Source organism: Manacus candei, unplaced genomic scaffold, assembly GCF_025592945.1.
Source record: "Manacus candei isolate 608988 ecotype Guabito, Panama unplaced genomic scaffold, ASM2559294v1 h1tg000011l, whole genome shotgun sequence".
NCBI lineage: Eukaryota > Metazoa > Chordata > Aves > Passeriformes > Pipridae > Manacus > Manacus candei.
In genome coordinates, this window is record NW_026138059.1 from 19,829,363 (window position 1) to 19,973,541 (window position 144,179).

Sequence of the window (144,179 nt, forward strand, 5' to 3'; positions counted from 1 at the left end):
GAAGTCTAGTTTTTACCATGAGTATGAAGACAGACTCTTGATGAACACGGGGGGAAAGAGAAGGATGACATGCTGGATGGCAGTAGGGGATGTGCCTATGCTGATTAAGCAGCTAAAAAATGCTTTAAACCTTGTCAGCAAAGAGGTGAGGAATTTAATTAACAAACCCAAACCTATTATCTTGAGGTAGTGTTGAATCAGTGCATGTTTGATATTAAAAAGAGAAAAGTGCTCTAGCCTCTGTTGTACTTTTTTACTTCAGAGAATATTTTGGTGTTTCAATTACCATAGTGGTATGTTTAAGGAAGCTGGAAGAATGAAAGATCAGTTACAGAATCAACATTTTGGTCCAAAACCTAATCTTTACCTTGTTTCTCTGTAACATCTAGGTGTCTAATGCAGTAGTTTGATGTTCACTCATCTCTGCTAACCATGCTCAAACACTTTCAGATTTAAAAAAGTACTGGTTTTTAATTTCTGTAAATCTTTGGATAAGCTCTGACAGATCCAAAGTGATTTCAAATTACAAAGATGATTCAAACTTTGAACATACTCTAAACTACACTGCAATAAATCATTCAGTTTCCTCTCCTGATGCCCTAAGCCCCCAGGGCCTGTGCAATAACCATTCTTTTATCCAGTCTGCTTCATCCTTCAATGAAGCAGATTAATTTAATAATTTTAACATAGGGAATTTTGTTTCTCTCTAATCCCTACAAGTTGGAGTCCTCAATATATATACCCTCGACACTGACAAATTGAAAGTCCATTCAAAACCAGAGCAATAGAAAGACCAAGGGAAATCATGACACCTATCAGTTCCTGTGGTAGCTCTGCTGCTGTCTGCACTCAGCAGAGCAGACAGGGGGTAGGATCTGAAGGCATCACACTTTGAGACAGACCAAAATGTGCAGGGAAGCTGAAGACATTGAAGCACTGTGAACTCTTCCTTTGGACGTAATACTGTAAAGGGAAAATAATTGAATTAGTCTGAGGCTTGGCTGATGTTGACATTTTCAGTGAGAAGAGTCAACTTATAAGCTTCTGCAGCCTTCTTGCTGACATAAAGTAATAGTTTGTTCCTTGCGATATCTTAGTCACTTAACATTTCAGATACACTGTTTGAAGTACATTGGGATCAAAACCACTCCCTAGATAAGCATAAGCTGCTAATATAGAAGGATACCACTTCTTTGTGATGCCTTTTCCTCTACTGTCACTTTAAAATGAGATTTCTGTTGGTAAAAATCCACCAGATTGACAGCTTTATAGACTGCAGCTCTTATGAACATGACAAGAATATTGCAAATTGCTGGACCCTAGTCATCCTTCTTGCCACACTATCCAAGCAAGTGCTTACCAGGAAGGAGCTGCCTCACTAGAGAAAAGTTCACTCACTGCAACACTCATTCAATTTATAACTGGTTTGTAAAAAGTGTTAATTGGTGTTCTAAAGTAATCAACAAGTTACTTTGAGACTGGAGTTAGAACATAAAAATGCTGAAGAAGGAAGCAACAACACAGTGTTTATCTCACCAACTTGAAATATCTTCACCATAGAGACAAGCTACTTGTCTAGTAGTCCTGCATACTATGGGGAAAGAAACAGGACTACCTAGGAGGATTTGTCTCAGTTAAACTGGATCTTACATGCCTTGTTTATATGCGGGTACCTACATTACAAGCACCTGAATTTGGACTGATGAATCCCATTCCAAATGACATTTAGATAGACGGAAATTTTTTTATTTTGCTAGTCTAGGTTCAAAGTTATGACTTCAAAGGAAGAAAAAAATAGTATGCTGTGATTAAACTGTGATTTTGAAACATGGCATTAGTTTGCTTGGAGTACTAAGCTGCCACTTCAGAATAGATAATAATAATAATAATAATAATAATAATAATAATAATAATAATAATAATAATAATAATAATGCAAAAATATTTTGGAGATAGAGTGACCTGTTTTCAGAATCTTAAAGTGGTATTAATTTTATTTATTATTTTAAATTTACCTGCAGACTTCCAGAAAAGTTCATGCAACTTCACAGACAAATAAAGGTGACAGGCCTTGACTTCAGAGTTTAAAATATTAATGAAACTAAACATAGGAAGTGATGACAACAAATGAAGGATAAAGTGGGACATGATAAAAATAGTTCACAACAGTATAACAGCAAGACAGAAGCACTTTGGGGTGGCTAGGCCTCTTTAATTTCTTTTTGGCTCCTCCAGCTACTCCTTTGTATATGTGAAGAGGGTGGTAGAGAAAAGTCAAAGAACTAGTCCAGGAAGAAAAAGTGACAGAACTGAGACTATAAACTTCAGGAGTTCACCAGTTCCACTTCAAGCCAGTGTACCAAATTACTCTCTGAAGAGCTCACAACAGTGGAACGAGTAAAAGTCTGAAAACATATTAAACAGTTTGCTATTCCACTCTTTATTGAAAGAGGTTAAAGCAACTTAAATAGAATTTCAATTAATCATTCCCATCCTGATGGACAAATTTCAGTCTAATATAATTGGCAATGGCTGTTGAAATACCTTGATAAAAAGGTTTTAGATGAGAATGCTAACAAAGAACAGTAAAAACTGGCATGTCTAATGCAAGATTGTTTTTCCTCTTGTCCCCACAGTAATTTTCTAACCCAACTATTGAATTTCTCATAGTATCCTGAGGGATGCTGTGAAAGCTGCCATTCAGCTGCTCTAACGGAATCCTTATTGTCTGAATCAAGAAGACACATTCAGCTCATGAACCCAAACCAAGTTTCTTTTTTTTTGCTTCCAAGATTTTTTTGGACAATGCTTTCCTTGTATAATTCCAAATTATAGATCCAATTCACCTCAGGCTACAACAAACTATGTTTGGCGAATATTAGCACTGAAAGAAATGAGGCTGCACACACAGAGTTTGATTTCGGGACTTGTCCGCCAATCTTTCTGGTGCTCCCCTTTTATTAGATTTCCTTTGTAAACAGCACCTGGTGTTTGTCTTTTAGTTAATTGAAATTCCCAAGATCATCCTAAACCTGTGCCTTGATCCCACACATTCACCTCACATCCTGTGGTGGCTGTATCCAGCCATGAGAGAAAAACACTTGCTATCATGTGTTCAAAGTAGTTTTCCACTTTGAGAACACAGCACTCTCTTTATCAAAAACACCAGTCAAGGCCAAAACACTCCTTTTTGATTCTAATTAAGTGAATGTAGCTGCTGCTGGCTTAACTTGTTCCCACAACTATGGTTTCAGAATGTTCTGGGACAAGATGATTGAGTAGGTGCATGACAGAACACATACTGAATTAAGCAGGGTCGTCTAACCACTTCCCAGTTAATTACATCTTCTGGAATGACCTGTTAGTAGCTCCCCTCACACAGCATGACAATCCTCTCCTCAAGTCTTTAAGATCATCAGCATTTGTGACCCTTCTGTACTGATATCCCTTGAAACGACCTAAGACCATTGTTAAGGAATCACACATATGACCTTCAATGAGGGTGACAGCATGGGGTTACAGGTATAGCTTCAATCCAAAGATGCGTTCTGGATCCCTTTCCCCCCATGGTGTGGGGCAGCCCAGTTCTAGTTCCATTTCCATCTGAGGAGCCATTTCCGACGGCTTGAGGTGGATAGGGAAAGGGAACTCCAGCACCAGGGTTTTCTTCAGGTCCTGAGCCTGGAGAGGAGAGGTGCTCTCCCCTCCTTCCACCCACGTGGTCTCATGGCAGGCACAGAGACAGCACACCGGCGTGGAGAGGAGGCAAGAGAGAGTTTATTGTTGGAGGGGTTACATTTATAGGGTTTAGGAGGATTCACAGAGTAACCAATTAGAAGTCTCAAGGGGCTTACAGGAACACTCAATCACAGGAAGGGGTTAACAAGGTCCAATGAGAACACCTTAGGACATCTTCCCAGGACATTCCTGCATGGGATAACACTTGTCGTGGGGGGTCTTGGGAAGAAGAAAGCATGAGTTAGCAAAGAGACTACAAAAAGCCATTTTGAAACATGTTTAAACCACAGTTTTCTCATATACTGCAGATTTACTGCCACAATGCACAACAGTGTGTGTGATAAGCCAGAGTATTTATCTATAGCTTTATTAGCAAGACAGCCACAGTAAGTGGCAAAGAGGGCAATAGCTGCGTAGGAACTGGACATGTGCTGGTCGACAGATGACTAAACAAGAGCCAGCAGTGTGCTCAGGCAGCCAAGAAGGCCAATGGCATCCTGACCTTTATTAGAAGGACTAGGGAAGTGATTGTCCCTGTGTGCACTGGTGAGGCTGAACATCAAGTACTGTGTCCAGTTTTATGTCCCTCACTGCAAGAAAGACTTTGAGGTGCTGGAGCATGTCCAGAGACAGGCAATGAATCTGGTGAATTTCCTCTAGAGAGTAAATCATATGAGGAATGGCTGAGGGAGCTGGGGTTGTTCTGTCTGGAGAAAAGGGGGCTCAGGGGTGATCTTATTGCTCTCTACAACTGCCTGAAAGGAGGACGTAGCAAGATGGGAGTTGCTCTCCACCAAGGCAACAGGATGAGAGGACATAGCCTCAAGCTGTACCAGGGGAGGTTTAGGTTGGACATCAGGAAGAATTTCTTCATAGAAAGAGTTATTAAGGATTTCAACAGACTTCCCAGGGAGGTGGCAGAGTCACCATCCCTGGATGTGTCCAAGAAATGAATGGATGTGGCACTTAATGACATGGTCTAGTTGACAAAGTGCCGATCAGTCAAAGGTTGGACTCGATGACCTTGGAGATCTTTTCTGACCTAAACGATTCTCTGATTCTGTGATATGTGCAAACTGGGGATATGATATAGTGTGAAGATAGGTGACAAGAGAAATGGAACTAATGCGAATAAGGTATGGGGCATGTGTACATACTGTGCTTCCATATACCACATAGAAAACTGATTATTTATGTGAAGTAGCAGAAATAGTGACATTTACATCTTTTAATGAGTGAGTGAACTGGAATAATACAATGCTTTATACAATGAAGTCCTACAGCGTATTACAGAGATTGAACCATCTGGAATCCTGTTTTTCCATACTTTATATGTTAAAATAAACACTAATCAGTGAAATCTGAAACCAAAGCAGTGCACATTGCACTGAATTTCTTGTTGCTAGGCATCTTTTGTTCACACTGTGATGCAAAGTGTTTTGTTTCTAGTGTCAAAAAAGGTGGTAAGATTTTCCCACCTTGTAAACAGTTAATCAGGCAGTAGAATAGATAAGCAAGTGCTGGACAGAAGATTGACTAGATCCATCCTCCTTTTAAATTCCAAGTGAATACAATAATTCAATCCAACCAACTGTTCCCTCTGGTCCTTCTCATGCCTTTATGCCACTGGCTTTGTTCTCAAGCTAGCAGGCTGGCTCCTATCCACTTAACCTTGTTTTGAGCCCAGTAGCTTGGATTTACCTGTAATATATTGACATGGTTTAATCCCAGACATAGCCACTTGCTTGCTCCCCCTCAGTGGGATGGGGGAGGGAATTGGAAGGGTAAAAGTGAGAAAATTCATGGGTTGAGATAAAGACAGTTTAATAGGTAAAGCTAAAACTGTGCACACAAGCAAAACAAAACAAGGAATTAATTCACCAATTCTGATGGGCAGGTGTTCAGCTCTCTCCAGGAAAGCAGGGCTCCATCATATGTAATGCTGACTTGGGAAGACAAACACCATCACTCTGAAGGTCCCCCCCTTCTTTCTTGTTTTCCCAGATTGATACTGAGCATGAAACCATATGGTATGGGATAACCCTTTGATCAGCTGGGGTCAGCTGTCCTGGCTGTGTCACCTCCCAACCCCTTGTGCAACTCCAGCCTCCTTGCTGGTGGGGTGGGGCGAGGAGCAGAAAGGGACTTGACTCTGTCTAAGCATTGCTCAGCAATAACTGAAACATTCCTGTGTTATCAACACTGTTTTCAACACAAGTGCAAAACATAGCCCCATCCCAGCTACTTCGGAGACTATTCCAGCTGAAACCAGCACCCATGTACTTCAGCAAGTCATTGAGTTCCAACATGAATGTGCCAAGAGGAGAAGCAACACTTTCCCTGAAAGTTGTTCCCAAATTATTCACCTAGACTGCTTACAAGATGAATGTGACTGTGTCTAGGTTCCAGCTACCAGTTTCTTCTGTTTTCTCTTTTTTATCAGTAAAGGATCTTCCAGTATTTAATGTATTTCCTTATAAAATTACATTATAATCATCTTCTTTTGAGTGTCTGTTGGATAAACTAAATTCATCAAGGTCTGTATGAATATCACTGGAAAGTCTTTTCCAGTAGATGCAAAATAGTTTTTATATGATCTCCAGCATTTCAACATCCTTTAAAAAGCGTAAACATTGCAAGTAGAATTCAAATAATCTAAATTTAGTTGTCTAAAACACAGGTGTCTAGTCCAATATAGGTCTGACTGCAGTTCTGGCTCTCTATCCAGTCAACAAAGAGAGACAGATAGTGACAGGAGGCAATTTATCCCACCTCTGTCAGGTATCTAGGAAGGCTAGATGCCCTGCAAAGGTGCCTAATTGAATGAATGGCATGTCTGAACAGTTAGCTTAGACTATATTCCTGCATTTTTAATCATGAGTGCTAGTTGAGATGTGTAACACCACAAAACTGTACAAATTCACATATCAATCAAAGAGGAAGATATCACCTCCCACTCATTCCTTACTTCTACTAGTAATACACCCATCAACAGAAGTAGCTTTTTCCACTTGGAATTTATATTCAGTTGCTCCTTAGCTACAAGCACAACATTCATTTTTAGAGTCACGTTTACAGCCTATGTTCACACATTCTGTAAATAGGCCTGTGTACTCCCAGCCTCTGCATGTGTTTTTTTTTTTTTATTCAGTTGTTACAAAAATTCATGCTGAATAAAGAAGATCAGTTTATCAGACAGCTCCGTCAAGACTCCCTTACCTCTCTGTCCTTCTTATTGTCATACATGTTTAGCAACTCTTCATGCTGGTCTGGGCCCTATAAATGCATTATACACTAGGACCCAGGGTGCTGTCAATAACATTTGCAGTGATGTTCCTGCTTTGGAGAGATTACAAAGTAAAACAGTACATCTGTTTATCATTCCTTGCAAATGGTGTAATATCTCATATTGCTTGAGTTCTGAGGAGAAAGAAGGAAAGAAACAACCTCACAGTGAGCTTGAAACTTGTGTTGCACAGTACTTTGAAAGGGACTGTTATGCCAAACCTATAAGAGAGGATATGATTGAGAAGGGGATGCAGTGGTCTCAGATCAGTTATAATAATGGCCACGGTATGATGGATTTTCTTAATCCAAAGTTTTGTACAGCAAAATTGCAGTTGTTACAGTCTCACCCAGACAAAACAGCTGCTGAGATAACTCCAAGTTCTTTCACATAATCCCAGTAGTTCAAGCAGAAAATACCAGAAGCTGCTGCTGCTAAAAATATGCTCTGTATACAAATAAGCTGGCTTGAAGAACTGTGACTCCCTTTACATTATATGGAGGACTAATAATAATCTGTCTGCAGCTCCTCATAGATAATCCTGGAAAAGCTCTTACATTACCACACCAAATTGAAGCTCTCTTGATGGGAGAAATGTAACAAAAATCTGTAGAAATGCCACTTCTGAAGTCAACGTTCTCAGATATCTTCGTTGAGCATCACCACGCTCAGCGGTGACATTGTCAAAGCTTGAAAGAACACTGCTGAAGCGTTTTACACGATTTTCAAAAGCAGTTTCCTTCTCGCTGAAAGGATTAAAAGTATTTAGACAAATCATCTCTGCTGGAGCAAGAGAAAGGTCGCTATGTGTCTTACTTTTATTTACTGGATGGAGGACAGTTTTGTAGTATACTTCTCCACAGTAGCTCCTTTTCACGTTACAGAATCACTTTTAAGAAAACACCTTGTCTTTTGAAATCAAATTTGCCACTGGGGAAGTGTTTTGCTGTTGATTAGAAACCTTCTGCTGGAGAGTTGAACTGAAACTGAATGTAACTGAAAAGAATTCAGTTTCTGCTCCAGCGTGGGCCTTCATGGGCTCCAGGGGGACAGCCTGCCTGACCATGGTCTTCACCATGGGCTGCAGGAGAATCTCTGCTCTGGCATCTGGAGAACCTCCTCCTCCTCTTTCACTGACCTTGGGGTCTACAGAGTTACTGCTCTCACATGTTCTTACTCCTATCTCTGGCTGCAATTCTGCAGGAGGTTTTTTTGCCCCTGTTATAGGTTAGAAATCCGAGAGGGGGAATTTTTTCTTCCCCCTGCCTCCCACTGTAGGAAAGACAGAGTTTGAATGGAAAGGAGGGTAATTAGCGTTACAAAGGACCTAGCCGGAGCAAAGCCGAATTCCTAGCTAATGGCCCATCATGGCTGGAGGGGGGGTGGTGGTGGGAGGAGTTTTTGAGATTTCGGTAGCTGGCCCAAGCTCAGGGGGGGAGTTGCTGGCCGCCCTCACACAGAACAGGTCAGTTTTGCTGGGTGCTCTCTCTCTCTGGAATGGAGACAGGGTCTGTGTGCAGGCATTTTTTAGAGAAAAAGCCTGGAAGTCAGGCTTTCTGTCTTCTCGTCCTGGTGAAGCTGGATCACTGGTCTCGGCTGGCTTTGCACACTGCCTCGTGACTCCAGCTGGAGCCTACTGTGTTTTCATCGGAGAGCTCTGTGCCCACTGAGGGAGAGAGAAGAGGAGCCTTGAGACACCGTCATCTGGGAACAACAGTGAGTTCCGTTGGGGGTGGACTACTTTCCTTTTCCCCTTTCTTCCACTGGGGAAATGGTCCCCCATTTTCTTTTTCGGCTTCTCCCACGATCCGAGACCACTCCCAGACCCCCTTCCTGTGCAGTGACCGCCAGAGCCCGACAGCGCCCCTGCAGGTCAACACGGAGAACTGCAGGCTCTGCACCTCCGGCCATCCAACAGCGCCCCCTGCAGGAAACTGGGGGTGCACAAGGGGTTAGGAGCGGACACAGCCAGGATAGTTGACCCCATCTCACCAAAGGGACATTCCATACTATATGGCATCATACTCAATATATAAGGCTGTGAGAAGAAGGCAGGCAGGAACGTTCAGAGTAATGGTGATTGTTTTCCCAAGTCACTGTTATATGTGATGGAGCCCTGCTTTCCTGGAGATGGCTGAACATGCACCTGCTGGTGGAAACTGGGGAATGAATTCCTTGGTTTGCTTTGCTTGCATGTGTGGCTTTTGCTTTACCTGTTAAACTGTTTTTATATCAACCCACGTCTGATTCTCTCCCCCATCCCACTGGGGGAAAGTGAGTAAGCAGATTGGGGCTTAGTTGCCAGCTGGAGTTAAATCACAAAACAGTGACAAAGAAAATATCCCTTGGGAAGTATCTGCTTGAAATTCCAGATGGAACTAAGAAAGGCAAAATGCAGCTGTCCCAGTCCCAGACAAAGGGCCCTGATACGGCAACATATTCTCATCTTGGCAGATATTTCCAGACTTCAAGACTTCACTTTGTTCCCCTACATAGTTTGTTTCCCCTAGAAAGCACAGGCCTGGAGCAGAGTATCTATTGTACCAACACAGAACAGAAAGACAGTGCTCATCTCAAGAGGTTGAAGATGAGATCTAAAATCTATACATCTAGTTCTTTAGGCAGAATGTAAGGAGGCAAACCACAGGTGCCCGCTTTTCTTTGCAAACACTTCCTTAGGGACCCAAAGCTGCCTGAGGCACACCTCTGACCTGTATTACGTGCTGTTACAAACAGTTTGATAGGTATCAACCACAGATACTCCAGCTCTTCTTTCTTGCTAGAGCTCCACACCAAAATTGTTTTTGTTTCTGCTGTTCAGCAGCTAATATACGTTTTTCCCCCCCGTCCAAATTTGTTTGTACTCAGCCACTTTTATTATTAAAAGCAAAGTATGGTATTTTTTTCATGTTAAATCTTGTCAGGTGGATCAATAACAAAAGAAGGCTAAGCATGTACAATAATTAGTTAACACAGATGAGTCATGCCCTTAATTTACTTCTGAATCTAGATTTTTACTTCAAATATTTTACTCAGGTTCCTTTTTGCTTTTTTTCTGCTACCTGCTGTAAGAGTTAAAAACTCAAATTTCCTGTGATTTAAACTGTAAACAGACAGTTTAGAATAAAGGAAAGCATTGGGAGACACCAAATGAGCCAGCTTTCTGTCACTCTTTTTAGGCTGATTACAAGTCTCACACTGTGCTATGCCCCCCTGGAGCATTCTACAAAAGATTTAAAATCTGTTGAAAAGGTAAACGAAATTCATCCAGGAAAAAAAAAAAAAGAAAAAGAAACGTTTTTCTGGCATTCTTTGTTCTACCCAGATAAGGTACTGCTTTGGTATCGTTTACAGTCTCTATGCACAGCGAAGCATGCTGACATTCAGAATGGTTTCAATGCAGTATCACTGTACTTGGGAGACTTCCTAGCCTGCACCAGGTTTTGCCATGTTGGACTTGCCCTCCCCTCCAAATGGCTGCTGCTGTTTTATCAGAAAAAAAAAAGATTGTTTTCAGACTTCCCACAAAGCATGCTATAATGAGTCTCATTAAAAAAATAGGAATTTAACCATCTCCAGAGTTTAAGACTGAGAAATAACAGGAGTGCTACAAACTATGTTAATGTTATTTTAATCACTGGTTGCTTTTAATCTTCCACACATCAGGGGTAGAATAGTTTCTCTGAAGAACAAAGCATTCAAATACATATTTTCTGTTTTCCCTCACTGTGTTAATGAAACTGGGAAGGTTTTAGGGAAATTGAATTATCCTCCTTTTTAAATATTCATTAATTTAAACAGGAAGACTGGAAAATTGGTCAGTAGCTATTCAGTAAATAGCACTCTCAAATTGGCTATGTTCTTGTAATTGCTGTGATATTTTTTTAATAACATTGAGTTATTTATGCAGGGAAATAACATATTGATACAAGCACATTCTGAACCATTAGTGTGGTTATTGTTCAGCTGTTTTCTGTAGGGCTCCTGCCAAAAGAAATGATACCTTGATATGACCTTGTACATACTTTGTGAAAGCATTGAGTAAAATTTCTCTATCAAACCAGAAGCAAACCTCAGGGAACCCACAGCCATAAACACCACAAAGCTCAAAATGAAAATTATGTAAGCACTTTGGGAAAATGTACACTAAATTCTATTTTGATGAAATTCTTGAATGTGGGATTCTTGAATATGGACGTTAGGCTGTTCTCAGCTTGCTCTTTAAAATGCAACTTATATTGAGTATACCTGTATTCCAGACTAGACATATTCCTGTCCCAGATTTCCTAGACAGAAGTTCATGAATGTGCCCACAGAGTTTGCAGTGGCCTGGGTGTACCCAGCCTGACACGCGTCTGCTGCTCAAATGACAAGTGTTTGTAGAGTAAATCTGAGGTCTTCTCCGTGTGTTTGACTTACTGAGGAAGCACTGACTGTCTGTCCAACACACAAGCAGTACATCTGATTCCTCACCATTGAACTGTGTCCACCAAAGTGCTGAGCTGTATATGTGTAAGGGACATCTATTAGGAATTTGAGGAGAATAGGAGAGGTGCCTGTCCTTCAGTAATAGCTGGAGATCTGGAAATCCAGGAATAGTTTATGTCTGGAGTCTTCTTTTCCCACTCATACTAAATTTTTTTTGCTAGAAAAAGCAAATCTTGTGGAGAACCTTGATAAAAGAACTTTTAAGTACTGCAAGTAAAGTCGGGGAGCATTTGAGCTAAAAATGCAGGAGTCATTGATGTTCACCTTCACATCACATAGTACCTGGTCAGGGACGATGCTGAGCACTACCAGGAATCCTATCCCCAATATACAGTTAGTCTGTGCACTTTATCACTTAGCTGGGTCTTCATTTGTTGGTCACTGACTGCTTTCACACAATGATGAATGAAACTGCCCAATATGTTAAAGGAAAATTTCAGAAGACAAATGAGAAACACAGATATGTGCTACAAAAATAATTGTACTTCCTAACCTTTACAGAAGCACACTTCTTTACTAGTAAAAAGAAAGGAAACAGGAATGTATACATGCCATTATTACAAAGTTTTCTATTCTATATACCGTACATACTACAGCCAATTGCATCTATATACATCAGCTTATTCCAAATACTCCATAAGAATGTGAATCTCCTTCAATCACAACTTTGAAAAACTTTCCTGTTTCCAAGAGTCAAAAATACCAATTTTTTCTCACATCTTCTGAAGAATAAAGTTATTACTGACCTAGTAATGGTCAATGGTGAATAAAACCTGGTAATAAAACCAGGGGTTACACTTTTTTTTCTTTTGATTCTATATGTGTTCTTTACTGAAGTCTGTGCTATAGTAAATCTTTGGTTCAGGGCAGACAAAAAAGGTACAACAGTAACTCCTGAAATACAATTTTTGGAGAAAATATGGGAGCTTGGTCAAAGAGGCAGGGTATGTTACACACTGTTTAGAGGGGGTTTAGGCTCTTGTCTCACTCTTCTGTCTTTCTCAGCAGGAGCTGGAAATTCTGCCTCAACTCAAAGGGGGAGGTTGTTGGTCAGTGACCCAAGCCCTGGGACACAGGGACCCTACTAGACACACGTGTGTGCTTAACTACAGCGGTGAAAGACTTTAGTGCCTGTGTAATCCCTCTGCCAGCCATCACCAGAAGCAAAAAGCTCCTGGTTCAAGTCTTACTGGCTTTTTTTAAAAGTTAATAAACAAATAATGATTTTTAAATAATATATGAAAACAAATATATTTTACTAAGAGGGAAGGAGAATATGAGGATGTTCGGGGTGCTGGTGCCCCAGTGTTGACAGCTGGGGCTGCAGGGGGGCTCTGTGAGGGGAGGCCAGTGTTGCCCTGTGCCAGACACAGACAGTTCCAACCCACCCATGGCAGGGCATGGCTGAGCCCACAGCTGATGGAGGGGTGGGTGCCCTGAGGGCAGCATGTTCAAGAAAGGGCAAAAACTCCAAAGAGCAGAATGAAGTGAGGAAACAAGAGTGAGAAAGAGCCCTGCAGTCACCAAGGTGAGAGAAGAAGTAGGGGCAGAAGGCACTTCAGGCACTTAGCAGAGGTTTCCTCTCAGTCCATGGAGAGGACCAACTGGGGTAGGTTCTCCTGAAGGATTGCAGCCTGTGGACAATCCCCACTGGAGCAGGGGAGCAGCATGAGGAGGAAGTAGCAGCAAAGAGGAGCTGTTATGGATTGACCATAGCAGTGTTCTCCATCCCCTGTGCCACTCAGGGTGGGGGAGACAGAGGTGTTGGAAATGAAGAAGTGAAGCTGAAGCTTGGAAGAAGGTGGGGGGTTTGGGTGTTTTAGGTTTTGTCTTTGTTTCTCAGCTTCCAATTCAGTTTTTTTTTGTTGTTGGCAATAAATCAAAATTCTTCCCCACATTCAGTATGTTTTGCTCAGCATGGTAATTGGTGACCAACCTCCCTGTCCTTATCTTGACCCATGAGCTTTGTCATTTTATTTTCTCTTCCTGTCCTGTTGAGGAGGGGTAGGGAGAGAGTGGCTATCTATCAGCCGGTCAAGGTCAACCCACCACAGGGGAACATGAAGAAAATGCAGGATCTTCACTAATCTAGATATTTATGCCAGGGAAAAAACCCCACAAACCCAAACCAACCCCATCTCTTTTTATCTAACTCTACCAACTTTGCCTACATGCTTACGTTCATGAAGGCAGTGGATCTATAAATATCAATTTCCTCTCTGTTCTTATTGTTTCGTTGATGAAGACACATAGCCTGGTAATGCTTTGAGCCCCCACTGTCTGCCTCATCTAGGGAGTACTGTGGCAAAACAGTGTAGAACCTGAAGGCAAAAGAAAGCTTCCCAAGTATCTGTGGAAACAGGCAAACCAAGGCGACAATTCATTGCCAGAAGCAAAGGGCAATTATCCAGGGCTGGAACTCGGGGAAATGTAGCAGGTTATGGCATTTTCTTCTGACACTTAACAAAAACTCTTGCTGCTAGAGACTTTCCATGTGATTGGCTGTCCATATGGCTCTAGATAATAGGTCAGTCTTTTAGGAGTCTGTGAAGATTTAGAATGCTGTATTTTTGTCATATCCAGCACAAGCATAGACTAGGAGATTTCTTTCCTCTTTGGAACTGTCCAAGCATAGTTTGAAGCATTTGCACACTCCTACAATATTTTTTTCATTCTATTTGTCTTCTTTCAGTTAACAATCTGAGTCTGTTTAATATTTCTTTCCAAGTCACACTTTTTAGCCATCTCAGCATTCTTGTTGCTCCACATCATCCTCAAAGCTGAGTACAAAACCTTGGATCGAGACCTCTAGGTTACGCCTTCAGCATTACTCAGCATTATTGTTACCATAGCTCTACAAATCTGTTCACACTACCTATCACTAAATTACCCATTCTCAGAGCTTCCTTCCTGCTTCTATGAAGGAAGATCAGCTTACTTTTGTTTGTCCTCATAGCCCAGAATCATGGAATAATTCCATTTGGAAGGGACCTTGGGGCTGTTCAGCCTCTGCAAAGAGCCTGTCAATCTCTTGCTTACTCTTCCTGACAGGGTGCAGCTGCTAACCTCCTCTGCAATTCCTTTGCCTGCCAACAGCTCCCGCTGCACATGTCCCGCCACAAGGACACCATCACTGTCCCCTACCCAAGGCGAAGGAACCAGGCACTGCCTGGTGCCTGAGGTTCGTATAGTGGCATCCTCCCACAGAACTCTGTCTGGATTGAGGTCTCCAATATGCTGGCCTGGGCTTCCTCCCAGAAGGGAGACCAAGTCCCATGGTGCCTCCCCACTGTCTCAGGTTTATGTATATAAAACCTTTCTTGTTTTAGCTATATATACACACCATTCTTATATTTTGGTTCTTCCAGTTGTCTGAAGAAGGCTTTTTCTACTTCTTCCTGATCAGATGGTCTGTACCAGACACCCATCACCCATCATGACATCCATGATGATTTAGCCTCTAACCTTGACTCATAAGCTCTCATCTGGCTTGTGACCCTTCCCAAAACAGAGACGGCTGCATCCCCATTGCTTTCTCATATAAAGGCAACTCTCAGTTATGCCAATTTCCCAAAAAAGGTATGCAGTCTTGTCCCATCACTCTGTCATGTAGGCTAACCCTTATTTGTGTGTGTACCCTTAGGATGGCCCCCTTTCTGCTCCTTTCTGCCTTATGTTGATTACAAGGTCTCTTGTCCATATCACCCCACACCCTTTCCTTGCCAATCAACTCCTCACTTCATTGTAGGTCATCATTATTTCTCCTCCCCCATCACTTCCAGTGTAAAATTTCTCCTCACCAGGTTGGGCAGCACATCGGCAAAGACATTTTTTTATCCCTACTTGGTCACAGGGATCCAGTCACTTCCAAGAAGTTCTTGATCACCAGAAAGCCTTCCAAGGTCTTGAAGACAAATCTTTGTTATTGACACCAGCTATGCGACCCCTTGTTGACCTGTAGGATTTATCCACTCTGCCTCAAGACCTTTCCCTCACTGACAGGACTGAGGAGACACTTCTTTGGCGCCTGTACCCTTGGTTACCACTCTTGGATCCATGTAGTCATGCTTGATATGCTCCAGGTCTCCCCTGACATCACTGATGCCTCCATGGAAGAGCAGCAGTGGGTAACAGTCCTGGAGTTCACAGAACTCGGCAGCATCTCCACAACCTCCTGGATCAAACCTCCCCAGAAAACCCCCTCTAATTAAGTTGCAGCTTTATCTCCAGAGATCTCCCAGGAGCATCTCTAAGAATCCAGAACTTCCCAGATCTCAAATCTGAGACTAACACCTGCTGCTGGCTCCCTCTGCTAGCTGTCCTGTTGGGTATCTCCTGCTTTGGCTCCCTGGCAGTGCTGTCCAAAGTGATGAAGGCAGGACATATCCACCTCTGAGGCCTTTGAGGCATTAAGAGCCCTCAGGTGGGACAGACGGTGCTGAAGGTCTGTGTCTTCACAATGCAGCTCAGTTTTGGCTCCCCTGCTAGGCTGGCCCCATCTCTGCCCTACACCAGGGGAAAAGGCAGGCCCATGTGAAAGGAGAAGAATTGGGGTTTTTTTACTAGCCTCCTCTTTCATTTTTCATGACCTTTTTTGAATAAAAAGTTGTGGGAATTTTTTCCCACTAATATTTTGTTCTGAACAGTTGGTTTTGTTGGTACTTGTCTTGTGGGGGTTTGACCCCACAAAAATCCAATCTCCAAGCTTCCCCCCCCCCAGTTTACCTCAACACTGAAGAGAAATTTTCAGGCAGGCACATCTCCATATGGGAGAATGAAATATATATATTTATTACTATACAAATAAATACTGTACAAATTAAAGCAATTATATATACACAATATTAACACACCTCTATCACCCCTCGAGCCCCTCCCACAATCAGTTCAGGAGAAGCCCTCAGGCTGATAGGTAAGCAGTCTTTCTCTCATTGGGGTATCAGGGAAAAGGGTTCCTTCTAACCACCCCCCACCAGTCTCAGCTCTGTGCTGAACTCTCCTCTTCATCACGAGGTCCAAGGAGATAGCTCTGAGTCCTTCCTCCTTGGTTTCATGAAGGTTTCCTCCCAGGAGTAAGATGCTGTTTTAAGTTCTTAAACCAGAACACGCCTGCTGCTAATTGGCTCTCACTCTTCTCCAGCTGCTGCAGCTCTCACTTTCTGTAGTCCACGTCCAAAACAGACATAGGCACCTCTGAGCCTGCTTGGCCCATCTCCAGTTTCACCTGGAGTTATTCTTCTCCTGGTATCAAGCTTCTTTCAGCCCATCTCCTTGGCTCAGCTTAAAATACTGAACCTTAAAATCCACCCCATGCAGTGGGGGGAAAAAAGCCCCCTATCTGGCTACAGGCATTCAGTCCAGTTATGAGCTGTCCTGAGCTCTGCAGTCTGGCTGGGGGGGAAGAGGGCCTGGCCGAAGGCCTGCCTCTCTCCCTCTTACCTCAGCTGTTGTGAGTGTCTCTCTCACAACACACACACACTCTTACATGCTGCCTCCGGCCCCTGCCAAGCCAGGGCTGAGGGGCACAGCCCCAACCCCCCCTCAGTGGGGTCCCCCATCCACCCCTCTGGCTTGTCTCTCTCTCACACTCTCACACGCACAGACTGACTGCCAACAGTTTCTGGTTGTTGTGTATATCTAATTTCCACAGGAGCAAACAAGAAGAGCTGCCATTGGCTCCTCAGGGGGAACTCTCCTGGGACCCAAACACCTCTAGGCCCCTCGGCTCCCGGGGAGGGGCAACTCAAACCAAGACATGCCTAAAGAAGGATACCCTGATGAGGAGGGGAAGTGCTTCAACAATAAGCTCGAGTACCATCGTGCCCAACATGGCTTTTCATCTTGTACAAATTTAGGTGAGAAGCTGCTGCTTTCAAGGCCTGACTGAAATCAGACAGGAAAACCAATAAATTGTGAAGACTGTGACCTTTCTTCGTGACAGAATTGAAAGGACAGCTAAAGAAAAGATGCATAACACAGTTCAAAGTTTTGAAAAGAAGAAAATAAACTGGAAAAATGTGGGGGAGAAAGTTCTGGATTCACTGCACTTAAGTACAGGCTCGATTTGGGATGTGTCAGTATCCCACTGATCTCAGAAGGTTTGTTTAGTGAAATGCAACACAGGCAGTCAAGTGCTTTGCCTTAGCCTCTGTATTTCTTAAAACACCAGGAGGTATCTCAAGCAAACCAAGATTCAATCAGTGGCTTTCCCTCAGCCCTGAACAAAGGTTTTTGAAAGGTGATGATTTTGAAAACCTGGATGCAGAAGGCCCTGGGCTGGCTGTTGTTTTGTGAGTGAGTTGTAATAGTATTGCCTGATTTAGACGTTAGCAGTTGAAGAGATGTCCTTATTTTTACTTTGAAAAAATGTTATCAGATGTGACTAATTGGAGACTGGAGGCAGGGGAGAGCTTAGAGGCACAGTAATTGTTCTTGTCTGATCAGAAGGATCAAAAGAGAATCCCTTAGAGAGTTAAATTTAAAAATGAGATTCCTGTGGTATGTGGATCTAAGATTGATTTTTTTCTGGACATGCCTGGACAAATAGAAAATCCTGAACATGTTTAAATACCATTTTGTTGCCAAGGAGCTGAAGGATTTGTTCTCTGTACTACATGTCTTGTTCTACATAATGGTCACATTTCCATTTGTCTGCTGAACAAAAAAAAAAAAACCAACAACTTCTGTGCTTTCAGGAATAGAAATATCTGGCAGTGAAATATGTGTTTATAGGAATTTCAGTGTTGTGGATCTGAGTGAATGATTGCTAACAATGATTTTCAATCGAATAATTTTGTTTCGAGACCACATTGACCCTCTGTTTTATGGCTGAGGACACATAAAGACCTACTTACTCAGACACTGAGTCTCCTGTGGCATCAAGCCAAGTACTGAGGCTAAAGAATGGGAGACCTTTGAGAAGCCCAGCACAGCCAGCTGCTAGCACCAGCCTGCCCAGTTCATCCTCTGTGGCCTGTCACCAGTCAAGTCTTGGGCCTGGGGATGTCTGAGCTGTTGTTAGCAGCTGGTGCTCTGGGTGAGCATGTCTGACTACGAAAAATAGAGAAGATGCTGCTGTCCACTTTATCTTTCCCTATGTCTGCACATGCCAGCATTTCTGCAATAGGACCTTTATTCCTCCTCCTGAATACTTCAAATCTTAATGCCACAAAATGCAATACAAAGTGAATAAATTTAAAGCTTTCTGATGGAGCATTGTACAAAATGCCCTTGGGAAACTCATCATAAAGGAACTTCTATAGTATTATACAGCCTCATTCAGCAAAAGGTCTCTGGGAGGAGCAGATCGTGGTGCACACACATGGGGCATTCAGAGCAGGAGGTGTCCCATGCCCAGAAAGCGCAGCTGGGATTCCTTTCTTTAGAGTGTGCCTCAAGGTTTCCTATTTTTTCAGTTACAATGAGGTCTCACCACAGAGGAACATAAAAACTGGTAAAATGAATGAAGTCGATGTCAGGCTGAAAAATTCCCAGTCCTTTCTCTTGAAGTAGAAGACCAATATTACTTGATAAGGGAAGAAGAGAGATTTGAAAGTGAATTGTCTCTACAAGGTTTCCTTCCCAGCACTCCTGCTCTGTCAGGGCTCATCTATCACCTTGAGAAAGGGATGCACAATACATACATCCATGAGGCACTCATTTCAACAGACCATTTCTCTCTCACAATGGTTTTCAACTCTTCTATCATACAGGCAGCTGCTTTGAGTGGTTGAACCTGTCTGAACCTTGCTCACGATCCACTCTTCTCCATTTGCCTTCACAGCTGCACAGATGCTTTTCAGTGGCAAACCCTGTTCTTGGAGAATGGAATGAGGCACTTCAGAGTGAGACCATTCCAGGCACATGTCTGCTTTGCTCTGGGGCTATTTGGAGAAACAAGCATGTTTCACACAGGCTTTGACTTCTGACCCTCTTGCTGTTTCTCTAGCTGAATTTTCCCTTTTCAATGCATGCACAGCCAGGTCACACCATACTAATGACAGAAACGGCTGAGTTTCCTTCTTTGCTTCTGGATTTATCTTCACCACAGGGCATGAGTTAGATACAAATAAGTTGGTCTCCTTCTCAATGTTCTCTTGACATGCTAGTCACAGAGCAGTCTCAATGTTGAAGATACTTCTGTCCCTCTTTCAGGCTTTTCTAGAGGGGTATCTTGTTAATGCCAGTGCCATATCTTGGTTTTCCTCTCTGCTGTTGGTTTTATTACCCATTCCTGCTAGCTAAGGATAGAAGAGCCAGTGCCGCGCTCCATGACTGCCCCTTCCCTTTTGAGGCATTGCACTCAGCACAAGCAGGACATAGGGTGTATTTTTTTGTGCTGCCCAGCTAGGAACTTCATCTTCTCTGGCATTCATATCTCACTACATTTTTCTTCAGCCTAACTAGCAAGTTTTGTAAATTGATGTACTACAAATACTAGTGTTTTCAGCACTGGAATGAATCCCAGAAAAGAGAACCAGCATTTTTCCATTAAAAAAAAAATAAAACCCGACTTTTAAATATGATGAAAATAATGTACTAGAATAAAATGCTATTTTTTTTTCATATTTTATGGCATGTATTTCCATGTTGCTCCAGTATTACAGTCAATAATCAAAAATAGGTCAGCTCCCAAATCATGTAGGACTGAAATGCATAAGAGAAAAGAAAAAGAAAGAAAGAAAGAAGGAAAGAAGGAAAGAAAGAAAGAAGGAAAGAAAGAAGGAAAGAAAGAAGGAAAGAAAGAAGGAAAGAAAGAGAGAAAGAAGGAAAGAAAGAAAGAAAGAAAGAAAGAAAGAAAGAAAGAAAGAAAGAAAGAAAGAAAGAAAGAAAGAAAAAGAAAGAAAAATACTGTTATTTCTCTTCCTTTGTAAGTCTGGTTTGATTAATCTCAGACTAAAAGTTTTAAGCTTTCCTAATGTCCCACTAGGAATAGAAACATTTTAAAATAAAAGGAAGACAGGCTGAGCTTTCATATAATTACCAGATTGTGGTATCAGAAGAAGGATTTATCCTTTGGCTGATCTGAAGGAAGGAAAAAGTCATGTTATCCCATTTCACAGATGAAGAACAGAAACATAAAAGCCTAAACTCTTCCTGTCCCACTTGGAGCTTCCAACTGGGACAGCTGTGCTAGGAGCAGCAGTGTTCCCTTTGGCATTCATGGAGCGAAACAGGCACCTCAGAGATCAGTTTCCTAAGGCAGCACTCACACTATCTACATGAATATGCTCAACACTGACAACTCACTGCTTTCACAATCACACACTAGAATCCCAAAACCACAGACTGTCTCAAATCGGAAGACTTAAGAAAATGCACTCCAGGGGTTTTCTATTTTCTGTGGCTGTTAGGTAGAGGTGGTTCACAGTTTTTTCTTAACCATAAGACTCAAAAAGACTTTTTTCGAATGTAAGTGTAAGATTCTTGAGTAATCTGACATCTATTGTCAGATGTAAAGGTTTTCAGGAAGAAATGATGTGGCTCTCAAAGGCTTCAGACTAAAGATGGAGAAACAGCAACTTTCCATCTCCCCTCTCCAAATGATAGATTTGAAATGCCACTTTTTCAGCAGGGCTTCCCTTCCCTCTTCTGTTGCTGTTTCAAATAGCCAGCCTGACCAATGAAGTGGTAATTCATGGCTGGACGGCTGGTATCAGATGCTCCCCCTGCTACGTGTCCCTGCCAAGGCTCTGCACACAATTTGCTCTATTGAAAAGCCAGCTCATTTCCACTTGCAGCCAGCTCTATTCATATTCCTCTCAGAGCTAGTGACAATAAATATTATAAAATCACACAAATCCAGATGGTGTGGGTTGGAGTTGCCAGCTGTTCTACCACTTGTGAATTGCCTCTCTTGTCCTGCAGCTTGGCTTCCACAGAAAGCATCTCATCAGTTTCCTACGGTCTCATTGCATTTCTTTACAAGCCATCCCCAGCCCGAGATATTTTCAGCTTTCACTGTAGATATATAAAGGAGAGAGAAGCAAAGCAAACTGGAGACAGAAAACCAAAGAATCTTTCACCTCAGAAATCGAGGATTATTTTTCAAATAGTGACCTTAACCTCCCAACAGCTTCCCAGTTTTCATTCCATGAAGAGACCACTTCAATGGCTCAGCTGATTTTTACTAATTCTCTTTCACAGGAGACTTATAGCTAAAGGAGAAGCAAAGGTTCTCCAATCTTGCAAAATCAGGAGGTAAACAGCGCCAAATGGACACAGAAATTGAAACGCTGTCATGACCTGTGCTAATAGTGCTGTGTAAATCCTAAATGTTGCGATGGTTACCTCATTTCAGCTTTAAGTGTTTGCTCTGAGTTTTGACTCTTTGAGCCTGGGGTGGTATCTGCAGCCTTCAGTCCAGTGAAGTTACCATTCAAAGGATTACCAGGATTAGGAGAAAGACTGTAACGCAGGTATGGTCTACAGGGTTGTCACTGACATAGACGTGAACATATGCGACTCCCACTAGTTTTGGTCCTCATATTGACTCTCTTGTGAGATCTTTTTGTTGAAAAAGAGTGCAGATGAGAGTGAGTGGGAGGCAAGGGAGGTGAGACAAGCCCAAAGTCAAGCAGCAAGAACAAGGAGAGAGAACTGGGAAAGCCTGAAGTTTCCCAGCAAGAACAGGGAAAGAGAAAGCCTGAGCACAGAAGAGCAAGTAAAGTCACCAGCTGTGGGGCCATGCTGTAAGCCAGCAGGCTTTTGGGCTGGGGTGCCAGAAGGTAGCAGGCACCAGCAGTGAAGCAGATGCTCAGAGCTGGTGCCATGGTTTGTGGCTGTGGTGATGGGACAAGGGTGTTTGAGGAGGGAAGAATATCCTCAAGGGCTCTCCAGGCAAGTGTTTTGAGGCACAAGTGTTTTACCAGCAGTCTATCTCATTACATTTCCAGCAAAGACTATTCGATTTATTTAATCTACTCTTCCCATTGCCTAGCTGCAAAATCAAAAAAATAACAATAATAACAAGGCAGGTCCAGACAAGCCATGAGTCAAGCCATCCAGCTGGGTTCAATGAGGAGCATGGTTGGGCACAGACACAGCTGCAGCATAGCTCAGGCAAAACCCAGGAATCTGGGCCTGAACTTAATCCCAACTGCAGTGAAGGCCCCCAGTGAAGGGTCTCATGGTTTTCTGTCACAGCTCATTTTGCAGCAGTGTGATCCCAGGTTACAGGGATGCACGAGATCAGGGCTCCATTTGAGCACAGACAGCCAAACTCTTTATGGAATATTGCAGAGCCTGTTGGTGCATTTAGGACCAAAAAAATTAGGAATCATAGGGGTTGTTGCTCCAAGGGCCTACAAGGGTGATTGCTGGCCCTTGAGAAAATCCTGCTCAAGGTAGGTTCAGGACTTTTGAATAAACCTTTTAGTTCATGTTACAGGAAGGTAAAATTAGATTTGCAGATCCATAAATGCATCAAGATGTTGAATGCAATGTAAGTCTCTTTTGAAACATTAATTTCTACTTATCTCCAAGTCAGTGACATCCATTCAGTTCTGGATGAGAAAGAGAGTAGGAGAGGAGGGGAGTGCCCACATCTGGTCTATACACAGCATCTCACAATGGCATGAGAGGTCTCTTTTCATCCTCAAGCCATTACTTCAAAAATATCCTTGGGTCAGAAACTCTCCAATTCAATACACTCCTTTCTCTGTCTGTTCTCTCAGCATCCCTCTGTGGAAAACCCTGTAATGTTTCATTAATTCCCACCTGCCTCCTGATGCTGGAATTTTACCATCAGAGACTGCCCACAAGTGAGATATCAAGCACTTCAGAAACATTTGACTTAATAGGTAAGACAATTTAGGGCTAGGCAACCACTGAACTGGAGTTATCTGGTCACAAATTTCACATTTTTAAAATTTTATATTTTTATTTCATACCAAAGGATCCAGTTAGCAAAATCCTATCTTTACCTTTGATTTTAGACCACTCATACCAAAACACTAGGATTTATATAATTTCCCAAATTATTTCTGAAAAAAGTGGATGAAGCCTGCTGTTATTTACTCAGATGTCATGAGAGAGCTGTCTCTGGTACTGCTTTCATTCTGCACCTAATTTCAACAAAGGAGTCAGATTCTCTCCAGCAAAGATCCTTGAACTACAATTACTAGTGACTCTTACTATATAAATTTATCATTCTTCTGAGTTTATATTAAAAGATCTTTGTAAAGTTCTGTCCCAACTTTGCCTTGAGTTTACCTGGTAGGAGTCCCATTATCTCAGTAGCAGTGCAGCAAATGACTCAACGGAGAATGTGCCACTGGGTATGTTACTCAATCATTCACATCTGCTGTGTTTGGGGACACATCTGAAATAGGCATCGGTGTTCCCAGTCGTGCCCCAGGGAGGCACTTATTCTAAGCGGGTGTGACTCAGCAACATTTCTTAATTATCTGATGGTTGCAGGAGACTTCAAGATTGAAATGTTGTCAGCAGCATTTTATCCAAAGTGGTGAAAAGCTTCTAAAAAGCACTACTGGGACATATTCTTGCTAGCTTTATGGCACTGGGCCTTCATTACCATAAACAAACTCTGATACCTGAGTGTGGTCTTTTGAAAAATTTGATATAAAGCCACAGGAATAAGGTTCAGTGCAATCATCTACAGATGTGTCCTTAAAAGCAATGGTACTCCCCATGTAGGCTGGGCCTGAGCTGGGCTCATTTCCCAAAGGATTGTGGCCTTCCTTTGCTGCTCCTCAATGTTGGCAAGGCTGTGCTGCCTTGGCACAGAGGTCAGAGGTCACCATCCTTTTGGGTGAATGGAGCTTGGCACCAGGTATCTGCATAGTTTAGGGATGGGATAACAGCAAAAGCCTTGAAAGTATGTGGTTGAGAAAAGAGGCCCTAAAATACGTAACAATGGGCTGTTACCTATCATTAAAACAGGGTAACATGGAAAGCTGGGAAATGGCTGCTTCTGCCTTGGGAGAGGGAGCAGCAGCTCAGCAAGGACAGAACAGTAAGCAGCAGGGTCAGGCACCTGCCACAGCCTGAAAAGTAATGTCCCCTCCAGGACTAGGCAGTGCCTAGCCTTGGGGGGAAGTCAAGGGCTGGGAATTGCCTCCAAATTCAGCCTTCTAAAAGGACCAGTGTGTGAGGTCATGAAAGATGACGGCCACCAGTGCTAGTTCCATGTGTCAGCTCCATGGTGTTGGGTACTCACAGCTCATCACCATCACGATCACCAAGAAGTGCCAGCTTTGAGTATGTGATGGTGGTAACTGAGGAGGAGTAAGAATAGACCACCTGTGTGGGGGGTGTTGTTGATGCATGTCAGCATAACAAAGGTTTATTTCACAGTTTAAACTGTAAAAAAAGGTGCCATTATCACTGTGTCCTTATCATAAAAGAAAAAAGGAGAAAAATAGAAAGAAATCTATTTTTAAATGAAGAGTTAAAATAGAGGGTTTCATAATGATCTTTTCAAAACTGACTGAAGAATAGACTGCTCCTGAGCTTCCTCTGGAAGCAGAGAGACCCTTCATAGGCTTCCTGAGAGCACTCAGAGTATCAGCATTAGGCGCCTTGTTGTTTTGAACAATTCTATTACACTTCTGCATTTTTAGTTAACTAAGTACTACAGAGCTGCCTCCAATGGACTGAGGGTCCCATGTAGGGCTAAAGATCCGAAGTCCTGGTTCTCAGAAATAATTCAAGGCTCTAATTTCAGCTGCCTTTTTGGAAGCTGAAAATTCAAAGCTTCCCTGTTTAAGCTTTCAGAGGAAATTGGAGAAGTGAAAATGTGAGGGTTTTTTTTTTCATTCTGAAGTTTGAAACAGCTGTCACAAAATGTTTATAACCATACATAGTGCTCAATAAATGTCTAGACCTGGAAGGAACTATGCATGAATTATGTCTGATTTATACATTAAATAAAAATAGAAAGAGCCAGTTGAATTTTAAATGTTCTCCCCACATTCAGTAAGACTTGAAATTACGATGTCTATAGAATATTGCCTGCATAAATGTCTAATGCATACTATGTAAAAAATATTTTAAAAGCATTCCAAAAGTTTATCAGATAAGGTAAATACTTGGGCCTAATTAAAACTTCTTAAATTGGCTTTTCATAGTGAAAAATATTTTTAACCTCACCCCATAAAGCACAGACCAAGATTAACCATAAGGAAAGGTCTGAGCTGCTAGTAATTGCTGCAAATTATTGCTCTTGGGCAGGTCAATAAACCCACAGGGCACATAATGTAGCCCTTCAGCAAGCAGACTCCAGTGGCAAGGCAGGACAACCCCCATCCCAGCTCTGGACCTTGACCAGATCCCAGGCCAGCTCTGAGAAGGCCACATCTTCAGCTCATCTCCTTATGGGGCAATGAAGTGTGTTTGATTACAGCATCTTTGGAGAGGCAGGAGCAGGGCCATGTTATGACCCTGACACTAGATTCTGCTTGACTCTCTGTCCGTGCCAGCCAGGAGCAACAGCCTTCCGAGCTGTGGATAAAACTGGGGACACCAGTGTTTCTGAACATCCACCCTACCTGCCCCCACTGAAGAGAGACACATTGTAAAGAACAGCCATCATGGAGCTGAAGTGCCACTTGCTTATTGGGTACAAATGAGTCAATAAACTCATATCAGATTTTTGCCTACAACGTGATCCACCTCAAAAGATATGAATCTAACACCTAAAAAGCAGTGCCATTATATATCTTTATTTAATCGCAAAATCCTTTTGGTGGATACTTCTGCTGCTTCTTTGGAGGATTATGTTTAAAGTGCAGATACTCTTACTGATTTAACTTTGAAGGGACAATACTTGGACTGATTGACCCCAGGGAACGAAGATATTTTTCTCTTCCAGTTTATTACCCAACCCAGGCAAACAAAGCAAAAAGATCAATTAAAATGGAATTTTATGAAGAGTATTCCCAGGTTTGGTTAGCTAAATCACATTTTTGCAATTAAAGTGGTCTTTATAAACATTTTAGGCCTTGCTCAAGATCATCTGTGTATATGAACATAAAACATTCTCATCCCAGTTTTATGGTACAGTTCTGTTAGAAAAATATTTCAGCAAAACAATTTCAAAACAAAATCTTGTGGTTTAGCTCCCTAAACAACAGAGGTAGTTTAGATTTATTTTGGCTGTCTCCACTGCTGCTCTATGCATAATGAAAGTGCTTGCCAACTCACCCTGCACAAACTCAAGTGCTGCCACTTCAGTCCTTCCTTGCTGTGTGCACTCCCCACCAGTGCACAAGTGTGCTCTCTGTGTCCCCATCACCCTGGCAGCTGAAAATTTCTTAGCTTTTACCCCCCCAAAATAAAGCAAAGTAGGCGAATGCATGCCCTGAGAGATACACATGTATTTCCATCCACCATCACAAAACTGAATTTTCTGGGGAGACCAACACACTGACACCTCATGTTATTGCCTACCAGTTCAACTCCATCCCTGGGTGACCTGACAAGATGGAAGCAGATTAGTAGAGCCATGGTAACACCAAGCTTGATTTGAGACACAGACCATGCGTGAAGCCCTCCTTTGTTGTAAGGAGCACCAGTTTCTCCTTACTTTGAGAAGAAACATGTGAGAATTGGAAACCCTTTCAAAACCTGCTGGGCCCTTTACAGAGCTACATATGTCTACAGTCCCATTGTGTGAGTAACAGTGCACTACAAAACCAGAGCTAAAGCCATTCAATCCTACAGCTTCAGCACAGAATAAATACAACCAGCAGGTCAAATGTTTCCCTGCTACGTTCAAGCAGCAGTAGCCAGTTTTTGGCACTGCTCCAGAGGGCTTATGCCTGCATGATCACAGTGGATATTTTACCCTTTAATGTTGAGTGCTTTCATGTTATATAATTTTCTTAAATTAAAAACCAAACCATGGGCTTTTAGTAAAGTTCACTCTGGGCCATCCCTTGTTCCTCTGCTTGTTCATGGTCGTTTTGCCACTGACAACAAAAAAAGGAGGACCAGAGCCTTTAATGCCCTAATTTTAAGTGTTAATATATTTACAGAAGACTATACAAACAAGCACTGAACAGCAATTACACATTATTTGAGCTACACAATATTTGTACATGTTGCTAAAACAATGCTGCTAAATGAAAAAGCTTTATTAGTTCAGAGTTTTTGGCTGCTGTTATTAAAAATATATTTACCTGAAAGGAAATCCAAGTATTTCATTTTACAAACAATTTAAAATACAGCAGTAAGCAACATAAACTATTGCTTCTTATGTTTATACAATTTTTTTTGGCATAACACTGCCATACAGTTACAGAATTATAAAATATATCTTTATAGTGCATTACAAATCCAGAAACTGGTTACCACTCCTACCACATACATATGGTATTGGTACTACCAAACATGCACGGCATTCTGTAATTAAACATTGCAAAGGAATACAGAGAAGAGAGCAGGACCATTCATAGAAACTAACATATAGCTGTTCCATTTTGCAAGTAAAAATTGTTGGGCTTTGGCTTTTTTCTTTTTACTGCACTTCTTTCTTAGAATGCATTTGAACAATGAAATCTACAATATTTTCGAATTTTATCAGTGCAAAACTACACCTAATCACCTGTTGTCAAAAGCAAACCGCATAAAGGGCAAACAACCATGGAATACGTTAAAACACAGAAAAAAAAAAGCAACTAATGATTAGCAAACATGCTTGAGCAGATCCCAAAAATATAAATGCCATAACCTTTTTTACTGCAAAACAATAATTTTCACATGGCTAGCCACAGTAGTAAGTACATTCAGTATATTTCACAATAAACTTCAGGTGATGAATACGCCATTAAACTTGTAAACATGGTAAAATTAAAAGGTGCCAAGTTTCTAAGAAGAGAATTCTTTCAGAACAATTTGCCAATTCTTGCAATTTTTTATTTTATAGCAAACAGCTTAATGCTTTTGTAAACAAAAATAAAGGTCATTACAAGTGTAAAGCCACAGGAGGTCTCTATTAAATTGATCTCTATAACTTTTGAACTACTTTTTAGGAGTCCACTAGGTATGGCATATATTAAACCTATATGGCATATACTAAACCTATTCTTCAAAAGAAATTCTTGCTTTCTCCAATGGTCTTAAGTAAGTATACTCAAGAACACAGGCTGAAAAAGGAACACAGCTTTCAGGAAAAGAAACAGTTCATGGGCAATACAGAGCACAGACATATTACAGAAACACAATTTACATTCCCCTTGGAGAACTCCATTAAATATCCGTTAATAGTGAATATATGTTTTTGACCATGATGTGAATGGAGGGGGGGTTGTCCATGCTTAGGCCTTTTTGACCTATCTTCCATTTTCAGACTTTGATGGCCATCAAAATTACCTTTTTAGCAGTTACTTCAATTGCAGTTGGATCTGGGGACACGTATCAAAACAATTACCAAAATGTGGAATAATGAGTATGGTTCTCAGCAAACCTAGACAGTACTTCCATGTTCTACATGACCACAATGTTAGACTCATTGATGCTGGTGTCTCCAAATCCAGAGGTACCTCAGTCAGTTGCTGGCTAGGAATGGGTTTTCCCTTTAACAGATTTTGCTTTTACACTGAAAAGGAAAAAAAAAACCCAACCCTGTTCCACGGTTGGAATATGACTTTTAGTACTTCATACAAAAAGATTTATTTGTAAAAATTTATTCAGAAGGGACAAGTAAGGTAATATTTTCATCAACTTGGGACAAATTTCTGTTTAGGCAGGCATCTTCTGCCAAAGGACAGAAGAAACACGGGACATTTTATGCCTAAGAAGGTATTTTGTCATTAGAATATCTCGCAGCATTTAAAAACTGACTTGAAGTGGATTACTGTTCATCTTACAGTACCTTTAGTACTGTGCTCAAATGCAGTAGCAGTTACTGAATAAACAGATCTGAGACAAACAAGAAATCACTTTCTCCACACAAAATATTTTTAAAACATAAAACTCACAGACACAAGGGATTGCAGAGGCTGAAAGAAACCATGAGTTCAAAACCAGAAAAATTCCTGGAGAAAAACGGGGTCACCTCATCTTTTCTTTATTTCACACCATCTGTTGGGCCATTGCTGGAGGCAGCACACAAAGCTAGAAACATCTTTGGCTCTGATCCATACTGGTAGTTCCTAGGACAATATCAATCCTAACATTGATCTGCATGATACTGTCACAATTTTTTAATGGCGAACCTTACTTCACATACCTGCATCTTATTAATAAATACAGCTTTTTTCAAGGAAATGCAATATGATATGTTACCTGTAAAACTACGGTGTAATAAAAGTTACATTTTCACTTAAACATACGTAACTTACTATAACTTGTGATGAGTACTGTCACAACTGTCAGAAAAAAAAAACGTGCAAAACCCCTCCTCTCTATTAAACAGATATACATAAATTTTATTTAAAAACAAACAAGCTGTTTTCCATTTAAATCCAGTAAATGTTCCTTGACTTACCTTATTGGATCATCCATCAACATATACAAAACTTCAAAAGGTCTGTAAACTTTCTGGTTATAGTACAGCTATATGAAACTGCACATTATTAGAATTATCCTGGAATAATTCAAGGAGGCTTATACTAGATTATATCAAATATTAACTATAATTTATACAGAGACCTAATACATTAGAGTGCTGCAATCTTAGAGTGGGAAACTGAGGAGCTAGCCCAAGCCACAGAACAGCTCTCAAAGGCTTACTGCAAATATTTTTAGCATCCTTCAGGATTTTATGCAAGCAATACGAACACCAAGATCTCAGATCTGCTCCTGGATGTGTGCACACAAGTAACTCTTCTGATCTGAATGGTCTGTGCTGCACATCTCACGTACCCAAGCTTTCAGTCTCTACACCAACACAGTATCAGGTACTGAGGCACAGTTGCATCGGGGATAGTAGGGCACAGAGCTGTAACTAATCTTAAAGTGCAATATTTTTGCGTGATTTGTACGATCGCCTTCAATTGCATCTGTGTAGTCAGTAATATTTATTCAAGTTGCACATTCATATCCCCTCACCATAGGATACTTAGAATCATATTCACAGGTGTGTGCATATACACACTACTCCTATTTAACAGCACGAAAGGCTACTCAGATGGACTTATTGGGAGGTTCTGTTCAACTAATATATGAATAGTTCAGATTCTAGGCAAACACTGGGCCAAAACACATTACTGTAGTAAGGACACAGAAATCCCTGAATACTTAAGCATATAGCAAGAGAAAAAGTTTAACAATGAGCAAATGACCCGACTTTCTTTGCACACCCTCAGTTCCTGAAGTAATTATTAAATAACTAAGTACTGGTGCTTATAAGAATACAATCATTTCAACACATATTATAATGTAAACCTGAAAACCAATACTCAGAACTTCAAGCATGGGGTGCTATGGTTGCTAAGGCCATGATTCTGTAAAGAAATGCATACAGTGCACCCACCTCATCCTCACAAATCTCAAGAGGATGCTATGCTGTACGACTGCCCTGCAATGAATCCTTCAACGCTTGCAAAATCAGAAGAAACAATTCCTCTATGAAAATAACGGTAAACCATCACGTTTTACATAGAGCAGAATTTGTTAATTAAAGCTGAAGTGTCCCATAGAAGCAATTCAGTTGATAACACTGTAAAACAAGGATTAAGGAGGGCAGGAGCCCACCTGACACAAAAAATCCCTCACTTGCACAGTCCCCATGGTTCTTTGTAGGTAACTGATATGCCACTACTCTTTCATGAAAACTGAAACATACTGAGTTGTGGGTTTTAAAAAAATAAATTAAAAACTGCAGAGTTAATAAGGATGTAAGTACCAAAGTTCTTGACTACATTTTCAAATACACTGGTCCCTTAATGCAGGCATCTCTGCCAGATTAAAAGTATTTTAAGTACTTAATTAGGAATGGTGAACCAGTAAGCATGTATAGGTGAGAGCTGTGCCACAGTAACGGAATAGTGCACTGCAGAGAAATCTTTTGGATGCACATTTCTAGAACTTTGTTTTAGATCAGAGTAAGATTTCTCTTTTTTTTTTGTTCAGTAGATACAAGATCTACTGAGGTCATTGATGTTCAATCAAATTACAGTATAAATATAATAACACCCCCGGCATCCCTTATTTCCCCTGAACACTATTAATTTTCTGTAAAGTGTTTAATACTAAAGTCCATAAATTGAAGGCTCTGTATAACTACTTATGTAATAGTTATGTTCCTTATACACAGGGTATAAATCTTCCCTATGCCATTCAAGAAATAACTGTGTAAAAACAATGCTATGAAGTTTGCATGGTTAGGCACTCAAGACTGAAAAAGTCACAGTTGGAACATGAAGTGTCCTCCCTGTGCATACACGGGGGGGCAGCATCCTTAACTATGCAGACCAGTTCTATCACAGTTTTATTTCCTGCCCCCTTCTGTTCTGAAGGTCAGAGGTGAACATGAACATGGGTATCCCAGTTCAAGTCCAGGGAATTGTGAAAGCCTTCTCAGGATCCTTCCAGCTTTAAAAAGGTGGTGGCTGCAGGAGGAATTCTTTGAGGCATTTCTGCTCAGACAGACCTAATGCCTACCGGAGTGATCTGGGTTAACCTCAGAAAAAAACCCCATGTATCTAAGTTCTTTTCCTCACAAGTCAGCACAGAAGGAGAGATACATTTTCCCTCTTCCCTGCTTCTTTGGGATGGAAAGATCCTAATCTTTGTCCATGAGTATCAAGACCCCTAACCGCCACTCTATTTGATCCCAAGAACCAATGCTACCCAGGGAAACCAATGGATGATGCACCACCATGATGGGCATTAGCAAAACAGAAAAGTACAAGACTTTTTGTCTATGCTCTGAAACCCCTGAAAACTTCACCATTTTGAGTTATAAGACCTGAATAAAGTCCCGTAGCACTCTGACACTCAAACTGCAGTCAGACTCCTGCCTCATAACATTTCATCAGAAATATATTAAAGGCAGTGGATAACACATAGACTTTTAAATAGAAAATACATACAGAAGTTTTAGAATATTTTAGAACTGTAGGAAGTGTAAATTCCACCTGCATTATTTTTTTATTAGTATTCTGCACAATTAATTTGCTGGGCACTATCTTGTTTGACTGAATGGCAAGAAATCAGAAGCAGCTACTCAGAGAAACCAGACAGTTCTTCAGTAAAATAAAGTTGAGAAACATCTTCATTGAGAAATTCCTGCTTGCTGGGCTCCAGCCAGACCAGAAGATTGGCCTGTTTCAGGTTTCCACTGATGACTGAAATAACATTAAACTGTGAAAGACTTAAGATAGCAAAAAGAGGAAACAGACAGCTGGAAGGAAGCATCAGGACTGCCATTCTCTCTCAGATCAGCAATAGGGGACTCAGCATTGTTCAGACCTTACCCAAAACTGGCCAAGAAACATCCAAGTTAAGGTAAGACCCAACCTAACAAGCCTGATGACATTTTCTCTGATGGTTTTGCTGATTAGGCAGTGCTTTGTGGTGAAGACACTGCTTTGCTTTTCAGCTGTTAGAGGCTTTCCAGGTGCTGAACCCAACTGGGGGAGTTGTTTTATTACAGCTGATCGACAGCTTTCAAAATGAGACCAAATCTGATCAAAGATTAGTAGTAAAAAATGAGCCAAGAGAAGGGAGAACTTAACAGGGACTAAAAGAAGTCTAAAGTGCAACTTCTCCTGTACCCATAAGCTGAGGATAAAGTTTCACTGTAAGTTAAACTTTTATTCAATGTACAATGATACCCAGCTGTATAATACATGACATATAATATCCATCATTGTGTCTCCAACAAATATGCTAATCTAAGGTAAAAGATGCTGTGCAAATACTGCCATTAAACATGAAAACACTTCCTAAAAAAAATAGACCCTAGGGTAAAAACTATGCTCTTGAAGTAATTTCTAGTAATCTCATAAACAGAAATCAAGACTTAAAGCATGTTAAAACTAATTTAAAAATTCTGATGTTCCAAGGCTTTCAATGTTACACTTCTTTTTTTTTTTTTAATACTGGATGAATTTAATGGCAAAAAGTAGATAAGCTTTTCTATGCAATCTGTCTGGAAAAGATAATGAACTTCTTAGCTTTCAATATGCACAATTGTTTTAAAGAGCCACACCTGCTTTACTGCTGATAAACTGAGGTTGAAAAAAATAAAATTCGTTAATGTAACAGAAGTCTAATCTGATGAATTTGCAACAAGTGTAGTCTCATGAACATTTTATACTAAACTAGATGGAAATTCCAACCAAAATGAAGGAGCAATGAATAATTTGCTTCATTAAATATGAAACAATGATTTTTAACCTCAGACTCATGCTTTGAGCTCATCCTTGGTTTTTGTGGTGGTCCCCCCTGAAAGCGTATCCTTATCAAGGTTATCTTGTAGATCTGCCGATGTGTTATTTGAAGAATTCTCAGTGTTACATAAATCTTTCTCTATAGTGCCTGGGTGACTTCCACAGTCATTGTTCATATTTTCATTATCTTTTTTGGAATGAGAAGCATCCTCCTTTCTGTCTGAAGTATCATGAATTTCTTCTGATTTTGAAAGCTGACTGGTATCAGTGTCACTGTTCTTTTCACTGTTCTGCCTAACAGCATCAGAGTTCATTTCTTGTTCATCCTGATAATTTTCTTCCTCATTTTTTGTGAGTTCTACCTTTTTTTCTTCAGTTGTTTTACCAGCTGAGCTTCCACTTGCTGATGTATTCTTAGGCTCTTTGGGTTTCTTATGTTTAGAAATATGACTATTGGGAATAGAAATTGGAGATGCTGGCTTTTTATTTGTTTTGCTTCCCTCTGACTTTTGTTTTCTTGGAGGCCCCCAGATAAAATGCTCTGAGGGCGTATAATGTTGCTGGGCAAATCTCAGCAGTTTCCTTCTTTCTCTTCGGTCCCTAATAGTATACACAAAATATTCTAGAGCACTTTGCTTTATGTTGGGAATGGTATCTTCCACCAGAGCTTCATGCAGAATAAATTTTACCAAGGGAGATTTGAAACTCTCATATCCAAGTTCGCCAAGACTTTTCAGAATTCGAGTGATTCTCAAGTAGTTATGTTGAGACCTTTGGAAGAAATAGATAAAAAAAAAATCTATTGAGTCAGAAAAAAAAAGCTTTACAAACACAGAACTGGATCTGCAATTCCTCAGTCCTTTTTATCACTCCAGGTGTGTACTTCAAGCTTCCTGTACTTTAAATTCTCTCAGCTGCTGAAGCTTGCTAGCACCTCCTTTGCCAGGATGTTGTGAGTGAAAATTAGCGTTTGTAAAACGCACTGGGGGAGCAGGCTAGGAGAAAACAAAATCAACCATGTACTGATTTTGATTCCTTCTGCTGTAGGCTGTATGAGAAGGGTAACAAAGCTGGTGAAGGATCTAGAACATAAGTCCTATGAGGAGCAGCTGAAGGTAGTGGGGTTGTTTAGTCTAGAGGAAAGGCAGCTCAGAGGAGACCTTATCACTCCCTACAACTACTTGAAAGGAGGTTGTGGCTAGGTGGGGCGTTGGCCTCTTCTCCCACGCAACCAGTGACAGGACAAGAGGAAACAGCCTCAAGTTGCACCAACCAAGGGGAAGTTCAGGTTCAGGCTGGATATTAGGAAACACTTCTTCACTGAAAGAGTGGTTAAGCATTGGAATGGGCTGCTCAGGGAAGTGGTGGACTCACCATCCCTTGATGTGTTCAAAAAATTAGTAGATGTGGCACTTAGTGCTATGGTTTAGTTGATATAGTAGTGTTCAGTCAAAGGTTGGACTCAATGGAGGTCTTTTCCAACCTTAATGATTCTATCCTGTTCTCTTTCTGAGGAGACAACCCAGTCAACTTTACAAAATTTAGGGTTTGTAGTGTATTTATAGTGTAGCTACAGAACAAGATTCATTGCACTTCACTCAAGCTATTTAAAAGCTGGGTCTCCAGTCCAGACTAGCTACCTGCACTTCTGACACAGTTCATGCTGGGGGAAAAATAGGTACCTCTGGAGAGTAAGTCCCAGTGTTGTAGTGGGATAAGTCTAAGACAAAATGAATTGTCTTCTGGAAGTGCTTGGGAAGAGCTCTTTCCCTCATAAAGTACACCTTGGTAAACAGTAAGACTTCTGAGTTTAAATTCTGGATGGCTAAAATTAGGTAAAGAGTCCCAATTCCTGACTTAAAACTGTAGCTACTCACTAGTAAGAACAGGATTAAAAACATGCAGTGAGTAACATTTGGGCTTCCTGAAACTCTGTTTTACCTGTGGCTCAAGTCTGAGCCCACACCCATATTAGCTCATACAATGTTTAAGCAAAATTATTAACAAATTATTCCCATTATTCACCCAGAATTATCCATCAGCAATTGTACCTACAAGCTTTCATTATGACAGGAGAACAAAATTCTGTGAGAAAACAAGCTGCAACTCTAAGGTGAAAGGTATCAAGAAAGTGAGCATGAGATTTGAAAAGAGATTTTGATACAATTAATCCACATGGGACAAAATTCAGTACAAAGTTAGGCTCCACAAAATGCCAATGAAAAGCAACAGATATAACTTGCTGAACATTGAGCCAAAGTTTGAATTAAAGCATGGCTAAACCTCTCCAGATAAGCACTGCAATTAAAAAGTATTAAATACACAGTATTTTGTGTTTGGAGGAGGAAGGAAAATCCTGGTATTCAGCTTTCATACAGGTATGGAGAATTTGATCTTTCTCAAAAAGAAATGTGAATACAAAGATAAGCCACTCATTTTCTTTCAGCTGAGAAGCAGCACTTTGGAATTGGGTGAAAATGCATTCAGTGGCAGGACAAATTAATTTGTAGCTGGGATATCCTTCAGCACCACCTCAAGTAGTATTTTCAGGGAATTCAGTGACGTCAGTCAAACTGGTAATGGGGGAGCAGCACAAAAAAAGGTGAAGGAGGAATGTACACATACAGGCACAAATAAGGCATTGACTATTTTTCTCTTTTTTTCTGGCAATCTTTGGAAAACATATCTTCTTCTAGAAAACAAAAGGCTAAAGAGATTCTATGGCAATTCTAGCAACTGGAGTGCATGTCATTACTTACTCATTTAAATGCTGAAATCTTTCTTGCCAGTTAGCAGCTCGTGCTACATTTCCAGTTTTATCAATTAGTTTTATTCCAAAAAACTCCAACATCATTTTGTAAGCCAAAAGGAATCTTCTAATTGCTTCTTTTGTTTTCTTGAATTCCTGATAGACAAAGAATACGTCCAAAATTCTAAGTGGCACTAAAGCAAGTACTTCTGCATTGTGTAAGACAACTCTACATAACAAAAAGTAGTTATATACCAAAATTAATGTCATGGTTTGTATTCAGCTCAATTTGTATTACCTCAATTTCATATGTAGTTAATTCTTTAGCATAAAAGTTCAGACCTTGTTCCCTCAGTGGGAAAAGCCTGTTAAAAGAAGAGGTACATTATAGCTCTGTATATGAACACTTAATCAAATTAATGCTTTAAAACAGAAATAGGTAATAAGAGACCAACCACTGTATGTAAGTGTGGTTATGTTCCAGTTTTTCATAGTCTCCTTTCCATTTATTTAGGACTTCTTCAATATAAACCCCTGCATAAAAATAATTTGAAAACTGTTAGGTAGCCATCAAAACCAGCACTCAGCTACATAAAGTACATACCATGTTAACATAATGATAGAATACATACTTTAATTCTCTTTCAAATACTATGTGAAATAAGATCTACTACAGCTATAAATAAATTAATTTTAATGTAAAATTAATTTAGTTACTAAAACGTAATTAAAAATAAGTTATTTATGAAATGTCAATATAAGAAAACCAACTGACTTATACTGAGTTACTAACAAGCAGAAGTATGTGACAATAACCTTTGTAAAATGTACTTCCCCCAAAGTTCTCATGTCCTATTTCCTTTATCGCACTGGTAATTAACAAATCACTTCCATAAATACTGCTTTGTGAATCACTGCTTTTACTTGACAAAACCCTCTGTCTACCCATCCATCTATCTACCTATCCATCCATCTACCTACCCAATCTACCTATCCATCTATCTATCTATCTGTCTATCCCATCCATCTATCTATCTATCTATCCATGCATCTATCATTTGCAGAACAAAGCCTCAACTCCTTATGAAATCTCCCATAGCAGGAATCTCTCCAGCTGCAAATAATATTATGATTGGGAAATCTTTCTCAATTAGCTGTGGCCAAGCATCACACAGAGACCATGCTCATGAAACGCAGTCATGGGCCAGGGCACTTTTCCAGGTACAGCATAAATACACAAGATACTTAACAGGATGCTCCTTGTTCCCAAACCTGTACAATATCTTTCCATGAATGAGCACTGTGTTGCTCTGTTTCTATTCTGAAACCAACAACAGTTTTAGCACAGCCACACGGCCTCTTCCCAAGCCAAACAGCACAGAAGCAGCCTGAAAAGCCCGAAGTCTCATGTAGATAGTCTCCTATTATACATTTGAGATGTCTCTTCCCTGCAGTGAAAACTTCAAATTGGGTCTCAATGACAAAGGAGAACTCATTGGATACTTTTCCTCAAGAAACCAAGAAAGCAGCCAGTCAAAGGGGCGGCTAAGAACATGGGGTTTCCAGTGCAAGCAAGACTGGAAAGAACCTTGGAAGGAGGACCTTCCACCATCAACACACCGTATCCAACCTATATTTCAAGCATTGAAATAGTTCTGGTGCCTGCAGTATAAGAAGGACATGGAACTGTTGGAGCAAATCCGGAGGAGGGCCATGAAGCTTATAAGAGGACTGGAGCACGGAGCACCTCTCCTACAAACACAGGCTGAGAAAGTTGGGGCTGTTCAGCCTGGAGAAGAGAAGGTTGCATGGAGATCTCATAACAACCTTCTAGAGGTATCTAGAGGTCTACAGGGAAGCAGGAGAGGGACTTTTCATCAGGAACTGTAGTGATAGTACAAGGAATAACAGGTGCAAACTGAAAGAGGGGAAATTAAGGTTAGATATTAGAAAGAAATTCTTAACTGTGAGGGTGGTGAGATGCTGGAAGGGGTTGCCCAGGGAGGCTGTAGATGCCCCAGCCTTGGCAGTGTTCAAGGCCAGGTTGGATAAGGCCTTGAGCAACCTGGTCTAGTGGGAGATGTCCTTAGCCATGGCAGGGGAAATTGGGACCAGATGATCCTTAAGGTCCTTTTCAACCCTTCAGCATGCTATGATTCTACTGGAAAACTTGCTGCTCAATTCCAGCGCAGAGATAAACAGGCCAGCTCTGAGTCAGAACAACACGTTAAATCTGTAGGCCATGGAACTAAACTTCAAATCTAGTATTGCACTAGAACTGTATTTTTTTAAACAACATTCCCCAGTATTTCAGTCCCTTACATGGTAGCTAAGACTCCCTTTGAACACTCTCACAGATCCACAGACTCAAGTCAAGGTGGTGGCTACTCTTTCCCATTCTCAATACAAACTTCTACATAACCAGAGCTCACAGGCACCAAGGATTCAGCCTCCATGGTTTATCAGCTACCTTTGACACTCTTAATTGTGGTTTTCTCCTAAAATATTAAACGTTATTCTTTATAAATTTTAGGACAGGAGTCCTCCTGTAGCTTTCATGACTCTCTCTTCTTTTGGCTAATCCTCTTGAATTTCTCCTTCCTTTTGCACTTTAGAGGACTCCTCCCCCACAACCTTTTCTGGCTTTTACTTTCAGATCCACATGGTCCTCAGGTTCACACAGACCTCACTGTCCTTCTCTTTCTTTCAGTATCTGTTCTCTGTGTATTATTTTCTGAATTTGTTACATCTTTACTGGCAATTCACAGAACTATCTCTTCTTCCAGGCAAGCTAAAAACACAGCATCTGCCTATGGGTATCTAGATAAAGCTCAAGCTGGTTAAAGCAAAGGTCTTATCTTTCTTTCACAACCTGACTTGTTTTCTTACCTGCTGAGGATATTATGACTATTTTGTCTATAAATAGCTCTCATCTTCAACCTTCCTATATGCACATCTTTACATCCTGCCATATAACATTTCTTTCCATCCTGCTTCCTATCAGAACTCTGACATTTTGCATCTCAATATCCTTTTTCCTGATCTTAAAAAGTGCCTTCTTGTCATGCTTACATCTACCCTGAATGCTGCTGGTAAGATCATGTTTTTAGAATGCATCTTTTTATACTGCCTCTTTTTTTCTGCTGGGCATTTTTCCATTGCAAAGCCCTGTTCTGTAACTTCAAAAAAAGAAAACTATACACCTTCACTTCCAAAGCCTTTGTGACCTGTCCCTTACTACCTTATCACAACCCATTTGTTGCTATGAGACTGATCCTGCTTCTGACAGGATCCTGCCTCAGAGGCAGCCTACACATCTCACTCCTTCTGTACTCCAACATGCACTTCGCTATTTCCCACCAAGCTGCTCTCACACTGAGAGGATCTTTCTGCAAACACCTTCAAAGTAACTTGCTCATCATTCTTCTATTACTCTGAAAAGTTTATTTTTGGCCTTCAATTTGTCTTTTTTTGCTAATGGCTAAACTCTCATGTGCCGAGACTCCTGTCTATCATACTAACCAAGGCTGCTTTATTGCCTCCTCCTGCTTCCCCATCTGCCTCCTACCCTCTTGTCTCTCACACATCGACTGCAAACTCTCTAGAGCAGGGTTTGTCATCTTTCAGATTGTCCTGTGTTTGTACAGAATGCTGCATATCAGGTTCCCGCTCCACTACGGGAACAACTAGGGACACAGAAAAATGACTTTATTATTGTTATTGCCATAATCTCACACAAGACTAAAACACATTCTTTTCCCCTTACACAGCTCTAAGGATAACACCCAGGTCCCTGCCACTCCTACTCAAGTAGCAACAATCTGTGCAATATAGTGGAACAGCTTTATCTTTGTTTAATAAAAGGTAGTGCCACTACTGTAAAAATGGTGGTACAAACAACGCCCTGTACTGCATCATACTGAAAATGTCTAAGAAAAGCACCACCTCCCTACAGTGAAAGCTATCTTTGTTTTAAGCATAACCCACTCGTGTTATGAATGTGCTACTCCAACATGGGAGCTTCACGCTGTACAATATATTACTATACACCTTGAATTTGTCAGTGCCACAATTATCACGACTGTTTCAGCTTGCTACTATCATTAATGAGCATTCTTTTGCTATCAGTGTTAATTGTTGCAGATTACTCACCGTCAGGCTTAAATGGGATTTTATTTTTGTAAAACCGGAGATTGCACAAGTCATTTTGATATCGAAGATCTTTAAAATTCTGCTAAAAGAAAGGAAATAGGACATTATTAGCCTACAAAAACCTATCAAGACTATCCAGAAAGTGACACTGTGCTCTTTGAATAATTTAAGGACAGAAAAATTTTGGAGTTTTAGTAACCACAGAGTTTTACTCATGCACTTAAAGACTGAGATTAAGGATCAGCAAGTTCTTTCTGGCTAGTACCTTCTACTGAGGCAGCAGCAAGCATAGCAGCACCTTTACTTCAGTCTCAAGGAACTTGAGAGACAAATAATAAGTCATCCAAACTTCTATCATCTACCCTCCTTAACATTCAAGGCACAAGCCTTTTCCTGGGCTCCTACCGCTGTTCCCATGCTTACACATCTTATGTGTTGGCGCTTATGCTCAGGATGAAAAGACATTGCACAGTTTTGCTCCTCTCCCACCAGCATACGCTGGGCCTCTATACCAGCTTTTTGATTCCCATTTCTTATATTTATTAGGCAACACAAAGGTTTAGGAATGTTTGGGTTATATGCTGCCTTCTGCTAAAGAGGCAATTTAAACCCCTAAAATATTCTTACTGGGTACTGGTGTCGGTACTTGTATAAATCTCTTGCTGCGTAGAAGCTTCTCTTTGGCTTGGCTGTCAGCTCAGTTCCATCACCATTCTGAAACAGTCAGAAAGCAGATAACCATCATACACAAACACACTAAATAGTGAATTTGTGTAATATTAAAATAATTACTTTTCATTATGGATTTCAGCAATGTAAACAAATGCAAGTGCATGTATTTGCCGTCTGTTTGGTCAAACACTGAAAATCTCCCTACTCAATACTTTACACTTTAAAGTGTAAACACCACACACTTTAAACCTAAATTAAAAAATTTAATACAAAATACAAAAGCAAGACTATGAAATATCCTTCCAACAAGGCTGAATCAGAATTAAATCAACAGGTTGACTGTAATTTCCAAATGCAAGACTTCAAACTAACCTAGCAAGTGCTAGTACAAGATGAAATAAGTAACTGAACATGCAGAGACACTACTAGTTTTGAACAGGAAATCATACTATTTGTCATGTGTACATAGACTTACTTGCTATTATTGCACCCTGTGGAAGAAATGAAGAGTCACTGAAAAAAATTAATTCCACTCCTTGCAACACACATGCAATAGGTTAAAGTCAAGCCTAAAAAGGGAACTTCCCTTTGGCTGCACTGGGCATTTGCCTTTATTGTTGCCCGTTCCATGGCTTATCAATTCCACATTAATGACAAACAAACATCTTTTTCCATTCTTCCTTTCGAAAGACCAGCTTTGACCTACCTTCAGGCAAAGTAAGCTTGCTCGAACAAGCAACACCCTTTGACACTCAGTTATTTAGCAGTAGTATTACCAGGTATCAAGCAGAAAAGGAAAGATGCTTATGCTTATTTAATTTTGCACATTTCTGAACCAAATATAAACACCATACATCTAGCAAGCTACAAAAACCGACCCAGCTGGTCCACCCTGCATTGAGTTCTAAGTAGCATAAAATTACTGTCAAAGATACACTTTATTTCTTTTGCGTCGGCATTTCCAAAGCTCCCTACAGAACAGAAACTTGCTCTAAAAATTCCTCACACCCTCCAAGGAGTCACAAATCCACTGCCACATACGATCCAATACTCAGATTTATATCCAGTTTAATTAAGAGGCCAAGTTACATACTACATTTAAGTCAGAACCTTCCCTGGAAAACAGCAGCAGCGGGAGTGACAACGACTTCAAGGCCTCAGTTTTCTCCGAGTGGGGATAAAAACGGGCGCATCCCCACTGGAGATGCACAGCTGGGTTATCTATCCCCAGCCGCTCCGTGCGATGGGCAGGTCCCGGGGCTCGCCAGTGCCGCAGGGCGGGGAAGACCGGGGCTGCCCGGCCCGGGGCTCGGCTCGGCTCGGCTCGGCCCGGCCCAGCCCCGCCCGTTCTCCGGCCCCGGGGCTCGGTACCGGGGCTGCCCGGCCCGGGAGCTCGGCTTGGCTCCGCCCGGCCCCGCCGCCCCCCGTTCCGGCCGCAGGGCCCCGGGCAGGCGGGGCGGGGGCGCCCGGCGCTGACGGTACCTGCTCGGGGCCGGCGGCGTCCGGCTCTGCCTGCTCCCCGTCCTCCGGCGGGGGCGGCGGGGGCTCCCGGGGCCGGCAGTCGGCGGCGGGCGGCTCGGCCGGCTCTTCCCCGCCTCCCGCGGCGGCGCACACCCCCTCCTGCCGCCGCGGCTCCGCCGCCTCGGGCTCCGAGTCGGTCTCCCAGGTGGAATCGCAGTCCTCCACCGTGGTGGGCTCCTTGAAGCTGACCCCGCTCAGCAGGCTGCCCATCGGCCCGGAGGCCGCGGAGGCCGAGGGCTGGGAGCGGCCGCGGGCTGCCTACGGCTGCGGCATGGCGGGGCGGGGCGGCGGCGGCCGGGGCTGCTCCCCCGCCCGGCCCCAGCCCACGGACACGCGCGGGGCGGAGCTGGAGGCGCCGGGATTTCCACAGGAGACACGCGCGCCCAGCCCTGGCGGCGGGCGCCGGGCACCGGGCAGGGCCGGGCACCGCGGGACGGGCGGGGCCACCCAGCGTCGCCCCGGCACCGGGACACCCGCACCCGGAGAGAGCGCGGGAGTCTCCCTCCGGGAGGTGCGCCCTGCGGGGAGTTCTCTTCGCGGTGTCTCCTGAGGGTTGTGAGGAAAGCAAGTGAGTGCGGGTGTTCATCGAGAAGAGCGGGGATGGCGGCTGCCCCAGAGCAGTGGGGGGGGGAAGAGGTGCTTGTTCGGTGATAGAAGCAGTCGTGTTACCTGCAGTGTGCGAGCACCGGCTGTCCAGTGGACACGGGAAGGGTTGCGGTGAGGTGGACATCAAGAAACACACACGTGCCACAGAGGGCAGGAATTGGAGGGGAGGCAATACTGTGGTAACCAGCCAATTTCAGGTGTTCCTGAGAGTTTGGGGATAAAAGTGACATGATGTTCGGGGATGGATTTGTCAGTAGCAGTGGCAGTGTATTTTGTATGTGGCTAATGCATGCCTTTGGGACAGAAACACTGCCTGAAGACCTGATGAGCTAAAGGCTTAGCACATTGTTCTAGTGTCTGCTCTTGCCCTCCTGATTAAAAATGTGTTCCTCATTTCTAACCAGGATTGTCAGGCTTTAGTTCACACTCAGGAATTTCTGCCTTTTCCTTGAAGACCATTATGTGATGTCTGGTGACTGCTCCTAAAGATGTGTATTATCATCAAGTCATCTCAGTCCTCTTCTTGGTAAACCAAACAGGTTGAGCTTCTTCAGCTTCTCGCCATAAATTACCTTTCACATTCCCTCACTCGTTTTTGTGCAGTTTTTTCTGCTGTTGCTTGGAAATGTTTTAGCATCCTCTTCAAGTGCAGGTACCAGCATTTTAACTGGATGTCAGGATCAGCAGTGTAGAGGTGATTTCATCTATAAATCCTTGTTTCCCCATCCACTCTATAAACTGAAAGTTCATTTTAATTCAAGTTGCCACATTGTCATGCTTAGATGTACTCAATGTCACTCTCACACATAACCCTCCTTCAGATTCATTTGAAGTGTATGAGCTGTGCATACTGACGCTGAGAACAAGAAATTACTGGGAATGCCCTGGTTTGTCAGACCTTGTTTCAGCAAACGTATTTGGAGATGCAGCTCACCTGGATGCAGCCACAGCTGTGTGGTTGAGCTGTGAGTCTGTCATATAGTTCAGTCTGCCTCTAGTGCCCATGCCTCTGCTACCTTCCACCATCACCTGCCTTGCCCTTCTCCTCCTCCTCTTCATGGAGATTAATGAAGCCCATTCAGCCTTTCCAACACCCCTTAGTCACCATCATGCCAGCTGCTGCGCTCCTTAGGATCCAGCTACTCCCACTCAGTCCAAGATCAAAGCTGATGACCCAAGCCAAGAAACCCCTCAACCCCCAACCCTGTAGGTGTTCAAGGTCTACTGGAACTTCTTTGAAATGTGATATTCAGGAAGGTCCAGCCTTGGTCTTGACAGTGTACATTGTTTTAATAAGGAATAAAAAATCCCCATCAAGAAAGCACAAGAAAGATTGTAAGAGGGCAAGCAGTAAGGCTGGATGCTAGAACTGCAGTTGGGGGAACAGAATCCTTTATCAAACTCACGTCTCACATTGTTTGATAGTTCCTTCTTCTTTGACCTTATTTGGAGGAAAGGCAGATTTGTTTCCTGCTTCTGCAGCATCTCCTCCGACGTTGTTGGCATAGTTTGGAGGAACTGACTTAAGAAATTCTGATGTCTGGAACACATTTGTCTTTACCTGCTGACTAGCTACTCCCATGGACCAACATCAACCAGAACAGACCAGCTTTGATTCCTCTCCCTGCTACAGCTTTTGTCAATGCTCCCTCACACTGATTCTGTTTATACTAGGGACAGTAGAGCCTCAAAAGCATGCCTTGAGCATGCATCAAAAAATCAGGTGCAGGTTTTGATGATATTCAGTTTGCATGGCAATTAATCTCACAAACTAAAGATCTTCGTGAAAGAAAGCTCAATTTCTTGTGCAAATAACTGCACCTTATAATAGAAAACTTGGTTTACCTGAAGAGCAAAGCTGTCAGCCAAGTCTCAAAGCTGCCAGCCAAATCTCATCACAGAACTTTAGGTGGATTTTTAAAAGATCTGGATCTCAGAGCACTTGTAAGAACTGGGAGTCAAATCAACTGGTGGAAGAGCTCACCAAGCCACTCTCCATCATTTATCATCAATCCTGGTTAACTGGGGAGGTCCCAGATGACTGGAGGTTGGCCTGTGTGATGCCCATCTACAGGAAGGGTTGGAAGGAAGATCCTGGGAACTACATGCCTGTCAGCCTGACCTCAGTGCCAGGGAAGGTTACAGAGCAGTTTATCTTGAGTGTCATCACATAGCATGTACAGGACGACCAGGGGATCAGGCCCAGGTCAGCATGGGTTTAGAAAAGGCAGGTCCTGCTTGACTAACCTGACCTTGTTTTATGACCAGGTGACCCACGTAGTGATGAAGGCTGTGGATGGAGTCTACCTGGACTTCAGTAGAGCCATAAATACTGTCTCCCACAGCATTCTCCTGGAGAAGCTGGCAGCCCGTGGCTTGGACAAGTGTACTACTCTTCACTGGGTCAAAAACTGGCTTGAACTTGATGATCTTGGGGATCTTTTTACACTTAATAGTTCTCTGATGCTGTGAATTGACTTGGCATTGCTATGGGAAACCAGTGCCAAAAGCAGGAGACTGCTTTGACTTACGGTAGTCTCTGCTGCTGAAGGGATGTGATGGAATTTCCTGAAGTACTGGAACATATTTTTGAAGTTTCTTAAGGGTCGGTAACTAATTATACCATATTGCTTGCAATCTACGCAAGAAGTGGCAGAAATGAGGCCAGCTGAAACCTAATCCATTGGTGCTGGTGCAGGGTGGTTCAGGCTTTCTTGGCCAACCAGAAATGTTGTATGCTTTAGTCACTGCTTTAAAGGAGCTTATCATCAGCAGGTAGACTAGAAGTAGTCTCAAATTAGAAACTGAATTAACTGATTGTTGGTATGGAACTTTAAAAAAAGGCAGTGGCACCAATGATGCAAGCCTTCACTGTGTCTCAAACACCCATACAAATAATTTCAGTTTTAGCTGGGGTCAGCTCTTATGCAGTTGGTTTTCACCCTTTATCTTATCATTGGGCAGTGGCCAATTTTGCTCAGGAAAGGAAGATTAAACAGCTCTTATGAATATCAACATGCAGCAAGAAGTGCTAGTTAGACATCTATGGGGCATCTGCTTTGTGCCTATTGAGACCTGTCAGCGCTCTTGTGCAGCTGAATGAGGAATGAAGAGTTCCTCCCCTGAAAATGTAATCTGTTTTTGTCTTCAGTTACTTGCAACTCTTTCAGCTGCCCAGAAGGACACAGGTTGGACATTTTGGGATAAGAATACTCTAAACTTTGGATGTGGTGGGGTAGGTCTGTCTTTTGTCAGGTGTGTGCATTTTTCCCATGAACAATGTCTACTTTCACAGTTGCAGCTGTGAACTAGTTCTCGTGAATTAGAAGCGGTCAGGATTCATGCAGAGGCTCTAGCACCTTACATAGCTTCTTAGGGTGGTATTTGAGAGCTTGAACAGATTCCCACAAAATGTATCTTAATTTAAAAAAAAAATTCAGTTATCTCACAGTCATAACTGGTAGTCATTTTTGCAAAGGTAGTGAATTTTTGGCACTTGAGTTCACCGAAGTATTCCTGTGCAACAGAAAATGACTAAGTGCTAAAGCCAAGATGACCTGATCAATCAAATAGTCTGACTGTCACATAACACAGGCCAGAGGTGAAGAACAACAGAAGACCTAGGGGACTGCAAACCACTGTACATCAAATACAGACTTTCATAATGCTTATAGAAAGATAAGCACTTAACTTCTGATTATGTACACTTATATACATTTTAAACAGCATGGATTAATCAAAACAACTTTTTTTTCTTACATGAGGTCATTGTTTTATAAAGACTTCAAAGTGGAAACCACATTGCTTTCTCAAAGGTAATGCTGCATGTATATCTTCTGATAACTGTAAAAAGATTATTAAAAATTAAAAATGAGGTAATTGTAATACTTTATCATTATCTTGGGAGGATGCTTTGAATAGGATACCAGAGAGGTCAATTAACAACTGTGGAGAGACTTACCAACCTAATATTAAGGTGATATAAAGCTGGTAGGGATTATGCATCCTTAGAGGATATAGTAGACTACAAAACCACTTTGATAAATGACAGAGGAGGGTAAAATAAATAACGTTGCTAAAATGAAATTTAGTTGAGATAATGTAAAGTGATTCACAGTGGATACTTAAACATACAAAGGTACATTTAGAAAATGCAGAAAGGCAGCAATACAACAGAAATATCTGGGAGCTACAGTATTATTTACGTACATTCAGGCAAGCGTCCGAAGTCATACAGGTATGACAATGTTTTGTATGCAATAGCTGTGGCTGACTGGTATTTTAGTGGTGTTTGTAACCTCATTGGCTTATTTTTGACTATGGTGAATTTTAATTCTCTTCTTCAGTTCAGTAATGCCCCAGATTGCTAAATGCCAAGCTTGATGTAGTAGCTGTAGAAGGTGAATCTAATTTATAAAGTTCTCCATAATTTCTCTCTAGTGAATGTCATTGGAAATGATTAACTAACTGTAAACTCAGAAGTCAGGTTGCATATTTGCCTAAATTTGTTTCTGTTGAAATCTGAAATTAATTTGCAGAGAAGAAAAGGCTTCACATAAATCATGCTGGACATGACAGATCAGTGTATTAAGCTCACTAAAGCCAGTGGAAGTTCTTCCAGTTTTTGCTGGATTATGATTTCAACCCTGAACACCTTAACTAAAGCCCTGTTTACTGGAGTGTCTTGCACTAAGGGTCTGTAAAAGGTTACAGCCAAAGGAGTGTTTCACTTTAAGATTATCTGTGTAGGTGGTCAGAGAAGTAGTCTCAGTCTAGTCCTTAAGCCTTAAGATTCTGCTTGTTTTCCTCCCAGACTGGCCTTTCAAACACAGTATAAGACTGCAGCCAGTTTCTTGAGAGCAAATTGATCCAGTTGTAGGATGCAACATGGTCTAAATGAGATGCTGTGCAGCAACCCCTGATTTATAGCTAGGATCCTGCACCATCCTTGTGATGGGCTAAAGCCAGTTGCCTGGGTTGGCACACTCAGCTTTCCTGCTGTGAGGCTTGTCTACAGTGCATCATCAGGTCAGCTGCCTGACATCACTGACAAGAAATAACATTTATTAACCAGAAATTCACACAGGGTTAAGTGATATCATTAGTTTTGCCGAAGGGTTCCTGGACTGCACCTGGCAAGCTACTAATTTTGGCAATGGAACCTAGAAAGACAAACAGAGTGTGATTCAGAAGCCCAAATGTGGCATCCAAGTGCCCTTGGAGATCCCTCAGTGTATCCGTGTTCTGCTGCAGAAGCGCACTGGTGCTCTATAGGCTCGGGAGGTCCCATGGTGTAGCTGCCAGCCCCATAAAGATGTATTGGCTACTCTAGGTCATCTCTAAGGGAATGATGCACCTACGAGGTCTATGCTTATCACATACAGGCATAGGCCAACTAAGCCTGGTTAGTTGGACTGTATTGACCACAGCTATGTTTATCTAATGGACTATTTCACCCCTAGTTAGCTTTTGGCATACATCCCTATGTAAACAACTAAATTTAGGTGTTTTCACAAACTCAATCCTGCCCCTAATCTCCCTGGGCATCCATATTCAGTTGGGAAGGTATACTACAGACTGCTTTCAGCCATAGATATGTAAATGGACATTTCTGACCTGACAGCACACAGGATCTCCTGTCTTCAACTTCCAGAATTTCTTAACGAGGCACTTTCTACCTGTGCCAGATGTAGGACCTGATTAAGTGTACTCAGAGTAGGCCCAACCCACCCAAAACTATGTGATTCTCTTCTCTGAGACAAGAAACAGAGACACAGACTGATATCTTTCTGGAGCCTGAGCAGGCTTCTCATTTGGGGAATTTGTATGTCCTGAGGTATCTAACATGTAGATGCCTAAGCCTGAACTAATCACACTGTGGTCCTTGTGTAGTCAATAGAGGAAAAATGGGTACCTCCAAAGGATAATCCATATCATCCTAAAACAGGCATTTTAAATACGTAAGCTAAATCACTAGAGAGTTTTTTGTATCTACTGATTATAAAGGAAGTCAAGGTCTAGTCAAATTCAGGTTTAGACATCATACTTTTAAACTGCAAAAATTACATTACATGACCCAGTCCCACACTCCTGAGGATTTCTGAAACTACTAAATTTTGAACAGAATACCCAGCTTCCATAGGAACAGAGAGGGCACCCAACTGAGCTGGTGGTGAGCATCCCTTTCCCTGGCATACCATGTATTACACTTCCAGTGAGAGGCTGAGGACCCTTGCGTCAGAGTATCTGTTGCCAAATGTGTAGAACTCAAAAGCTCAAATCTTTTCAGAAAGAGATAGGGCTTTAACTTTCCTGTCACATCCTATTGAATTTCTTATACATAAGATCAAAAAGATATGGAGATGAACAAGAAAATTGCCTCTTCCCTGGTGTCTGAATGAATAGCCAGTCTTTGGCTCTATGACCAGCAGAGAAGTATGAAAGGGTAGAAGGAGATCATGGCATCATACAACTCCAGTATGTCATTTTCTGTGCTCTGTATCCTCACGTAAACACAGCAGAAATTATGCAGAGCCCCTTTCCCATCCATCATGAGTAGGCAATACTGAATCCTGTTCTATTCTGCTTGCATTAAAAGGCCTTACTTTAAGGTGACATAAAGTCAGAACATCTCCTGTGGGTGCAGCCAAGCGGTACCAACATAGAACCATCACCAGTTTGGCCTCCCTCTGCCAGCTGAATGAGGAGCATACACAAGCAGTAATACTTCTGTTTGACTAGACTAGGAGCTCATGCTGTCCCTGTAAAAGATATTGCCAAGAAACCACTATTTCAAGACCACAGACTCTGCTCGTTCTTTGTTAGCTGAGTTTTTATGTGACTGTGAATTTATGTAGTCAGGATGGTGCAGCATAGCTATTTCAAAGATCTAATTGACGTCAAGACTGATGTGATTCATGGGAGTCTTAGGATCCCTACCAGTGAAAAAAGTCCATGTTAAATGATATGCATTTGTGCAGTTTTGTAGTTTGCTTTTTGGTGGATGATTTTGGATTTCATACACTTCATCAAGGATAATTTGAAAGTGCCTAAAATCACTGGTCTTTGACAAACTCCTCAGCAGTTAATTCCAGCCAGAGGCTGGCACAAAGCCAGATTACACAAGTGGGACAACTGCAGGCAGTGACTCTGCCACCACCTGCTTTTCTTCCGTTTCCATATCATGCCTTGTATGTCATCTGTAGAAAACCTATATAAATACATAAACTGGGGAACAAGTTCACCAGGGAAGCCATTTTTAATTAGGTCACTGATGCTCCACAGGGTTTTTAGCTGTAATTAATGCAAACATGCATAGACTGAGATACAAAAGCAAGAAAACAAACACAACAAGAAACAGAAACCACCAACAGTGCCCGTTTTCATGTACTTTTCACAGGCCCAGTGATTTTTACAACTATTTGGGCTAGTTCACTTAGTTAAACTGTTCCGTACAGCTTTAAAACACAGGTCCACATCAGCCCTGCCTGTTACTCTTTGATGGCACCTCTAAGCAACCCTTCCCCAAGCCTGCCAATCTCTGTGTGACTGCAGGATGGGCAGGCTGGAGGGAGATGACTGCAGAATTGAAGAATCCAATTGCTTTGGAGTGATGAGGAATAAGACATGGCCTACAGTCTGTGATTCGAGATGAGACTGAAGCATGTGATACTTCACACAATGTGAGATTCAAAGAAAACTCTGTCTGCAGTTGGTGCACACATATTCTGGAATGAAAGGAGTGATTTTGTTTTTAATCTATCTTGTTGCCCCTGTAATATTCCCTATCACAGACTTCCTTAGATCACCACAGGACAGCCTCATCATAATGCTATTGTGTTCTTCAGTTCTGAAGAAAATGTTAGTAGAGCCTGCAAAAGCTTCTCCCCCTTTACCTCTGTGGTGCCACCAGTACAGGATGGTAAGTTCAAACAGACGAAATTCTGCTTCCAGTGACATGGGAGAGCTGAGAAGGTATAGGGATGATCTTTTCCTGATATGGTGAATCTGAGTTATGTGGTAATAAATAACGATAACAAATGTTCACTTTAGGAATCTGATGCAATGAACAACATTATCTGAACACAGTGAGCACGTGCAGTACTCCAGAATTAGCCCATTTCATTTTGTAACATGCCCTGTTACAGCGTGAAGCCGCCTAGCAGCTGGAATACAAGCAGCCTTTGATGTGCTCAGGAAAGAGGTTGCTATACTTTCATATTGTTTTTTGACCAGGCTGAATGAACCAGTGGCATCCAAATGGGCTGCATTAAGAGATGAGTAAATAAGCACATCATTGTCCTTTTGGATGTGGCAAAGTGGGTCAGCAAAATATTGGTGGTCATGTGCTAAAATACAATGGGTGCTTTTTACTTCTTCATTACATCATAACCAGGGGTTTGCTTGCAGCTGTGTTTGGGAGGAGTAAATTTTTTTCTAAAAAAAAACCCACCTAAGTGAGCTGGGAAATTCCAATATTAGGAGATGAACAAGGAACTAAAAATTACACGTTAATCAATAACATTGTTAAGAAATACTAAGACTAAAAAAAGCCCACGTTGTCACCATAATTACAGATAAATTCAGAACTAACAGTGGATAAAGCTGTTAAGATACTTTGTCAAACAAAGGTCATTACAAAGCAAAACACACACCAGGACGCAGGCAAAAGAGCACAGCCAAATCCAGACTCAGGAGGCAGACCTGAGGACAGACACTAAAGTAAAGGACTGATCCAGACTAGGGATGGGAAGTAAGGAACAGTTTCCTTGGGGGGTAAATGCAGCTTGCTCAGGGGACAGAAGGATCCTTACCAAGAGGCTAAGAACAACTAAATAATACACTTGCATCATCACTGTCATAGCCAAAAAAAATTCCCACACTAGTCCTACAACAAATGTATAGCTAAAAAGAGGCAATTTTTCTTCTTGATATTAATATTGAAAAGGACAAAACCCAATTGTTTTTTCTTAACGCCATTAAAGCAATTCCTGGCATTTTCTGGCTTGTGGTGTTTGTGGTAGTGTTTCTTTGTAGTTTAGAGGCTACAGGTTAAGATCAGGAGATAATGTTAACACTGTATGGGACACAGGAGAAAAAATGCATGATGCATGTTTGTGCTCATTAAATGAATTCTTCAAAAGAATCAGAATAAAACAGAAAATAAAGATTGCTTGCCTTGCATGAGTAACAATATTGAGCGCTCTAGATTTTTTTGGGGGGAGGAGCTGGCTGAAACTCTGACACAAAGAATTCACTTTCATGCAGGTGCTTGCTGTTTCTAGAATGCAATGATCATCTCCCTGTTCTGCTTCAGATGAAAACAACTATTCATTTCTGTATTACATTTCTATGAAATTTGTCACCCTCTAACACCACTCACAGTCGTTCTTAAGCAGGGAAACACTTGACAGGTCTGAGGGCGTGCCAGAGTGAAAAATAAGGCACCTGCGGTAATGTAAACATTGTGTTAGGGCTAAAAAGATAGAATAGGAACAGCCCTTTTCAGCACTGTCGGTTTGAGTAGACACAGCGGTGGGAGCGTATCTAACTGCTTTGGTGTGTTCTTTCATTTACATTACAAAGGAATGTTTTTGGCAGGAAGTCAGTGTAAGCAGCATTCATTATTCCTTTAAGGGGCTTGATAATTCAGTATGTTAATACGCTGCAGGCTATCAATGCTGTTAACCATCCACCAAGACATAAATTAAACTTTGTTCCAGCGTCAGTATTTTTGTATGCAGTCCTGAGATTAAATGGGACTGGAGATCTGACCATGGGGAGAAAACCAGTGATGGTTGATATGTTTGTAAGACATTTTGGGCCAGGCAAAAAGCACCAGGACCTGAATAAAACATGTGAAAGTAGTCATCATTAGCACACTGGGTATGAAAATGACAGAAAATAAGACAAGTGACTCAATTGGACAAAAAAAACTCCAAACCAACCCTCAAGTATATCTATGAAGTCTGGATCAGATATGGAAAGAAGAAACGGGCTTCTCATGCAGCTTTGGGTATCTCTAAATAGTTGCTCAGAGTGCCCTTACGGCCAGGGGAGAAAAAGTGGAACTTTAGGTCAAGAATCATTTAATCCAAAAAGAGACATTTAAACTAGGTCCGATGAAGTACCTCTGCCTACTTTATAAAGGGAGAGCAGCTGACTTACCTGCATGTAGACACCAACTCTGAAGATATCTAAAGTTACTGAAGACATATTTCAGTACCTAGACACATTTTATTTACATGAGCTTATTCTGCTTGGACATCTGATGAATGACTGACAAACTCAGCTGCTTTAAAGGACTCTTGCAAAGCTTGGTCCTTCAGGAGAGCAGCTCCACACTGCAGTGGTGTTACGTGGAAGTCATAGCACAACTGTCAGCACCCAACTTTTCTGAAATGAAATAGCTGATGAGTCTCCACAGACTTGCTCTATGGGGAATGAAGAAAGAGGAAGACTGCCATAGCAAGAGATTCACAACTGTAATCTGACATTGGTGCTTTGAGGCTGCATCTATATTACTGTTTTAGCCTGGATCAGAAGAGATCTTCTAAAGCCAAGTTCCCAATCCTTCCACCTTCTGGGCTTTGGTTTATATTATTCATTTACACAGTCTCTGAGAACATGAACTTTATTTTTTTTTTAGATATAATAAATATATAAATAAACTGGAAGATGGAATCCAGGAGTGTACCCAATACACTCCAGATGCAATGCGTATTCAGTCCATAGGACCAGATTAGGACTATTCTGAAGAAAAAAAAAAATCACAGTTTTATAGTGTTGTGTCAGGTTCTCAGCACTGACTGTTTTGCTCTTCACATCTGCCACCGGTTTGCACTACCTGCTAATGTGTCTTCCAGGAGGAAGAGTCCCTTGCTCCATTAACCACTAGAGGAGTTTAGGAAGATGAGATAGCTAAATTAGTGTGCTAAAAAGTGAATGAAACGAATAACTGCCAAATGGACGGTGGGCTAGCTTTCAAAAATTCAGTATTTTAACAAAGGAAACATCCATTAATCAAAGGTAGAAACAAGTCTGGCACAAGGCATGAGGTAGTGAATTAACTGAGGTTGTAAAATACCTGTTGATTACCTCTATCTGTCTGATATGGCTGGTAAATTAAAAATACAAATTGAGCTTTTGTTTATAGCAGTAGCTCCAGGACTTCATCCAAGCATAAATTGTAGTAAACTAACCGAGACAGTATTACCTACCAGTTAACATGGCTGCAAAAGAACAAGGCAAACTGCAAAACAAAGCACCAAGACCATTTCTAGCAGTACTGACCTTGCTGTCTTATACATTGATTGGAATCCCTTAAAGTTTTACCTGCTCGAAGTGGAGCCTTTCTTATAAGCCACAGTTTCTTCAGGGGTATACCTACTGTGGCTTAGACTTATGCATGGTCACAGTCCCTTCAGAAGAAACCTGCTCCAACCTGTACTTGTGGCAGCAGTCCCTCCAGGGGTGTACCTTCTCTGTTGTGGGCTTATCCATGGCCACATGCTTTGAGGTGTTCCAGCATGACCTCTTGTACTGCTACCAATGCTTCAAAGTGTACCTGCTGCGGCCACCCAGGATCAGCTGCTTCGGGGCAGACCTCTGTGTCACATCTAGCTGCCCATACAAAAAGACAAAATCAGGTTCACAGCCCATATCTGTATGAGAGCTCTGATTGTGTAGGGAGGTTCAAGAAATACTTTAAGAAAGATATACTTTAAGAAAGAAATCTTGAAGGAGCAGGAGAGGCCTTCCCTGTGTACTGAAAGATGAGCTAGTGAGGAATACAACTTGTCTGGCTGAGCAGGGAACTTTCATAGGAACTCAGGGAAAAAAAGAGGGTGTATCACCTTTGAAGAAAGAGGCAGGCAACTCAGGAAAGACATGCAGAAAGAAAATTAGAGAGGCAAAAGCTCTGTTAGAACTTAATCTGACCACTTCTGTAAAGGATAATGAAAAGTATTTTTACAAGCACATTAATTGTAAAAGGAGGGGCAAGGAAAACCTTCATTCTTTATTGGACACAGGAGGCAATATAGTCACCAAAAGAACGAGCAAAAGGCTGAGGTACTTAGCACCTTCTTTGCCTCGGTCTTCAAGAGTAAGACTGGTTATCCTCAGGATAACCAGCCTCCTGAGCTGGCAGACAGGGACGGGGAGGAGAATAGACCTGTAATCCAGGAGGAAGCAGTTAGTGACCTGCTGAGCCACTTAGATGCTCACAAGTCTGTGGGACCTGCTTGACTAATCTGATTTCCTTCTATGACCAGGTCATCTACCTCGTGGATAAGGGAAAGGCTGTGGATGTAGTAGATGTAGTCTACCTGGACTTCAGCAAAGCCTTTGACACCATCTCCCATGGCATTCTCCTGGAAAAGCTGACAGCCCACAGCTTGGACAGGTGCACTCTTCACTGGGTAAAGAACTGGCTGGATGGCCAGGCCTAGAGAGTGCTGGTGAACGGTGCTGCATCCAGTTGGCCTCTGGTCACTAGTGGTGTCCCCCAGGGATCAGTGTTGGGCCCAGTGCTGTTGAATATCTTTACTGATGATCTGGATGTGAGGATTGAGTGTACCATTAGCAAATTTGCAGATGACACCAAGTTGGGTCAGAGTGTCGATCTTGGTTGGAGGGTAGGGAGACTCTGCAGAAGGACCTGGACAGGCTGGATAGATGGGCTGAGACCACTGGCACAAGGTTCAACAGGACCAAGTGCCGTGTCCTACACTTTGGCCACAACAGCCCCATGCAGCACTACAGGCTTGGGGCAGAGTGGCTGGAAACTGGCCCAGCAGAAAAGGACCTGGGAATGCTGGTCAACAGCCACTGAACATGAGCCAGCAGTTCAGCCAGGTGGCAAAGATGGCCTGTATCAGGAATAGTGTGGCCAGCAGGACCAGGGAAGCAGGACGCTGTACTCACCTCTGCTGAGGCCGTACCTCGAGTACTGTGTCCATTTCTGGACTCCTCAATTCAGGAAGGATATTGAGGTGCTGGAGTGTGTCTGGAGAAGGGCAATGAAGCTGGTGAAGGTGGGGGGTGTAAGTCTGTGAGGAGAGGCTGAGGGAGCTGGGGTTGTTTAGCCTGGAGAAAAGGAGGCTCAGGGGGACCTTATTGCTCTCCACAACTACCTGGAAGGGGGTTGTAGCCAGGTGGGGGTCGGCCTCTTCTCCCAGGCAACCAGCAATAGGACAAGAGGAGGTAGTCTTAAGCTGCTTCAGGGGAGGTTGAGGTTGGACAGTAGGAAAAAATTCTTTGCAGAAAGGGTTATTAGATATTGGAATGTGCTACCCAGGGAGGTGATGGAATGATCATTCCTGGAGGTGTTTAAGAAACATGTCTAGTTGACATGTTGGTGTTCAGTAATAAGTTGGACTCAGTGATCTCAGAGGTCTTTTCCAAGCTCATTGACTCTGTGATTCTGTGAAACCCATAAGATAGAAACATTCTAGCCTGGAGGAGAAGAAGGAGGTGCCATTCTTCACTCTCACCACAAAGCAGCTCCTAGAGGAGAGGAAGAAAGTGTAACTGCTGCTGTCTCTATAAAATGGTTCTCCAGAAACTGGGAGGCAGTGATGCAAGGGCCAAATACCAGACTTGGCTCCAGGACAGTGCTTTTATCATAGGTTTCTCAGGTAAGTCGAAACAAAATGATAAAAAACACAGGAAGCAGCAAAAGCCAAATGGAGCCATTAACAAGCTCTGGAATCCAATGTACAGCGACAAAGGGCAAAAGTAATGGAGCAGGTAGGGGGCTAATAAGCCATCACTGAGGCTAACAACACCAAGTACCAGCCTGCCAAGTAACAGCTCAATATTTATAACAGCTGTAAACTCAGTCTAGCACACCCTGATCAAACCTGTCATCTTGAACCCCTTGAGCTCTCAGGTGCCAAAAAGGACTGTGGTGGGTTGGCCCTGGCCAGCAGTCAGACACTCACATAGCTGCTTGCTCCCTGTGTTCCCCGCTCCAGTGGAACACAGGGAGAAAACAGGAAGAACAGAACTGAGACAACTTGTGGACTGAGATAAAGATGGTTTAAAAGGTAAAGGAAAAAGAAAAAACCCAAGTAAACCAAAGGAAGTTAGTCTCTCACCACCTGCCGTGGGCAGACTGATACGCAGCCAGTCTCTGAACACTGGCCACCTTGGAAGCCACCCCACTGTCCTTTCTTCTTCCTGTATCCCAGTTTTTATTGCTAAGCATGATGGCATATGTAGAACATTCCTTTGGCTAGTTTGTGTCAGCTGTCCCTGCCAACTGCTTGTGTACCCCCACCTCCTCATTGATGGACAGAGTGGGATAAAAGAAAATCTTGATGCTGGCCAAGCACTGCTGATCCACTGATGTGTTACCAACGCTGTCTTAGCCACAAATCCAAAACACAGCACCATGTGGGCTGCTATGAATTAAGTTAATTCTGTCGCAGCCAGACCACTATACTTTGGAGCTGCTGCTCCAAGTGATCATTACAAGAATTGCTTCTCATGCAGTTTAGTTGCACACTTTCAGGGAAGTTACAAAAGCCTTTATCCTTCCTGTAAACAAGTGGACACTTTTATTCCCCGGAAGAAAAAAAATCATACTTAGCATACTTAGTTCTTTTAGCATCTTTGAACAGGCTGACCAGGGAAGTGGCTGAGTCACTATCCCTAGAGGTATTTAAAAAATGTGTAGATGTGGCACTGAGGGACATGGTTTAATGGTGGACTTGGCATTCCTAGGTTAATGGTTGGACTTGATGATCTTAGAGGTCTTTTCCAACATATATGATTCTAATAATTCTGATTTTAAAAAATAGATTTGCTGTGTTTCCATAGTTACATTGGTTTTTTTAAAGAGAAGTAAACTGTTTCAGTCCTTCATAGTTTAATCTGAATATGTGCACACACTGAGTTTTCCTGAGAAGGCTAGTCAGTGTTAAATTCTATCAAAGCTACTACCAAAGGATCATAATATCTTTTATTAAAAACAAAACAAAACAAAACAAAAACCAAACCCACCCCAACCCAACCAAAAAAAACCCTGAAAAAAAGCCCAATATTTTTGAAGTATATTGTAACAAAGCTATCTCATTAGTGGTTTGCTCTGTAAAACAGAGAAATATCTATAGGGAAAATATCTATAGAACAACTTTACCTCTATACCTATAAAATTCAAACTTTGTTGCACTGATTTTCTGAGATAGCATAAAAACACCAGAAAGGCCAAATGTAACATTCTGCAAGGAACCACAAAAATTAAATTTCTGCATACTCTGTACAAGACTAAATGGATACAATTCAATACATCATTTAGTAGCTAATGTTCTTTAAAAAACAGAATTTAAAATCAATTCTTGAGATTTTTGTTCAAAGTATTCCTACTTTCCTCAAATATAATCAGACATTAATATAATTGTATTTTCTCTCCATGGTAGTACAGACAATTCTGGTCCTCCTTAGGTATCTTGGCTTATAATACACTTTACACACTAATGTAATGCTGCTTCTTCATTCTCTAACCCTTTCTATTCATTTGCAAAGGAAGTATACATTGAAACAACCACAAATTCTTCTACTAGAAGCATTTACTTCACCCTAGAATGGAGACAGATAACAAAATTAAGTGATATAACAATTTACAAAAATCACACAGCTTCAGCTGTGAACAAAAGTTACATTCTTCCTTATGCCTGCTTTTCATAACAGCAGCATCACTCCCATTCTCCTTGTAAATGAACCAGTCATTGCTTGTATTAAACTAACATCCACAGGTCCCAGTCAAGGACTTAATGTGCCATGCCCCTGTACAAAGCCATGGCAGCTACTTCCCTAACCTTGAGTAACTCACTTGGGATCTCAGCTCATGTAGGCACTACTGCAAAAGTCACATAGCATGTGGCAGTACAGCAGCACTGTTCACCTACAAAACTAGCTTGAAACTAAGACAAAATGCGACCAAGTGATGTGAAAATTGAACAGAAATAGCAAGGGAAGGTGGATGAGATGGGTAACACTGAGAAAGTGGTGTGCCTTCACTTTAGTGGGCTGTAAGCAGATGGTGCAAGACTGGGTTTCTTAGCCCCAAGGTTTTTGAATTCCCATCAGGCAAAAGTCATGAGATATAATTACCTACCCTGTGCAATGCTATTCCCCTGCAACACATGAAGTGCACATCAGCACCAGAGCCCTGTCCTGAGGGCACAGACCACAGAGTTTGGCAGCAGAGCTGACCCTGCTTCTTCAGAGGCAGGTGGACTTGCTTGCTGCCAAGGTAGAAGGTTTGCACCCAGGCTGACACCAGCACAGGCTACAGAAATGCCCACACCACTGCCCCCTGCGGGGTAGCTCCTACTGCACCTCTTCCCTGCAAAGCTGAGTCACTGGGTACAAAGACAGTGTTCAGCTTGATGTGACATACCCGGCTATGCATTCAAAACAAGAATAACACATTGACAGCTGTTGGAGTAAACAGTAACCTAAAGAATTTAACTGAGAACATGCTCTGTAAGGATCTCTGCCTACTCAGCCTAGGTAGCAAAAATCAGCTTTCTTCCACTCCCATATTGAGTTCTTTGTCCCTAGTGTGATGTTATATATAGGCTGAGCATTCCTCCAACACTAAGCAAGAGATAGTTACGAAGCCATTCTTTCAGCTGCTGCTCTTACACCAATGCTTGAGGTTACCTGAATGAAGATTGTACACCATGTTCATATGCTTGTGTTAGACAGCGGGGAAAGAGGCTGTGATTCAGGTGTGTGGTAACATCTGAGATGTCCAAGGGAATCCAACAAGGTATATCACAGTCAATGACAACCTAACCAACACAGCTCAGGAAGCCTAAAAATTACTTGCCCCGCTGTAAAGTAGACACTTCATGGCTAGTTAGCTGAGGCCCTCTGTTATCTCACTGAAATGGGAGTATACAGCAGCAGCAAGGCTCTAGAAACCTACTGTAAGGCATCATCCTTGCCTAGTTTTTACTTTCATGAGAGTGTAGTGGTTTGGAGGTAGGTTGTGGCAACTACAGCAGTGAGTTATTCACAGAAGAACCACATAGCAAATTGGTATCACAAAAAAAACCCCAAACCCCATCTTTCCTTACTTATTAGAAATGTTACAAAACATTCCTCCCTTTTATTTTATGACAGCACAATGACAGCATTTATGTCATATTTCTGTATTAAAATGATCCAAAGTCATAAAGCCTCAAAAATTCAACTGAAGTTAGACAGTTGCTAAGCTAAGGCTGGTATCATTGTGACCCAGGCTGACTGTATTCCCCCATGCATCTACACCCATCTGCTATTTTCCTTCTGTTATGCCAAGATTATCCATCATTTAGGGTAGGGGAATACCTTTTATTCTGTGTCTGTTCAGGACTAAGGAATATGTGCTACAAGAATACAAATCATCAGTACCACAGTGCCTGTGATGATTTATTCTCCCCTGCTAGCTTGTCTCCTCTGCAGGAAACCTGAAATCCTCCCATGCTTTTATAAAGGGGCATGTACTTTTTTAACACTTGCATCCCCAATAGCTGGAGAAAACAATTCAGGATAATCAATCTATTAAGACTTATGGCTGAGTGTCAACACAGCAGAAGCCAGAACCACTGGTTATTTTCTTTAGATTAGGAACAGGTGGTGTCAGGTGCTCCTGGCAACTAAAACCAGTAAAGGTGTGACAGGTATGTAACTGAGCAAACTAGGGGCAGGTTTTGTTCATAGCTTGAGCAGATATGCCAGGAAACAGGCTGAAGCCAGGAAAAGAAACTGGACTTCCATTGCAGAAGCTTTCTGCTGGTATTTGTAAAGTAATTACATCACTAATTCTGCAAGAAGGAATCTCTCAGAAATCTGCTCCTGCTAAGGAAAGTGCAGTAGCTATGGTTACCCAGCAAACAGGGAAAGAAGGCAAAGCTGAACCACTGCTCTGGGCACCGTATGCCATTTTTAACACCAAAAGCCTAGTTTTAGCTTTCCAAACAATGATGAGAACAGCCACCCACGTTCCCCATTACAGTGTGTGTGTGTATATATAATATACGTGTGTGTGTGGCTATGCATGTGTGGGTATGCATATAGATCTATAATAGGATGACAGGATGACAAAGAGAGCAAAAAAGGAGTCAGCTTTTAGATCACCATACAACTACGAAGTTCACAATGTTCACTCATAGGCAACAATCTTGTACACTTGGTTAGTCAGCCCACGGCCAACACCATGGGACTTTCCCCAGGGAAGTTCTGATGCCACAAAGAGGAAAAGGGTGTCGTCATTGGCCTCTGAGGATTGCTCAAGAAGTACAGGCAGTTCCATGTAAAGGAACTATGTCTGTATTGCAGGTTTAGTGCAGCCGTTCTAGAAAAATTTCAGTTAACCTTAAGGCTAGCATGCATAAGTGCTGCTGTAGTGTAGCAGCAATGTGGAACTTGGCATATGCCATAACCCACCCTGAGAAACTGAGTAAATATTTAAGCAACTAATCCACACTGAATTTCACATAAAATGGCTTCACATAGTCATCGAGTTCATTAGTGGGTGATTTTGAAACAGGTTGAGCATAGTTGAGTGGGCTGTAGCTCTGTCAGATAGTGGATTCCTGTCACGGGTGGGAGTGGAAAGCTTAGACAGAGTTATTAAAAAGCTCTGCTGTTGAGTCACGAGGTGCAGAAAGGACTCCTTCTCAGAGAGGAGTCTAGGTGAGGCTGGATCCAATCTTAGCCTCGGATTATGTCAATAGTTTAGATTTAAGGAATTATAGAGGTGTGATTGAACCACTTTTGTCCCGCAGGTTTTAACGACTGGCCAAATGAGAATATTTATATAAAATGAATATTTTATTATTACAAATGATCAGACAAAAGATCTTAATCAGAACTATTTACTGCACAATACAAACACTAAAAATCTACCAGTAGAGTATAATATAAAGTAGTACAGTGCACTGTAACAAAGCAATTATTGAAGCAGTTATATTAAAGTTAGCAAAAAGAAATAATTATTAAGTAGAGATTTGATGTAACTCACCCAACCAACGCTTATGGGGAGATCTCTTTCTCTCAGCCTTGAGGAGTATCCTTGGAGGGCGTCTCCAGCCAAGGGAGGAATCTTCACACATACACCTCAAGAAGGTTTATGTCAGAATAACCTGACTGCATGAGAGGGGACTGGACTTCTATAATATAAACTGATTGACTACTAGTCACACATTTGCAGGTCAGCTACCAGCTTATCTGTCAAATCAGACTTCAAAAAGCAGAATGTGTATTGGAAGTCTGGTGAACCAGGATGGTTTTAGCATAATTATCACCAAGACAACACCCTGGCTCCAGCAGTTGATCTTGCATGATAGCTTGATTGGATTTTAGGTCTTATCAGGGTGGGTCTATCCTGCCACAATTCCCCAGGCATGGATTCAGAGTCGGTATGCCTGCCTAGCTACCTTCACATCAACAGATAGAGCAGGGCCCTCTGCTTTGACACCAGCTTCTAGACGAAACAAACTGCTGAGAGACTCTTGAGTTCAGGAAGACTTGCAGATATGACATGAGACTTCTGTGAGACCAGTGTCTTTTTGGAGAAATAGCTAGGAACCAGGAGGATGGCACAAGGGCATCTTGGCTAGCACTGGACACCTAATCATGTCTACCAGTGAGCTGGGTGTGTGAACTACTTGTAAAGTCAAGGCAGACATTGTCAAAAGACCGTGGAGATTGATTCAGCTTGATCCAGAACACCCAGCCCAAGGCTGGTAGGTAGGACACCGGATTTAACAGAATCTTCTGGAGCAGCCGCTGGAGGCGAGGCAGGATATATAGTAAATAGCTGTGCTTGGGGATCTGAACTGAGCCCAGAGTAGCTACTACTGGAAAGTCAAAGTAATTTACAAGAAATTAAACCAGACTCTGTATCAACTTTCACCCACCCATTTCCAAGTAGTAGTAAAATTTAGTCTTCTATGTTTTTCTTCTCTGAAGTCTGTCTAGACTTTAGAGGTGGTCTTCAGTGTAGTTATGTCTACACAGGGCTGACCCATGTGACACTGGAGCCATGAGATACCAGTGCCCTTTCGGACCAGAAGCAAGAAGCCAGACAGACCAGGCACAGCAGCTGCCTGCGCTGGACAAGCAAGCCACATTTATGTCATGGGCAAGATGAACATGATTTTAATATTTATTTTAAAGACATGAGGCTTAAATTACTTTTAGTTGAAAATTTAGATAAAACAATGTACACTTAGTTTTAGGGCAGGAGGTTTTCACAGAGGACTTCAGTCTCTTGCTTCTTTCAGCACAATCACAGGCTAAACTTAGTTGTAGTACGAACAAAATTATGGGAATTCAAGTCCTGCTTCTTTCCAACAATGAAAAGGCTTCCTATATCCACACAGTGAAGTATACAGACCCTCCTGCACTCATACAGAAAGGAAATTTTTTCTATGCTATAAGTAGTTTTAAATCAAACTGAAGAGTTGAGAGGAGAATTCAGAGTAAAAAACACTACAGACACTGGTAAGGAGTTTCATTTTAACCAACAGAGCCCAAGAAAAATTAATCACAGGAACTCTCTCGTCTTGAGAAATTTATGCATTCTATAATGCCCCAAGGAAACAATCACATCTGATAAAAATCTTTAAACCAAAATTAAAAAGTAAAAATAAAGCTGAAGCTGACAGAACTGCCTGAAATACATATTTTAGCAGAGAGTTATTAGAAAGTCAGCATAAAGTGCCTCTTAATCATACTCATCATGCATCTATTGTCAGTAAATCCAAGCAACTGTAGTTTTATATATCTCTGTAGACTTTATTTTATTGCTTACTTGCTTAGTAAATTTAAACTAGGTTTATTGGCAATGTGTCAGAAGTGTCACCTGGAAAACGTAAATTTCCATCACTCATTATGAGCCTGCTTTAAACTATACAGTGCTTGGAACCAAAGGCATGAGTTTGCAAAGCTGAATTATTGGTCAAACCATTAGAAAGATCCATGTCCAGAATATATTTTGGTCATGTTGGAGTCATCGTGGTAACTCTGTCTTGAAGTGCACTTGGAACTTTCAACCAGTGGTAGTCAAGATCTTAGTGAGGAAGCAGTGATAAACCTCCAATCCTCACCACTACCACTTTTAATGTCAACAGAATATCTACAAATCTGAGCTAAACAGAAAATCTATATACTCTACCAGATAATGACTTAGCAATTCTGTATGTAAAAACTACAGTGAACAAATCAAATATGTAGCAATGTATTATTGAGCTAAGACATAAATTCTGTCAACTTCTAGTAATTACATTTTTATTACCTTCTATGTAACTTTTTCAGGAGAGAATGCTGACTGAAAATCTCACTGAAGGATATATAGAATTATAGAATATCCTGAGTTGGAAGGGACCCACAAGGATCAGCGAAGTTCCACTCCTGGCCCTGCACAGGACACCCCAAGAATCACACCATGTGCCTGAGAGCATTGTCCAAACACTTTTTGAACTCTGTCAGGCTTATGCTGTGACCACTTCCCTGGGGAGCCTGTTCCAGTGCCACACCACTCTCTGAGTGAAGAACCTTTTCCTGATATCCAACCTAAATCTCCCCTGAGACAGCTTCATGCCCTTCCCTCAGGTCTTATCACTGGTCACCTCAGAGAAAAGTGCCTCACCCGATTCTTCCCCTTGTGAGGAAGCTGTAGACTATGATGAGGTCTACCCTCACTCTCCTCTTCTCCAGGCTGAACAGACCAAGTGACCTCAGCTGCTCCTCCTACAGGTTCCCCTCAAGGCCCTTCACCATCTTTGTTGACCACCTTTGGACACTCTCTAATACCTTAGTATCTTTCTTACGTTGTGGTGCCCAAAACTGCACTCAGTGTTCAAGGGGAGGCCACCGCAGAGCAGAGCAGGACAATCCCCTCCCTCGACTGGCTGGCAATGCTTTGCCTGATGCCCCCCAGGACATGGTTGGCCCTCCTGGCTGCCAGGGCACTGCTGACTCAGATTCAACTTGTCATTGACCAGGACTCCCAGGTCCCTTTCCATGGCACTGCTTTCCAGCATCTCATTCCCAGTCTGTACGTACATCTGGGGTTGCCCCATCCCAGGTGCAGAATCCAGCACTTTCCCTGGTTGAACTTCTATGGTTGGTGATTACCCAGTCCTCTAATTTGTCCAGGTCTCTCTTTAGGGCCTCCCTGCCTTTGAGGGAGTCAACAGCCCCTCCCAGTTCTGTATGTTCTGCAAACTTAGTATTCCTTCAAGTCCTGCATCCATTTGGCATACAAATTTTAAGTAAGAGGCTTTGCAAATATATTTAGTATCTTAAACTTTTCAGTTACTAGCAATTCAAACAAATTCTTTAGAAGTTAAGAAGCACTGAATCCTATAATCCCCTGGATCTTCCAGTTCCCTCAGGAATAGATGGATAAGCCTGGACTTCTCAGCCCAACTTGCTAAAAAATGAATAGCTTTAACATTGCCAGAGCAGGATGTGAGGAAAAATGCAACACCTTCCATCAGGCATTATGAAATCCAATGTCAGATGTCACAAAAGTTTCCAAGCTATTTCACAGTGTTTTACTAAGCAAAAGAAAAATTAATTCAGTGTTTAAAAATTAAACACTCAAGTTGTCATTTTAGTTAGTATTAAAACAGGATAGAGAATTTATGTACAGTCTGACAATAGGCTTTTATATGCCAGTAACACAGAGTAAATTATTTTTAAAAGACAGTTATTATTTCAAATGTTCAAAAACTTCTGACAAGGGACTAATTAATAATATTGTATTACTGCTCTTAGTAAAATGGACACTATTGTCTTCTAAAGCCTAACTGTGAAATTATTGTGAAATCTCAGATGCATTATGTTGTCTGCTTTCAAATATATTTAACACTGCTTTGTTATTTAAAAATACTTATTTGAAAATAAGATAACAAGAACTAAATTTATTTGGCCTAAAGGGAGAACAATTAAAGAAAAGAGCTAGATAATTATATAAATATTCACAGAAGAAAAATATTGAAGAGAAATATTTCCACTGAGATTGGTTGTATTCGAGTCAAGGGCTGAAACTGAAAAAAAAATACCAGTTTAAGCTCTGTGTTAGGAAAAAGTGAATCAAAGGAGGGCAACAAAGACAGTGAAGGGCCTTGAGGAGAAGCCGTATGAGGAGCGGCTGAGGTCACTTGGTCTGATCAGCCTGGAGGAGACTGAGGGGAGACCTCATTGCAGTTACAACTTCCTCATGAGGAGAAGAGGAGGGGCAGACACTGATCTCTTCTCTGAGGTGACAAGTGACAGGGCCCGAAGGAATGGCCTGAAGCTGTAACAGAGGAGGTTTAGGTTGGGTATTAGAAACAGGTTCTTCGCCCAGAGGGTGGCTGGGCACTGGAACAGGGTCCCCAGGGAAGTGGTCACAGCACCAAGCCTGACAGAGTTCAAAAAGTGTTCGGACAATACTCTCAGGCACATGGTGTGACTCTTGGGGATGGTCCTGTGCCAGGCTAAGGGTTGGACTCGATGATCCTTGTGGGTCCCTTCCAACTCAGCATATTCTGTGATTCTGTGTAACTGATTCCCTTCCTTTCCTCCCTCCTAGGCAACTAGAGGGGTTTCTCAAAGATAAACAGTTGGTGCCTGTTATCTTTTCACGAGTCACTAAAATTACTTGAATTGTTGAAGGATCACAAAAAATTCTCAGGAGCTTCTCTCCTCCAGTTTCACCCACCTCATGGATACATTAACCAATGCAGAGAAGACATCCTACCTTCTAGATAACCTGCAGGAAGGTATGCAGTCAGGTGAGGAAGGTAATGGAAACATGTGTGGTATCCACCAACATTCTTGGCCAGTGCAAGACTCTGAATCTACATGAGAGAAGGCACATAGTATCCTGCACATTAGAGCCACTAAGGTACTGTACTGGGTTTCTGTGGCTAGATGTTGGTAGCTGGGGGGAGTGTGTGTTACAGGGGTGGCTTCTGTTAGAAGCTGCTAGAAGCTTCCCCTTCCCATGGAGCCAATGCCAGCTGGCTCCAGGATGGACTTTCTGCCACTGTCCAAGGCAAAGCCAATTAGGAGTGATAGTAACACCTCTGTGATAACATATTTAAGAACAGAAAGCTATTGCACAGTGAAGAATTCCAGCCAGGGAAGAGCAGAGTGAGAACACAGGAACAATGTAGACACCAAGGTCAGTGCAGAAGGAGGGGCAGGAGGTGCTCCAGGTGCCAGAGCTGAGGCCCCTGCAGCCCGTGGTGCAGACCATGGTGGAGCAGCTGTGCCCCTGCAGCCCATGGAGGACCATCGGGGTGCAGAGACCCACCTGCAGCCCATGGAGGAGCCCATGCTGGAGCAGGTGGATGCATGAAGGAGGCTGTGATCCTGTGGGAGCCCCAAGATAGAGGAGGGTCCTGCCAGAGACCTGCAGCCTGTGGAGAGGGAAGCCCACGCTGGAGCAGATTTTTCCCGGGCAGGACTTGTGGCCCCTGTGGAGGACCCATGCCAGCACAGCTCATCTGTGAAGGACTGCACCCCATGGAGGAGTGACCCATGGGACAGCAGTTTGGGAAGAACTGTTGTCTGTGGGATGGATTCGTGCTGGAGAGGTCCATCAAGGACTGTCTCCTGTGGGAGGGACCCCACGGGAGCAGGGGAACGACTCCTCTCTGAGCAGTGGCAGAAACAACTGAACCATAATCCCCATTCACTGTCCCCCTGCACCGCTGGGGGGAGAAGGGAGAACATGGAAGGAAGGAGGAGTGGGGGAAAGGTGTTTTTAAGATTATTTTACTTCTCACCTTTTGCTCTGACCCTGTTAGTAATAAATTCAATTAATATCCCCACTTTGAGTCTGTTTTGCCCATGATGGTGATCAGTCAGTGACCTTTCCCAGCTTTTATCTCAACTTATGAATCCTTCACTCTTTTTTTCCTCTCCTTTGTCCAGTTGCAGAGGGGAGTGAGAGAGTGGCTGTAGTGAGTACCTGGCATCCAGCCAGGCTCAACCCACTACAGGTACTATTGTAGAGGAGGGTTTTGAGAAAACAAACAAACACTGGACATGACTATCAACTCAGTTGCTAAGTGGTGGGGAGGCATTTAAAATGGCACGATATACTAAAGAATTATGCTTTAGCTTATACAGAAAGACTCACAGCTATTCCTCAGGGCATTTGTTTTCATTTTCTGAGATGAAACAGGATTGTGTTTTCATATATGGCTACAAATTAGTAATTGGGTCATTCTCTCATAAACACAAAATAGTAAAATCTGTTGTATTCATGTATTTGCCTGAATACCATATTAGTAGAAGGTCCATGGAGAAAACAAAAAACATACATAATGGCTTGATTTTTTTTCTCTCTTTTCTGAGTGTCCTGATTTCAGGGGAAAAGAGAAAGGAAAAGAGAAACTGCAACTCCATGAAATCATACCTTGCATCCTTTGGCACTGTTTTGTTAAAATTGATGTTAGCTCTTAGGTAGACAGTGTCTTCTCTTAAGTCTGGTTTCAGCTGTGGTCAGATGCCCTTGCAACAGACTTTGCTACTGCTGTTGGCAGTGGGAGTTTGTGGGGTTTTTTTCTCTCTTTTCCTTTTTTTTTTTTTTTTTGGGTTGTTATAGTGACACTCCACACCCTGGCTGAAGGTTATCACCTGGCACCAGTGGCCTGGCAGCACACTTGTGAGCACATGTTATCCTTGCATTCCCTTTACTGCCTCGCACAGGTATCCAGATCTATCATAAATACTATCGAGGGCTGCTTAAAAGAAGTGGGTGCCTTATAAAATCTGCTGGGCTGGCTGAGGGACTGGCAGCAGTAACCTCCAGCAGCAGACTGGTAACAACCAATAAGTAGGCAAGGTGGATTTCAGCATCACAGCAATTTCCACACTGATTTGGATCATCACAGTCCCCATGTCCAAAGAGAGGTATGTATTATCAGAAATCAGACTTGGAGACTCATGCAATTAATTAGTCAAACCCCTGTACACAGACAGAGAGCAAATCCACAACGAGTGTCTCGATTTTATGATCCATGTCTCCTGCTTCCTTAAGTACTCCAAGCATGATACTTTGCTTGGGTTTTTTTGGTTTGTTTCTTAAAGAACTTGTGCTTACCAATAAGCAGAGATGAGGACTGTGCAGCAAGTTGTTGTCTATTCATAGGAGAGAAGAGCAGGGTTCATTCAATAAAACGTGAAATTAAACCCCAATTCTGTTCCTCCATTAAAGTTATTAAATGAAACATTTGTTCTGAACTCTGACTTCTGACAAAAGAAGAATAAAACATCCTTCTTAATGGAACCAAAACATAGTTAAACAGTGGTTGAGATAGAGCAATAAACATAGATTAAAGCAGTAAATCAATTTTTATTTAAAATTCACCCCAGCTCTCCATCCTGCCCTTTAGAACAGCTAGACTGAACTACACACTGAAATCAATGTGTGTTTTATGTATTCTCTAAAGACTTGGAAGCCAAAAATCTAAACATCACCAAGCTTCCTAATAAACAGGCTTTTGGGGAGCACACTTGAAAGCTTTTTAGAATTACAAACAATTCACTACTTTCCATGAACTTTGGGTCAGGCCAAGACTACCTTGGCCAAGATGTGACCCCAAATTACTTGGTTCCCAACACAATCTTATAGGAAGTACCACCAACAAGGATTTGCATCTAAACCCACACAGACTTCTGTGACACGTGACATGATTGCTCCCACAGGGAGATGCTACTTCCAAGTTGTGTTATCAAGAAATATTCCCTGCCTTTGGCATGATTGTTCAGTAATATGCATTTTGTGTATGGAATAAAACAGAAATGCTGATGGGCCAGCTTTTATGGCTGCTGACACAAACTTTCTGAGCATAGCTGTGTAAGATCTGCTGACACAAACCTTCTCCTTGAGAACAGCTGCAATTGCCTGCTGCTTTGAGGTGCATGTTGGTGGGGGGTCTTTTCTCCCTTTTTCTGCTCCTGTGGTGAACTCCAACATGCTAGCTGAGCTGATAGGGCTGAAGTGTCTACAAATACCTGGTTATGATACAGATGCAAACATATAAAAGACACAGTCAGTTCCCCTCCAGGCTTCATCCTCCATTTATCTTTCACATTATTTAATAATCCTACACTCAGCAGAATTTGAATAAGATGGACAGTTATCAAAAGTGCTCCAGTTAAAGCTGAATACAGCATTATGCCTGTTCTTCTAAACTGATAAGCACTTGGGAATGGCAAAATCCCCCAGAGTCAGATGTAAGGCACCAGTTACTTGAAGGTTAGTGAGCATACTCTCAGAGAACAAATGCAGCTAGAGAGAGGGTAAGGCAGCAGCTTCTCAGACCCTGCATTCCAAGGCACAGCTAGTGTTTTAAAAGATACTCAAGAAACCTTCCAGTTCCCTGATTCAGCACAGATAATTAAGAACTTATATCTCCCCTTCATCAACAACAAAGTGCTTAAGGATATGCCTGAAAGTGTTTTGCTGATTTAGTCTCAGCAACTTGTATGTGAGGATCTGAATGCCAACAACTCCCCCTTAAATGTAAAAGTGCATTGGGGTCCTGGAAGAGCTGATGTGTGCTGCAGTCTTTCCTAACAGTTGCCACCACAGAAGCCTCACTGCTTAATTTAGATATCCTACAGCAATTACTGCCAAGTTCATGCCTGGGTGGATACCGCAAGCATTTTGAAATTCCAGATTTTCTTGAGTTGTGAATGCTGATTTTATGTTTGATTGTTTATCCCAAGCAGAAGCTTGGAGCCCCTGAAAGAGGAATTAAAAAAAAACAAACAAACCAAAAAAACCCCACTGTTGCACATTCATGAGTTACAATTAAAAAATAAATACATCAGTACTTGTGCTGTAAGACCAGGGTGCTAAGCCTGAGTCAAGTGTGCTTTCCGACTTCCTGCCACAGTTGTGAGTCAGCAGACATGAGGCACACACTCAGAATGGCATTTCTCTCCCCTATTCCTGTTATAAAGACAATCAGACCTTGAATGGTGTAGTATCTGTCCAGTGAAACTCCCCATGTTGCAAGAAGAAATCAACACAGTCACACTGTTTAACTCAGAAAACCTGGGCAGATGGATGCAATACTGACTGCAGTGACAGACAAGCCAGCACACTGCTTTCTTGTAACACAAATTTAACAAGCCTTGCCTGTTTCTGATCTTTTCTTGTAAGAACTGTAAAAAGTGAAGCCACCCACAGGTCCCCAGCATTCTGTCTTTACTGCTCAATGAAAAACGAAAATGGGAAATAAACTCCCCTTGAAAGCCCCAGAGTTTAGAGTTATCCACACCTTTCTTCAAAATAAAACATTTCTCTTTCCTGCATCAAAGGAATGATTTGGAGTCTCATACCATCCTTAAAAAGCCATCTCAGATGGTATAATGCTATCAGCTTGTCCTTTGCTGTCTTTCCTCAAAGATTTCTTCCGGAATATAGCAGGACAGAGAAGGTAGTACTCGTGGGGTGACAAAAATAAATTGAAAAAAAGCAAACAAGATGTAGATGTGGCCTCATCACTGGCCTCTCCAGCTGTGCAGCTTGGAGCTGGAGCTTCATCTGAAGAGTTCTGTGCTTCCACTAGGTTTGGAGGTCTTCCCTCTCCCTACCTCCAGAAACATGGATGTGACAGGCAAAAAAAATAGTTTCTGACACCTACAAACCAAATAGCAGCAAGGCCAAGATACACAGATGCTGACAAATGGAGAAGAATTTTACAAAGGCAAGTCCTGTCCTTTCTGGAAGCTGTTGTAAACATCTCTGCATCAAAACTCTTCAAAAGTAGGCCAAATCTGCTAAAATTCATGGATAGCTAGCTGCAAAAAAATATTTCAGACTTCCTTAACTATCTATTGTCTAAATCCTAAACAAGCAAGGAGACAAAGCAGAGTACAACATTCACCTTGAAGCAAAGCAGGGAATCACTTTTCCTAACCTGAAACAGAAAACAGGAGTTATTAAGCTAGGCTATGTCCTCACTCATTAAAACCTGACTTTTATTACTAGATCATTACTTCCAATTATTCAGTGTCTCCTCACAGCAGTGTAAGGCAGTTACTCGATGTATTCGAGCTGGAGGATGAGTCCCTTGGCAGAGCAAGTTTGTGTGGTAGCTGGGGAGGCCAGCTAGCCCCGTGGCCTTGTACCACTGTCTGTCCAGACAACAGACCCCATGGACAACTGAAGAAATAATGTTATTTATTTAATTTTGTTGGCTGAGATTTTAGCTGAATGGAGAACAGAGTGCTGAAGAAAAAGAGCAAATTTACATCATACCAAAGCAGCATCAGTGCTGAAGACTGGTTTATTATTATTATTATTTTTTAACATTCCAGAGGCAGCAGAGACAGCCCCCACCTCTGTCAGTCCTGCAGCCTCCAATGACAAAAAAAATCCTGAAATATAAATCCATGTTATTAAACTTGTTTGCTGCTCTGTTCTCAAAGCTCTGCCTCAGGTCCCTCACAGCAGCCACCCCAGAGACCAGCAGGGGCACAGCCAGCTCACGTTCTACACCACAGCAGTGGATGAACCTTATAGACACACAGAGCTACCTCCAAAATGCTGCTCCAAAGGAGGAAACATTTAAAGGCACAATATCAGAAGAGTATAGCCCTGTCTGCTGAATGTTGGTCACTACAGGACTGTCAGCATCAGCAAGGATTAAGTTATACCTTTTGGCCCTTTGAAAAATGCTTCTCTATTTTGTGCATGATTAAACCTTGTTAGATTCTTTTTCCTCAGACTCCTTTCCCCATATGAAAATTGTATCCCAAATGTAAGTGGATGTTTTTCTATTTAAAGAAATGAGAAATTAGGTTGATTTAATTTGAAAAATATACTCTCGAGAAGGCTGAATGTCAAGGTCTTCATAGTATACAACAACTATATTTAATTTCAAGATTTGCTTTCATTTGTGAATTAAGAGATGTGCAGACTATACTAAACTGGGAGGGGCTGCTGACTCCCTCAAAGGCAGGGAGGCCCTGAAGAGAGACCTGGACAAATTAGAGGACTGGGCAATCACCAACCATAGGAAGTTCAACCAGGGAAAGTGCTGGATTCTGTACCTGGGATGGGGTAACCCCAGATGTATGTACAGACTGGGAATGAGATGCTGGAAAGCAGTGCCATGGAAAGGGACCTGGGAGTCCTGGTCAATGACAAGTTGAATCTGACTCAGCAGTGCCCTGGCAGCCAGGAGGGCCAACCATGTCCTGGGGGGCATCAGGCAAAGCATTGCCAGCCAGTCGAGGGAAGGGATTGTTCTGCTCTGCTCTGCGGTGGCCTCCCCTTGAACACTGAGTGCAGTTTTGGGCACCACAACGTAAGAAAGATATTAAGCTCTTAGAAAGTGTCCAAAGGAGGGCAATGAAGATGGTGAAGGGCCTTGAGGAGAAGCCGTATGAGGAGCGGCTGAGGTCACTTGGTCTGATCAGCCTGGAGGAGACTGAGGGGAGACCTCATTGCAGTTACAACTTCCTCATGAGGAGGAAGAGTACACATTTCAGATGCAATGGATGATTTAAAAATGAAATTATTTTTATTATATCTGTTCTATTTACAGAAACGTTGGGGAAAGTTGTTCAGAATAAGTCCACATACAGGCAAGTCCCCAGAGCCAGGTAACAAAAAAGCCAATGCTCCTTCTTGAAAAAGTGAAGCTCTCTCCCCTGCTCACCTTTTGATGTCTCAGTTCCAATTCTCTTCAGAAGAGCAGACATTAAAAAACACCTTAGATTGCTAAGCCATGTGAACTAGCCTTATTGATGACAGCCATATGCATCTGTCCATCCTTCTGGTCAATCTGAAGAGAAATTAAACTGAACAGACCTGTGAAGTTTGTTTAAAGTTCAGCATAGGAGCTTGGAGGGGAAGGCTTTGAGGAAGCAGAGCCCAGTCTACTGCCACTGCCCTGCCAGGATCTCACTCTGCACAAGCCTCAGAGCATGCAGTCTGTGACATCTCTCACATCCTGCAGAACTAATTGCTGGTTTAGTACCAGCCACAAAAGCCTGCAAAGGCCTCACCAAAAATCTTTGCACAGCACAGGAATCTTGACTCAGATGGACTGAAGCAAAATCCTTACTTCCTCTGCTTCACTAGACACAAAGACAGACTAGACAGAGAGGAAAGGAAGGGACTAAAACCAGCCTAATACTGCCTTAGATGATTTCAGCAACATCAAATATATCAAAAGAACAGCATTATCTACTCAAAAAGAAAAATAAAAAAACCACAGCCAAAACACAAAAAAACCCACCCAAAAAACCAAAACCACTCCCTATAGCAATCAAGAAATCACTGTGAACTTTTATGCACCTGAAATCCACATATATTTTTCAGATTGCACAAACTGGGAGATGATGACAGCATCAACTACATTTCCTGTCATTTCAGATTAAGATGCAAAACAGAAATGGCATTTTTGTTAAAATACTCAAAATAAGTCTTGTTTCTAAAATTAAGTTGCAGACTACAATCTGAAGTGGGAAGTTCTATATTCCTTTATAGGTAGTTACCTTGCTTGTTGTAAAAAATGTATTTGGTGTATATTCAGACATCATTTGAGCCTGCAGAAATACTCAAACAAACCAAATCCAGGTATACATATTTTCAAGTACTAAGCAACGTTTTTAATCTCCCACCTCCGCATTTTTACAAATTTGCCCTACTGCACATACAAAAACCTTACACTTGCCCCGGAAAGACCTTAAAACAACTCAGTTCAATTATCTGAGCCAGACCTCTTTCTTTTTCTGCCAAGAACCTGGAGTTTCTCTTCTGGCTGCCAATAATTATTCTGTTCCTGTAGACAAAGACATAAATCCATGCTATTGCCCATTCAGATTTGTCTTTAGAAATTCCTTGGAGACTTTGGGGGAAAACTTTCCATTCAGTTTGTCTCTAAAGTTTCCTGTACTGACAATTCAGACATCATTTTGTCTTTAATAGTCTTCATTTTTGATCCGTTTTCTTCCCTACTTAGAGAAGCTCAGCAGTTCATAGAAAAATCTTACTAGATATTTTCCACCAAACTTCTTTTGTCCTCTGAGTTTCAGTCCTCCTCCTCTCCTATCCTAACCGAGCCATAGGATATGGCAAGTTCACATAGCTCTAACCAGACCTCCAAACTCAAGGACAGGAAGGTCTCACTGCAGAGTAGCTGGGCTAACAGATTCTCCCATCTCTGCAGGAGAGGAAAACATTTAAGTATAGGTGAAAACACACTGTCAGAATGAAGTTTGCCAATGGAAGTATCAAAAAACAGATCTTCGTTAGCCATTGAGCTTGCCTCCCAAGATACAGAATCACCAAGCTCCCCTCAGTCTAGTTACCTGCTGGGAGTTTTAGAGCATGCAAACTTCAACAAGGCTGATCACAAAAAGCACCTGATATTTCTCACTTTCAACAGGGAAAGTAGGTAATAAATACCTTCTGGAGAGCCCTTTCCTGGGGTTGGAGCGGAGGCACGGCAATCGTCATTAGAAGGGCCAGGGTCCCCAGACTGACAGAGACTTCTAGCCATGAACATGAGTAGTTGTGGGACTTTTAATGAGTGTCACAACTTCAGTGAAGAACAGACAAGTTTGGTCATTCCTGTTTTTGCAACTCTATATGCTGTGACACACACCTACTCTGAGTGGCAACAGAGACTACTGGTCTTGTCATTTCTAATTTCAAAAGCTGTACGCTACGCGCAGTTACCCCAAGGCAATAAAACATGATCTATTTCAATTTAGATTTGATCTGCTCTTCCATGCAGGCAGCACAAAGCATATTGTAGCTTTTCATCAATTAGAATCAGAGGATCACTGAATTATTTAGGTTGGAAAGGAACTTAAGGATCAACAAGTCCAACCATAAACATAACGCTGCCAAGTCCACCACTAAACCATGTCTCTAAGTGCCACATCTACACATCTTTTAATACCTCACATTAAACTGCACATAGTCAAGCTTCAAGATTTTAATTAGCAACTCCATTAATATCTATGCAGTGAGTATGGTCACTGGCAAGAAAAAAAAGTCTACCACCATGCATATTTCATCTGCACTTGTGAACTAGTGGCATCCTAACATCCTCCAACAACTATTTGCAAGTTAGGCAATTTGCACAAAGTTCAACTACTTACAAAGTTCATAGCTATACAGAGCCATCTATTTCTAGCCAAGAAACAGAACAAGACTTTCACAGATCCTGAAATTATTTCATTTCTCAACATCGACCTATTCCTTGCCCATCAGAGCTGAGTTATTTTAGCAGCACTATTTTCAAAACACCTGAGCCAGCAGATGCTTTAGGCTATACAGAAACAACCAGAGAAGTGCAGCCTTCAAATGATGGAAAGCCCAGAAATCCCTGGTTGGTGACAATGCTCAGTGTAATTCTCCTGAACTAAATAATGAGAAAAGGTGAGCTGAACCCTCCTATAGCCTAAGAATATACCCAGGGTCTCAAAGCAGAGTGAGGATGGCTTGGAGCTGATTTCCATGCTGCTATAGCTGGGCAGCTCTCAATAACTCAGCAGCCTGAGTACAGCTGTACAAACTCTGGGCTGCCCTGCAAGCACACACTTAAGACCACTAGCAGAAGTTCTGTATGCTGACTTGGCATCCATGGGAGGATGGCATCACAACAGAAGCACAAGGAGGAGCTCTCAGCAGCCTTTATGATAACCCTGCACATCCTTTTTGCTCCGCCAGCAATACAAGTGAGCAGTGTAATCTAAATCACAGTGAAAGGCTGGAACACAGTGAGATAAACCAGCTTGTGATGGTACAATTTTGGGAAATACACTTCATTGCAATGAGTCTGATGAACAACAAGCCAGGATTAGAGCCTAGCTCTCTGAAGGATTATTTTAATGGTTTAATAACAGCACCAAGGCAGCAAACAAAAATTCCCTATTAACCGCAGGAACAAAACTGAACAGCACTGCATACATAAGGCTTACACAACACAGCCTCACTCTACTTTCTCCTTTGAAGAGTTAAATAAGGTGTAATTTAGCTATCATATTACACTATTTAAAATACACAAGCCCTCAGCTTTGCAGTTGTAGTCTGCACTGTTTAATTGAAGTCTGCACTGTTTAGTTGAAGTTTGCTTATTATATGAAGTGTTCGCTACAAAAGCCCATTTCCATTTAATTCATGCTAACATTCTTAAAAACAAAGGTCAAAAACAAGGAAACAAAAGCTTAACTGTAGTTAAGTAGGTCTTGGATGGAGCCCAGAGCTGATGAGAAGCGAAAGCTTCACATAAGAGTAACAGTAGCTTCAGTGTTTGCATTCTGTTTAATTAAACACGCTTTTTAAAAGAATCAGTTTACATTAAAAATTTTTTTAAAAACAGAACCTAATTTTGAATAAAACCTGAATCAATCAAAGTATTTGCTCAGATTTTAAGTTCATGTACTTTTAAACTGTATAAAATGTTTGTTTGCATATGAATGAATATTTATACTGCAGATGTTTCACACCTGTTTGCATTTTGCAGGACAGTTGCTTTTAAATGTTTTTATCTCAATCACAGCACAGAGAAAATTCAAATCTAGAACTCCCTCTCTCATTTCAGGGGAATTATGACGGAAGTCCACATGATATGGTTTTCTTCTCCTTTTTCATTCAAAGCAAACTATTATTTCCTTTTTCAATTTAGGTATAGGTCTTCAAAGTAGAATAGCTTGTCATAGACTTTTGAATTCTCCTGTACTAAATTAGAATCAGTGACAGTGAGATTTACTGCATAAAACACTACTTGACTTTTGTATGAGTATTAAGGAAAATTGCTGCTCTCTTTCATTGCATCATCAAGGAAGTGTTTACACTTAAAATCAACAGTACATTACTTTTCATTCTTTGGATGACAAGTCAGTGACTCTCGTCCCCCTTTACCCCTCCTTTCCCTCACCAGCAGCTCTTTGAAACTTTTAATACAATGTTTTTCTAATATTTCACGTGTAAACCTCAAGGTTGCAATCTCCATACAAGTAACAGCTCTGCCCAAGTACTCCCATGCATTCTTTCCTCCCACAGTCGCTCCCTCTATTAGCAAAACTGGATGTTCAGCAATTACCTTGAGGGACCACATAATCAAAAATATAGCTAAAAAAAAACCAAACGAAAAACAAAGAAGGGGAAAAAAATCTACTTCATCTCTCTGTTAAGAGTTTAGAGGAAGAAAACCACAATACCTAAATTCAAGTTTAGATATAAGGAAACATAAGAACTATCCTCTTCTTCCTCATAACAGAAAATAACAGAAACACAATCACTGTATCATGTTGAGCTTAACATGCAAGAATAATATTGTTGTGGGTAGTGCCAAGAATCACTTAGAACAAGTCATTCTTGCATCTTGGCAGAATCACCCTTCAAGATAAAAAAAAAAGAACATGCCTACAATCAGGGATTTGCCACAGATGACTTGCTGTGGTAGCTATCCAGATTACCTGTCCATGGACCCAATCCAAAGCTCATTACTGGCAACAGGTTTTTGAAACAGCCCCATTCTGTTTTTTTCACAATGGAAAAGCTCTCAATTTAATTGATAGACTGGAAAGAATCTTAAACTCTTTGAAGTCTGAGTTTAGCCAAAGAAAAGGACATAATGTTTGCCTCTGGCTTGGCAAGTGATACCTGGGGAAAAAAAACCTGTGATCTAGAAATAATGCAATTTATACAGTGCTTAGTATGGTGCAAATACATCAGAGGAACCTTTAAATTAAAGGTCTGGACACAGCAAAGTAACCAGTTGCTCCCTATTACCAAAACAATTTAGTTATTAGACTTTACAAACAAATCTTTTGAAGAGAAGCATAAATGGTGTTCAAGAAATGAAACATTTTAATTAAAACAATTTTATCTGAATTTATTTTATCTCCATGCTTGCAATTGTGTTTGGAGAGCATCAAAGAATAATTTAATATCAAATAAAATAGAAAAATATTAAAAATCCTGTAATTTCATCATTTTATTGTTTTAGGATTACATAATCTATTTAAAATAAACTCTGTTTTTCCTCTTCAGGAGGAAGGAACATTTGAACGAACTAGCATTTTCAGTAGCATTTCAGACCACAGCACAGTGGTGGAATAAGCCATTACTCAGCTGATCCACATAAAAGCTGTTTTGCTTATTAGTTTGCAGTGGGGTCACGCCACTGAATTAGCCTGCAGTTTAAACAAACATTAATATCAGCACGAGGGCAGGAAAGTGTGGCCAAGGAAGAATGTACAAGAAAAACTGCAACAGTCCCGACTTACACTGATGAAACTGAAGATGGAATTTCACTATTAAATGCACAAGGAGCGCTAAGTATAGAGCAGTTTCTTCAGTTTACACAAAATAATGATTCCAAACCCAAAGCAAATCTAAATAAAAATAATATACAAAACCACATCTCAGAAATTCAGGAAGTTCTCTTTCAGGAGGCTGTCTTTCCTCGACAGCATAGTCTACAACCAGTACTGTCATGCAGTAGAGGATGTAACTGTGCTCCATCACCCTCAGAAATATCTCTCTGCCAAAGAACCATGTGCATTAGGAAATGCTACCCTCTATCGTTTGACTAGTCTGAACAGCTAATGTCTCCTTAAAAATGATCATTTTAAGAGGCTAACTTTGCTTTTCCTAGAAATTACTGTAGAAATCATGACTTAAAACCTGAAAAGCTGATGTTTGTTACTACATAGCCAGACCTTGACCTTCTTTTTACTCATCAAGTTAGTCCTTGGCTACAGCACTCCAACAGGCCCTGTGACTCTGGCTTCCCCTCCAATTCCCTCTTCCAAAAGGAAGGCAAGCCAGAGACTGAAAAATAATTATTGCTTCAAATAACTGCCTTTTTTTAGTTCTGTAAAACAGTTTGCATTCTTTTGAATTCTTTTTTGTCCATTTTGTATAAGTACTACTTCAAATCCTTACATGATCTTTTACCATTCTCCTGTTGTCTTTCCATTACCATCCCTTTCCAAACCTTTCTTACACTCTTGTAAGAGCCCTTATTTAGAAGATTTTATATTTAAAAACCTTTTCGAAAAAGCTGAAGCAGGAGGATCTGAAGACATAAGAATGCTATTGCAAAAGAACAGAAGGTGATCTTTGAATTCAACTGTTTTATGAAAAATTTCTTAAAGAGCCCAAAAGGTGTGGTCCCCACAAATAAATGAGAAAAAAGATAAAAGAGGGGAACAATATTTTTCTGCCAAAGTCACTGCTTAAGAAAAGCTGCAAAACTCACTTTATGAATATTTAGACCATGCCAGCAGGATATTAGATTTAAAAGGAAATTTTTTTCCAGCTTATTCTGCATTTAAACTGGGAAGTTCTATTTGGTAAACAGCAAATAGAATGAAAGAAACACAAGGAAGAGGAAGATTGCCAGGACAAAGTACAAAGAATCATACAGTCTGGGGACCAAGTGGCAGGGAACAGTACGTGGAAAACATAAGGTAAATACCTTTGTATCTTTAATTAAGTTAATTTAGAGTTAATGTTGGCATCTGAATTTCTTTGAAAAGAAACTGACATTTGAAGCCCCCTAGAACTGTTTTGCCTTCTAACCTCTGTTTCTAGTTCTTTTGGGTAGAAAACGAGAATTGAGTAAATTTTAGAAACAAGAACCAACCTTTTAATTTTGATTAAATACACTACTGATGTGTAAACCTGAGGATGTCCACACTGTGACTTTTGTGTACCACCACCTATAGATAAACAGTGTTACAGGTCTGTTTTAATCACTGCTTAAGAATTAAAGTATTGTAATGCATTATGGCTACTATTTAAGCTTCCCTCAAGCCAGCAGAGCAGCAAAAGCACATCATAAGGCCCTTCTGGTCAGAACACAAGACACTGATGACATGACATAATGCCATAATTCGTTTACTGACACCATAATGTAAAGTATGAAATACAGGTTGTCAGAAATACAATCAACACAGAGCTCACAATATTCCATCCTTGCCCTCTGGACGATTTCCAAGGCAGGAAGAGTAAACAGCCTTCTCCCAGCTTTCTTAGTTTCCACAGCTGAGAGTGTAGGATGTTTACAATACCTGTCACTCAGAGCTCTGGAAAACAGACCAAATGTCAGCAGACCTCATACTGACTCCTTCACTGACTGCTGGAAACATGCAGATGTCAAGTGACAGGAAGAAAAAATCCATATCCATGACTATTGTATACCATATGAATCCAAATCAATGTTAAATCCTTTGTGGAGAAGTTGGAAGGTCTAAGAAAGAAGTTCAAAATAAAGCTGAGCTTCAGCTTCAGCTGTCTCCAAAGGACAGCCAGTGTTATTGCCACCACTGTATTGCAGGCTTACTGCCAGTTCACTCCAAAGTACTCCTGAATGTCTTGAAGTTGTGCCTGCAGAAAACAGAGAATTCACCATTTTAATGAGTGCACACAGAAAATCTAACAAACAAGCAGAAAAATGGTCTTTGCATCCCACAAGTAAAAGCCATCATTTAATTTCCAAAGGACTTGAAGCTTTTAAGACAATTTAAAAGCAGTATCTGAAGTGCTGGCTTACAGGAGTGCCCACAATATCTAGCGTATTTTTAATTATCAGAAGAATGATGGTTCTGGGACACTTTTAAAAACTATGAGGAAAAGAATACTTTTAAAGACATGGCTTGTTAAATTGAAGAGTTTGATTAAATAACAACATATGACTGTTAACAGCAGTTTAGGTAGGTTTGAGAATGTATTTTCCTCTCAGAAAATGATTAAGTATTCAGTTTCCTTAAATGCATCACCTCTAAGGGAAAAAACCCCAAACAAAATAAAAAAGTAATAAAACCAATAAAAAACCCCAACCAACCAACCAACCAAATAAAAACCCAAACAAACAAAAAACCCCAACCAACCAACCAGAAAAAAAACCCCAAAAAATCCAACAGGAAAGAGGGGACTATGTAACTGCACACCCCACTTGACTGTGCATTAGAAGGCCTAGAGATTTGCAGGAGCCTGAAAAGTTGAAATAAATCTGAAGGTAGAGATCATGTTCACCTTCTAGTCTACTATAAAATAATATGGACTTCAAGGGCAAAGGTGGCAAAAATTGAAAGAATCAAAAGTTTTCTTTCTCAAGCTGTCTGTCCTCAATAAATCATCTCTCTGGTCAGCAGTTAAACAACATATGCTAGTTCTGTACTAAGATTCATTTCTCCTAAAACACTTCACCAATATTTCATGTCAATGGGGTCCATAGGTTGGATCTCTCTAAGGCATACAATAGAAGAGGAAAATCCCAGTCTTTAATAAAGCAGCCACACCAGTCAGAGTGCCAGATAACTGCAAGAAACAGAAGAGCCTGGTGTTGGCTCAACAATAAATCCAGCTGTAGAAACAAAAGCATAAAGTGCAGAAAGAAAATCATGGAGCTGCTCTTTCAGAAAAGAAAAAGGAGTAAATCTCAGAATAACCCACTTGTGAATCTCAGGAAGTCATCTAGTTCCAGGTCTGGTAGAGGCAGGGCCAGTTTTGAAATCCCACATGAACTGCAGCTAGACACCTTACATTGCTCATTCAAGGTTTTCCAGTTTATGTATGATGTGCAGAAGGCACTTAAGCACTTTATAAAGTCGAAATACTGTGGTCGTCCCTGACTGAATTTACCACAGCACTCTCAATCTTTAGCTGACAGGCATCTGATATTTCTATTGCTAACAGATCCTATTTTGATCCTCTTATGGCTATGACAAATTTTTTTATATTACATGATCAATCATGATATCATCCTGATGTGCATCTTTTATTACTGTTGGTTAGAATCGCTATTTACGATTACTTTTCCTGTACAATTCAAATTTCAGGGCTTAAAATCAGACAGCTGACTTGGAAAATATTAACCTATGATAGACTCTAACACTAAAACAGTTTTTCCAAGTTTAATAAATGGAAAATAATGTAAACAAAAAAATTACCCCTCTCCAGTATGTCCCAAAGACAAAAAAACCCCACCCAACTATGCAAATTCAGAAAGCATGGGTATTATATTTGCTAAAAAGTAAGTAGCAAGAAAAAACCGCAAACTGTCTGGTTTGGTTTTTTTTCTACAGCAGGAAAAAATTCTGCTTTCAAAATAAGCCTATGAAGCATTGGAGCTGTTGGCTTCATATGCAAGAAAACTTATCAGAGCCAGTGCAGTAACAGGCAACATACTGTCAGCACACAAAGGAAGAAGAGTTGTCAAGGCAAATGGTGTAGTGACAGGGAAATAAATACATGAAAGAAAAACAATCTGGAAATTCAGAACAAAAAAATCAGAATAAAACCTAAGCAATATATTACGGTCTCACAGAATCATAGAATCCCAAACACTTTTGCAACTTGTTATATATTCTTCAGCTCCAGCATTTACTTGAATGACACATATGACACGGGACTTTAAAAGTCAGTTTTACATATATATTGCAGATGTGCTTCTGAAAGGAGTACCAGTCAGTCATAACTTCAAACAATTTAAGGAAATCTTCTGGCAAGAATTTCATTTATATTCAACATAGTAATTCCTATTCTGAAGGGCCTACTGTCAAAACAAGCAACAGGAGAACATGACAGCAATTAAATGATGACTTCAAGCACAGGTTCACTGTTTTTCTACTGCTTCTCTACTGACTGCCTTTGACTTCCAAATCGTTTGAGGTAATTACTTTATTTTTATTAGTACTGATGAAGTCAAAGATGCATCTAAAGTGACCTACTTGGGGAGGGGTAAGGAGTTACACACGTCACACCCCTTTGCCAAAATAGATGCCTACCACTTGCTAGGCACAGTTCCTTGTCTGTGTCTAGGTACCCAGACAGCAGCAACCCTCCTGCCTCAGCTTTCATTGCAAAGCACGTACTTCTACAGGTGTCTGAGAAGAAATAAAGCTTTTGATTTGCCAGCAAGTCCTGCACAAAGCTAGGTTAAAATCCTGCAGCTGAAAGATCTAAGGGCGGGCACTACCTGCACAGATAGCCACACAAGTGATTGTGGTCTCAGCAAAGCTATCACAATAACAAGGATGAACTGCTGCTGCAAAAAAAACTTTCTCCCCCAGACTTCCAAGAGGCAAGGTGCTAGTGATACAGGTATCTACCCCACCTTAGAACCTGCTCTCCCTCCCTTGGCTTCACTGTCCTACACTTTGAAGGACATGACTGTAAAATATAGTACAGAGAATTATGAAAGAAGCAACTGCTAAAAGAATGTAGTGCAACAACAAAACCTACAACCCCAAAACCCAGCTGAAGCACTGCCCTGCCATCACCTGGAAAGAAGGGATGGTGAATTGTTCAATAAATGCCACACTATAAAGAGACTGCATTCGTTCATTCACTTTCATTTCACAAGGGGGCACAAAAGAGAGGGACTGAATAGAAAACCTGTCTCTTCCCTTTTTATCAAGTGTCCTATTTAGGTCAGCTGGGACCAGTTCATCACTGGATGGGTGTAACCCAAAACTGTGTATTCTATAGCCTTCCATGCCATTTCCCAGAAACTGTTTTCAATAGACTATTTACACCCTCTGCCCAGAGCAGCCTGACTCCTCAGGCTATAAACTAGGTGTTTAAGAGGCCTCCGAAATAGGAGGGTGCCTCCCTGTTCCTCACACCCTTTGTGAAACTCCCAGCTCTGAGGAAAGTACTGGGCATTCCTGCCTGAATTGGAGAACATATAATCTTGGAGTCTTGGAACTTTTTTAACCACTCGTGGGATCCAGAGGAAGACTGCAGATCATTGCTCTCAACCAAACTGCAGACCACCACTCTCGACTGGACTGCAACCACCACTTTTGACCAGACTGCAACAACCACTTTTGACCAGACTGCAACAGCACTCTCACCAACAGGTTTTCCCCCTCTCCCTTTATTTTGGACTCAGGGGGCCCAACAAACACCTCTTTGTTCATGCCCCAGGGTGCTGGGTTATACATTTGGGTTTTGTGGGTTAAAACCAATTGTTTGTCTGTATAATTGTACCTATTGTATTATTTTATTAAATTGTTATTCTGACTTTTAATCTCTCTTTTGGGTTGAGTTCATTTTCCCCTGCTGGTTTATCTTTAAACCAGCACATCAAGTTAGGTATTTAATTTCTTGTAATGATAAGAAGTTGGGTGCCAATGTAAGCAAATTACTCACTGCTCACTTTACAGAATATTTGTTATAGTCTGAACCACTCAATTATATCACTCAACAGCAAATGACCAAAAAAAAAAAAGAAAAATAACCCTGTTTGTAAACAGGGAGAAAATTATATATATGTTGTGAGGTCTAACACCTTTACAGCCTTGTCAGATGAGCTGACATTATGCTACTTTCTGTGACTTGTGGCCCTCTGAAACAGCTAATCTTTCTGCTACCTTTGCATCAGACACACCATTAAAATGACGGAAAGTATCACTGAGCATTATGGATATTATGCCATTAGCAAAATTAATGAGGCACTATTTATATACTAAGCCCTCTTACACTGCCTTTTACAAAAGTTCAAAACAGTCTCAAAAAGCTTCTTCAAAATCTATAATGCACACAGGGAAGGCTAATCTACCTACGAAGAGACTACCTCATCTACCTGCAGTGACCTACTTGAGGGGCAAAATACTTGTGCTGAATGCCCCTTCTGAATACAGACAGCTTAAAAAGCAGCAGGCCCAGTGAAGACTGCAATGTATTTAAAACTCTTCCTTCCTTGCCTGGTGGAGTCCTGGAGTAAAGACTGTGTGATTTTAACATTTGGAGATATTCCCAAATTACCTCTTCCACTGAACAGCCACTCCTCTAGAAGCAGACAGTAATATCTATAGTACAACAGCCAGGTCAGTTTGAAGTAAGAGTTGAGATTTAGACTTGGGAAGGAGCAGGCAAAGTGGCAGGCATCCTTCAAGCTTAGCTAGATCCCCCTTCATGTGTCTTCATTGTGTGGTAGCCGTGAAGACTAAAAGACTCCCACTTCTGCTGCCCTCCTTGTACACAAAGCAGCCTTTCCCTCAAAATTGCCGAGTTTACCTTTTCACCTGCCTGCTCCTGGAAGAGCACACAGCTTCAGTGAACAACTGGTCCAACTTTCTCCAAAAAACCCCGGCATGGTTCTAAGATTACTTCAAGCCCATGATGATGAATTCTGTTTTCTCCCATCCTGAATATTCTGTGTTCCATTGTGGAAATAATGGAATGTAAAGACAGTCTCAGAATGTTAAGAGGAACACCGGGGTCACTGTCTGATGGGGAAGACTTAAAAATGGAGGTGAATCTCGGTGCTCTCCTTTAGCAGCTGCATCTGCCATCAGCTTCAAAGAAAGAAACCTATCCCATTCATTGTCTTCATGAGCCTTGCAACTCTTTGAAGGGAGGGGAGAAAAAATAATAAAGTTTCCTTTTTCACGTAATTGCTATAACACAAACACAAGAAAAAAAATCTGAAATCAAAGTCAGTATATGTTTAAACTGCGTAAAAGAGAGATTAGTTTCAACCATTTTAAACCTTTTTTTCCCTGAGAGTCAGAAGCAACACAGTGGGAGAAGAACAGCCACAACACAGAAGCCACAAAATACAGTGGAATAGATCAAAATACAAAAGCAAGCAGATTCTAGACATCTTTGAATTAAAAATATTTCAAATACCATACAAATATATAAACTACCACTAGATGTCAGTACAGCCCAGAGAATTACTAGTTCGACCCTCTACTCAAGGCTGATAAAGGTATTTATTTAACATCTCCCACAACTGTCCAGGTACACAAATCCAGACCTGCCACCAGTCCTGAATGGAAAGAGTCACGTGAAATAGAAAGCCTCCCTTTCATACAGAGAAGCAGCCCCGAGGCTTGACATATCTCATTTGCATGTTATGAACATGAAATAAAAAACAAGCAACAAAGCTGTAAGAATAGACATAAATTTCTACTGCTGCAGGACATCAAGAACCAACTTGATACTAAAGCTCTACGTAAGGTTCAATGCTTTCCTTCCTCATACTTGTCAGATTCTAACTATGGTATTCATCTTGGCCCCACACATTCCCATTCCCTCCGTTCCCAAATAGCTTTAGTCTCCATAGATTATGCTGCAAAGTGTCAGGGAATATTTAGCAGTCAGGTTGCTAAGCTAAATAAAGCTTTTCTGCAAAACAAGCATTACCATCTCTGTCCTTGTGCTACAGCAGAGGCTCCCTCCACCTTCTCCCCATCTCTGATTTTTGACAAGAATTGCAAAGGAAAGTGTCTCCAGAGCATCCCCAGATGAGGTGATTTTGCTTCGAAACTTCTAACAGTACCCTTTATCTCACTTCTTCATGCAAATAAATATCAAAATCTAAAATTTCTTGATGGTAGAAATTAGTTTCAGCATAAAAACATTTTTGCTGCTTCATGTCCAAATTCAGTTACACACCTGGCTACTGTTAACTGGCTACTTAAATAAAGAGCAGAACTTACTTTAGACCATTGGTGCGGAAATGAAAAACAATCAAAAAAGGAAAGAAACCACTCCCCCATCCCAAACATAATCTAGATTATTTAGTTTCAGCAAGTATTTTCAATTTTGCTAGTTTATAGATCGAGCTTTCTGTCCTACCACAATCAATAGGTCTGTCTTTGAAGCAAAAACATATATTTAGAGAACACCAGAAATTGCAGAAATACCAGAAAAGAATCATCAAGTGATTAAGAAACCTAACTTAAAATTTTTGCTTGACGTAGAACCAGTGGATGTTGGCGACATCTTGATTCCCAGTTTGTGTGAAATATGCAGGTAAGCAAAGCAATATACATTGACCTATGGATATTTACATCACGAAAACTTCATTTGCAATTCATTTCTTGGGTATAAGACTAATGTAAGAAATCACGTTTATAATTTTAATACTGCCTTGTTGCACAATCTTACAAAAATCTCTTGTATTTTCTTACCAAATGCAATCAACTCAGTGGTATATTCTTAGGTCCAATGTAAAGAACTTAAAAATAATATAATTAAAAGAAATGTGTTAAGTTAAAAACTGTGAACAGAAAATTAACGCTTTAGGCAGATGGCTAGGAAGAGAACTGACTGAAATATCTCTGTTGTGCTTTACGGGGTCGTTTTAGCACAGCTCTGAGGTTTCAGCTTCAGTATTAAACCAACCACACTCTTAGATTTCCTTTGCATGGTTTCATATCTCAGGCTGAATAAAATTGGAAGAGCAACAGAAGTACAGATACACAGAGGCCTTTTTTGAGCTTTTATGTTTTTTTAACATAGACAGCTGGATAATTTGGGATATTCATATAAAAAGAGATATAAAAAGCAGAGAGACAGACAGCATCCTGGAAGATTTATCTCCTATAATTCGGAAGGGGATATGGAGTACAAAATACCTATAAATTGAGCAGCAGCAAATACAGAAAACTGAAGCTGAAGTACATTGCTTTGTGGGAAACCCCCAAACCACTTAAAATGGTATCCAAATTGTGTCCAAAGGAAGAGTGCTTCTAATTTCATCCAAACTAAGCCCTGAAACCTCCTTTCAATTCAGGTGAGCCACATAGTATCGGAAGTTTCTCTTGGAGGAATCTAATCACCAAAGAGGGAAGGCAAGTTTTGTTGCAAAGCAGACTAAGTGCTTAATTAAACATAAAAATTACAAGCGTGTTTCACCTTGCTTTTGAGTTTCATCAGGAAACCTTTCACAATTCCTATTTTGTTCCATACAACTGCAGGTCTTTGTCAGGTTAAAACAAGAGGTAATTTATGTGCACTCTCTAAATTGGAATTTTTAATTCATGATCTTGGCTCTAATTGTAACAAAGGCCCTTGAGGCTCATAGTTTCTCTCTGTTAACCTCTCTCCCTCAAATTCTCTACACGTAAACACTTGTTTCTACAACAGCTCTTCTGCAAGTCATTTTTCCCCCACTTTTTTCACATTCAGAACATGCAAAACCCAAACCCAAGCGTCTAAGTTTTACACATGCCAATTGCTCATTCTGAATTCGCTATGTCCAGGTGACAAGTACTATTCCAGTCACCCTCTATTTAGGAAATCTCAAGAACATTACATCAAGAGTACATGACTCAACAGCCAGCTTGCACACTATGCCAGAATAAGAGAATAGGTGGCTCCTTTCCCCTGGGAAATCTAGCTTCTTAAAAATCAAAGTTTTAAGAAGGTAAAGAAGAATTTCAGCTTCTGCAGGAGCAAAATTGCAAAGATGCACTTAAAAGTTACTGAAGAGTTCACATCAGCAGCAAAATTTGAGTAGAAAGAAGCTTACAGCTACTTACTATTTAGCACAACCTAATTTCCTAAAACCTTTAAATTAAAAGTTCACCCTTGACTTTCAAAGGGGTTTTTGCATCCTTCTCTATATTACCTGAACTATGTTCAGCTAGCCTTTAACATTTCCTCTACACCCACCAAGTATTTAGGTCTGCTGCTGAATCAGCTGCAGCAAATGGCATTCAAGCTGTGAGACTTTGACAAAGGCTGGCATTTCAATAGTTACATGGCAGTATTCAATGATTGTGCAGATGGAGAATGGTGGATGCATCTTTTTTCCTCAATGAAAAAGGTTCTAGATAAAGATGCTTTTAATAAAGGGTATTTGCCAACCTGAAATGCTGTCATTTTTATAAAGTCAAGTGGGAATAAGGTTTGGCAGAATGTTTGAAACACTTGTATATTCAAGTTTTCTTGCTGCTGTTGGTTTAAGAGTTCTATTAAATTCACAAAAAAGAATTAAGCAATGCAGAAAGCATTTCCTATTGCTAATGGCTTATAGTTCCTATAAGCATGTTAAAATAGTTTTGTTGGTTGATTTGTTCTTAATGAAAATCCCTTTTCAAGGACTTACAAATAAGTTTTTATGGAAAAGTATGCACTATTAGGGAATTTTCATCCTTGAGCTATTTTCCTCACCCTAGATCACTCAATTCTTCACTAAATACCCAGATTTTCATTTCATCTCTAAGCACAGTAGTTGCCTTAAATTTCAGTTTCCTATTTTCATCCTAGATCTTCTTCAGGTTAACTTAGCTAACAGTGTTCTTGTCAAAGTCCAAAGATATTTGCCCTGTTCCATCCCTGTGTGTTTTTAGTTGTCAATCATCTTTTCTATGACAGTCCAGAACCAGCTCTTTTATTCTGCTACTCCTTCCTTCCCTATCAGAAGATATTCAATTTGGTTTTAAAGTGTAGATCTTTAAAAGCTCTTCTGGAGCCCATTCAATCTCTGGAAGGTCTACTTTGCAATTAAAAAAAACAAACCTGCCCCCATTGTGAACATGGTCCAGAAAACTGCCTCTACTCCAAATCTGTGTCCAATGGCACACATGCAATCTTTTTTCGTTTCTCCATCACTTCAAGAAAAACATACCTGCCAACTCAAACACATCATTAATACTCGCAACTCCACAGACCCAGCCAAACACCTAGTTTTGCAGATTCTTTATGCATAAAATCCAAATTGCAGTCCTTTCAACTGATCCTTATCTTTCCATCTCATCCAGTGACTCTTCCTCTTTCAGGTTTGCTTTCACACAACATTCTCCAGTGAAGGAAAGGCAAAAATCTTGCTGTGACTACAGTACATTCAGAAACCTACTGCCAGAAAGAATACTCTAAGAAGTCATCTCTTTACATCCTCACAGGGCTACCTGCCCCTTTTCAGCTGAATCAAACAGCTGCTACTATCATTGTTAAGGCCTATCAAGGCCTGCAATCATCTTTGCCCTCAGTAAGACATCTTCTCTACCTCCAGTATCACATGAGGTTAGACTCTGTTGCCCATGTTACAGTTTCTGTTAAGGCTCATTTGTACTTTCTTCTACCTTGTCTTAACAGAAATGCAATTTCCGAGTTCCCAGCCTTCCTCAGAGTCCTCCTGTTCACACTGCCTACACTAAAAGATTTAAGAAACAAACTGGTGTTACCGAGTTACCAGTTGCACCAGCGCTGCCTCACCTGACATTCCAACCATTCATGGATAGGTTAATCTACATGTATGGATCCAGAACTATTCCAGAGATTTCACAGAAACCACGGTGCTCGGCACCACAACATACTGCAGTCACACTGAACATCTGACTGACAACTTATGAAGTCACTTAGTCTCAGGCTGACAAATTAGCAACACCAAATAAAAATCTGAGAGCAGCAACAGTCATTATTTGAAGCAGCAATACTGAAACTGAAAAAACCCAAAACTTTTTCAGCAATAATTTCACCACTTGGCCATAAAGACAGCAAAAAATCTCACCTGAACATACTTTTTTTTTCTCCTAAATAGGCAGTAAACTTAAAACTTCTTTATTAGTATTTCAGTGAGGCTCATCACTATGGTACGTGAGCAACCGAAGAAGATCAAGTTGCTCATCTGTATTAAACAACAGCTGCTGCAGGTTGAAAACAAGTAGGGCTTCAGTTTTACAGAAACTCAGCTGAGGTTTCTGTTTAGCAAAGACATGTATTTGAAACAAGGCATGGATCCAGATCCCATTTGATATGGTTCTTCCCGATGCATAGATTTCAGGTAAATTCAATAGCTCCTCTCTCTCTCCTCGACATAAAAAGCTTTTCCCTCTGTGTGCTAACAGGATTAAGTGTCACATTTAAATTTTATCGAACTTCACTTTGTTTTCTCACCCCTTCCCTGAATTAGCAGATTACTGCTGAAGCAGGCAATGAACACACAGCTTCTCCCACTCGTTAACATCACGGACACGCTGTGGCACGGACCCAAGCCCTGTTTTCCTGCAGAGGATATAGCTTCTGTGGATGTGAACAATCTCCAGCAAAAGCTTAACACATCGTCCCATTTCCTCTGTTGGAAGGGAGTCTCCCAGCTTTTGCTCAGAACAAACAGAGTCCTGGAGCCAGCCCATGGACAGTGTTTACAGAAACAGCAATGTCACCAATAGAAGAGATTTGAATACTTTGGAACAAAAATAGTCTGAAGGAAAAAAGAAGCAGCAGTATTTTTTTGCATGAAAAAGTAGTAAATTAAGCATTAGTCAAATGTTGATACAATTTTTTTAGCTATTTTATATGGAGGCTTCCTTAAAAACCATATCTATTTTACTGTGGTTAAGGTAAATCTTATGCTGAACAAAGGAACTGAAAGGTACCAATTTAGCAACAGTTCTGTATTTCCATCCCCACCTCTCCTCTTGCTGCCTAACTTACACATGTACAAATAAGGGGCCCAAGTAGTGCCACTATAAAAGAACACTTTTTTGTAGTGGGATTTGCTTTAATTTTTTTAAACACACTGAAAAACTTAAGATTGCCCCAACTTTGTGAAAATATAAAGGGTAGCTGAAGTATTTACAAAGGTTCTGCACCATCTGTAATTCTTCATACATGCACTTTGACAACCTGATTTAATTAGTATCAACCTTTCACCACTTAGCATGCTGCTAAGTATTAGTCTATTTTTATTTTATTTATTTTAAGGAAGTGGAACAATACAGTGGTCATCAAAAATAGCACATCAAAATAGTACACCCTGTACCCTGTACTTAAACAAATAAATACAGAAAATTATAATCCAAGAGTAGGATATATAAATATAAACTCTAAGTTTCAAGAAGTTCATGAGAATTATAACTTTTGGAAAACCCAGTCCATCTGGTAATTGAAGTGGCTTCAATCTCACAGTTACTAACACAGGAACGGAGCAGAAAGCTACTCTCAGCATCCATTTTGCCTATGAATCAAACTTGTAACATCATATGGTCAAGGTATAAGACAAGGCAAGCAGGCATAAGAGAAAAATGCAGCACATTTTTTTCTTGCTTTTACCTCACTTCCAGTCTACAATCTGCCTGAGGACTATGACAGAAACAACTGGTAGGAAGTAAGAGGCAAAGAAGTGTCAGAGACAACGTGAATATCCAGGCTCCATCCAAGAAGCAGGAAGGAAGAAACTTTAGGGTCAGCAGCAGAAGATAAGGGCAGAGATAGGCTCTAGCATAAGACTTTTCATAAGTAAATGGCTTGGCAATAAAAATAATATTTTTTAAACTTTCCATGCCTCCTCCCACATTGAAGCTGCTAAATCTCATCCTGATGCCCTGTTCAGGGCTGTGAATCTTTATGCAAACACGAAATGGTGCTACTCACCTCCAGATGTTCTCTCTGTACAAAAATTAGCAGGCTACTTCTTACAGAATTAATTTGCAAGAAACCTCTTCTAGACCCAACCAAATAGCGGACAGAGGCTTCATTCTCTTTCCCAACTCTTAAAACACCAGGAAAGTTTGGAAAGAGCATAGGAAAAAAAAAAGAAAATAATTTTAAAATAAATAAATAAAGCAAGGAAGCCAGCTACTGCCTACAGTTTGCCTGTGCCCTTTCTGGTTAAAGATGAGGGCAGGCAGCGAGTAATTTCAGATAGACCCCATTTAACTTCCTAGAATGAAAGTCTGCCAAGTATTAAAGGGAGAAGAAAGGGATGTAAGCAGATTGTGTACTTCCTTTCTAGAGATATTTTTTACTAGCATTGCAATTCTACGGTTCTTACTAAGGGAACTGATGTGTTAGCCAGAGTTCAGCAACACGCTTCATTCAATCTCCACTTCCACAGTTGGTGGGAGTTATTAGCATGGTGCTAATAACACCAAGGCTCTGGGTTTGATCCCCGTACAGGCCCTTCACTCAAGTCCAACTTAAGAGTTGGACTTGATCCTTGTGGGTCCCTTCCAACTGAGAATATTCTGTGACTCTGTGATTTATCACTTCAGAATGATGTTCAATTTTACATCATGTGTCTTCGACTTCTTTAGAAAGACAGAATGTTGACACAAGTTTGCTGCATTAGAATTTACGGCAACAACAGTTAATTTCTCTAACCAGATCTGAAAGCATACACCTTATTTTATTGTTTAAAGCGTCTGAAGGCTTAAAATAAACTGAGAGCTGACACAAAATATAGTAAAAGCCTATAATATATACTAGCCTCCAAGTATGACTGCATTCAAGGTATATTAGTTACTTTTTTGGTCAGCTCAAAGAATCGTTTGTCCCGCCAGTTGATATTTCTCTCCAAGGAGAAGAAAAATGGTTTCACGAATCAATTCCAGCAAATTAGAGTATTAGCAACGAGGCAAAATGCAATCAAATCAAAGTGATGACTTATTGCTTACAATGAAAACTAGAGAATTTATACCTTCAGATGTTCTTATCAGTAATCAACTGATATTCTGTAAGACAGTTCAAGAAATTCAATGCAAACTATTTCTTAATATATGATGTATGTCACAACCCTGATTTAGTTCATGATGCAATTTTAGCACATGCTGTTTCTGCTCATATACTTCACATGTCAGAACAGATTTGCTGCAGCCACAGAAACATCTTCGGAAAGTTAAAAATTACTTGCTTCTAAGGCAAAAATGCTTTATCTGTACATTACAAGTTGAATTGTACGTGTTTTATTAGGAGTTATTGAATCTCTAGGAGCAAACATGCCTCACCAGTATCCAAAACAGACAGCGGATGCTCTACAGATGCAGTTAGAAATGTTGGCTTGTTCTACAGCTTTCATGGAGGAGAATGTGTATGACACTACCTTTAAGGCAGTACACCCAGCAAGTGCGGTCTGCCACCAGTTTAAGAAAACTTCTCTGCAAGAGAAGCACTGACAATGATATGACCAAGTATAGTCACCCATGTCCTAAGACATCAGACAGTTAAAAGTCAGAAGCTTTAGGGACTTAAAGCACCAACATCTTTCCTAAAAACATTTTAAATCTGTTTTAGCTATGATGAATGAATACATTTACATAGTCAAGAGGAGTTGTAGACAGTAAGCACTTCTGAACACAAGGCAAACCACACACACCTCAAGGTAAGTACCCAGGTAGGAATATCTAAGCTTCTGCCCAGCTGTGTGAGCACCTTCATAAACATCAAACATTAAGTTGGCAGTGGAAAAAAGACACGTATAACCACAGAAAAGTAGTAGACAGGCTTAGAACTGGGTTCAGCTGACACCACTGCAAGGAAGATTATTTCCATACCTTTATTTTATGCTTGCAGCTTTTTGTCTGTGTCATAATGAGAAACAGTTATTCCTTCTTCCTCTCAACGTATGTCCACTCAGCAGTATAAGAGCTAAACCACTCTAACATCAGTGATACAGACAGAAGATCCAAATCATTCCAAAATAACACTGTTCTCACAAGTAGCAACTGCAAAATGCCTGAAGCAAAAATGTGTCAAGTGCCAAATTTTAGTTATTCAAATCCTGTCGTGTTCTCCTTTTCCTAAAGCTACCAATTTCATTCCATTTAACTAACATGTGAAAATCTTCTAATTCCATTTTACTAACATGTGGAGAACCTGAAGATCTCCCTTTTGAAGAGGAGAAATGCTCAGATTAGGAAACTTGCATGTTATTTTTCAGTATGAGTTCACATCTCGTTTACAATCAGATTCTCAGCTCAGTACACTGACATGGAAGGGAACGTAACAGAAAAATAAGATCTGTTAACAAAGCTGGTATCTGCAGTCAGTTCCTCTCAGGAATGAAACAGTCAACTTTCCAGGACAGCACTAGATATATTCGTATAAAATATCTTTGCAACAGAAATGAACAAAAGAACAACAAGGCTTCTTTACAGATTTCCTTATACAAGACATAAAATCCTTCTGTGTAGATAGTTGCTATGGTGCAGACTTAAGGGGAAAAAGAGGGGAGATCAGACTTCTTGTTTACAGGTTTCCAGTATGCTCCACTTGATCCATCTTGAAATTGAAACCCTTCAGCTTTCTGTCTTTAGGCTGTCAGATGATAGAGAACAAACACAGTGTTAGCAACTTTATAAAGCTCCCACATTTTCTGCACAGATCTAGAGAAAAACATCCACAGACAGTAGGGACAATCTAGTTTCAAAAAGAATAAAAGCCATGCTAAATCCTGAAAGACTTACTAAAGGGAAAAGAGACTTACTCTGGGAATGAAACGCCAGATTAGCTTTGAACACTGTCAACACTTCACCACAATGTAACACTGCATGGATCTATAAAAAAAATACACTTGTTTCGACATTGTCAGGCAAAATCCTGATTCTTCTGAGAACTTCTTACACAGGTTTTATCCAAACAGGTATGCCCGGCTATTTACAGATTCAAGAAGAATAAGACAAAGACATTTACGGTAAGATTCAACTCTCTAAGACACCTAAACCATATAAAGACACAGCTTCTGCTACAGTCAAAAAAGCCTACAGAAAGACTCAGCTTATCCTACAGCAGACACTTGGGGTTAGTTCAGGTACCTAGACACACGTATTGGCTGTCAGTTTAAGTGTCTTGAGAGTTTCACCTCACTTCAGTGGCCTTATGCAATTTTCACCAATGCTTTAGTGATCCTAATTGGCACTAAGTTTAGGTAGGGGACCAAAGGGCTACTATCCAGGCCCCACTGACTCTACCAAGGAAATTTTCACCAACTAGGAAGACAGAGAGCACAGAAACTTGGTGCAAAAGGATAAAATTTAAATGTTCTTCATCAGTCGTGCGCCTAATGCATCCTTTATCTTTTGACAATTAACAAGAACTTAGCTATCACTTTTAGAATACTCTTAGACTGTTCTTTATTGTGGTTCTGGTGCTATGTAAGAGTTTTGGCCTTTGCAGTCACTACTTTAGGGTCCCATTTTCTACAGAAGCAGCCAAATGTAATTTCTTCTCTAGATTCCTTATTCACTAGCTAGAAGATTAGTCTAGAACCTTTTTGCCAAGAACTTCTATATAACCTGGTCTGCATAAACTGTCTTAATCAACTTTTTTTTAGTACAGTGCATAAAACCCACTCATACAGAACAGGTTAGTTCTACCATTCAGTCAGTGACCAGTCTGGTTCTATCATACACTGTGCTTTTATTGAACGTGCAGGGTGAGGTTACAAATTACCACCTGATCTTACCCAATCCAGGACAATTCCAAGGTTTAGGAACTTAATGATGCAGTCTTCCTAAAATACGTACAAGTTCCCTGCATGAGGATGCCTTTAAAGACCTCCAGAGGGAGATGCTGTCCAATTTCTGGCATTTAAATTGTTTCGAACATCCATCTTAGGCATCATCACTGGCCACACCAGCATCTTGCTACAGCCTGCATATTCTACTCTGTCAGGTCAGGAATTCAAAGCTCAAAAATAAATAGGAGAGGAAACAAGACATGTGACAACTTTCAAATTCTATGGCAGTTTTCTTGCACCCTTTAGAGTGTAACTTATTCATGCCCCAAATGCTATTGTTTGCCATCATCTATTTATATTTCTTTACCTTTACTGTTTGAACAATGTGTAAAAATATTATTTTCCATATTGTCACATATGCCTAGAAAGCTTAAGTAATGCCCCAAACTGTTTACTCCCCACTGCTAGCAAACAGTTTACACTGAAACAGTAGCATCTCATGTCTACTTTACTACCAGCACTACAAGAAATCTAAAGAAGAAAAAACCAATACACTGGAGGGTATTGGCATAGCCTTCTTTCCATCATTTTTTTGGTTCTTCTGGGATTTGTTTCCAAGAGAAGATGATTAATTTCCTGGCTGTTAACCCTGAACCACTCCTGACTGTGTTCTGCCTACAGAAATCAGACCTTCACCAAGTCCGGACTGGGACAGAACAACCACTAACTTTTAAACACTAGGGAAAATATTGTCCCTTCACGTTTACAGGCATAAGTAGTTCTGCTTTCCTTCCCATTTATTTAACAAGCACTGGAATGATTCTGCTAATGTAGCTATAACCCAGTTCTCATAGCTCAGAGATAAGGGACACTGTGCAAGGAAACCACCAGGCATCCCGTGCTTCTATAGCTACACTCATTACACACAATCCACCCAATAGTAGGGATATTTAAGAGAGTCACAAGGTTCCCATGGAGAGAGAGCTGAGATTTTGTCACATTTTATTCCAAATCTACTGAAAACAGAAGAGCTTTTGCCCAGGCAATTCTGGCAAGTACTTCCAGCATTATCCTGGCTTGTCAAACTGCATTTAGATTTTGCTGGACTTATTTACTTGTTTAATATGCTCGGAGAAATAGAAACATTTGTTGCTGTAGAGAATTTGGCTTACTTTGAAGACCTGGAACAACACTTAAAGATGAATCAGAGACTGACTGACTTAGGAATTTGATATATTAACCTCAGCTCATAGTGGTGTTGCATGCTGAAGTGCTAGAAGTAATCCATAGCACAGCTACTTCAGGTCTGAGACCAGACAGCTCTCTGAACTCTCAAACGACACTTTCATTGTGTTATTTTTATATAGTCAAGTTCTTGCCCCTTTCAAAAGTACTATCCAACACGAGTTGTAAGATGATCCTGAAGATCCACTTTAGGAGTCAAAACAGCACAACTATGTTTTAGGACAAACTCAGCATTCTTTGCTGATTGCATGGAAATAAATCCTAAAGGCTTGATTTTCAGAAGAGATTAAGCATTCAATCTCTCTCTCTCTCCCAAACACAAAGTTACAGCCCTTTAAGACCCCTTTAGTTAAAGGCTGATCCCTCCCACGCTGTTGTCCCTACCCTCACTCCCCACAGGGCCAGTCAGTGCTCTGCTTCCACCCTGTCAGTGAGGCATGCAGGAATGCTTTTGATCAGATGCATCAGAGGTGCGCTGGTGACATAGCTTGCCTGACAGAATCACACTGTATGGTTTGACTCAAAACATGGAGTGAAAATACTGAAGTATTTCAAAAACATTATCTGCAGTACTTCTTTTCAAGGTTTTGTTACTGTTTCTCTATTGTTTGTCCATTCCACATTTTCAGCTTTACTAGTTTGCTTTTTCTCCTTTTTTTTTTTTTCCTGGGCAAGGCCTTCCTTCTTCACGCTCTCTCTATTCCCCCATCTCCCAACACTACCTCACAATAGACGAGCTACGTACCTGGTCATAGCCATGGTCCAACTATCCTCAAAGCACATACTGCTAGAGAAAAATATGAAATACTGCTCAGGCTTACACAGTGTCATTTTTCTAGCTCCTGACTGTTATAATATAAATTCATCTTGGAGGCATAGCATTTCATATAATTCTTTCCTTTGCCTTTTAAAAGCACATATTCTTAAAACTCCTTTAACCCATTATTCAGTAGGCATTTATAATGTATTTTTCACAAACAGAAAAAATCAAGTATAAACATACCCTACATTTCTGGTTTCTAAATGTGTATACATACATATTTTGGTTGCATTCACGGTGAACAGTACCAACTTGCTTCCTAAGAGATACAGCTATGGATCTAGAGGAATACCTGTGGATTCCTCTAGATAAACCAACAAAAAAACAAACCAAGAGAAGAGAAAGAATCAAAGCCTCTCCACTCCAGGGAAACATACCACTCAGTGATGATTCTTCACTGAGAGTTTTAAATCTGTTCACCAAATTATTATCCCTCAGATATGCTAATTTTATCAGGATGTTTGGGTTGCCATCTTCAATATCCTGAAAACCATCATAAAGGCTTGTATAAGGCTATCAATCTGCCTGACTTAACATGAAATAAAATAAAAAGACAACATAATAAATGAGTTTCATTTCCCAGCAGGACCTACTCCACTTATCTACTTTGGTCCAAGTCCTATTTCAGGATTTCTGTGCAAAACCATGTTAAGCTGACAGTCTATAAGCAATTGTACACTCTACTCACCCAGTTAAGCCCTGGCACAACTTAGTTTCCATCTGTAATCTGAAGTACTCTAATTTTAGATTAGCAATCCACAGAGTTTCTTATATTGCTCCTCTTGCATTCTTTGATACAAGTTACTGGCATCTTCTAAGCTATGTCCTATTTTAATAGCTGTTGTTAAACATCCCCCTGGCTGCTAAAGTGGAAAGAAAGCCATCAACATTTGCATCTGACTAAAATCTAGCTTTTTAACCACATACCTGACAAATCTATAGAATATAGTCTTTAGGCACTGCTCTATAATTTTGACTACTACCTGGTTGTGAAACACCAACATTAAAATTACTTTTGTTTCTAATAAAAATCTTTCTTCCTCTGACTGTCCAGCTGTCCTCCCTTCACCCATGTAATTTTCTTACTAATTTTATACGTTGCTTCATTATCTGCTAATTTATATTCATGGAATAAAAGCTGACAGACATCTATTTAGGGATTTCTTGTGCCAGGAGGAAGGGAAAGAATATTTTTAAGCGCCATTTCCACCTCTGTTCTCAGACATTTTTATCTTTGCTATCTCCCTTGATTGTGGATTCATCCACAACCAGTAAGATTTTTGTAAGCCATTCAAAAGCATTACATTTTTTTCTGTTCATATTTCATCTTTCCCCTTGTGTTGTTAAAAGCTTTCTACCTTTTGAATTTCTTCCTTTGAGGAAACGGACTTCTATAAGCCATGATACCCACACCTGAAGTAGTTAACCTAGACTGACTTTGAAGCTAAAGGAGAGAAATAAGCAGGGTAACTGGGGATAAATCATGCTATTCCTAAACTCATATAGAATTGTCCTGTAAAAGGGCCTCTCCTTACTTATTAAAAGCCTAAAACAGTCCAGCTCGGCCATATTTAACTACAGGTGTAGTAAGTTCAGCAATATGAATCCGTATTATAGGTATTTCCTACCAACTTTCATGAACAATTAGGATCCTCACAGAGGATTCAAACATAATGATAACCACACAAACACACTGTGGGACAGAGAAATCAGATATCCAGTGGTTTTCCACCTTAAGACACCACCATATTTATTTTCAGAATGTAATTTCTATTTGTTTCTTTGTGAAGAAGCTTAATTGCTCAGAAAATAAGCAAATAACCTTTTCTGAGGGACTTCACTGATTCACAGAGACCTGTATTAATGTGACCTGCCAAACGGCTGCTATACCATATCTAGAGCCACAGAGAACTCAGAACTGTACATCTGCAGGGTCACAGCCCTGGGCCTCATCCAACAAGCAGAATATATATAGCCATTTCAAATGAGTCTGACCTGTGTCTTTCAAGTATTTCTGAAGATGCTGCTGTACATGCAAGTTTCTCAAAGAAGAGCTGGAGGAGGTTTAGCAGGCAGAACATTGTGCCAACCCTGCTGAGCCATGTGAGTGCCACTTCATACTCTTTTCCCCACTGCTGCTAGTTGGGTCTTGCCCTTGCCCTGTAAGTCTAGGACCTAAGCTAGTTTCTTTCCTTTCACTGCTTTCCATGCATCACACAGAAGCTCCAATTACTGGCTGGAGCGTCTCAAGGGACATCTACTCATACGAAAGACCAAAAACCCTCATAGCAGGTACAATTTCAAGGAGATAGTAAGTAAATGTGTTTCACACAGGCTTTCTACTATTACACCATTGCTTAGTTTAAGCTGTCAAAAACCCCTCTGTATGTTTTGAAAATATTTCAGGATGTTACTGATGAACATTTATAGTTATAGAATTAATCACTGCTATGAATCCCAGAATCGCATCAGATATGTAGAAAAGCTTCAAGGTTACATAGCTTTCAACAGCCAAAAGAGAGGAACTCCACAGCTCATTCTAGCCTCCATAAATGAGATTGCTGACACACTAGTAAAATCCTTGCTCTAAAGTAAGAGCAGCATTTTTACTTAATGTAAACAGACTAAGTATTCAGTTGCTTTATTTTTTTTAAAGCCACTAATTTTTGAGCAAGAGCTTCAGATAAGCACATATTCCATGCAATAATATCATAAATAAACTACAAGCAGAATGCTTGAAACTAATTGTATAAAGAAATTCTAGAATGTAAGGCTGGTTTACTCTGCTCAGCATGCACATCTAGGTAACGAGTGGAAAAACACGAGCCATTTGCAGAGCTTCCTTTGCCTCTTCTTTCCTGACACAGGTATGTGCATGTGTATACACATAGGTACACACACACAAATAAAAATACAAGGCAGAGTATATCAGCCTTGTATAGTGAAATTTCTTAATACAATAACTTTCAAATACATATATGTATATAAAAATATATAAAAAGGCACATAAAGGATAAACAAGTTATTATGCAGAATAGTGAAAACTTCTCTGGAGAAAGTAAAACATTTTCACTCTTCTGCACAGAACAAAGCAGACAACTTCCCCAGAAATAGCAGCACACATCAGAAATGCAGCTATCAACTCTGCAAAGTCAACACTGCAAAACGAAAATATTAAGCCTATTCTTAAAGTATACAGAAGGTGAGGAAGGCAAGAGGAAAAAAAAAGTACTATAAACATTATTGTAAGAAGATCTCTTAACAGGCTAGGGCCTTCAGCAGAGTGCAGAAACTCTTCCCAAAGCTTTTACTACAACAAAGTAGTTAAGAAAGGTTGTTGACTGATTAGCCTTTTATTTGTTAGATTGAGCAAAAAGAAGTTTGAAAAAGATCAAAAAAGTTCAGGTCAGTAACAGAGAACAGCATTACAGGACAACTGGATGTGGGAGCTATTTCATACACAGGCTGCGATGGCCTTCAAGACAAAAGCAAGCAGTTTAAGTTGCATCTACTGAATAAAGGTGAGTCAAGGGAAGGCAAGGAGATGAGTGATATGGTGAAAGCAAAGAGACAAGTGATCTCTGCACAGCATCCTGGACAGCTAAATGCAAATCCTCTGTCCTTTACACAAGATGAAAAAAAAATTGAGTGCAATGAAGAGAACAGAACAGCTCAGAGCTCCTCCAGGTAATTGCTGAAGGACCAACTATTGACTGAAATACACTTGAATGCACAAAAGAGACTGCAAAAAACCTGCTATGACCAATATCCCTCTCTTCCACTGATATCTTGCCTTGCTATATGCAGAAACACTTAAATTAATTTTCTATACTCTGCATTGTGAAAGGAGGTATGTATTTAATCAAAGGGCATACAAGGGAGGGGGGAGGAAAAATACATCAGCAACATAAGACAAAGTTACAGAAAGTATTTCCAATTTACACACCAGAAAAATCAAGTGCCTATGACAGGAAGCCTGAAATAAAGCAAAATGCTGGCTATCTATATTAAATTAGGAGACGTATTGTTAAATAAAAGCAGATATGCTTACATCCACAGTTAGAAAGATGCCTCGAGCTATCATCTGGCAAAACACTATGTCACTGCATTGCACGTGGCTTTCTTCTCATATCCTTTGTTCATTTATTTGTTTCATAATAACTATTTGAAGCTTCACAAAAAAAAAAAAAAAAACAAAACAAAACAACAAAACAGCCTGCATATATCAGTAGGGAAAAAAAAAGGACTGATTTCATGCATCTTGGTCTATAAATAACTGCTTAAAGGGAAAAGAGTTATATGCCTAATTCAACTCAGAAGAATCATCCTTTCCAATCCAGATTTGTTGTAGGAGATACGGGATTAGTTCATCTTCTTTTACTCTGTTTTTAAACAAAACAAGCACATTGTTTAATGCCTATTTCACATAAAATTAACAAAGAAAACTTCCTAAGAAACATGGCTATTAAACAATGTCACTTTTCAAGCAGAGTTAAAGCACATATCTGAACAATACACATTTTTGAGTGTGGCTTGAGTAGGAACAACAGCTCTGTACTGAAAGCTTTCCATTCACATCAACTGTATTCTCTTCATAACAAGTGCATATGCAGGCAGAGGGATTGTGCCTTTTCCAACAGCTGCCCCATCATTTTAAAGATGATTTCCATAAACATCATACACACATAAGCAGTGCTGGTCAACTTTCCTAACTTTCCTCCTTTCCTTCCCTCCTTCCTGGCCTGCAGACAGAACTTCTGCAGAGTCAAACCCAAGACCCCTCAGACAAGAACTGCTCTTCCCTTTCAAACAGGGCTGGGGGTATATTCTTTTTGGATAGATTATTTTTTAAGAACATATCCATTAATTCAGTAGAGGGGTGAAGAGGGCTTGACTTGACCTACTCAAATCTGGAAGCCAGGGGCTGAAAGCAAACCCTGTCTTCCAAGGGGGACAGTGACCTCAACAGGCACCATCATACACCAGCATTTAAGACAAAGCTAACAGCCAGCTTCTACCCCAAGCAGAAAATGAGGACCACTGCTCCAACAATCTTGCATTGGGTTTGTGTGGTCAAGTTTTGGTAGCAGGGGTTGTGGTGGGGGGGTGGGCTACTGGAGTGGCTTCTGTGAGAAGCTGCTGGAAGCTTCCCCCATGTCCAGCAGAGGCAATGCCAGCCAGCTTCAGGACAGATCTGCCACTGGTCAAGGCTGGGCCAGCCAGAGAAGGTAATAGCGCTTCTGTGATAACATTTAAGAAGGAAAAAAAATTATTGTGCTGAAGTAATTTGGCTCAGAGAAGAGAGGAGTAAGAATATGTGAGAGGAACATCTACAGACACCAAGGTCAGTGGAAAAGGAGGGGGAGGGAGTGCTCTGGGCACCGGAGAGGTGATTCCCCTGCAGCCTGTGGGTGTGCAAAGATCCACCTGAAGCCTGTGCAAGAGACCCACACCAGAGCAGGTGGATGCCCAAAAGATGCTGTGACCCTGTTGGAAGCCCATGCTGGAGCAGGCTCCTGGCAGGGACCTGTCGACCTGCAGAGAGAGGAGCCCACACTAGAGCAGGTTTTCCTGGTAGGACTTGTGACCCTGGGGGTACCCACACTGGAACAGGCTGTTCTTCAAAGACAGTAACCCATGAAAAGGGACACATGCTGGAGTAGTTGTGAAGAACTGCAGCCTGTGGGAAGGACTCATGCTGGAGAATTTCATGGAGAACTGTCTCCCGTGGGAGGGACCCCACCAGAGCAGGGGAAGGACTCCTCTCCCTGAGCAGCTGCAGGAACAATCTGAGATGAACTGACTGTAACCCCCACTCCTCATCTCCCTTTGCCACTGGCAGGGAGGACACAAAGCCCAGGAAGAAGGAAGGGGTAGGGGGAGGTGTTTTTAAGGTTTGGTTTACTTCTCATTACCCTATGCTCAAATTTTGACTGGTAATAAATTCAACTGATATCCCCAAGATAAGTCTGTTTTGTCCATGACAGTATTCGGTTTGTGATCTCCCATGGTCCATATCTCAACTCATGAACCTTCTGTTATATTTTCTCTCCCCTGTCCCGTTGCAGAAGGGAGTGACAGAGTGGCTTTGGTGGGTGCCTGGCATCCAGCCAGGGTCAAACCACCATAAATTCTTCTGAAGTTTAGCTCTAGCAGGTTTTAAGAGGTAGCTGGCAGAAGAGCAGGTTACATGTCTGAAGCTGTTTTTCTGGAATAAAACTCTTTATATGCATATAGTGAGATTAGAGACTGAAGAAAACAGGCCCAACATACTACTGCATTTTCCAACAGGAAACATGCTGAACTTTGAGACAGTACGTAATTCAGGAAGAAGAGTAATAGAATGGGTATTAAAAGAATTTCCTGCCAAAGCACAAATATTATCAATATGTAAATCTTCACAGGAGGTACTTAATGCTTTTGATATTAAATACTCTGCCTATGCAAGTCCTCTCCTATTGCTCAATCCTCTTCAAAACTATTGCAAAGCTTTCCAGATGAGGAGATTATGTCAAGAATCCTCTGTCTAGATGGCATTTCTCAAGTGCATCCAAGTCTCCTAAATTGCATTACGAGGTCACTTAGAAAGTTCTCTGAGTTGTCAACAAAACCAGTTTTAAGCCCAGAAAGGTTGCAGAAGCTCTAATCTAAACACTTGTTAATTGTTGAACCACAGCTCTGTTCGTTGCTGTCCTACTTTGTCAACAGTAAAACCCACCTCTATCATCACAAACATACCCTGACTGTTGACAGTAATTCCAATTTTCTTTGTTATAAATACTCACAAAAAATTCAGCTACTTCTACAATGCATATAAGCCATATCTCTAACAACTACCCTGGCTCTGAACTTGGCTGAACTTGCTCAGTACATCACTAAATTTGCAATTCTTTTAAGTCAAATGCTGTATTTGTTAACTTTTTCTGAGTTCACTACAAGATTTTCAGTATTTCTTAGTTGTGCAAGAAAAGGCTTTTGGAAACCTCTGTCCATTTCACCTGCTTCGCCTGCAGAGGAAAAAACAACCGACCTCAAACTGCAGCTTCATCAGTGTCTGTCCTGACTTCCATATACCATCCAACTGAAATCCATATACCATCCAACTAAACCATCATCTTTCAAGATATTTGCAGCCAGATAAATAATGGGCCAAGAAGATATGTCTTCTGTCTTCCCACATCTTAATTAGCAAACAACTCAAAGCCACCTACAAATGCATGGACAGTTACTCCTCAGCCCATCCCCCTGTCCCCCGGGTTTTCCTCTTGCTCTTTCCATTTGACCCCTGCCCACATCATCTGGATTCTCCTTTGATGCCACTGATCTTGAATTAGACTGTAAATCCTTTTTAGGAGAGCTTATACCTTACTACGAACAATAAAAGTGCAAATCCTAAGAGGAACCTTCAAGTTTTACTGAAACACAATATAATTTGAACCTATGGCAAATGTACAAATCTTCACTGAAAGCTATTTGCAAAACATGGATTAGTGAAGTTTCCTCAAATATAAAGCATGTTTTCTTGATATTGCAAATACTGTTTTAGCTACCTACATGGCAATAATGTTTATAAGAACACTGAGCAGGACATTAGTTTCTTTATAAAAAAGTCGGAAAGTGCAGAAAGTCTTTGGTTTTCTGTCTCTTACGTGGAACGTAAAGGGACAGATTAATGTTTAGATTATGTCCTCTTGTACTTTTACACAAACATGTCTACAAACATATTTGAGAAAAAAGGATACTGACAACAAGAAAAAACAAGTTAACAACAAAACTCTCCTTACCAAAGGCATAGGTATTTAACATACATACCAAGCAGACACATACCTTCTCTCAAGAGGGAATACACTACTGCTTTCAGTATCAACTTAAATCAGTTATGTGCTACAACCTCACTGCTCTTTTTCTGGTATGATAGCAATGATGATTAAATACCGTCCCAATCACATAAACTGTTCTCTATGTCCTGGGGTCATATTTAAGCACTAGGGTCCACCCACACATAAACCTACTTGGCATGACCGCAGTCTTGAAATTGTCTCAAGTGATTTCTAGAAAAGCATGAATCAGCTTTTAGAACTTTCTCCTTTTTTTTTTTTTTTTAAAAAGGAGGAAGGAAGGAGAAGGAAAGGGTGAAGGGTGAGAATAACTGAACCTCAAACAGCTGAGATGTTGTGATACGTCAGAGGTGAACCCAGCCACATGAAATCTCCCTGACGTCCCCATCATTGTGCAGGGTTGGGCCTCTTCCAAGAAAAATTAATTTTTTAATGCTTTTTTTTCTCCATGGTTTCTCTAATTGGTGCATTTCTAGTTTCCAGGACTCCTGTGATTGCTTCTGCCATGGCTTAGGATTTCAAATTCTAAATGAGCCACTGCAAAGACGATAAAGATGTGAAATAATCTTGTAAAAATTTTCTAGTGGGGTCTAGAAATGAAGCCAACCAACCTGTAGAACCAAGCAGCTCTAAAAACTTAGAACTGAATTTGCAGTTAAAAATATAACTGATTTCATTTTTGCTTTTTCCTATCAGAGATTGGATGACTTCTAGATATTCATTCACAGACATTACAAGAAATATTAAGCAGTAGGTAGAAAAGTTTGGCCTAATTCGTATGTCTGTGACAAACCAAATAGAAGTTTTAAACAGACAACTATGTTTTAGGTGTCAAACATTTCTTGACGTCTGTGGCAGTTGGCAGCTGCAAACATCCGACTGAAAGCCCCATCTGCTGCTTCACAGCTTCCAGTCGAGGATGTTTACAGTCGCTTACTGTCAACAGCAATACACATTCCTTGGCTGTTTATTTTATATTATTAACATGCAGAGGCCTCCAAGCAGGTTAGTTAAGATCACTACAACTTCTGTTGCTGTGTTGCTGCCCGCAGATGTACACGGGACTGCAAGTATTTACTTAATGAAATAAAGTACAATAGAGGAACATTTGCAAACAGCCAGGCGTATTTTCTGTTCAAGCATCACACTTCTAGAATTATGTTGATTATTTTAGATCCAGTAAGAATTAAATAACGGCGTATAAAAAGGGCAACTTGCTTCCACTGTTGTGTTTGTTTTGTTCTCCAAGAGACTTGAGCAATCCTGTCACATTCATACAAAAACTGCATTACTCTACAATAAAATTCACTTATCAGCACAGAAACTAAAGATAGTAACTGACTGGCATGAAAATAGAACCAAATCCTTCCTAAGGGTATTTCAGTACAGCGTCTGGGATGGCTTCTGCCCCACAAAAAAGTGGGTGCGAGGGAATTATATGATATTAGAAGTTAGTTTATGCAGCATTTGCTTCAAAATAAAACCATGGAAAAAACCCCACCACCCAAGCCACTGAGGACTATGAGGAAGAGGCAAGAAGTTGCGTAGCAAGCTCTGCAAAGGCTCCAGTAAAGTTCAAATCTGCTACGATTCTACAAATTCTCTGAGCTAATCATTTGCTGTTACACTTCATGCAGCTGACAGAACAGCACTTCTCACCAAAGAAAAAAGCCAGAAAGATTTGGCTAAACAACATCTTGGTTGTACAGTTCTGCTGTTTGTTTTCCATTCCATCTCCCATTTCCTTCTTAAGTTAATGATGGGGAAAATTAAAGATTAATCACTCAACTATTTTTCTGAAGTCATATGAAACCGCAGCAGGTCAGCAGAGTGATTATATCACTCTAATTAGAAGGTGTTTTTCCTTGAAACTTTCTTGCCCCCAAATGAAATTACCACACTGTAAGCCGAGTAGATTATGAAAAGACTGGGATTCAGAAGTCTGTGGTGTATTTATTCAAACTGATAAATGTGAAGGATCTCTATAAATCACTTTCAAAACTCAGGATTATATTTTCTACACTAAGGTTAAGAAAGTTAATCTTTCAGGTAGCAGGTGAAAACACGCAAAATTATGTTGAGGCCTTTCCCTTTATTCGACACCAACTTTGAGCTATTAAAGCTTCCTAGGGAATCACATTTTCTCAATGGGTCAAGTCACTAAGGAAACAAAGCAAACTTTATCAGTGCTGCACAACTCTCCATTCCAGAAATTCCTGGCACTTGGCATCTATATACCACACCAGAGTCACAGGATCCACTCACTCTCTCCTTAGGAGAGCTACCATGACAAGCTATGAAACTCTCAGCAAGGTCCCCAACTTTCACAAAGTTTCACAATACAAGGAGGTACTGGACACTCCTGTGTGAGGTCTACTGAGGAACAGGATGGTAGGAAAATATATTTACTATAACAATACTTTTGAAAAAAAAAAAAAGGAAAAGAGTTACTATTTTGGCAAGTTCTATATTATTTAGCTTAAGCCAGCTAAGAAAAACACTTGTCACCTTGTATAACTATGTACAAACTGTAACAAAAAAGGCCAACAAAAAAATCCTCAAATGCAAAGCACTGACTGCAGAATGAAAATATTTCACCTTAATTACATCTAGTCATGAAACTGAAATTAGCCTTTTATTTGTAAATGTACTGGCCTAATATCCACAATTTTAAGGGGGACAAAGTAGGGAGCCTATAAAATCCTAATACTTTTAATTAATTAGATGAAGGACATTATGTCAGGAACATTATGCAATTCCACTCCATGTATGGCTTCCTTTCCACTTTTAAAACACATCAAACAGATTATATCTGTATGAAAGTCAAAGCAAGGTCAATCTAAAACTGTGGCACTTTATCACATAGTAGGGACTGTTATGCAAGAGAATTCCATCAGTTATCTTTACTACACTGATTTTTAATTTGTAAAGTCTTCCGTAACACCTCTATAAGAATAAAGTGTCCAAGACTTGAATAGCAAACAACAGGGCTTGATACATGTTCATCTTGATAAGGTTGTGAATAAACAAAGGTAAGACAAAAGGAACAACAATCTGACTTTTCAATGTCTTCATGAATTTACAGTTCATGTCACAGAAGGAGCAAGGGGCGAACTGGTAGCACTTAAGCCTTCTTCAGTTTAAAAAAAAAAAGCTTTCAACTGTTTTTCTCTCACTCTTCTGAAATTTCCAAACCAGATCATTGGTGACAAAGAAAAAAACAACAAAAACAAACTAACAAAAAAAGCAACTCAGCCAAAACTTTCCAAGTGTTCCTAGAATTCAAAACCAGGGCCTCTATATTTTCTGTTATCTTCCATATAAATATAGATGAGGTGATATAGAAACTCAGACAAGTAAATTAGTTTTTAACCATACCAGATTAACTCTGAAATACCAACAGATAAAAATGCAAATTCAAAGCTGCATAGAACTTGAAAAAAACTTAACTTTTGGAAATTATTTCCTAACTAGTTTTGTAGTCTACATTTTCTAATTTGCTTGTCAAAAACTTTAAGATCATTAAATATGGGAAAAATTACTCCTCCTCTTGCTGTCACTGACAGCACAGGAAGATTAAGCACACATTACTTATATGAACTCAAGTTCACAGCTGTTATGATACAGCATGAGTATCTCCAACTGTTGCAGATGAATCTGATTCTCCCAACTGCATTTGAACTCATTCTAAAATGCCTGAAGCAGGAGGCTCTCCCAGCGCTAAGAAGACACTTACGGACAAGCAGTTGAAATTATGCACCAAAATGAGATACAAAATATCCAAATGTTTGGGAACAAGATGTCAGAACTATTGGTAAAATCAGGAACAACATGCAGTGCATTTTCTTGAGCCTCTTCCCAAAACTCAGTCTAATCATTAAGAATTTTAATCAGCTTTTAATCTATCCAAGTGAATGACTGCTAGTGTACCTCACTAGCAATACATCTGTAGAAAAAACCCCAAGAACTTACTTCTTGGATACCAGCTGATCCTACTTCAGTCTCCTTCATGAGAGATACCCGCACCTTTGGGGAGAATTACATTCTTCGTCTGCCAAAGACTGCTCCTTAGATTTCCAGGAATTCAAATCACATATATGAACAGAAGTTATTGTAATTCCAGAAGTTCAGTAGCTCAGATCACATAGTTCTCACTGCAAGAAGTGAGATAGCTTTTAACAACCATTATTAAAACTATGCCTTTTTCTGGTACAGCCATTTAAAACTCAGAATGTGTTTAAAGTGACACATTACTCCTGAATGCAGCTGTCTCTCAATTAGAAGAGATAAAGGTTAACTGCTAAGGCAGCATTAAGTATTCAGAACCTATACTGAAGTAGTTAAATTTCCCAGAGGTAGGTATAACAACTTCTCTTATTTATTATGTTAAGAAACATATAGATTACACAACCAAAACCAACCATACAATAAATTTGAGATTGAGCATCACTTCAAAAAACCAAAATCCCCACAGAGCCCTCTTAGTTATGCCTTTAAGATGGAGAAGGAATTTATTCATGCAACCATTCTAGACAAAAAGGGACATACAGAAGCCCTTTGCAGAGGGATGGACAGACACACAAGACAGAACTAGATTATTAGGAGGAAACCAAAGAAATACAGAAATAGAGATTGAGAAGAGTATAGAAAGAACACAAGGGGAACTAAAGTATACCAGTCAAAAGTAGCAGGAGAACACTCACATGACAGTTCTGAAATCCAAGTTATGAGCACAAAACAAAACCAAGAGAAGTGCAGGACGTAGGAGTTATTAACTCAAATGTATATACTCAAATTTTATTATTTATCAATTTGCACTCCTGATACCTTTGGAAGGTACTTGAACCCGCTCTGTATGTGACCACATGAAACAAGGATGCTTTTGATAAACACATCTTCTCCATCAATCAACGACCTGCAGCAACAAGTGAAGGCTAAGGAGGGATATCAGCACTCCTTACGCTCGCTATAGAATCAGCGAACAGTAGTACAGAGTTGTTTTCTGCTCTCCACTTCAGTGCCACGAGGGCATCGCTATGAATGCCACAAACCTTTAGTGGCCAGAAAGAAAGATGCAACAGGTTCAACTGTCCTCTCCTATCAGGTGGCAGAAGTAGGTGATGCCCAGGGGGTGCAGAGCATTGCTCTCCTTGCTGGCAGAACTAGCACCATGAGTGGAGCAGCGACCAGCCCAAAGCTGCGTTTAAGTACGCATCACTGTGCCAGCTGCCACCACAGAACGGTTGACTTCATGGCTTCCTATTTCAGGCAAGTACAAAGACCATGTAGTGGGTCAAAACAAGAATAAAGAGCATATATTGAATCAGCAAACAGTCCCCAGTGGCAATAATTTCTTCTCATGGCTATTTGGGAGAAGCATTACTCGAGAGCACAACATTACAGATCCCAAGCTTAGCAAAGTACATTTATTTAGATTTGACAGCATGATCAAACTACCTATAGCACACAACTCATTCAGCTGTATTGTCCGTATTCAAAAGGAAGGCAAAACACAGCTGCAGTGGTAACAAGCCTATGGCACAGGGGACACACTACAGGCATGGCACATATCAGAGATCCCTGCAGACAGGAGCAAACACGTTTGGGCTGACCAGAACCATCTTCAAACACAAAACTCTGCCCCAACATCCTCCTAGAATTTCTAGAATGCTTTCATCTTGTATTTTGCAAACTGTCTCCTAACTCACATTTCTTATGTCCTTTATTCAGGACATGTAATTTGTGCTGAAAATACGTTCTCTGGAGAACATATTTTATACCTTGCTGTACTCTTGGGAAAAGCACAGACTCGAACTCTGATCCTTTTGTTGGTCCAGTGACTCACACCTCACATGCTACACATTTACCCTCATATTTCTGATTTCAGGGTCCGGTAATCAATGGAGGAGTCAGTTCTGCTTGCCCATAGCCAGGACACGGCACCCATCCCAACTCCCCTGCAAATACAGGGAAGGCCATTTTTCTCTCCCATCACTCCTTCCCTTGTACAGAGCTCAAACATGCAACTGGGACATAAAGACTCTCAAAATAATTAATCCAATCATAATGTTTGTCCTTCATTTCCAGTAGATCAAAACAAATACAACTTCTGGCCACAACAATGTTTTCACTTAATGTGCTCCAAAGTGAACAAACCCCAGATGTTGCAGAAGAGTCTGCATGGCTTCAGCTCATACATCCTTACCTATGAGGTTGTGCTATGCATCGATTACTCTAGTCCCAAAAGTACTTGAACATTACCATAAATTAGTGCTAGATACAAGAGAACTTCTGGGTACTACGTTAAGCAAAACATCCACTAAAAGTGTGTAGAAAGCAACTTCATTAACAACACCGTGTGCTAAATTAATTTACAAAATGCTTATTTATTCACAGCACTATGAAAGTAAAACATAACAGCAACATTTAAAGAATGAAACTAGAGTTCATACACAGCAAATGCATTAACCTTTGCACACATACAGACTAGGGCAATATATCTACTCAAGTCCCATTCTTCATTTATTTCCAACAGCCTCCCCTTTCCCTGGGTGTGACCGGGCTTATGGCATGCAGGAACAGAATGAGGCTGAACATCAGCCTCAAGGTAGCTAAACACTTGCTTGTTCCCACAGTTTGTAATTAAACACTCTGACCTATTGGATAAAATGCTAACATCATACCAATAGGGCCACGAACCTGAATCTTGTTAATGTTAACCTGTATCTTCATCACCTTGAAAAGGTCTTTCCTCCCAACTTTCCAGCAGTAGAAGCTGCAAGAGACTAACATGCACACGGAAAAAAACATCCATCAAGTTAAAAGAGAGGAACAATTCAGTCCTACAAAGTGAGGAGAAAGCATTAGACTGAGCAGTGAAGCAAGGGGAGAGAGGGCTTACCAGCATAAATGCATAAATGTTAAGACACTGTGGAAGCTCCAAAGTGCTCAAAAAACACAGTAATCAACACTGACATGCCAAAGAAAGCATACACTAGAAAGTTCTGTAAGAGGAAAAGGCAGAGTGAGCCCCACTGGAACAGCTAAAATAGAGCCACATGTGAGAAATGACAGGTAGGAAGAAGGCACAAACTGAGAAGAAACCCTACTGTTAACTTCAGGCATCAGGAATTTATCCCAAAATTTCCAGTTTAAGTCACAAAAGTGCTGCACCCACACAGCCTTCCACAGATGCGAACAGGTCGTGTAACCGCATTTTGCTTCTGACAGCAAAAATAACTGCCCAGAGGTTAAAGAAAAGAAACAGATAAGGAAGCAGGAGGACACCTATAAAACGGCTTCCTACCAAAAAAACCTTTTTTTGATGGTTATTAGCAAGGAAAATCCCTGGTGGATAAATATAGCTTTTGTAGTCAGCTAAAAATTAGAGCTATTAGAATATCTCTTGACAGCTCCAATAACAGCTCTCAGTTGCTTAGACTCATTGAAAGTTTATAATCAACTTGCTGCAAAAGCTTTTATTTAGAACATGTGTCACTGAAGAAAAACACTGAAGCAAAACCTGATTTTATTTTTCAAATGTCTTAACAACTGATCCCCTTGGAATTATGTCAGGCATGTCACATTAGGATGGCTTGGGCTCACCTTGACCAGCAAGTATGTTAAAATGCAACTAAACCTGTCTACATTTGCACTCCCAGCACATGCTTCTAAAATTTCAAATGGTTACAGAGGAAAGGCATCTGTGGATCTAACACTGATCAAGACCACATTACCAATGTGTTTTACTTCAACATGAAGTGTTACAGGCAAAAGCAGTCTTAGAGAATAATGTAAAACTTATTTTCTACACACCTGAATTTAAAAGAGAAGGGAGAACTTTCCTGTGCAAAAATCTATTTGCTGTGGTTGGTTCTGTTGTTATAAAAGGTACAATTATACAGTACCTGTTTTTGGTGTGAAGGGTTATATATGTAAATGGTTGAATTAATAAACCAGAGTTCAGAATGAGCTTTTCCTGTTCCTGTTAATTTATGGTCCGGTGTTACATTCCTTTCATGTAATGCCACAGTTTTCAGTGAATAACTTCACATTATCCTCCTCAGAGTGCATTTACAAAGAACATCAACCATCAGTTTCATAAGACTCTCCCTCTTAACCCTCAAGGATTTAGGTGCCCGATAAAGTTTTAGATACTACTAAAACTTTAAACATCCGTGCTTGGCTGCTACTACTCTCTGAGCACACAACTTTCTGCCAGCAGGTACTTGTGCCAACACTGAAGCCTTCATAACACTGCTTGAACCAGCACCGCACGTCCAAACCACCACACGGTTCTCAAATTCCCTGCTTGCCCTCTCGCTCCTCAACTGCTGAAACACAAGAACACGTCTCTGGAAGTGCAACTTCCAGATCTGCCCTTTATCCCAATGAAATAAGGAGTTTGTGAATCAACCAGCTGCACCAGAAACCTTTTTGTACAACACAAACACTAGGTCAAGAAGCATTCAGGTTTAAATCCCTCTCTAGACCTGTCTCAGCCACAACCCAGAACCCAGCTTTCATTACTCCAGTTAAATTCTTGTGACTGCGTGGTAATGCCATCCATGTTTCATCCAGTGCTTCCAACAGAAGAAGCTCAGCCCCGGAGCTTCTGCCACCCAGGAGGGCACCATATTCAAATCACTCTCCCAAATCAGCAATATGACCTAAAGAAGAACCTTTGGAAAAGGGGACCCTGCTCAGGCATTTCATTCCAGGACAATGTTTGTAACTGCAAATAATACAGATGGATTGACACCTTTACCTAGCTAGACCCAAGACATAAGCCTCTGTAAAAGTTAAGCTGCAGAGCAGATCTCTCTCTACATGTCCTACCGGTCCCTGAGACACTCTGATTGTTTTCCTCTGAGGGGTAGCCAGAGGACACCTTGCATGGCCTTTCCCTGCAGGTCATACAGGCAAAGCAGGGGCCAACTCTAGGCTACGGGCATCAGGGCAGCTGCAGGTCAAGCATCTGCACACTCTAGCCCTTAAGCTACCTTGGATGTTTTGCCTCCTCCTTCTGTCAACTGTACTGAAAGTACAGACATGCTGTTGGTCTGTTTATCTTCACTCAGCTTTCTAAAGAATCAGTGAAATGAATCACATGTGGCACTTGTAACTATTGTACTAAAATAAACAAAATTCAACCACAGGATCACTTTTTAGTATTCAAAGCACTTGCATGCTTTCAGTCCTGCTGAAAATACTCGCTCGGAGGACACCCTCTCCCTCCCTGGGCTCTAACAGCTCCCAACCCTATGCAGCGTCAGGGCAGTTACTTGGCTGCACACGCAGCTTGAACATCACATCTGACTTCAGGGTTAGGGAAGGGGATTCCAGTACAAAAGCAGCATTGAGAAAACAGCTTAGAAAAGTACAGCAGCACTGCCAGGGCTCTAACTTTATAAGTAGATTTATAATTAAGAGTAAGAGCTATTAATTAGTTTTCAATGGTAACAGCAAAGAGCTAATGATCTATTAGGAATCACCAACACTGCATTTAACATTTAGTATTTCCCTCATTTCTCATGAGGCAAAAGCCATACTTATAAATTCAAGATATGACACAAGAGATCTCAACACACAAAAGCTATTGCCAACAACATTAACTTCAGCAGGAAACCTATCCTATAGAAAGTGAACATAGCAGAAATTAATCTTTACCCAGATATTTTGACGGGGAGTTCACACGTAATGCTTCCATTCTTGGTATGAGTTTTAGTTACAACAAAGCCATGGACAACAACCATAAAGCAGGTAGTACGTGTTTTAACATGGGTGCATCAGGTTTGACTTCAAGAGCCAAATTTTTTTTTGAGGGGGGGTTGTATCTTCTGCAATCAAGCTTTTTAAACTGCCTTCTCCATCCAAACAGCTGGAGTATAGAAGAGCTTAAAACAAAAAAAAAGTGAAGTGCCCCATTGTGTTTTGACTCAAAGTAGATACAGCAGTAACCCTCAAGGTTACCTTGCCCTATGCGCGGCCTCAGGAAGGAAAAAAACACAGTTTCAGCAAAGGAATTTCTTGCCTGGCTGGAGGCCGCACCCGCCACATCAACTGATGGCAGAAAAGCATTTGGATTCACAAGTCTACCCGTAGCACCCAGCCGGAGGCAAAGTAAAACTTTCTCATTTTCGGAGAAGAAAAGAAACTCTTGCTCAATAAGTAGCAATTATGCTGCAGAATTTATATGCTGAGCACGGCTGAATGTACGAACACCAGATCAGTCAACCATAGCTTTAGTGCTTTGAGTATGATTAACAGAATGAACTTTCAAAGGTCAATTAAATGTCAACACATTTTAAAGAGATATTCTTCTTAAGTTGGGTGATGTGTAACAGTACCTTCCAGAGCTGCTGTGCCACTTTCATCTTAAAATTTTACCCATCCAGTACTTACACGTGCGGATATAAAGATGATAACTAATTAACTACTGATAGAAAATAATGGCTATTTAACTCCTGGCTTTTCTATTGCTAAGCTATCTTTATTACTTGTGTCTAACCAAGTACACAGGGACGCTTACCCTAAAATTTCATTTCAGCTGTTGAGGGTGAGAGCAAAGAGAGAAGAAAAGGAGCAAGAACAGTTTGAAAGTCTAATAATTTACTATATGAAAATGAGAAGAGGTTTTTGATATGCAATTGAGCTGCTTGGATATAAATCTGGAGGAGGAAGAGGGGGACAGCACTGTAACTGAATTCATTATGAACATGTTAATCATGACTTTAGGCAGCCCAGCAATTTATCTCTTCGCTTCTAAACATTTCTGGGAATTCAAACTTCAGCTAACTAGCTCAAGACATCTTAAAATTAATGCTGAAAAAACTGAACACTCAGTACAGATTCATTTAAATCACCTCTCCAACTGGATGATGAGATCATTAGTTTAAAAAAAAAGGTCTCCATCTCAGTACAAACTAAAAGGATTAAAATCCTGACCAAGGCCTCACAACAGTACTATAATCATTCTGACACGAACAATATTTATTCAAGACCAGAGCTAAAGAATCATTTGAGAGCTGAGAAAAACCAATAGAGAGCCGCACTCTGTGCAGACGCCAGAGGAAAACGGGCTGCAGAGTTTTCCTTCTATAAGGGCAGCGGTCCCGGCACCTCTCCACAGGTAGGCTTGTAACTCCACGCGATTTTAGGATGAGTTTTTCAGGAGGTTCCCGCTCCAGCCCTGGCAGCCCCGCTGCGTTTCGGGCCAGGTGCCGCGGGCAGCGGCGGCTCTGCCCAGACAGGGACTAGGGCGGACAACCTCCAAAGTTCCTAAAAAGTTCCCAGCCCCAGGGGCTGCCTGACCCCCGCCGGGCACGGCCGCCCCGTCCCGCCGCACCTGCGGCCCCGGCCGGCGCCCTTGGGCACAATCCGGGAGCTGCGGGCGGAGCGGGCACCCGGACCCCCGCCCGCTCCTTACCTGGCCGGGTCCCGCCGGGCCGCGCCCAACTTTCCCACTCCGGGCGAAACTTGCGGCAGGCAGTGGGCCCGCTCCCGACGTCCGCCTCCAGCCCAGCCCAGCCTAGCCTAACCCAGCACAGACTGTCCCGTCCCGTCCCAGCCCAGCCCCCCGCCGGCCCAGCCACAGGGGCGGGGAAAGGGGGCGGGGGTAAGCGAACCCGCCCCGCGCCGGGCATTGTACGCCCCCGGAGCGCCTTTCGCGGCAGAGGAGGCAAGGCAGGCTCCTCCTCCCCTCGCCATGTTCTTTGTCTGTCTGGCTCTCCCCGGCCGTTCCTCCGGCGCCGCGGCCGCCCCGGCGGGGCCGGCGGAGCGCGGCGGGGCCGCCCCGGCCGCAGGTGACAGAGCGGCCACCCCCGCCCAGCACCGCCCCCCGCCGGCGGGATCTCGGCGCGCTCTGCCAATCGGCTCGGGGCAGAGAGGCAGCCTCGGCCAATCAGGCGCCGCGGAGCGCGGAGGGTGCCCCGGGTGAGCCAATGGGACGCGGAGCGGCGGGCGGGCCCGCCTCCCCCGCGCGGCGCGTGGAGCGGGGAAGCGGCGGGGCCCGCGGCGCGGGGCCTCGCGGGGCTCCTGGAGCTCCATGAGGGCAGCGCGTCCCGGCCCCGTGGGGTCTCACAGCGGCACGGCCGGCCCGGGCAGGCCTCGCCTGCCTCCGACGAGACTTGACTGGGGAGGCGGGAGGAGTCGAGGGCAGAAAGGGCTTGCGAAAAAGCAGTGTGACGTCCCTTCTGGGGATCCGGAGAGGAGTTGGTAGAGACCGGAGCAGCCGCACAGTCTGAGAAGCGCTGTCTGTCTCTAGTGGTTGTTTCTTACGCGGCCAAAAGCCTCGTCTGATTTGCCCTTATGTCAGTTTTGTGTTGTAAGGAACACGAAGTCCCTTATATACCCATGCAGTGAGCACTAGAAATAATAATAGCTCAGGGGCGAAAGCCACTACCGTGAGGTCTCACTGCCCTTCCCATGGCTACCATAGAGTCATCAAGGTTGGAAGAGTCTTCAAGATCATCAAGTCCAACCATCCACCCAGCACTACCGCTTGCAACCCCTAAATCACTAAACCACATCACCCAGTGCCAGATCCAAATGCCCCTTGAACACTTCCAGGGATGGTGACTCTAACACTTCCCTGGGCAACCTATTCCAGCCTGACCACTATAACACTGAAAATTTTTTTTCTAATATCTAATCTGAATCTCCCCTGTCTCCGCTTAAGGCCATTTCCTTGAGTCCTCTCACTATTGATGCTCATTTGACCCACAAGTATGTGCCACTCAATCCTACCTAGTAAGTCACAGTTACACACCTCAAACCCGATGTGTTTATGGTTTATTCCCAAAGTACATAATCTTGTTGCTTGGTGCTTGAACTTCGGTCATTATTCCAGTCCTCAAGTTCAGGCAAATCCTTTTTCAGGCTACCCTGACCTTTCTCCTGGCTGTCCCTCACAGCCCTGCCATCAGGAAATTTCACCAGTACACTTCATAATTTGGCATGTGGATGAACCTGTTAAAGTTTAGATAGTTATAATGCTTGATCTTTCTGGAACATCCTTCTGTGAAGCATTTCCTCTCTGGCATTTCCCTTTAGCCAACTTCTTACCCACTCTGCAGCACCTCACCAACTCCTGTAACAGCTTTCCATGAAATCATGTACCAAATGCTGACTGAGGTCTAGTCATGGCGGATCTCCTGCCTTCTCCTTATTCAAGAACCTCGCTGCTCACAGAGGGTACTGGGTTTGCTTCACAAAATATACCTTTGGTAAAGTGCTGTTGTGTTTTATCCCACTTTCCACTTACTTGCACCTGTTTCATTACGTTCTCCTTACACATTTGCTCTCAATCCTTAGTGATTAATGGTGGTGGATAAGTAGTCTGCAGTTGTTGGTGCTGATTTTGAATGCTGGCAGTAAGAGCACGATGGTGGGTAGCCCATGTGGGCTTCCTCCTGCCTAGGGAAGAACATCTGACTCGAGGTGAAGATTGCCACGGTAGGAATCTCATGCCATAGATACAACAGTAATAGAAGCTAATTCTTTGTATGCCATACAATATGTCTTGTGGCCGTGGAAGAGTCCTCAATATAACAATTAACAGAAATAGACTTGGCTAATTTGGATTTTTTTTCCCATATGTTGCATGAAAGTTCTTGTTTCTCAGCCTTTTGTCTTAAGAGCTGAGTATCAGTGTGTAAGCATGTTGGTGCCAGCATCCTCTCCTGTGTATCTCAAAACAAAGCCTTGGGTTAGATTTTTTGCTGAATTTCTGTTTCTCAATTAAGGTCTCACCTGCTGAGCTAACTTGGTACTTTTCTGGTGTCTGCAGGTTTTATCTGAGAAGTTCAGGCATTGTTATTGCTTGAAAGGATTGCATTTCTGTCACAGCCAGGCATGAGTCCAGAGGCAGAGCCCAGGCATGTCACTGTGGTACAAACGTCTTGCCAAAGATAAACCTACCCCCAAAAACCCACAGCTCAAGCTGGACAAGATGTAAGAGATGTTGAAGGACCAATGACATCTAGTACTTATACAAGGAATATATCTAAGGATTCAGCCAAATCTCGGCAGCAGAGCAGGGCAAAAAATTTGGAATCGCTCATATCCATACTCCACAAATCTCTTCTGCAAAAGCCATGCCCAGCTTCCCGATATGTGGGTAAGACATCCATTGGTCACAGCAGATACATAGCGATTTGCAATGCCTTTATGAGCTGCCACTGATTGACCTAGGGTAATTGGCCAGATTCCTACTTATAAGCTGTTTCAAATGTGAGAAAAACATTTCCTAAGACACTTCCACAGGTGTGGAAGAGGTTGATGTTAGCATCTCATCTCACTTTTGCCATGGACTAAGAGCAGGGATGCGCCTTGTGGCTTGGCTGACCTCTGGTAACCCCATCAGTGGTGAGCTCTCAGCAGCCTTTACCATCCAGATGGATCGGTCAGAAGGCTGGGTTAGCCCAGTCTTGCTGGCCTTCAGAGACCTGAATAGTACTGTTTTACACTTAAAATAGCTTGGTAAATGTAGAAAGTTCAGTCATATATTAAAGGTGTGCAGGCCTATATTTATTATCTTTTTTCAGTCACAGTTTATTATTGTAATACCTGTGAGTGAAAGATATTAGACTCTGGCAAATGAAACGTTGAGTTAGAAAAAAATTGTGTCTACTTTGTTAGGGGCTTGTCTCTCAGAAACGTGGTAAGTCAATGGTGCCCTTGTAGTGATTAATAGAGAAGCCATTCAGAGTTCTTGGGGTGGAGGGGGTTGGGTTTTTTTTAATTACTGAGATAACTTCCTCATCAAATCCATTGCTCAAAGACAAAACAACTGTTTTACTCACTTTCACTGCTGTAGTGAGATGAAAAGTTGGTGATATATTCTCCCCAGAGGTCATCATAGCTACAAACAAGGTTGTGGCCCTAATATATACACACAGACTGGTGGACAAAGCCCAGTGTTTATTGTAGTATAAGAGAAACTGAACAGAAGGGAAGGAGGAGATTAAACAAGGCATTAGGAAAGAAGAGACACCTTCCCTACATGGCATCTGATGCTGGAGGCTGGAAGGAAGAAAAAGCACAGTCATTTAATTTTATTTTTTAATGAAGGACAAACACATGGCAACTTTAAGGGCAAAACCAGTAATATCTTCTTTCTTCTTCTGATCCAAACTCAAGAAATGTCTCAAACCCCTTTTGAGCCAGTACTCATGGCCTCACAGATTATTTCCACCAAAAAAAAACAAGTCAAGGGTAGAGTTGGAATTGGCAGTGACAAAGTTCTGCTTCCTTGAGGAAGAACATACCTTCTTCAATATTATTCAGTACTCCTAGCTTTCTTCCAGTGTATTTTCTACCAGAAAGATTCCTTGTGTCTCTCTCAGTCAGCATTTTCCACCCTTCCCTTGCAGCTGTGACCACTTGTCTCTGCCTCTTCTCTGGCTCTTTCCAGTCACAAACAAGCAACACATTCTGGCTGATGTTCTGATTCTTTGTAGCAGGGCCTATATAGTCTGAGCTTTTGTGTGAAATTAATATTACACCATTACATTACACTCTAAAAATGTTTGTACTAAAAAAGTTACAAACTTAAGCACTCCTCCAAGCAACACACTTCAGCAATATAAAATGTTTTTCTGCAAATCCAACTTTCAGAACAGCTCTTGGTTTTATAATGTCTAGCACAAGAGGATCTGATGTTGGTTGGCTGATAGATACAGCCATAATGAAACTTCTTAATGAATAATACTGACTGGGCAGTTCTGCCACTTCATTTCTCACTGAAACAATAATTCAGAATTCACTGCTCAAAAATTCGTTTTCTTTTTCATTGCAATGACAGTTTCTCATCTGCAGGAGATATAATATGAATATATAACGTTCAGACAAGAGAGGTTACATCTTTGCCCTCTACTATTGTCTTCAGCGCTGAAGCACAGCAATGGTTTTCTTTGAAAGCACAGCAGACAGCTTTTTAAAGTGGCCTCACTGGCAAAGAGGACAGCAGCAGATGTCCAATTCAGTACTTCTATCATGCACTCAGTGAGTTACAATTAGAGAGAGGTATGTAGTCTTTAACCTTCAACAAACATGATCAGAGTAACTGGAACATTGTCTTGTATCTGAACTTCAAAGTAACTTAACCCAGCTTAGAAAATACCTAGAAAATACTATTTTACAATTTAATCAAAAGTGATTTTTAGACTTTAGATCTCAACTTTAACAAAATATTATTCTTCACTGATAGGGTTCAATTTATGAATTGATATCCCTGCTATTACCAGTTACCCCCTTCTCTCTCCATAATTATTAATACCATAGTTTACCTTCATATAGCATAGTAAAAGCAGCATATGCTAACAAAAAATACCTGAGTTCCCTAACAAAATGACTAGATATGATGTATTGACCATGACAGCATACACTTGTCATTTCTGGTGAGATTCATGGGACAATGCAATAGTTAATTCCAGAGAATTGCTGTGGTTGAAAAGAATAAAATAAAATACTATAGCCAGTTTTCAAAAGATGTGGAATCTCGCTCTGTTTTCAAGCCATTCTCAACTTACATTTGAAACAACAAAACCCTAAAGAGTAATGAGCAAATCAACGTACAGATATACGCCTGATAGCTTCAATGCTTGTGTTTGCTTCACAGTAGGTATTATAGCTCTTCTTTTATCCTAACCTGGTAGCTTTGGAAGGAGGTAGGGATTTTTCCAGTCGTCATTTTGAATTGCATTCTGCTATTGTCTGATAGCATCACCAGCTGAAACCTTAGCCATGAAGTCAAAGTGAAGCCAGGCATGAGAAAATCTTTAGTACTGAAGGCCAACAATAAGGGCAGCATGACTTTGAATTGTTGTTTAAAGAACGAAGAGCCCAGTTTTGACATTCTGGTATCAAAGGAATTTTCTCCTTAAGTTGTCTTGCTAAAGGCAACAGGACTATTTAGTTACTACCACCTGATATTAGTAAAAAGCGAAAGAATCTAGTATTAAGAGGCAAATGACTACATTATAACTAGAAATATTTCTAATAAATGTCTTTGAAGACAAAGACTGCAGTTCTCCTGGTACAAGATATTAGATAATGATTTAAATTTAAAGCAATTTATATTTGTAAGATTGTAAGAGAACAGTAAATATCTGTAGCTCTTTTTATCTTCTACCAGGAATAGACCAGAAAATATTAAGCATATAATTTCCTAACAAATTAAAATTTGAAGTAGAGGTGAATACAGAAACAAAAGAGGGGAGAACATGAAATACTGTATTGCAACAACGATTTACTCCTTTTTGGATGGTTCTGTGATGGTAAATGTTTGTAACATAAACAGGCACACTGTTCATGAGCTTTTAAGGATCAGGACCTTGTTTACATTGGGGAAATGCGATCAAACAGCACGAACTAACAATTATGGTTTACAAGACAAGCTGCTTAGTATTGTATGAGTTTTGTAAGGCTCCTCTTCTCTAGCTGAATGTGTGGGACAACAAAGGAAAGTAATTAGTCAATATCCTTTGCTTTCTTTTGAGATAAATTTTTTTATCAGCTAAATGTCTTTTTTTTCCCTCAAAAGATACTTGCATGCTTCAGGCTTTCTGTGCTGTTCAGTAAAGCAGTACAGTACAGTAACTACAGTATAAGGAGCAAACAAGTAATGCCACAGTATTTTATCACATTGTTACTTTGGTAATATTAAATCACTGAACATGTCATTCATGTTTAGTGTATTATTTTCTTTAGTAAATTACCAGTAAAGGAAAGCAGTAACATTTTTCTTTCAAGTGTAGCAGGTGGACTGTAGTTAAAGTTTGTATCATGCAGGGACAAAGAATTAAGGAGCGTAACTGTAATTCTTACATTTCATAATACGTGAGTGCTTGATTTCATGGCTTTCTTTTAATGTAGCTTTTACAAGTGATTTTCTTTAAAAATTGGAGGAGGAAACCCCCAAAGCACCATAGTCATACCTGTATGGCACATAGGGGCTGAAATGTTTAGGTTTCCTGTGGAAACCACAGCTGCTGAAAGCAGCATGTGCTTTCTTGTAGCAGTAGCTTATTCTCTGTAGGTAGACCAGCACAAGAACGTCTGCTCGGTGTGTTTCAGCAGTAGCAGCAGCCACAGAGGATTCAGGGAGCTTGGATATCACTCCAGGACCTGCTACACTATGTTTTCACATGACAGCTCTTCCACCTGCTTGCCTCTTCTGAGGATGATCCGCTGATCAACAGTGCTTCCCTACTCACTCACTCCTGCCAACTGCCCAAAATCTGCCTCATTGCTTCCATTTATTTTCATTTTGTAAAGTTCTTGGAGATCTGCTGATGCAAAAGAGTACTGGAGAGGCAGGTGCTCTTCCCAAACACTGCCTGTGAAACAGATTGGAACAAAGGAAGAATGAACCAGAAATAGGACCAAATCTGCCTGATCAAGTGACAAGCACCAAGAACAAGTGAAACCACAGATACAAGATCCATATCCTTCCATTGGGTAACTGGTAACAAACCTGTTTTTCAGGTCTGGGTAGTTGCAATGGTAGAGAAGCTGAATTTCTGTGTGTCCTTCAGCTGTCCACAATGCAAATAATACATTTTGGGGGTGATTACTCATTTGCAAGTTAATTATCAGGAGAGTTCTGGAGCACACTGTTGCTTTCCTGCAGAGATGCTTTTTAATTTAGTCATCTTGGTCGGTATCTGACAGCTCTCTAGCACTAAAGGGCCTAGAGACCCTCTGTGAAGGGATGAGGTTGTGTGTCTGTCCTGAGAGGAAGGATGCAACCAGTGTTAGGTGAAAGACCCCTTTCACACAAGCTGCATGTCTGTCCAGGCCTTCATCCCACCCTCATCTTTGCATCCTACCCTCATCTCCACGTCCCACCATGTCTCTGCATCCCACTTTTGTCTCTACATCCCACCCTTGTCTCTGCATCCTGCCCTCGTTCTCAGCCGCTGAGTTTTTCTTTTTGCTGGGGGTTTCCCCAGGAGCAACTCTTAAGATCCAGAATGATCTGCTTGGTTCTCATGATTGCCATGGTATTTTATAGCAAGTTTCAAAAGTGCACTGAACTGATAGCACTGTTGTGCTGAAACAGCTAGAAAATTTCTGTACTAAGGTATATAGCACTGCCTTAGCTTGCACTCCCATCTCCTAAAGCCAGAGTTTTGTTAAAACACACGACTGAAAAACTGAAGTCTAGAAACAGCATAGTACATATATTTGAATGGAATCTGCTTTTTTTTTTTTTTTTTTTTTTTGGCAGCTGAATGATTTAATACATGAGTTTATTCAGCAAGTTTGGGAATAAGCTGCTGTGGCAGTAGCTTAATGATGACAAGCTCTGACTGCCAGGCAGTGTTTTTTATTGCAGGTCATTGCTGTCTTCAGTGTTTGAGACAAATGTTGGATTCATTGGGGGATCTTTCAGCAGAAGGATAATATGTTGAAAAGCAGCTCTGTCAAAATTACTTTGCTGTTGAACATTTTCTAGTAATCACAGGATCTGAAGTCTGATTTATTAATTAAAACCTATCAGCACATGCTCTAAAGAAACCAGCATGGCTGAACTATGTCCTTGTTAAATGAGATTAAAGGACATGACAAAAGTTTGTATAGTATGCCTCAGCCCATACTTCCTGTAAAGGATACAGCTTGTTATTTTTCAAAATATGCTGAATATATTTTCTTTATATCTTGGTTTATTATGACTCGTGGGAGCAATCGTAAAACTGAAGCATACAAGAACTAAGCAGAAAAAAAAAAAAACTGGACTGCACAGGAGGAGCTGGCATATCCCAACTGTATTATTCTCCTGTAAAGGAACAGAAAGGTATTTGGCCAGATTTTCTCCAAAAGGAACAAAAACTTTGAAAGAATCTTTGCTTAAACTTTTGTCAAGTAATTTTTCAAATAAATTTATTGAGCTATATGACACATAAAGAGAAATAAAGTATGCCTTAATATGAACAAAGGAAGACAGAATTAAAACCCCCTATTAATTAGCAACATGTAGCTGAGAGTATCATCCTATGACACTTTTGTGGGATTGCTGTAAGTAGTGCCTACTTCCACAGCATGTGACAAACTTCTTGCAGTCTGCTCTGTTGGATTATTACAATGCACTGAGCCTGTATGTTCAAATTTGTCCTTGATAAGAAAACTATTCCCTGAGCCCCAGCAGGTAATGCTGTAGCCAGAAGTGGGCAGCTTGCTGCCAGGCTCCCTAGCCATCTCTGCTCTTCCAAGACTCCAAGCCCCAGGCACACCTCTCTCTCGTCTTTCACTTTTTTGCGGCTGTTGTGTTTTTGCACCAGTCTGTGCTTCTTCCTGGAATCTGGGGTTAGTGTGCAGCACTGCTTCCCCACTGGCAGACTTTTAGCCATTGAAATTCAGTTGAATGTTTCATGTGCTGTCAGCAAGATACATGGATGGTGGTGGGCTGTGGTGTCTGAGGGAACTGAAGTGTTGATCAAAGCTGCTTTTTCCCCTCACTGATCTGTATCTCCATAAGCTCCCAGCTTGGCCACAGAGACATCCTCCATTGTGGAACAGACTGGGTGCTGGAGGGACCTCTGCTCTGCTCTGACTCTGCTGGGAGGGGAGTGCCCTTCCTGAGTGCCATGTTCTCCCAGGGCTCCCAGGAACCCTGTCACCACCACAACCTCACTGTGTCCACTTCCATCCCAGAATCTTCCAGTGTCTTTCCAGTTTCACAGAGCCAGCAGCAGCTCTTACCCTCTGGCAGAGGTGACAGAGGTATTAGAAAGTGCTGCACACAGAGTAGTAACATGGAGATAGCTGAATAATTTCTGAATTACTCATACAGGCAGTGACAGATAATAAAATCAGCATTGTTTGGTAGTGCAGTAGTTTACTGGGTATTACTGTGTCACCAGGGTACTGGCTACCTCAACTGTGACCCAGCCTATATCGTTACTGCTGGAGGGGGATTTGTGAGCAGCCCATTGCCATCCTTTGTCTGCTAGAGAGGATTTTCTGGGCTTCTCCTACACCTTTTTCTGATCCTTTTCTGCCACACCAGAAAAAAAATGCAGGGGCCTTTTTCTGAGTCCTTCCTTCTTATGCCAAGGCACTGTCTAGGTGCACTCAGTTGCCTTTGGTTTCATCTCCACTGCTGTTCCAGGTCTGTTTCCAAGCTCTTCACACAGCTTGAGTAACGTAGTACTTTGGGCTTATGGCATCACTTGCTAAACCTCCTGGTGGCAGTAAGCCCACCTCCATGTTGCACTGTGCTGAGGTGGTGCCATTGTAGCCATGATCCAGCTGCTGCTTGTTTGCTCCCCCATGGGAAGCATGGTCCTGGTTATCCTGCTCTCTGTTCCCTGTGCAGGACAGGTGTCTCATATCCAGAAAGACTCAATGCAATTGTTCCCCACAGTTATGTCTGTTTTGCTTCGGCTGCCTCTGTTTCTGGTCATGTCTGCCTGTGCTATGAGGGTGTAATCAAAAATTGGTTTGAATGTTACTCCCTTGGGCATGGAATCAATGGCAGAGGCTGCTGACATGTACCAATATCTCATCTGAGAACAGTCCATCCACATCCTTCCTCGAGCATCCTCGTGATAGTCCACCTTCAGAAACTACAGGAATATTGCAGAGCAATTGCATAACTCCTGGCATTAAATGTGAATGTGCTTGGTATGACATTTTGCCAAGAGCAGACTGGGATTTCATACAACAGTTCACCACAGGTACCTACACACTCTGTTGGACATGAATGCTTAGTTAGACAATACATTTTACCTTGGAGTAACCAGCACAAAGCACTGATGTGCTAGTGCTTGTGGGAGCAGATGGCTTGCCTAGGCTCTGAATCCATAACACATCTCTTCCCCAGATTCACAGAAAGCTGCAGAGGAACTGTCTCCTGTCAAATTTCTTCTCCTGCCTGGTGGGACCAACTCCAAACTCAGCTATTCACATTGCACTGTGTATTTCTGAAAACTTATACTCTAGAGTTTAAAACTGAGTGCTGAAAGTGGTGAGGAAAACCCAAGCAAACCACAGCATGTGTGACTAAATGCAAGATGATAATAAGTGGTCCTTGAGACCTAGACAATCCCTTCTCTGTGAATCACCAGGGACTTGAATACAGGCCCTTTGGTGGGCAGCAAGGCAGCTGGTGTGGGCTGCGTATGGGTGGCCCACCAACACCAAATCTGGGGAGAACTGTAATACCAGAACTCTTCTTGAGTTTCTGAAATTCAAGCCTGTCTCTTGCATGTTACAATATGGAAAGTATGCTGGAGGACCATTTCCAGCTCCGACAGGAATTTTCTCTGACCTTTTGACAACTACCTGTTGTATTGCCTCCCCAGCTGGAAAAATGGAGAGAATAGTTCCCTAACTTAATAGACAGCTCAGATTTAAATTTAGTAGGCACTTTTAGAAAATACTTCAGGGTTCTTGGACAGGCAGCTTTGTGCAAGTACTTCTGGCTATCGCTGCTGTCTCCTTAGGGATGAGAAAAGGATGTACCAAATACAATAAGAATAGCAACAGAGGACTGATACTGCTCGTTTCCAGGATGGGTGAGATGAATGCCATTTTCTTCTTATTTGCCTTCATAAATCATCTCCCTTTCTCTTTTTTTTCCTTAGGAGTTTTCATAAGGAGTGTTGATTTCCATTTTATATGAAATGGGCAAAATGTCATCAGGGAGGTCCACCTATTAAAATAAACTGGTAAGAGTTTTCATGCCCTTATTTCTTGATGACAGAAAGGACTTTCGATTTTATGCATAACAAAAGTTTTGGTCCACAATGGCAAGAAAATTACTTATCTTCTATATATTTGTTTCTGTGGCATTAGGTAATTCTGTGTTCAAGAAACACTTTCCTGTACATATAAACACACCAAATCTCTAGTGGAGAACATCTAAAGAGAAATATGAACTTACCTTAATAAATAGGTACGATACATTGGCCGTTTGGCAGATCCTTGCCGAGCAGTGCAGGAACACTAGGGTGCTTGGAATTCAGTCCTATTGTCCCCAGGCTGAATTGCTTTGAAAAAAGTCACATGAGGAGGAAAGGAAGTTTTGACTTTCACATGCCTGTTATTGCTAAGGAAACCACTTCCTCGCTATTCACATATTCAGCATGTCTCCAGTTTTGGCACTCTGACAAATGACATCGTGCTACTGCATCGAGTAACAAAGAAGGGTGGAGAAGGCTGTTAGACAACTTGAAGTGTTTGAAATGCTAGTCCAGCTTTTGTAGGACTGTCAAACTTCAAGTGGGTTCTGTGAGAGTAAGCAGGGTCCTTTGTTAGCTGCAGATGGGATACCTGGAGTTTAGAAATTTGGAAAAAAGGTTCTGGGCTACACGTCAGCAAGCTCAGGTAGCCTGGAGGTTTCCTGGGTTGTAGCAATGACAATATTCTTACACCTCTGTGGATACTGGGAGACAAGTTTTCTGATACAAATATACCTGAGTTATTCTCTGTGCAGAATTTATTTCAGCTTTCAAGTACATACTTGCCTTTTCTTTGGCATTTGGATATCAGAAACTGAGTATGCTTGGTATGTGGTGATTTCATTAAAAGTACTTGGATTTGAATTTTGGGCCTGCAGGACTTTTCCCATTTTTCTGACTTCTTACTCAAGAAATTAGAAAGATTGACAAGCTACCGTTGGTCAGGACTGAGAATCTCTACCAATGTGGGAATATTTTAAAGAGGACTGAAGCAAAATTTCTTTGAGGTAACGTATGTGCAAATCTCAATCTGACAAGAGCAAAATGTATCATAATTAGGCTTATTTCTACTCAGAGATCAAAAAAAAAGTCTAGTATGCTTCAGGATACAAGTGGGCTTCTCTGTAAATATACAATAGCTACTGACATTACTGAGACCAAGTGTGAGGCATGCACAAATCATAGGAATTGAACAGCTAAAGCTCTGCTCAATTTACTGGCAGGCTACTGAGCTTTTGATATGTCAAGATCTATTTGTCTAAACGTTATCTGCAAAGACAACATAATGTAGTGAACTGAGCCTGGGACTGTGGAGGCCAGAAATCAATATTCTAATCTTGGCCCTGCTTCAGATGCATTTGGTGGCTCCAGAGTAGTTGTTTAATCTCCCTGCATGCTTACCAGAGATAAAACAGTTCAAATATAATAAACTCCACTGAAGAGCTGCGCAGATCAGTTCACAGCTTCTGTACACTTCTTTGAAGACCTGAATTGTTATATAAATATTACTATTACATGCAGGACTTTGTCTCTAGGAAAATACATGCCGTGTATCTTAGGATTTGAAATGTCAGGTCTATTTTCTAGCAGATGCCTTTGCCCCATAGAGGCTTGATACACAGCCTGGTGGAAACCCAGAAGCCACAAGGGTATCTGCCATGGTACTATTTTTTTCCCTGCCTCCCCCCCTTTTTTTTTTTTCCAATCTGTTAAAACAGAATTACTTAAAAAATGATTCAGCTGTTTTCTTTCAGAGAACATCCTCATTTTTATTCTGTTCATGGCAGGAGTAGACCACACCTCAACAGAAGTTATTTGCTTAATGCAGAAATAACAAGAGAAGGACCTACATATGGCCTGTTTATTAGGAAGAAAGATTAGAAAGTAGTTGTGATTTCTTCTGGGTTCAAAAACCCTTGAAAATGTGCTGGGTTTCATGTTTCACTCTTTTCGCCCAATATCATAGTTTCTGAGTAATCATCTTACTAGAGGCTTAGCTGAGCTGCACTCATTCCCAAGGATCTCAGAAGGGTTACCTGAGGTGAGACAAAAGATAAGTCACAATGACTTTCTTCAGCTTTTAAAAAACAAAACCAACAAACCAAAGAAATTAACCAACCAACACCACCACAGATTACCTTCTATAATATAGGAAAGGAGAGAAATACTGGCTGTATCTCTCTTCCATGCAGCAAATGAGTTCCACCTACAGAGGACAAGAGTACCAGCTCTTGTCCAGCCCAAAAGAGCAGCAGTTTATGAATTGTTCTTGAAACTGTTTATAAGTGGACATTTTGAAATTGCTAAGAAAAAAGCAAGTGCTAAAACAATAGGGTCTACATTTACTGGTATGTATATTTGTTTTACAGTCATTAGTCCTTGCAGAAATGAGCCCAGTTATCTCTAATGGTCCAGGGTTTTGCCTCCTGTACTAGTCAGCCCTCATGATGCTGTTATAATACAGTTGTTAGCATGGGCTGTAACTGGCAGGTGGTAGCAAGGTTTTGTGTAGCATCAGAAAAAGCTGGAGATATTTGATTTGGTGGGGAGGCAGCAGGGAAAGCAGTGCATGGGGGTGATACGCTCTCGGCAGCCGGGGTTGCTAAGCACACAGCCTGCTATGCCGCTAAGCAGGCAGGACCAGGCAGAGCCATTAAGTCTGGAACCAGCTGAGTATTTAATAAGCTGCACGCTACCATGCATTTACATAGCTTAAGTTGTAGTAAAGCCCTAGGAGTAAAGGGTCAAAAGTGCAGGGCTGGAGGGCTAAAGCCCATGCAGACTGCATCGTATCCTGTCCTCAGTGGAAAAAGGACTTGGGGAGGAACCATAAGAAAATGAGCCTCATTCCAACCAAGGAGAACTTTAAAGGCCAAAAGGCAAGAATGTAAAAAATGTAAATGTAAAAAATAATCGAAGTTGTAGCACATGTGACGAGGTCTGGCAAAACTCAATTATACAAAGGTTGCAGGGTATCTACATGCCCCCAGTAAACCAAGTGTAAGGAGTTCAGTGGAAAGGAAAATGAGACTCCCCTCCTTTGTGGTTTACATGTCTTAAACAAAATGACTCTGTGCTTGCCCTGTGTGCTTTTAAGATTCTGTCATGTGAATCATTTGACACTTATTTATTTCCCAGTGTGTATATTTAATTATATCCCTGGGCATCATCTTCACCCTGGAACTGCCAGCGACCAGAGTTCTGCCTCACGCAGGGACTCTCTTCAGCAGGCTCTCTGGCCTCTCCCTATTCTCCCCCTTGTTAGCAAAGGCTGTTTCAATACAGAGCTACCAACTTTGGACAGGCGAACCCATGTCTGATTTCACTTCCTCTAGCATAATCACAGACTTCAGTGACTGTGCTTTTTGCTTTTCATTTATACTGACGTAACTGAGATTGAAATCTGTCCCACAGCAAATATTTATCAGAGCATATCAAAGGAAAAGCAGACCAGAAGAGAAACAAGCAAAACAGTGAGTGCCATTAAACTTTGCCAAGTTAGATTTCAAAGTCAACGAAAACTACCCCAGAGACACAGAGATAAAATGTAGGACAAAGCAGAATGCTGAAAAAAATAAATTTCCAAACACTGGTGTCCTACAGGACAGTTTTTAATTACTTGTAACTTGCAAAGATTAAGAAGCAAAACCCACACAGAACTAACAATACATGAACAAAGTCAGTGATTACTGCTCTGATGGTTTTGTTAATGTCTTGGCTTTGATATGTATACCCATCATGGCCACCTGCACAGGTCAGGGACTCTTTTCTACAGAGTACTAAGAAAGAAACAGGACAACATCCACAACTGGCTTTCTAAATGATAAAAAATAATGGTATGCCACACTTTAATTAGATAATTAAAACTGTTGCTGCCTTGCTAGATGCCAAGGACACCCAGTTTCTTGGCAACAGACCTCTAATTTTCCTTCTTTGATATCCAGGTCACAGCCATTTGGATTAGATGCTCATTTCCAGCAGCAGTGCACAGCAGGGGTACACAACTTCCCGTCCTGCTGTTGGTATCTCCTTTAAGTTCAGCATCTTGCAACTACATTTATAAAAGCTGTTGAATGTTAAAGCCCTTATAAAGGGTAATTTCTCAGTATTCACAAAGGTCAGGGGACACATAAGCAATTTAAAAATTAGGCAATCCTGTGCAACACCAGCAACTTCTTACATCATGGCAACAAAGTCTCATCCTGTTCTAGCACAAGAACGCAACTGAAAGGGTAAAGCAAGAGAGAGAAAAACTATTCCATCCCCAGCTCTCCAGCTTCTTCAAAAATAAGGTCTACCCCATCCCTGACCATTTGCTATCGCTCCCCCTTACAAGGAAGAGAAGAGGTCTACCTGCTGTCCAGATTCGGTGAGGAAATCACATACCTTTACTGAGCAGCATTAATTTGGTCAGCTAGCTGGAAGAAAAACATGTAGCCCTGAACACTGGTACCAGTGCTTTGCCTGAGCTGATGTCATTTGAACTGAGGAGCAAACTGCAGCCTAAGGATTATCAAATGTCATCAATTCATATGCAAGGCACAGTTCCTTGTTCCCAGTCCCACATGAACTGGAGAGGCATAACAGCTCATGCATGTTTTTGAAAAACAGACTTTTTCATGCAAAAGGAATATAGAGCATGCTACCAAGGGGCAGGTTAGACAGAACAAATCATACAGACCAGAGAGTAGTTACACTGCTTAATGCACTGCTGGAAGGTGCCCAGCTAGTCTGGTGATAAGCAACAGAAGAACCTATAGAGGATAATGCTCTTTGTCAAGTGCCAGAAATTTATTACATTATATTCCTGAGAAGAGCTAAGGTGAATTAACCACAGTAGACATTTACTACTCCTTCTGACATCCCCGAGATCCTGTCTGTAGTGCTGCTGTGGTTGCCGGTACCTTCTCGGCTGATGTGAACCTGTTCAAAGCTAACCAAAAGCCAACTGTCAGGGTTAGCATAGTGCCAAGCCCTTGCCAATAAACCATCCAGCAGGTGTATTAGCTTATGCTTGATGCTACACTAACCATCACTTGGGTTTTGGTCAGCTTGGACTGTGACCAGAACAGGCTTACATGCACTAGGAAAACATAACAAATAACCAGAGCTTGACAAAGATGGTACAGCAGGTGTTACAGCAGTACTGGTTAAATGCTCCTCCCCCCAGCTACTTCAAGCAAAGGAAGTGTTACTTGGTATATGCCTTCTACAGAGAAGCTAATCTGACAAAGCTGGCATATGACAAGATACTTGTATTCTTGTGTACAGCCTGCATCCATGCCTATGTATCACCATTTAGCTCTACAAAGCATCCCTCAAGTTTGATTCTTTTTCATTTGAGCAATTTCATGAAAACAATGCTGCAAAGTGGATTTTGGCTCATGGAGATCATATTTTCTATTACCTGTCCTGAATTTCATCTTCCACTATGGACAGGTGAGGTAAATATCACAAATATTTTGGACGTATTCTGGAAATGAAGCTATGTCAATACTGATAACTTAATTTTTACTCAAAGGAAGTAAAATACCAATAAGCACATCAGAAATACTGACACTGTTTTATTAACATCTGATGATCAGATAGTAGCCATTTTCTACATGATCTTCTGTTGAACAAAGTACACGAGTACTCCAAGGTTATGTTTTGCATGTGCCATCTTCTCTTGAACCATCACTGTCCATCTTCAGTCATCTGCAACATCTAAGAAACCATGGATCAAAGTAGAGCGCAGGTCAGACAGTCTTGGCAACCCTACCATTCTTTATGCGCCGACTCAGTAACACAGTTTATTGTAGTTGGAACACTAGTAGTTTAAAACTCTGATTTAAGATTTTTTTACGGGTTATCTTGTAAAGGAACAAACCACAGAATGATGGCATGCAATTCGAACATACAAATCTGCCCAGAGAGGAAACCTAGTCACCAGCTGAAATCCATAAAATTATTACAGTTTTTAACAAAAAGAATTATATGGTTGAGTCAGAAAATAGAAAAAAAACCCCAAAATCCTAACAAAGAAACTGTATCAGAAGTAATGTAAAACATCAGTTCTTTTTAAAAAAGAAAATCTCTGCAGATGTTTCAGACTTCATACAAGAAGCTTGTTAAGAGGCAGTTTTGTTTGGTTTAGTACAGCTTGTTTTCATCACTTAGAGAATTATTTTTCCAGTTAATCAGCATCTCTCTGTCTCAGATTTACACTTAAAAGGTGCCTATCACCTTTGCATTTGAGTAGTAAAGACTGCTGTTATTTTTATTGAAATCATGACCTTCGTTATTACTACCCCAGATACTACATCAATATCTTTCCTGTTAACTATCCACATATACTTTGAAATATTGTAGCCTACTTTGTTGTGGTCTCTGGTCTGATGTCAGTGCACAGAATTACAGCTCCTTAGACTGCATCACATTTCCCTTTTCTGAGAAAAGTTATTATTTTTATTCCATTATTTCCCCTGACAGTTACTTCAAGCCTGTGATGATCACTGAGTCTTAACTCTTCACTGCTCTTGGGTGGTACGTCACTGACAGTTAGCAATCTGTTATCATGGGATGGCTGCTCAAAAGACTGGATTTTCAAAATTTGGTTTTTAATTAATAGGTATTCATCTCTCAAATCATCCTAGCAGCAGTCTCTGAAAATGGGCATGGAAAGGAGTTTCTCTAATACTGAAACTCAGGCTCCCTTTAATGTAGGATTACGGCATGCTAACCACTAAACCTACTGACCATTTTCTTTCTTATCTAGAAAAGGAGGATCTCCTGACTTCACAAAGGTATTAAAAGATTACACATATATCCATGTCCACTAGAGAACTACATCCAGATTTTGTTTTGAGTGTAAATGTGGCAATGCCACTCCACAAAGAAGTACAGATCTTTCAGAAAGACAAAATCAACTGTCATTGTCCTCCAGTGAAAACTGGAGATCTTCATTTCTCCTCAGCCAACATTTCTTCATGCTTACAGTCCCTCACTTGCAGATGCAAGTGCTTCATCAAGAGATTTTACATGCTTCTCCCCAGCACAAATCCCATAATGCAGCTCATCATCCTTTACAGCAGCCCAGGACATTTGCTTGGTGGAGAACCTTGCTGCCCACTCTCCTGCCTTGCTGACAACAATGACACCCCCCAGGCCCCCAACTCTTGTCTTCATGTAGTCTAATGCAGTGTCCGCTGCCACCTCTGGTGACATTCCTGAAAAGAAAAATAAGATCACTTCATGGCATCTGTCCTGACACTAGTTTTAAAACTCCAAGTTTTACCCCTCCCCACAGAGCCAGTCAAATCTAATTTCTCTCTCAACTAAATCAGCAAGAAATTTCCAGTGTATCAAAGGAACCGTTTATAGGAAGGCTCTGTACAGTTGCTAAGAGCTGCTGTGGTGTGGTGCTGCTGCAAATATTTATTTGAATAGCTTCAGATTTTAATTCCATTTCAGTGTTTGATACAAACTAACTCACCAACTCTATGTTCAAGAGACAATGTTTCTTATGCCATCATTTGAAGGGAAAAATGCCAATTTGCAAGGTTTTCATCACAGCTCTGTCACAAGCTAGGTCTAAAGCATTTACAATTTGAAAAATCCCACATCAAAACAATCACACATTTCAGTCATCATCTCTGTTCCAAGTCCACTGGCTGCAACAGAGCTCAAAGCACATTACTTCACATTGTCATAAGTTATCAAAACCAAAAATCAGCATTACTTCTGAAACTATCAGGCAAGATGAGGTCTCAATGTACTAGACATCAGACAAAGGACCAGCAAGGTAACTTTAGCTTTTCATTACTTGATTTGTGTTAACAGGAATATTTCCTAAATAAATCAAATTGAATGTGAACGTCATACACACAGACCTGTAATAGCTGCAAGATACCTGTTCACTACCAGTTTAAATAAACATTCAGGAACGCAGTTGGCTTGGCCTAATTGCCCTAAGACATATTCCCTCAGTAATGTTATGCGGCTTAGGTTACAGAACAAAAACTGACCTTCATGCTTTCTTTCCCTGCAAATTTTGAGTTAAAACCAAATAAAACCATCAGAGTCAGGATTATTCACAGCACTGGTGACTGACAGGATAAAGCTCCTTTCTCTGACGTACGGGTGACACTGTGACTATTCAAGTCAGTGGCACTGTCTTCAAAGGGTCAGTATTTCACTGTTTGATTTTTCACCAAGACAACAGCTGCCACCATAAGACAAAGATTCCAGCAGCTGCTAAGAATGGCAAAGCAATTCACTCCTAAAATATGAAAGTAAATTTTGCAGCATTCATCCAAAAGAAGATATTTAGTAAGTGAATTACTGAATAGCTAAACAGAATTATGAGAGCTCTGTAGTTGTTCTCGAATATGCAACTTCAGTTCAAGGACTCAAAAGTTACAATAACTTGAGGGTTTGTTTTCAGTGCCTTCATGGAAATGTTTTGGGGGGGGGGCAGGGGGAGTCTATTGCTGACATATTTTCCTGGCAGCTGAGTTATACTTCTGGGCAGGATAAATGAAGGTAAAGCGAGCACTGGCAGGGTGAACAAGAGCAAATCAATTAGACATTAATACATATGGGTTCATTTTTTTTCTTTTTCTCTTTTTTTCAATAAACTTTTTAATTTGATACTCATTTGCCTTTCATACTGATTAATCACAAGCCAGATAACTGCTGTCAATGCATAAGTTTTGCAATGCAGTTAACTTAAAGCCAGAGAAGAAACTGCTTTACACAGTTTAGACTGAATAGAGCTTAGAAGGCTCTATTCACAAATTGAATAGTTAGGGACATAACACAGAGAGTAAGGGAGAGCATAATGTGTTAGAGCTTTGGGAAATAATCTGTAGATTGTATTTTATGCTGAAACTGTCATATCAAAGACTTGGAGAAATGCACCCATTATATGCAAACAGCTCTATAAAGCATAACAAAAATATTCTCAGCTGTTACTCGTCTCTCTACTTACTGCTTCTCCAATGAAAATGTAAATTGAACATTTTCCAATTATTTCCAGTTTGGTTGATCTCAAAGCAAGTTACACTGTACTGCCCCGAAGCTACAGCTTTCTAAAAATAATGGTGATATCTATATTAATGATTCTTGAACTGCATGCAATACAAGTATGTTGTCTGGCTATGTTTATAGGCTGTAACATAATCAAGGGTTTAGATGACAGACTAACTCAGGAAGGTAAAGCTCCAAAGGGTCATCCCACAGTCAGATTATATTACAGTCATACAAGACATACTGTGTCAGCTGTTTACCACATACCCACCCAGTCAGTTTAGTACATTTTCCAAAACAAAATGAAAATTGAAATCATGGTTAAAAAGTCTTAAAAGAATTTCTGTTGCTGTAATCAGAGTTGTTAAAATAAAGACCTTTATAGTTTATTAGAAAGGCAATATCCTACATCTTCTAATTTCAGTTCCAATTGTGTCTCTAGCATTCCCCCTTACTGCTTCCTTAAATGTATCTTACTTTTACTTGTTTTCTATTTCCTGTTCACAAAATTTTAGTTTATAATTGGGAAAAAAATATTAAAGAGAACTTCAGTTAAACAAAGTAGACAGTAATGTCTTTCAATGTACACTGATCTAAAGCATGATTAAATATCAGGCAGCAGAGATAATTCTGTCCAATTCAGCTAGTTTACCTTTATTAATACTTCACTTTGTTTTTAAAGAGAGGTGACCCATCCGCATATCCCTTGGAGCAACTCTTCTGACACCTGTTCTAGCATGGTAGTAGATAAACTGAAACCTGTCATTATCAACGTTTCATATCTTCATTATTTCGGCTTACAGGAAGTTTGGGATATACCTTGCTCCATGTGATAGAGGATCAGTCGGGCTAAGACCACTTTCATAATGCTCTCCCCATGTCCTGTGGTTGAAGTGGCACCGGAATGATTATCAGCATACCCTCCACTTCCTTTTCAGAGGGAAAAAAAAAAAAAACAAAGAAAAAATTCTATATTACAATTCTATAATATAATTTACAAGCCCTTCATCGTTTTCACTGTTTAAAATAGGTACTGAACATTTCATCCTAAAGGTCCATTAGCTTTCTGCATTTCTGGGAGCAAAGTGTCATTAATGCTTCTTTCTCATTTCTGCCTGTTTGAAAAGTTAAATATATGAAAGAGATCAACAACTGTGGGAGCAAGTCAGCTGCCAAGTTGAGAGAGACTACTGATCTGCTTGTGGTACAAGAAGCAGAAGCAGGCCAACACTCCACAGGGATAAGCAAAACTATTTTCCAGAATAGCAAGAGAGGGTATATTAAGGACCAGCAAGATAGTGATGGGATGCAGAATGCCAGGTCACACAACACTACCAGCTGAGAAGATATGAAGGAAGATCTTGTGAGGACATTGGTGAACTGACCAAAGTTTGAGGGGAACTCACCCACAACAGCTTGTAAAAGATTTGAAGAGCCTAGGCTCTAGTGAAACCTCACAAAGCACCCCTGAAGAATCTTCAAAGTCCTCATCACAAGCAGAGTGGTTTTTTTGCTGAACTCCCCCCCCTTTTTTTTGTCCCATCCTTGTTTTGCTGGCACATTCCACACCCTGTTGCTCTCCACCAAGCTTCTGCTTGCTCAATACCCATGTTTCTAGCACATCTCCTAAGAAAAATATTTCCCAGGAGCTAGAAAGAAACATACCACAGCATTATAAACAAGGTACTGGGGGACGGGAAAGAGCCTTAGAAGAGCAATGAAAGTTTCTTCCCTTATGTACTTTCGTGATCAGACCCTTTCAATGTACCCTGATTTACACATGGGAAAACACTGCCACAATCAGTCTGTCGAAGCCCCTTTACTAAACCTCTGATGTTTAAAAGCACAGCTTTTCTGTTTCCAAGCCTGCAGGTGTCTAGTGAGACCAAAAGTTACAAGCAATATGCTCAACAGCACCCAGTTTCACTTGTCCTTCATAGGACCATGTCCCAAACTACGGGAACCCTGAACATAACCTACACAGAAGGATATTTGCAGTCAGAAAGCTGAAGCTAGAAATGAAGCTGAAAGTATAGTCAAATATATTTTGACTATATAGTCAATAGTCAAAATGCAGAGGGTACCAAAACGTTAGCAACTTCATGTGCAAAATAAAGATAGTACTAGTTTCTTCATAATCATATACTGCCAATAGTAGTGCTACTTGAGTTTGGAACATGTTTTACTAAAAATAATTATTTTCCAAATCCCACCTGTATGGTGGAACCCTAAAGCAATCAAATGACAAGTCTGTTCTATGAGAGGAAGAAGTCTGTGGAAAGGATTTTAAGTGTTTCTTTATACTTGGATAAGAGATCTCTTAAAATATTTCCTTTATTCCACAACACATCTATTAGGCTCTGAGGTAGTCTTATCAGGGCTCTCTAAGAACAGGAATTTACTCAAAGTTGCCAGTCACTTTATAATTCTCACTCACTGATAAAACAAATAGTAATTGCAATTACACCTACTTCCTTAAGTATCAAGAAAACAGCATCTTAATATAGAGCAGGCTACATTTTTTGACTTAGTTGAAAGCACAGATGTAAAAAACCACAGCTTTATCAGAATCAACAGAAAGGAAACACAGGAAAAAACTGTTAACATTTATGAAAGAGCAGAAAAAAGAAATTTCCATCCACATTTTCCATACAAAAAAGTGTTGGATGACAATAATAATGACAGCACTACACCTCTACTCCCAATCCTTTCTTGCAATCTCCGTGCTGTAAGAAGCTTGAGCTTTTATACATCCGAAAGTTAGATCTCCATTTCAGATGTACTACTATTTATGTGCGTTTCACTAATGAAAAGGAGAGTGTACAATACTTATTTTTCTTTCTTTAAATGAGATACCTCCAAAAAATGAAAGGTAAGATCCCACACCCCATACCTATGCATGCTGTGTCACCAACACGGCCAATCAGTTTATTAGAGAGTCCTCCAGTGGATGTTGCACAAGCTACATTGCCTTCACTGTCTATAGCAACAGCACCGACTGTTCCAAGGTCTCTGCCAAGAAAAACAGTTCACAAAATTAGATAGAATTAAAGCATACCTGCCAAAGCATGTTGCATTTATTTTCCAGGTAGCTTTAAAAAAAGATTACTACAAAAGAAGTACTGCTCATCATAAAGCTATTTTTGCTATGCTTCTCATTGCAAAAATAACAAGCAATATGTAACAATTCTCACTTTATATTTAAAAGAGTAGAAAACACTCATTTTTTTTTATCTCCCCCCATGACTTGTTTACCTTCATAGCATGGAAATTTCAACTTGGGGAGGAAAAAACCCACAAAGCATAAGCAGACAGGGCAGAAATACTTCTAGTCATCATAGTTCTGGAGTAGTTTTTTGGCTGACACACAACTTTCCCCTAAATGGCAACTCCAAGATGCAACAATTGGCTCCACTGTCTCAAGAGGAGGTTAACCGGAATTATTAATGACAATGTACGTAAATAAGTGAATACAGAAAAGGACAGTAATGTTATGCACGTACTGAATCATTTCCTTCCTGTTCCTCCTCTTTCCTCTTCCTTACTCCCCCTAATGTTTGAATGCTACCAAAAAAAAAAAAAGGTTATTTATGTGCCTTTCAACTAGTACTGCTCACAATGCATCATTAATACATATTTTCGTCTTTGTACTCTGTAGCTAAGCAATCTTGAGGTTTAAATCACTTGGCCAGTAAAATCCGCTGAAACCACACATCATTTTAAAAATCTTCATGCACTGAAGAAAACAGAAGTCTCAACTATTGCTTTATTTCTTTAGCACAGAAAAGACATATATGATAGACTGCTCAAATCATACATGTGTAGTCATGTTCGAAGAAAAAAAAAAGCCTGTTATACTGTAACAGTTGCTACACTGAGAAGCAAGACACTAGTGAGAAGCAACAGTTTGAATATCCACATATTCCAGCATTTCACATAGGAACATAAACCACTATCTGGCTAGAAGCATACAAAAAAAAAAAAAAAGCATAATCTGCATCCTTCCACACAGGAAAAGAATTCGTAATAATCCTTCAAGGAACTAACTCAACAGGCAACTGGAACAGGAATATCTCAGGAAGTTGCCTGGACACTGGTGAGGGTTTCTCTATAGCTCCACAAAATCTCAGCTAATTAAGTCAGACAAAGTCCCTGTGTACCCTGAAACCCACAGTCACTTTCTCAGAAAACCAACTTCCTGTTCGCTCCTGCTTCTGTAAAATATCATACTGTCAGTCCCTACACTTCATTCACGGCAATTCAAAGTTGACTGATGAATCACAGGCCTTACAAACTGCTCTGACATTTCTGTGGATATGGACCTCATCTCCAACTGATATGATGGTGCAGATGGGCTTCCCACCCATCCATCTGTTACAAATGATTTGCTGAAAAGAACATGAGTAAATTCAGTCCTCTCTTGCACATTCATGCGACACCTTTCAACCAACTAAAGTTAGATCCTCCTCAGAAGTTAAGAAAGGTACATCCAGATGTATATTTTTCTAGGTAAGTATTTATCTTAAGAAACTGTGAGAATAAAAACACACAGATCACACAGGCAGCAGCTATCTGTTTTGGTATGAGAGCACAACTGTTGATAAATTCCAAAGTGAGTGTGTCCAACATACCTTATCTGCAGTGGAGCAAATAAACAACTATACTGTATTTCTTACCGCCCCTTTAAACTTTTTTGTTGCTTCAGTGTAACCTTTTCTTTGTTCATCTTCAGAACAAAGGCAAAGAAGATATAAACAGGTTTTTTGCACGGATAGTTGACTCCAAAATATTACCAAGGCAGGCAAAACTGCCCAAGTAGAGATATCATACTATAATGCAATCTCTATTGTTAGTTATTGACAGTAGCAAAAACCTCAGCAAGTACCTCTGGTATACCAGAGGATGCTATTAGGGATTTCTTCAATCAAGAATTATTCTTATATGCTGCATATACTGTGATACAAAATATATTAGTTGGATTTATTCATTCCCTCTTGTCTAAATCTTTCATTATCCAATATCCATGAAGTGACATGTACTTATTCTGTCCCCATTCAACTAATAAGGTATCTGTTGTTTGTCTCTTAGCCCTGCATCAGTAGTAGGGTTTTCTGTTGATTGCTGTCAGGCCCCTTTTTATTTAACACCTCC

General features: G+C 41.0%; 2 protein-coding genes across 10 annotated transcripts in view; both read right to left on the reverse strand.

The window, feature by feature from the left end:
• Positions 1–27,483: 27,483 nt before the first annotated feature.
• OGFRL1 (opioid growth factor receptor like 1) lies at positions 27,484–119,034 on the reverse strand. 4 transcript variants are annotated; one of them, XM_051777731.1, is made up of 8 exons: positions 118,760–119,034; positions 42,869–52,216; positions 41,342–41,428; positions 40,715–40,796; positions 37,018–37,096; positions 36,861–36,927; positions 36,573–36,718; positions 27,484–34,584 (listed from the first exon to the last, which is right to left on the reverse strand). In XM_051777731.1, exons 2-8 carry the CDS (start codon positions 43,115–43,117, stop codon positions 33,828–33,830), a joined length of 1,467 nt encoding a protein of 488 aa, XP_051633691.1. In that variant the 5' UTR covers positions 43,118–52,216; positions 118,760–119,034; the 3' UTR covers positions 27,484–33,827. The 4 variants fall into 4 exon arrangements, with proteins under 4 accessions (XP_051633691.1, XP_051633692.1, XP_051633693.1 ...); XM_051777732.1 differs by lacking the exon at positions 118,760–119,034 and having other exon boundaries at positions 42,869–51,240; positions 52,168–54,378; XM_051777733.1 differs by lacking the exon at positions 118,760–119,034 and having other exon boundaries at positions 40,715–40,793; positions 42,869–54,378.
• Positions 119,035–135,570: 16,536 nt separating this feature from the next.
• The window catches only part of ASRGL1 (asparaginase and isoaspartyl peptidase 1), a 20,992-nt gene continuing 12,383 nt past the window's right edge, over positions 135,571–144,179 (reverse strand). For all 6 annotated transcript variants that reach the window (XM_051777741.1, XM_051777736.1, XM_051777739.1 and 3 more), the window contains 3 exons: positions 141,922–142,040; positions 139,848–139,958; positions 135,571–137,227 (listed from right to left, as the gene is read on the reverse strand). In XM_051777741.1, coding sequence (XP_051633701.1) covers positions 136,992–137,227; positions 139,848–139,958; positions 141,922–142,040 — 466 coding nt within the window. In that variant the 3' untranslated portion in view covers positions 135,571–136,991. The remainder of the gene's footprint in view (positions 137,228–139,847; positions 139,959–141,921; positions 142,041–144,179) is intronic.

What these genes read in the sequence shown, in the direction of transcription:
- OGFRL1 (XM_051777731.1), bottom strand. Translation starts at nt 43,117, where the DNA reads ATGGGCAGCCTGCTGAGCGGGGTCAGCTTCAAGGAGCCCACCACGGTG. An exon ending in AATCCCATTTAAGCCTGACG is followed by an intron (nt 37,097 to 40,714) that starts GTGAGTAATCTG and finishes ATTTTTATGCAG; the next exon opens with GGGTTTATATTGAAGAAGTC. An exon ending in AACCACACTTACATACAGTG is followed by an intron (nt 36,928 to 37,017) that starts GTTGGTCTCTTA and finishes TTCTTTTAACAG; the next exon opens with GCTTTTCCCACTGAGGGAAC.